The sequence below is a fragment of the Chrysoperla carnea genome, chromosome 5 (genome assembly GCF_905475395.1).
Source record: "Chrysoperla carnea chromosome 5, inChrCarn1.1, whole genome shotgun sequence".
In the NCBI taxonomy this organism is placed as follows: Eukaryota; Metazoa; Arthropoda; class Insecta; order Neuroptera; family Chrysopidae; genus Chrysoperla; species Chrysoperla carnea.
The window spans coordinates 59,301,333-59,445,511 of record NC_058341.1 but is presented as its reverse complement, the minus strand read 5'-3'; the positions used below and the strand labels follow the sequence as shown (position 1 = coordinate 59,445,511).

General features: G+C 28.4%; 7 protein-coding genes, 1 long non-coding RNA gene and 1 other non-coding gene across 16 annotated transcripts in view; 4 read left to right on the top strand and 5 right to left on the bottom strand.

Annotated features, from left to right (window-relative positions):
- The window catches only part of LOC123300190 (endoplasmic reticulum junction formation protein lunapark-B), a 5,740-nt gene extending 2,832 nt beyond the window's left edge, over window positions 1–2,908 (top strand). For 2 of the 4 annotated variants that reach the window (XM_044882712.1, XM_044882710.1), the window contains exons 4-5: window positions 355–519; window positions 2,529–2,908. In XM_044882712.1, coding sequence (XP_044738647.1) covers window positions 355–519; window positions 2,529–2,878 — 515 coding nt within the window. In that variant the 3' untranslated portion in view covers window positions 2,879–2,908. Of the gene's footprint in view, window positions 1–234; window positions 520–2,528 lie in introns of all 4 variants that reach the window. The other 2 variants (XM_044882711.1, XM_044882709.1) reach the window with 2 other exon arrangements.
- A 10,356-nt stretch (window positions 2,909–13,264) lies between these two features.
- On the top strand, window positions 13,265–20,892 carry LOC123299923 (protein prune homolog 2). The gene is made up of 5 exons (XM_044882346.1): window positions 13,265–13,321; window positions 13,388–14,025; window positions 17,275–17,873; window positions 18,739–18,957; window positions 20,762–20,892. Exons 2-5 carry the CDS (start codon window positions 13,513–13,515, stop codon window positions 20,886–20,888), a joined length of 1,458 nt encoding a protein of 485 aa, XP_044738281.1. The 5' UTR covers window positions 13,265–13,321; window positions 13,388–13,512; the 3' UTR covers window positions 20,889–20,892.
- An 11,984-nt stretch (window positions 20,893–32,876) lies between these two features.
- Window positions 32,877–87,960, top strand: LOC123299646 (LIM and SH3 domain protein Lasp). The gene is made up of 6 exons (XM_044881917.1): window positions 32,877–33,032; window positions 49,958–50,052; window positions 81,028–81,296; window positions 83,876–84,385; window positions 85,296–85,504; window positions 87,664–87,960. Exons 1-6 carry the CDS (start codon window positions 32,964–32,966, stop codon window positions 87,841–87,843), a joined length of 1,332 nt encoding a protein of 443 aa, XP_044737852.1. The 5' UTR covers window positions 32,877–32,963; the 3' UTR covers window positions 87,844–87,960.
- Window positions 82,383–82,454, bottom strand: Trnaw-cca. Its single transcript has one exon. It is a non-coding gene; the product is annotated as a tRNA-Trp (tRNA).
- Window positions 87,961–95,616: 7,656 nt separating the features above from the next.
- On the bottom strand, window positions 95,617–101,393 carry LOC123301262 (coiled-coil domain-containing protein 13). The gene is made up of 7 exons (XM_044883997.1): window positions 101,204–101,393; window positions 100,050–100,292; window positions 99,418–99,699; window positions 98,096–98,334; window positions 97,397–97,678; window positions 96,583–96,878; window positions 95,617–95,788 (listed from the first exon to the last, which is right to left on the bottom strand). Exons 1-7 carry the CDS (start codon window positions 101,391–101,393, stop codon window positions 95,617–95,619), a joined length of 1,704 nt encoding a protein of 567 aa, XP_044739932.1.
- An 11,770-nt stretch (window positions 101,394–113,163) lies between these two features.
- LOC123300120 lies at window positions 113,164–116,457 on the bottom strand. The gene is made up of 2 exons (XM_044882606.1): window positions 116,035–116,457; window positions 113,164–113,266 (listed from the first exon to the last, which is right to left on the bottom strand). The coding sequence occupies exons 1-2, from the start codon at window positions 116,357–116,359 to the stop codon at window positions 113,172–113,174; spliced, it is 420 nt and encodes a 139-aa protein (XP_044738541.1). The 5' UTR covers window positions 116,360–116,457; the 3' UTR covers window positions 113,164–113,171.
- Window positions 114,858–128,053, top strand: LOC123300121. Its single transcript, XR_006535376.1, has 3 exons — window positions 114,858–114,869; window positions 116,981–116,990; window positions 127,941–128,053. It is a non-coding gene; the product is annotated as an uncharacterized LOC123300121 (long non-coding RNA).
- On the bottom strand, window positions 120,125–122,426 carry LOC123300119 (fas apoptotic inhibitory molecule 1). Its single transcript, XM_044882605.1, has 2 exons — window positions 122,180–122,426; window positions 120,125–120,579 (listed from the first exon to the last, which is right to left on the bottom strand). Exons 1-2 carry the CDS (start codon window positions 122,408–122,410, stop codon window positions 120,142–120,144), a joined length of 669 nt encoding a protein of 222 aa, XP_044738540.1. The 5' UTR covers window positions 122,411–122,426; the 3' UTR covers window positions 120,125–120,141.
- A 10,049-nt stretch (window positions 128,054–138,102) lies between the features above and the next one.
- Window positions 138,103–141,315, bottom strand: LOC123300167 (ankyrin-3-like). Of its 5 annotated transcripts, none has more exons than XM_044882673.1 (3): window positions 141,166–141,315; window positions 139,244–141,098; window positions 138,103–139,144 (listed from the first exon to the last, which is right to left on the bottom strand). In XM_044882673.1, exons 2-3 carry the CDS (start codon window positions 141,086–141,088, stop codon window positions 138,458–138,460), a joined length of 2,532 nt encoding a protein of 843 aa, XP_044738608.1. In that variant the 5' UTR covers window positions 141,089–141,098; window positions 141,166–141,315; the 3' UTR covers window positions 138,103–138,457. The 5 variants fall into 5 exon arrangements, with proteins under 5 accessions (XP_044738608.1, XP_044738610.1, XP_044738611.1 ...); XM_044882675.1 differs by having other exon boundaries at window positions 138,103–139,165; window positions 139,265–141,098; XM_044882676.1 differs by having other exon boundaries at window positions 138,103–139,137; window positions 139,633–141,098.
- Between the last annotated feature and the right edge of the window lie 2,864 nt (window positions 141,316–144,179).

Sequence of the window (144,179 nt, the reverse complement as noted above, 5' to 3'; positions counted from 1 at the left end):
TTTATACCCTATGTGTATAAAGGTATACTAAGTGTAGCCCCAAGTATGTAACTCTTAAAAATATTGATGCTACAAACAAAAAAATCACCGAATTAGTTCATAGTTCATAGTAAATGCGACATTGGTTAAAATGCTCTTGGAATTACGAAGCCTGTTCAAGAAAGTTAAAAATGCTGGACACCTAGTTAATATATATAAGAATTAAAATTACATTTCATTTGCATTAATATTCAGGCGCACAATTAATGTCGATTAAAACACCAATGCCTTATAATATGTCTATGGCATCCAAAACACCATTAAATACTAGTGGTATAGCCTTAAATTCTCAAGGACCACCTTCTAATGCTGTAGCAACACAACAAATGAGACCAGGTGGAGCACCACCAAATTTACCAATGCCACGGACAATAATTGCGAGAGAACGTAGTGTTTTGGATAAAATGGTTGAATATTTAATTGGTGATGGACCAAACAACAGATTTGCTCTTATATGCAAAAATTGTCAAAGTCATAATGGTAATGTATACCTATATTTTTTTAACAGTTAACTTCATTTACGTTTCATACTTAAGATTTTTTACCTCCATGGGTGTAAAAATTTGGGGGGTTTAAGCTACCAATAACCTCACATTTCACGTCTATGAATTAAAATTACTTATAAGTTTGATATGAATTGTTTTGTATGAAAAAACAATGTCACCACCAAAGTTCTATTTTTTACGAAGCAACAAAAGAAATCTATATAAAATCCTGAACAAAAAAGATATACAGAGAGTCCCGTGACTCGATTTACATATCGTATTCTTTGGACAATTTTAAGTCGAAAGTGCCTTATATACTTTTGTCCAAAACTGAATAGTTAAGGAGTTATGGGCACTATTGAATTTAACCAATAAAGACATTGTTGAGTCAAGTATTTAATATTTTAGTAATTAAAAATTTTTCTTCGTAAACTACTAGAGGGGCTATTTTCGATCATGTTAAGAATAGCTTCTTCGTCTGAATTTTCTCGCTGTACAGGAGGTCTGCATTAGTTTTAGGGAAATTTCATTTTTCTGCCAAATGACGATGCCCATTTAAGAGCACTTGTTTATTATACATTTTTCGATCAGGAAACTGCCGCTGATATTCCTGCACTTAAGCTTTTGCATTTCCGCAACAATATCCGTAAATAAAGTTAATATCGGCATATTCTTGATTTGTAAATGTAACCATTAAATTAATCTTAAATTAAACTTAAAAAATAATAAATACAAATATAAACAATCAAATGTCACTATAACAGCAATATGGCAAAATAATTACATCGCCTACCATTAATTTACTATTAAGTTTACTCCTCTTAACTATTATCTTTGGGAACATAATAGTGCACATAACTTCTTATTTTTGGGTTTTAGAAAATGGTAAGTAAGGCACTTTTGACTTAAAATTATCCAAAGAATTCGCTCTTAAGAAATGTCCATCGAGTCACGGACACCCTGTATTTTACATTTTGAAGTTCGGTTACCAAATAGCAAAAACGGAATTGATGAAAAAGTTATGACAATAAATGAAACGAAATAAATAAATTATTTGACATCATATTTTTTCTAAGAAAAAAAAATACTATACATTTCCTCAGCTCAAAAGCTTTCCAAATATTTATAAATATTACCAATTTCTTCCGGAATGTTGGAATTAACTAAAAATTAGCGCCTTTTGACATGTTTTAATTGCTTATAAATAGAAATTTATTTTCATCCGTTGATATTTTATACAAGACATATTTACGTAGATGTAATGATCCTCTCATTGCTTCGATCCCACGTCTTTCGCGATCCCACGAACTATGGTTTGAATAGCATCCTGCTTGTAACAGACGGTGATGAATTTCGCAAAATACTTGCTTATAACACATTTAAACCAGGAGCAAAATTTCAACTTCCTAAAATATCAGCATGCAAGAGATACACTGTTCAGCCAGAGTCAGTCCGGTCAGTGAATGAGTTAATGAATGGATTTCGCATTTATTTTTATAAATGATATTTAAGGGTGGCCATAAATTTGGAATATAGGGAAATATCTATTAGATCAATTAGAGATTATGACTCGAGCAATTTACCATAACTTTAATAAATTATGGTTATTAGCTCGTTTAGAAGTTAACCAATCAAAAAATAACTTAAACTAAACTAGCAGAGTTTTCAGAATTCTGACATCAGATTGGACCCAGTTCTCCGGGTTGCTTTAATAGTCAATTTAAATCCAAAACGATATGAGATATAATAACATTTTAAATTAGAAAGTTTATCTTCATAAAAAAAACTAACATTTTTAATTTAAAACATTTTTTCGAAAATCGTTAGCTTTCGGAGGAAATGCGACTTAAAAATATGTCAATGACATTGAGTTGTACTGGAAAACCGAAAATAATTGTGTAATTTTGAAATAATCCAATTTTTGTGGCTGTCATGTATTTTTAATTTTCTTTGAATACAATTTTTTAAATAGAATATCAATTAGAGCTTATATTCATTTTATAGGAATGGCTCTTCGAGAAGAATTTGAATATATATCATTCCGTTGTTGTTACTGTTACACATATAATCCAGCTCGAAAATTACGTGCTGTTGCACCAAAATTAGAGCAAAATCCACATCAAAATTTTAAACAATTATCATCTGATAGCACATCCGAATCTGAACGAAATTCACCTAGTGATTCAGACAGTGACGATGGTGCAGGTGATATTAAACCACTACCTGATTCACCATCAAAAAAGAGTGTCGAATCGATGAGTGTGGATGAAGATGATAAAATTAGCGATGCTCCGGATAATAAAAGTAGCGATGATGATCCAATAAAACCGTTGGACACCAAAAAGAATGAATAAAATTAAAGTGTTTTTAAATGAAAAAAAAAAACAAAATACAAAAAAAAAATCCTGTTGTTGAATTTTATTGTTAAATTATAAATAATAAGATAATTTAAAAAAATAAATAATAAATTAATGAATAAATAATAAAAAAGGGAAGTATATTATATGCATATTTACAAAACATATTTTTAAAAAATTTACTTGCACAATTTCTCTTACTAATTATTTTTTTCGCAGAAAATTATTTATTTTTCTCTAATTTTTTTTTTGTGTATACATTTAATTATATTTTCTTATTTACTTAATTATTTTTTTAAAACAATACTTTTCATAATCATTTTAATTGTAATATTTTTAAAAATTTCATCTAAAAAAATTTATTAAAATCATTGTTTAACTTCTTTTTTTAATTAAAAAATTGACTTAACATTTTTAATTTATCATTTTCGTAATCATTAATTAATATGAGTTTTCCAAAAATTATCCGAGGACTGTTTTTAAAAAATTGAAACCAAATGTAACTAGATGTTTAATGTAGACGTATTCTTTTATTGTATTGAAAATCCTCAAGGAGTTTTTGGAAAAATCCACAATAGATAGAACAATTTAAATTTAGAATGTTTCTAAGTATAGTTGAAATATTTTAAGAACTTGTTTCAAAATTTTTCGTGTTGAAGCATGAAGAAGACGGTAATTGTTGATAATTTATATTTTTTGGAATCAATTTAAATCGTTGTAAAAGTGACGAAATTTTTTTTCGATATAAAAAAAAAAATTAAAGAAAGAGTAATTTTTCGAATATTCAAGCAGAGGAACTGGAACATATAATTTTGCTATTAATATTAATGACCCTACAATAAAATGAGATAGAGTGACCCTCAACTCAATCAACTCATTGCATTAGCTTTAAGAGTTTTGGGTCGAGTTAGTACAGATTGGGGTGATTATGACTATATTTAAATGGTTGATAAATTTACAATCTTACTAATAGGCTTTTGTCCTTATATTAAAAAAGTATTATTTAAAAAAAAACTATTTGCGTTATGTAAAAAAACTATTTCCAAAAACCAAATCAATAGTGTAGAGTGTCATGGCGTCTTGAATGACATCACGACTTAACATACAATCATTTTGTGTTTGCAAGTTTAAGCAGTTGTAATTAGAACATTCTTCATTCTATTAAAATGTAATATTGTTAACATAGCGTTTTTCATGGCGTGACGTAATACTTTCTGATTGGTATTTGCTGTCACGTGACTGAATGCCTAATTTTACTAAAATTATTTTATAAAAATAATAATAATTCGTATTTTTTATGAAAAATAATTTTGTGTTTTGTTATCTACATATCATGCTTAATCATTAGAAGAAGAAGCATTTATCCGACCGATTTATTCTTAGTGGACAGAAGCCTATTGGTTTTCAATCTGAAGGAAAATACAATCTTACGGTGACATATACAATTATCATGCTTATCGAATAATCTTCTTCCATTATTTTTTAATACTTCTTTGACCATGTGAATCCATCACTTCCTTTTTGAGTTCTGAAACAAGAAGGAAAATTTATAATTTAAAGTAAAAATCGCAAACAAAAAAAACTGGATGATCATTCAGTTCCTTTAAAATTTTTTGCGTATACTTAGAAACATTCCGAGAAAACTTATATAAAGGACAGTTATTTAGAAAAACATTCGTATGTGTAGTCAATTAATATTCGAAAATTCATAATTACCTATTTGATTCCGTTCGTAAATCCAGCGAATTAATAAAATTAAAATATTTTTGAGTAAAATAAAAAATTTGTGATATCTAGTTTGTGATATTATTACGTTTTATAATAAATAACTTTAAAAAAATATGTGACTTAAAAAATTTCGTTCAGCAATATTATTCGAAATGGGCTCGAATTTTTGGAAACAAATATGTAATTATGAATTTGTCACTTATTTATAATTGTTCATAATCATTATAAGTTATTGGCTTTCGATTTTAAAAAATAACAGTTTGATTGAAATGCATTTTTAAAAAGAAAAAGTTGCTCCAAAAAGAATCTGTTTGGAGGTCCGCATTTATTAATAATCTAAATAGATTATGATGAGATCATTATTACAAAAAAATTCGGTCTTGAGCATAAAAAAGATTTTAATAATATAACGCCGGTTTTTCACTAAATGGGCAGTTGAGTTTATATTGTTATAAAAAACTGAAACAAACGCAAAACTCTTGTTTCCATTAAGCGGATTCCAGCAAACGAAAAACAAAACTCCAACTGTTGCAAAACACGCCAGTCTTCAAAAAGTTTCAATTTTGATTTTTTTTTTTCGATACAAGTTTGGGTTTTGTTTTTATTTTTCCGCTTAATGGAAAACCGGCATTAGAGGCCAACCTAATCAAAATTATCATATTTCTAGCCAAAGAAATTGTCGTTTTTTATGTAAAAATCTATCGCAAAAGTTTGATCCTATAAAAGGAAGGAATCTGAAACCTAAAATTTAAGCCGAAAACGGCTCGTACATTATAAATGGCGACTTCTTTATTACTAAAAATATAATAGTTTTGATCCTTTCTATGTCTAAAACTTATGTTCAAATCAAGATTTTTTTGTGATATCGATTGGACTATAAATTATTCGAAAATATTAAAGCCTCCTAATGAGCTTCAAAACGCTTGTTTTTGAAATTACTTTTAATTTAAAAAGTCTGTTACCATTCCATTTATTCTCCTACTAGTCATTGAAAACCATTCCACAATAATTTAATTGGATAATGTATATAACTTTTTCTTTATTCACATGGGATGCCAATTTTTTTAGTGTATGCTTTTCCGATCAATAAATAAAATAAATTTGCATGTGAGAGGTGTATTTGTCGCTTGCGAATTGTTAAAACAGAATGAAATCGGAAATCGTAAATTATAATGATTATGAACGATATGAATTATGGTATACTTGTTTGCAGGGTTGGGAGCGTAGGTTACTAAAATGTGTTCGTACAAAATTCTTGATATTTTCCGAATTTGTTTCCGTCAAATATTTTTTATTTGATAGCACCATCTATCACATAACTAATAGATCATACAAAGATAATATTTCATTCTCTAAATTACAAGAGCTATTTTTTAATTGAGTTTATTATCACATGAGTCTGCATAAATCGCTTCGGTAACAATACAATTAAGAACAAAATCATAATTACCATTCTTACTATTTTTATTAAACTTGCGTTTAGGACTTATAGTTCATTTAATAAATTTTTGTACTATGGTTTGAGCTTTTTTCTTCATACCATCGAATACTCAAGAAACATGTAACATTAAAATAAAGTTTTTGGTGTATTACCTTCAAAGGAAAACTTCTGGAAAAAAAGGGATAGATGTAATTTTGAAATTATTTCTAATAGAAACCCTTTTTTTTACAATAAGCACGTAATACAATCATTACTGTAGATAAAAGAAAGCATGCAAAGCTAATTGAACCTTAAGTCGTAAACGCTAAGTCTTACGAAAGAAGTTGCGTAACCTAAAATATGAGAAATTTAACCGACATCTAGCTTTAAAAATTGTTAGGCCTCTGATCCTGACGCAACCCACATTAATTGTTGTGTTTCCTTTAAACGATAATTCTAGTCTACTCCGATAATTTTTATTAACTAAAAAATAACGATTTAACAGCACTTTCCTTGATTTGTTAATTCAATTTGATCACCATTTATAAAAGACTACAAATCTGAACCAAAATTGATAAGTGACATCCAGATAGATGTTTATATATCTTAAGACAAGACGGACTATTAAACAAAAGTCCCCGTAAATCAGATTCTAGTCCCTTTTAAAATTCGTTTCGAATACGAAGGTAAACTGATCAACTCATACGCCATTAATCAAGAACTTTCAAATTCTAATTGTAATATTTTGAAAATAACCTAAATCAAAGTTATTGGAGTAGATTAGTTTGTTTGAAGTTGGAATTTTGAATCAAATTTTTTTTTTTTTTTTTGAAAAAAATGGAAAGATCATATATATTTCTTATAACAAAAGTGTTTTTATTTTTTTATGATAATTTTAAAGTTACAGGAAGTTTTAAAAGAACTTTTCAAAAGAGAAACGAAAACGCCCGACAAAAAAATGTTCGTTAAATATCGTTGTGACGTAATAATGTTATTTAATAATTGTATACAGTGTATACTATTCAATTAACATTATTACATCACATCGATGTTTTATGAACATGTTTTTTGTTGGGCGTTTTCGCGTCTCTTTTGAAAAGTTCTTTTAAAACTGCCTTTAACTTTAAAATTATCATGAAAAAATAAAAACAGTTTTGTTATAAAACTTATATACGATCTTTCCGATTTGTTATTATTTGTTTCTTTTAAATTTGTTATAAAACTTATATATGATCTTTCCATTTTCGTCAAAAAAAAAAGAAGAAAAATTAAAAAAAAAATCCCAATTGCGTCATGAATAGAGTCCCGAGACAGGGCTAAATACCGATCGATCATGTCAATTTTGGGCCGACTTAACGATTATGAGTATATTTGAAGGCATATTAATCAAGTTTACTACAGTTAGATGTCTCACATAAAATATTTGTTTGGCATCGCAAACTGTTTATTTACGACCCAACCCCGCTTGTATTATTTTCAGTAGTGATTCAAATCATATATTTCCTGAATAATTTATTTCATATCATGAAATAATTTCATTCATATTTGTTTGTATGTTAGTATGAATGTAGAGATTTTTTTGTAGTATAGCAAAAAAAATTTTCTGCAATTGAAATTATTGTTAATTAAATTCCAAGCTTGAGATTAAATTGTTTATTAATATTTAATTTTGCACAACTATGGGACTGTACTAACGTTTTATGAATCTCAAGTGTTTTTTTATTGTTAAGTGTTTTTCCTACAGATTTAGTAAAATAAAGGATGGGCATTTCTTTAGATTCAACCATGAATATAATATCGAATTTATTAAATTTTATGGCTATAAAAATCATTATATTTATGATGATTTTTGTTGACAGGCATTCAAACTAATAGAAATGTAGATCTACGAATACGGATACGGATCATCAGAGTATAGATCCCCGGGGACGGATTATATTGGTTTTGTCAGAGTTTCTATAACTTAAAATAATCAAATTATTGTAAATTTACTTTTCACTTCATTTATTTGTTATAAAATTTAAAAAAAAATCATACTAGATTCAATCCAGTTAAAAAGAAACGGATACGGAACTTATTTTATGGCGGATATTCACGGGTAAATTTATTCAATTTTTTAAATGTCCCGTATTTGGGTTCAGAGTTAAAACAAGCAAAAGAGTTTAAAATTTAAAATAATTATCATATCCGATTTTTCAACATCAGGATTATATTTATGCCCTACGTCCCCTTCGGGATCATAGGACATAAATATAATATAATTAGGAAGATATAGTAGATTTTAAGAAAACATACTTTGGAAAAAATTGGAGTGTAGGAATTTGATTAATAAAATCGGAAAGATGCAAAAAACAAAACTTAAAAAACATTTTGATAAAAAAAAACAAAACAAAAACAAAAATAGAGTATTATGGAGCTAAAACTGAGACCAGTTAAAGTCAAATCCGTTCGAAACTTTACGAACTACCTCTTTTTCTACAACTCCTAATTTTTACTCTCTTTCTTTTATTTCCCGTGATCCAATCGAGCTGAAACTTTGCAGGCAGACTCTTGGCGACGATAGAAATGATCTAACAAATAACTTAATTTACAAAGAAAGAAAGTTTAATAAAAAATTGGTTTTTATGGGTTAACTTTTTTGTTTGTTATCAAAATCTTTTTTGTTTTGCAAAAAAAACTGTTTTTCGCACCTTTTCGATTTTTTTAAACATCTTCCTGCACTACGATTTTTTCCAAAGCATGTTTTCTTAATAATTATTATTTTTATCCTAATTGTCCCGTTGAAAAACTGGACGGAATAATAATCTGAGGTATTTTCTTACGTATTTACTGCACTAAGACTGGTTTATCTAAACTTAGTTTTTCGATATTTATAATGATGACCTAAAAATCCGTTAAAAGTTTAAAGTAAAATGACTAATCCATTCACTATTCATCTGCTTTGTATTATTTATCTTTTGTATACAAATTGAACAAATTTTTGACCCAAAAAAGAATATTCAAATTGTTATTTCTCGGGGTAAAAGTGAATGAAAATTGTCAGTTGATTGAAGTAATCTGTCCCTCATAAATCGTGACCACTGATAAATACATCGCGTCGTTTATTGAACCCAGATATCAGTAATTTAAGCTGCATCCTTTTATTTACTACATCCGTGATTTTTCCAAAATAAAATGAAATGTAGACAATCATTTCATTGTGAACAAATTTGTAAAAATTAATTGAAAATTTCATTATTGGGATTGGTGTACATGTTTTGTGTATGTTCTTTATTTAAAAAAAAATATTTGTTACTAACTTCAAGTCTTAATTCACTTGTTACATATTTTCTCATTAGTTTTCTTTTTTTTGAAGTAATTAACAAATATTTTATTATGTTGTATAATTTTATTGAAAGTATTTTGAGGACAGATTTGGTTTTCACAAGAGATAGGTCTGTTCATTACCAATATTAGAAAATGTTTGAAAAGGTTACCAAAATTGATGGCTAAGAAGATTTATTCCATGATTGCTTCAAATTTTTTTGAAGATTCCAATGCTGAAATCTCACTGAAAATGAAATAGAAAAAAACATTATTTTTTACAAAACTAAACAAGGTGCGCATAAGAAATATAACGGCTCATTAATTTTCCAGAAAAACACTTTTTTTTTAATGTTTCAAAGAATCCAAAAAAGTCTATTTAGAGAGGAACATTTACATGTGAAATTTAAAAAATCCTAAGACTTATTTTAAATTGAAATTATCTTGTTTTTACTGCCCTTTCATAGATAATCTATTTAAAAAAACCAAAATTTTTTCGTAAAAAGCCATTCGACTGAAATCAAAAATACCTATAAAATAATGAGGCGGCTGGAGTTTAATTTTGAAGTTGACCTTTGAGACTTTGAAAAAAAAAATTAAAATAAGAAACCCACTTTTTACGTTGCAAATCGTACTTAAATACGATTCGTACAATCAAAAGAATTGCAAATTTTACGTAGAAATATACAACAACTTCAAATAATCATCGATGCTTTATAAAAAATAATCAACAAGTGAAATTTACAAAATAAAAAATCCCCCGATATATGCGATTTTCTTTTATAGCTCTCTCCAAACTGAATCGATTATCTTGAAACATTGTTAAAAACACTCTCCATTTTTATTTTTCAATAAAAAAACAAAATCGGTTCATCCGTTTACGAGCTACGATGCCACAGACATACAGACACAAAAATTGCAAAGATTATTACAAAAATTATTCCCGATGTCTCGGGTCTTCTACAATAATTTCATTATATCGACGCTTATAACTCAAGGTTATAGGCCAAAAATTGTTTTCATTTTAATAAAAATTTTGAATGTCAAAGTCACCACACGGATTTCTCTTTAAAGAACAGTTTTTTCGAAAAACCATTTGTATAATAAAATATTAGACAGTTTCGTTACTGTGTATACGTATTTCATTTGATTTCTATCGATCCCATTTGGATTACAAAAGAAAGGTTCTATTTAAAAAATATTTTCTTCGTATTCTATTTGGAATTTGGAAGCAGATCTTCAGAGCGACCCTCCCCTCATAATAATTTTAAGGTACCACGTTTATCCACAATTGATGGACTTTTTTACCCTTAATACTTTTACTTGAAACATTTTTCATAAAAGCTTTTCTGGAAAGTCTTTGAGAAGTCCCGTTTTTTATGTGACACCTCTATATGAGCTCTCTCACTATTTTTTCTTACACACACACACATTGGTCAAGATTTTTTTTAAATTCTTGGAAATAAAAATTGTAAAAATTCATGTTTCGTTTGCAAATTTCATGTAGTAATTTATAAATTAGGAAAAATCAATTATTATTATTAATTATAAATTGTAAATTTTTTAATAACTGTACTATTTTTGCATTGCCTTTTCATACGCTTATACAATTGAATAAAAAAATTTAATAATTGAAAGTTTTCTTATTGACTTTTATTTCTAATGGGAAATAGACAAAATGTCTTGAATAAGGTTTTGTAGACGAATATTTGGTCCTAATGTTTTGCCTTCATATAAGGAGTAGTAAGAGGTAATGTTTTCCAACAAAAAATTCGATGATGAATTTCAACAAACCTACATTTTAAGTTTTTCTAATTTCAAAAATACGATTTTCAGTCTTTGATCTGTACTAGAAACTTGATGTGAATGGTACCAAATAGCTCCCTTTCTAGGTCATTTAATTTTTACACATAAGTTATTAATTAAAGGTATGTAAAAATAAATATAGTCCAATTATCACAGGCGCCATTTCTTAAAAAATCTAGTCATAGATATACAAACTAGAGAGCTGAGTAACATTTTGAGGCACCTTGAAAACTTGTCTAATACTTCTTCTACGATAGCTGATTATGAGGTGAACCCCTGACTAAAAGGATGCGGAATTTGTCCAACCCACAAATTTCTAAAATTTTTCTTTTTCGAAAAAAAAAATGTTCTTGAGTTATTTTTTATGATATATCGATTTGATATACCATCACATCGCTTCGTAGCGATCGCTATATAGCGCTGTTCACTGGCACTTATGAAGAATACTTTTACAATCATCTGGCAAGCAGAAAATCTCATCAAAATGATTTGGTTTTTTGAATATATTAATTTTTTGCAAAAGATAAATTAAAAGATTTTTTTTTTTTAATTTCAAAGTGCCTTAAATACATTTTTTGGAAATGTGGAAAAATAAATTTGTACCAAAAAATATCCTACTTATTGAGGTTTTAAAACTGCTAAAATGATCTGGCTTTTTTATTTTTCAGCTTCCCAAATGTTAAATTTGAAGATATAAAAATTTCAAAATGCCTCAAGAACATTTTCTTTCGAAAAAAATAGATATTTTAGAAATTTGTGGGTTAGACAAATTTTGCAACCTAGTTCAGTTAGAGTTTACTTCGTATAGCTAGCGTAGAAGTATTAGACAAGTCTCAAGGTACCTCAAATACTACTTCAGAATGAAAACTAAGCGATAGTCGAAAAAATCACAGTAATATGTTTAGTTTAAAAGTGGGAAAAATACAATAAAAATTTTTATTTTCCAAAGAAGGTTTCTTAAATTATTTAATTTAAAAAATCCGCTTCGTATTGTTTAAATTCATTACAGCGATGCTAACGACACCTTTTTAACATGTTTAATAAGGCATCCATACACACAAAGAATGTTTGTAAACTTTTTTTTAGATGAGAGAATTTATGATTAAATAAATCAATTATTTGTATGTAATCTTAAGAACACATCTTAAAAAAATATCTCAATATGAACATTCTTTTTTTTCCAATCCTAAAACACGGTTGATTGCCGCCCTTTGTATGGCAGCGAAAATTGATTAATCTAAAATTTTATTAAATACCTACAAATTTAAGTTACTTAAATGGACTATTCTTTATTAAGAATTAATAGATGCACTAAGATTATCTGAATAAAAAAATTCAAATAAATAAGCTATAAGAAAATTTAATAACATGTTTGCCGCCCCTATACACCATGGCGTTGTTGACGTAGGCCATAGTCAGCCTCTAACAATATCGTTGTCTTTTCAGTTTCTGACAGAATGTTAAGTCAAAGCCATAATGAGGTACTCAGCTTTCGATACTGTTGAAATAGAGAAGTCCGAAATAAAACAAATTAGATTTGAAATCTTTTTACATTGAAAGAGAGTAGTTTCGACAAGGATCACAGGGCTAGAGAACATGTTTTGGTAGTCGGTAGCGAATACAAAAGGTTGAGCAGATTGATTTCTTAGACGTAGGTAAAAGAGATTTGAAAGGCTTACTTGCCAGGATAAAACTATTAAGTGTTAATGCTGATTTAAAATTGAAATATGTTCACAATATTGTTTGCGATGAATCTAATAATTTTTACTTTTGAGATATTTGTAAATAACTGTTTTTTGCTTTTAACATCTTAAAAAAATTTAAAGAAAAATGCAACGGATCTTCTAACAATGACAATAGACCATTTCATTTTAAAACGTGATTACTTTTTGATTTGGACAGTTTGTCAGAAAACTAATGTGATAAAATGAATAACAAATGTCTTGTATATTTGTCCAACTTGTTACTGTCTGTCCGAAACATTAAAGAATGGCAAACCCACACACATTGAATGTCTATGTGTTTATGGCTACCCTTACATATTTGACAAGTGTTTTCATGAATATTTATACAAAATTAATTTTATATTTTCGTTGGGTATTAAGAAATTTTTTTGTGTCTAAATAAATTTGGTATTTTAATAAATGTCATTTTAATCAAGTAATTCACTCAATTGATTTAATGTAAGTAGAATTAAAATCGACATAAATTGAATTAATTAAAACATATTAACGAAAACATTTTTTCAGTTCTAATTATTTATTATCAGTAAAAAAATAATCAAAATAAACTCTTTCCAAAAACAACAAATGAGCTGACCATTGAAATATTTTTTTAATAAAAATTACGTCATACCATATTTATTTAAAATAAAATGGACCAGATAGAAAATGTAGGTAATACGGATTATCCAGAATATCCTGTATTACGTTTAGCAAATCCAATACCAGGTCATCAATATCCAAATAACGATAACGATAATAACATGTATTTTCAACATGATAATGATAATTTTGAAACGACCACAATTAGTAATAATAAAACGAGCAGCAATAATATGACAACAAAGAATACGACATCCAATGTTACAAATTTAACAGGTACATTAACAAATTCTCATCCGTTAATGTATTCACCGTCGTCACCAGATCAAGAGTATCCCGATTTAATACCAGAAAAGAAACCAACGAAACATTCACACAAAAATTCGTATGGTAATAAAAGTTCGAATACAAAATTTATGTTTAAACCACAAGCGCATAGTAGTGTTTTTAATTTACATATGGAAAATTCACCGAACGTGTTAAGTTATTCAACGGATACACCGAATAATAGTGTTGCAATGGAGAATGCCAGTGGTGATTTTCAACGACGCATAATTAAAAAGGTTTGTCATTATTTTAAACTAAAATTTTCACCTAACTAGTTTTTTCCACAACAGCTCCAATTTTCATTTTGCATGTTTTGAAACGAATTTATGAAAATTCATTTCAAAATATGATTCAGAATACTCGATTTTTATTTAGACAATAGTTTCAATCAAATCAATTTAGATTTTCGATCAAAAATTATATATATATATATATGTCACAGCCAACAAGCTTAATTAGACGTTAAGTTGACAACCTAGCCTTTTTACTAATACTCCAATCATCTTAGTGTTTCACCTCGAAATCTAACGGAATAAGCTAATTTTTTGTACAAACCTTTATTTTGATAGTACAAACAAATGTCGTCTTAAAAGTCACAAATGATATCGCGTTCGCGTCGTTAGATATTCAAGGTCAAAGGTTTCGAAAATCGGTTTTTTATAAATATCTCGTTTCTTTTGCGTTCAATCGTATTAGCATTTATTATAAAAATTGTAGAGGATAAAATTTTCTACAAATTTTGCCTGAAACGTTTTTTTAAATAAAGGGAGCAGAAGATGTTGCGCTCAGCTTAACGTAATTTAGTTCTGGGTCAATATTTACAAATATAAGGTATTAAATAATCATTTAAGTAATGAACAATTATGGAAAAAAACCGCATAATAGACTGGTATTTACGATTAACCTTATCTATTATACATTTTTTCCCTTAATTATCGATTAAATATTACTTAATTAATTTTTTAATACCATATATTTATAAATATTGACCCTGCAAGAAGGTATGTATTGCTCAGCGCTCCATCTTCTGCTCTCTTTATTTAAAAACGGTCCAACTTATAAAAAAAGCTCCCAGACAAACATTATCTCAGCGATACGTACCTTAATGCAGGGTCAATATTTACAAATATAACTTATTAAATAATTATTTAAATAGTATTCAATCGATAATTAAGTGAAATACCGCATAATAGACAGGGTCAATTGGGAATCCTAGTCTATTATGCGGTTTTTTTTCTTAATTATTCATTAAAAACTACTTAAATAATTATTTAATACCTTATATTTATAAATATTGACCCTGCACTAAGGTATGTATCGCTGAGATAATGTTTATCTGAATGCTTTTTTTATACGTTGGAACATTTTTGAAATAAAGAGAGCAGAAGATGGAGCGCTGAGCTATACGTACCTTTGTGCAGGGTCAATATTTATAAATATATGGTATTAAAAAATTATTTAAGTAATATTTAATCGATAATTAAGGGAAAAAATGTATAATAGATAAGGTTAATCGTAAATACCAGTCTATTATACGGTTTTTTTCCATAATTGTTCATTAAATATTACTTAAATGATTATTTAATACCTTATATTTGTAAATATTGACCCAGAACTAAAGTACGTTAAGCTGAGCGCAACATCTTCTGCTCCCTTTATTAAAAAAATGTTTCAGGCAAAATTTGTAGAAAATTTTATCCTCTACAATTTTTATAATAAATGCTAATACGATTGAACGCAAAAGAAACGAAATATTTATAAAAAACCGATTTTCTTTTGAGACGACATTTGTTTGTACTATCAAAATAAAGGTTTGTACAAAAAATTAGTTTATTCCGTTAGATTCCGAGGTTGATTACTTTTTTTGACTATGATGATCGGGTTATAATGATATGCCTGAATGATATTTAACCGTAACGCATAATACAACATTTAATGAATTGGCTAAATGATGCTTAGGCCATTCCGGCTTATGTTTTAGTCACAAATCCTATCCAAATTTTTAGAATTTCGCGCGAATTTTATACCTAAAACCGATTGATGCAAATCTTAAACTTGGGAAGCTTAGAAGATTGGTTAAATCTTTTTGATCTATGTAAGGGGTGGACCACGCGATGGACTTGTTTGAAGTTTAATGATATTTTGATATAATTTTTGTTGTGTTAATTTGTTAGTTACCAAAGATAAAAATACTAAATTAGTACTAAAAAATTTTTACATTTTACGATAGGTCCAGAAAAACAATTCCAATTTCTCCTCACGCTTTAACAAATTTAAATATTTAAGTTATAAAAATGGAAAAATATTTTTGTATTAATATTGAAATTATGAAATGTGATTATTTAAAAAAAAAAAAAAAAAAAAAAAAAAGTGTACAAAAATGACTTTGTATGGTAACTTATAAATTTTTTTATTATTTACCTTGACAAAATATAAACTCAATAAAAATTTTTGTTTAATTAAAAATCACATATTTTACCTCTATATACAGTTACAACTTAAAATACTCTATGAAATCACATACTACTATTAGATAATTATTCATAGATAGGTTGGTTTTCTGTTTCTGTAAAATAATTATTATACGAAAACAAACAATTCACTGTGTTAATTGTTTAAATACTGTATAGAAATTGTTGAATGTCAGTTTTAAAAACCAACACAATTATGGCCAAAATTTCGCCATTTGTGCCAGTTATTCGAAATAACTTTTTAGAATTTTTTTCGTTTTTCGTGAATTTTTCATAAGACCACCAGTTGAAGCTACCTAAAAATTTTCCACTCTATTTTTTATAGTTTTGGAGAAAATGGATAGCAAAGTTTTGCTCTAATTTGCGCCCTTACTAATCTTCTATCTCTAAGTGTTTACAAGATGGGTTTACGGTATCCAAGACCCAATTGACTTATGTTGCTCATTAACGAACTTAAATGTACTAATTACGTCCAGAGCACGCTGTAAAAATTTTTGCATTTATTTCTTTTCGTTTTTGAGTCATCTAGGTCGCAGACAGGTAAACAGACAGACGGACGGTCGGAAATGGGCTACTTAGGTGACCTTTTGAACATTTATACCAATGTTACTAAGCGGTACAAACTTGGAACTAAAATTAGTATACCGTCATATATAATTTTGTTAGTTTTCTCATTAAAAAAATTGAAATATAAGAAAAAATATTTCATATTTTCTGCCAAAGAAAACGAATCTATTATAAACAATATAAGTTGTCATTTAAATAAGTGAATTTGATTATTTCACTTTCAAAATTACTTTTAACATAAAATCCTAGTTCCCTATGTTATGCCTTATAATATTCACAACTTTTGGACAGATCATTTTTCATTATCTTAATATCCTGATTAGTTATTCAGTTGCACTCATACTTTTGGGACACTCTATATATAGAGGTAGTGTGAGTGAGATTTAGACCATGTTTATAGATTGATTAATAAATACACGATTTAAACAATAACACAATTTTTTACAGAGTATTTCATCATCCGATTCGTCTGATAGTGAAAACGACGTATCATCATATAAGGCAACGTTAAGTCCTAATTTACAAAATGTTAGTTTAACAATGAACGAAACACAAAAATCAAAAGAAGTTGAAGCTCCAATATACCGTAGACGACGTATAAGTCTTTTACCAAATATGACCGCTGGCGAAGACAGTGGTGATGATTCCGATGACGTATCAAGTATTGAAAGTATTGATAGTGCAAAATTAAAATCACAAGTGATACAAGATTTATTAGAAAGTTCCGAAGATATTATTGACCCAACGCAAATTGTATTTAAAGAACGGAGTGTGACAGAATGTAATGTACTACAACAGCAGGAGGAAATTCAAGAGTATTCAGCTGATGAAGAACGTAGAGATAGTCGACATTGGCAAAAGATTGTATTACCAAATGGGGAACAGCATAATATTGATATGAAAGTTATTGAACCGTACAAAAGGATTTTATCACATGGTGGTTACTTAAAGGCTGGCGGACATAATGCAATTGTTGTGTTCTCCGCTTGTTTTCTACCAGATAAATCACGCAGCGATTATGATTATGTTATGAATAATTTATTTTTGTAAGTATTCATTTTCATGCATCCTTTATAATGTTAAATTATATCAATGCATTCGCTGATTCAGATGTCTCATAATTTTTTGCAGACTTTTTGACTGTTTGTACTTTATGAAAGCGACTCTAACAGCAGCTATTCAAATTAATGATACGCATTTAGAGCAAAAAACTAATAAATTAATTTTACCCGCTCGCTCTGCTGGGAAATTTCTCCTTTAGACTATCACGTTACAGCCCTCAATTATCCACCCTTTTGTTCACAATTTTATGGATTTTAAACTTTTTTGAAAATGAAGTTTTGCCTATGATTCTCGCTGACATTGTTACTTTCTTTAGGTCAAATCTTTAAATTAACCTGATTTTTATACTTTTTGTATCAAAATTACCCCATCCACCCAGTTTCATCAAATTTCAAAACAACATTTTTTTTGCAATCTTCTCGATTTTATCAGTCGTTCCCCTTAAAAAAATTGCAAAAAATCGAGAAATTTTTTTGTATTTCCAATTTTGATAAAACTCAGTATATAAGGTAATTTTGACCCAAAAAGTACAAAAATCGGGTGCATTTGATGAATGGCCGAATAATTTTTGAGATACGGACTAAAACCGATACAAATATTGCGATATCTTTGAAACTCTGCATTCAATCATTAAATTAAACTGATTTTTATACTTTTTGGATCAAAATTACCCCATCCACCGAGTTTCATCAAATTCCAAAACAATTTTTTTTTTTTTGGCGTTTTTCTCGATTTTTTCAAATGGGTAATCGAACCTTTTCTTCTTCTTACTACGTATATACTTGGGAATTGGTAGGTCATAAAAGTACTGATATAAGTATGTTAAAATTATTTTTTATTTATTTATAGATATGTATTGGCAACGCTTGATCAACTTGTAACTGAAGATTATGTACTTGTTTATTTACATGGAGGTGCAGCAAAAAGTAGTAGGCCATCATTTACATGGATAAAGAAATGTTACCAATTGGTTGATAGGAAATTACGAAAAAATTTAAAAAGACTTTATATTGTTCATCCCACTATTTGGGTCCGAACGTTATTATTAGTTTCCAAACCATTTATAAGGTATATATATAATTATTCACTTTTTTTTACTTGAAGATTAAATATATTTAGAAAGGTTAGTAGGGGCGGCAAAAATTGAATAGCCTACTTGCGGCAAATGTGAAAATCCGACAATAACAGTAAATCTGGTTGAAATTCAACAAAAATTCGTTTTTAGTGCTATGACATAGGTGAACTGTGACAATCATAATGGTCCAAGATCCCAGGGCCGTGAAACCTTATTTATTTGCTGACAAAATATGTACGATAGAATAGTATTAGTGTGTACCGTGTATGTGTACATACCCACTAGCTATGGCCGATGGCAAATTCTCAGATCAGACTAGGACTGATTGTTACATATGTTGCAGGGGATATTGTAAACAATTTGAAATTAATACTACCAGACACCTTCTGGCGGCAGTATTTATTGCCAGACACTTGCAATAAACTGAACCTTCCTTACAGTCTGAGACTTGATATTTATCTAGGATATTTCGGGGGCGATTTTACTATATTTTGTCAGCGCACATTCAAGCGCACGTTTAAGATGGTCTTTCGTTCTTAGGGACCATTCATTAATTACGTAAGCATGATTTTAACGATTTTTGGCCCCCATGCCTCCACGTAAGCATACATAATATTCCTCGAAAACCCCCTTCCTCATCTTACGTAAGATTCAATCTCGTTTTGCCGAGTATAAAACGTTGTTAGAAAAAGGTCAGTTACAGTAAAACTCACAGTTTGACGTAAATTAAACATCTTTATGCTTTAACACAAACTTTAGTTCGCGATGTACATATATTTCTAATATTAAATTTTAACTCATAAAATCTTACGTAAGAATTTGTTTAACCCCCAGTAAAACTCACAGTTTGACGTAAATTAAACATCTTTATGCTTTAACACAAACTTTAGTTCGCGATGTACATATATTTCTAATATTAAATTTTAACTCATAAAATCTTACGTAAGAATTTGTTTAACCCCCCCCCCCTTCCCCCCACATAAATACGTAAATAAATTTTTTTTAAAACCCACACCCCTCTCTTTTTGAAATTCTTACGTAATTAATGATTCGCACCTTACTCACATTAATTATTTCAAACGGTACGGTAAAAAATATCTTAATTTTTTTCTCTTAACAAAAGGAAACATTAATAAAACGCAAATTTTAGTTAAATAGGGAATATTCATCTATTTTTTTAATTTTTTTAATTCATTGTTTGCACCGTTATAACAAAGTAAAAATTATAAATACTGTTTAAAAATGCTGTAATTAAGTGTAAAAAAATATCTAAAATACAGTATAATTTTGAGATTTTTAAACGTAGTTTTTTGGCGCTCTCTGTTGATGACGTATAAGTACGTGATCTGTCAATTGGTGACAGTTCAATGTATAATTTACATGCTAAAAAAATGAATTTAAAACACAGAATTTACACTCGTTATTATTAAGTTTTCTTTATAAAAGCCGTAAAATGATATAACTCATTGAAATACCCTATAAAATGTAAGTAATTAATACCATACAGTATGTCAACAAATTTGACAAGCGTGTACTATGATGTCACGGCCGTATACAAATTTGAATTTCGGTTTTAGAAATTTTTAAATGCCCTCACTGAATTTGCACTTTTATTAAGTTCTGTCATTGAAGTTACGGAAGAAAAATATTTGAACCAAATTTAAATTTCATGAATATTCCCTATTGTGACTCTCGATACTGCTATACTGCAAATGTACATAAAAATAGAATCTTTGATTCTAAAATTTAAAAGTTGTTCTTAGTGTTTTACTCTATAAAATTTAATTTTCTTTCCAGTTCAAAATTTTACAAGAAAATAAATTACGTAAATAGTTTAACTCAACTTGCGGAAGATTTACCAATAGAACAGGCAGCAATACCAGATAAAGTGAAAAATTATGAGAAGGCAAAATTTAGTTGTTGAAATAAAAATGATTACTTGTAACGTACAAACCTAATTTAAAATAATTTTTATGTTGGTATTGAAATAACGCTCGATAAATGGAGTAATTAATGAGTCTTGAGTTTTTGTCGCTCTTTAAAAATGACTATCATGCTCGCTAAACATTATCAAGCGTTTATTTATTATTTTTCTAAAAAGAAGAAGTATTGATTTTAAACCAAGTATTTTTTCATAATACGGGATGGCAAAAATTGAACACCATGGTGGAAATGAATAAAATCTGATAAGTTTTCTAGTCAAGGATATAAAATAGGATAATAATAAATGATCTCTCTTAAGTGATGACCATTTTCTGCTACAGGCAATCTTTCTAAAACATTCCTCATAACTTAAGATGGTTTAACGGGTATTTGGACATAATTCAACACATTAACTTATTGTAAAATCTTGTTACGTGTCGTATTATCTTTAATACATCATAGTGGATATTTTCTTATAAAATTACATAAGTTTTTCTAAGTGGGGAGTAGTTCTTGCCGTATTATAGTATTTTTTTGTAAAAATATTCCAAAATGAAACAAATCATGATCGATAAAGTTCGATTAACATTGAGACTCAACAAAATCATTGAGACCCTTGGAAGTATGAATTATTGTTTCATAAAATCTTATGCTCCCTTTGCTTTTTTTTGTTGAAAAATTTTCAATTAGGCGGTTTATTGTTCCTTCTTGAGAAGTCCCGACATTAAAATAAAAATGTTCCAATAATAGACATGTAAATTCCCCAAAAACTTTTGTAAAATAACATTAAAGAAAATGTTAAAAGAAATTTAAAACCATTATGTTCATTTTGAGCCAACTTGTACCGTAATTTATTTTAATAAAAAATACTTTTGATCTTCCAATTAACGTGTCTGAAAGCCAGGAAATCAGGTAATGGTGTAGAATCGAAATTGATTCTGTATGGTATAGCAATAAATATTAAACTAGGCCTTAATGTTATTTTTAAAAGAAAACTATCCGCCTTTAGATAAAAATTTGAAAAAAGCCTAATAATATTTAATATATTTAACAAGTTATTTTGGCATATCTTTTGAACCAAAAAATAACATGACACGTTATTTACAAATTTATTAATACTAAAAATAATTGAAAATGTCTACGTAACTGATGTCGGCAACAAATATTTTGAAGTAATATTGCCTGAGCCGGTGATGTTAATTATCAAGTATATATTTCGATATTGACCATATTATTGTTACCGGCATATTAGCATTGTAATTCCGACCAAGTATGAGCATGGGGGCGGTAAGAGAGAATTTGGTTATTGTTCTTTGGATGGGACACACTTAGACCATAGGTTCCGTTGTGATACCGAAAACGGGTTGGCCCATCCGCGGCCAACTACTCCATGAACTATTTGGAGCTATTTAAGAACAGCAGGAGTACTTTGACGTCAACGGATTTTAGGTCGGAGAGGTCGTCAAAGAGAGGTTAGCTCAAATAAGACCATCTGTTCGTGGCAAGACCTGGACAGTAACATAGAAGATGAAACACGCCTCCTTTGTGACAGCTCCAGTAATAGTCGTCTTACACTGTCAGGTCCAGGCGTTTAACATGCCTGCCGCCCATCCAGTGTCCTGTAACAGCCGCAACAACTTTGCTAATAGAGGTCCTTTCAAGCGATATAAGATCTTCAGAATGCCTACGATTATACTCAGACCATATCTGTCTTGTAGTATCACAAGTACGTTCCTCCCCTTATCTAAGATTGTAATTAGAAGTGATCTAAAAATACAGATTGCCTTTGAAGTTGACATATGCTGGGAACGCGACACATATTTTGATAAAATAAATACTAATCCCCTGTTAACGAATAAAATTACCGTCGTTGGCATTTGTACTTGAAAGTTGATTATACCGGTGCCGACAATATTATTGAAAATATTTGTTACCTATGTCGATCACGTACACATTTCCAAAATAATTCATATCTAAAAAATTTACCTAAAAAAGACGCTAATAGTCTTAATATAATCCAAGTGTCTTTAAAACTTAACCTTAAACCTACAAAAACATAAGAAAGAATTAGATGATGCGATTAATAAAATTAGTCTAAGAGCAAATGACGGCTGACTTATGGTATTTCAGCACATTTTTTTAAATGAATTATTCTTTAAGATTTACCGTAGATGAAAATTTAATTGCTGAACTTCTCGGCCATATTTTGGCATCCAAACTCGATGTATTCGTTTTAGTTTTTTTCATATTTTACAGGTAAACGTTCTCAAGATAATCACACTATTTGTGTGAATATCGAAAGTCAATTGTTGGCTCTTAGACCAAATGTTTGTTTTTTATATTATTTGTTTTTTCGCTTATAATATTGATTAGGAAAATCAAAATGGGCTCTTGCTTACTTAAAAAACTTGTATGGAAAATGAAACAAATCTAGTAAAAAAGAAAATGATAAAACAATATTAGTCGTAAAATCAGTTAGAAATATCGAAGTAGATGAAAATTTTTTTACATATTACGAAAGTAGAGAATCGCACTTCCACGATTAATAATTAATTGACAAAAAACATCGACCCGATAACTTTGTACATTTATATATTTAATAGTAAAATTTTTTAATATTTTTAAGTATTTAATTAATTTTAAGGGGGGAAATTTCGTAAGTATTCCTGTTTCGAATATGAATCTCTCAAGTTGAATATTTTTTGTAAATATCATTTCATAAATGAATTTCACGATTTCGTAAAAATAAACTTAACGAAAATTTGGTATAAATATGGAAAACAAATAATTATTTCCTCAATCAAATGCTCATTTTGGATGACGTAGATTTGTTAAAGCTAAGTGACATTTTTAAATGCCCTAATTACAGTTCAAAATATCATATCATCGTAAAATGATAATACACCGCTCCATAAAAAACTGCTCATTTAAAGGAAATTGATTTTAATGATTTTAACCTTTTATTAATACAATTATTTCAACTCCCAATTACTTGTTAAATAAATAATAAGCTTTTAGCCAAAGAGTATAAGATAGAGGAAAAGGCTTCCATTACTGGCAATGTTAAAAAGGGTATACGAGTTACAACGCCTCTAATGATTGGATTCAGTCATAAACGATCATTACCTCCATAATTTTTTTAAAAGAATTCTGTTAGCAGTGCGTAGTTTCAATCTAAGGACCTCTCTGCTGTGAGCCCAACACGCTGCCACTGCGCCACTTTGTTCTGTGTAATAATATCGTACTAACATGTACTGAAATTGTTGTAAATACAGTAGTATTTGTACGAAACAAATACCAGATGGCATTCGTGCCTGTATACGCAACCTTCTTCTCTATCTTATACTCTTTGCTTTCAGCGATATGGGCAAAAAATTTGAAGGAATTAAACTTAAAAATAAAAATATTTTTTAAGAAGGAAAAATTAAATAGAAAATAAAGACTTGGTATCTCTCAACTTGAACCAGACGCTAAAAGTTTTTGGTTTATGTAAATCCAAATGTCTCCACAAAATTACCGGAAAAATTTTTATCTCGAATAAGTTAATAGAAGAAGTTGATTTTCCGCCTATCTTGCTCATTCCAAATCTACTTAATGTGTTGGCTACAACAACCGAGAGAAATCTATTTAACTACAGGGAATACTCAACTTCTCCATATCCACCGAAGTGTTGTAAAAAGGGTAGAAACTGTGACAAAAGGGTTTGTTGAAATGAGCAAACAATGTGAATTGAAAATAAAGTAGCAAGCAGCTCTTTTATGAGTCATACTTTTCTTTTAATTCTTTCGAAAAACTGATGAAAATTTACAGAAAGTCGTTCTGTCACGTTTAGAAAGTGCTATTCAAAGTGTAATGACACTGAAAGATTTAAATTAGAATTACTCATTCTTCGGGGAGAAACAAAACTCTATGTATTCGGTTTAAAATTCCTATTTGGATGCGAGAGAAACTGTAATAAAACTTTATTGCTATCTAGAATAATGCATGAACACATATGCCCGTTATATAATGTATTAATGCAAATAATAATAAAGAAAATTGAAGACGCGAAATTGGGAAATTAGCTCCTCCTTCTTCCATTTGAGCTACAATTTATCTTTTTGATGGAAACGCGTGTTATGGTATGATTCAAGAGATTGTAGAATACTTCACAAAATTGTTTTATTGTTATTTTTTGAGATTAATTTTTTCTAATTTTCAGTTCAGTTATTTCATTAAAAAATAGTTGGAAGTTGTAATATTTTTTTAAGAAATTATAATTTAGGCTAATAAGCATAAGTTGTCATTGATAAAAATTGATAGGCGGCTTATTTTGACTTATCTTAACAAATTTTATCCGAAATTTATTGTCCGAATATCGAATATTTCTATGGGCACTATGTTTTTGGAGAATCAGGGAATTCATTACCCATGTCAATATTTATACAAATTACAGATCATTGGTGGAATTGGAAACTTTGGTAATAAATATTCAAAGCATTAAAGATAATTCAACATTTTTTAGAGAAACAGGAAAATTCAATCTCTTTTTTTTTTATAATGTTAATATTATTCGCTTTTTTAGTATGTCCAATAAAAAAACGCCTTTCACATGACAATACTTTTCGTAAAACAAATATTTCGCCCCAAAAAATTTGTCGTGTTAAAAAAGAACAAACTGATTTTTATGAGTATTAAAAATATGATGAAAATTGTTGTAACAAATTATTACTGTTCATGCAATCAAAATGTACTTAAGAATCTCAAAATTTTTTGTAAAAAAAAATTGATAGGAAATATTTTTACTGTGTGGACATTTTTTTTATGCTTATTAGAGAAATTTTCCTATTGTGATCATGCTCAAGTACACATCTGATTATTTAATTTAATGGGATATCTAACCACACGCTAGCGTGATAACAATTGTTCATGTCATTCTCACTTGCTTACATTAATATACTAAAAAAACGCATACAGTGGCGAAATTATCGATTATTGTGTGATTTTGATCAAATATTTGATTTAAAACTTATTGTATCTCATATTTTAGACCGTTTTTGAGATATAAGTGTTGTAAAAAAAATTCCACCTTTTTAAGCTAATATTTTCTTATCAACTAAATAGACGATTATCGTATGATTGTGACCAAATATTTGATTTAAAAGCGATTGAAATTTATATTTTGGACTATTCTAGGCACTGTTTGTTCCTTGTCATTTTTTTTAACGTTTATATTTCGAAAACGGTCAGGTAAGGTGAACAATTACAAGGCATAAAAAGTGCTTAGAATAGCCCAAATTTAAATCAAATATTTGATTACAATCATACAATAATAAATCGTCTATTTTGTTGATGACAACATTTTAGTTTAAAAATGCGAATTTTTTAATAACGATGGTATCTCAAAAACAGTGATGTGAGGTGAAAAAATGTCACTACTATATTCCATAAAATAGACTACTATATTCATTTTTAAAATAGAAGATACAACTTCTTTTTGGGTTTTTTCCATTAATTCCATGAAAATTCGATTTTATTTTTTTTGTTTTTACTAGGGACTAAAATAGGGAATATAAGTTTGTATGTGAATTGCCTTGCGTTTTTTTTATAGTGAATATAGCAAAAAATTGGTATTTTCACAAATGGAATTTATGAGGTAAATTTTAAGTGGTTAAATGAAAAACTCACAAATAATTTTGCATATGTATTTGACGAAAATCAGAAAATTTCAATTAATTCGGATCATGATTCTAAAAACCTTACTGTGTCGGTGAAAATCTTTGTATTGTAATACTGATTCCCGCCTTCCAAACTAATCTTATTGATAATAATAAGATAATTTCCAGTGACTAAACATAATGCTGCCGTAGAGACCCAGCCAAGTCTACGTGAGGAAAGTATTACAAAATGTTCTCATACCTAGCGTGTGTTTAGAGATACGACATTTATTTTATTACTTTAAAATAATAATTAAACTTCAAAATGTACTCGCTTTAAAAAAGACTTTAAAATAAATGTTTAAGCGCTGTGAAAAAATACTTTTTTGAGCACGATTTGCAATAAAAGCAAGCTTAACCGTTACCCGTAAGTTACCATGTTTATATAAAGATACAGGCGTGCATTTTTGTTAAATTTGCATTTTTAATGTTTTTGAAGTTGTCACACTTTTAAAAGTTAATTGCGTTTTATATTCACATTATTTTAATTTGGCAATATTAAAATAAACGCAGCTTAAGTGGAGTGCCAAAGCTGAGTTCCTTTTTTTTCGTGGGTCTCAGAAAATTTGTAACTACTCCACAATCTTAAAATTAATTAATAACCATGTTTTTAATTCAATTAAGAAGGCAGTTAAATTTTTTAAAAAGAATATTCTTACAAATCGGACTTTCATTTCCATCACCAACATATTTAAGGTCTTTCAATAAACTCGTTTAAAAAAACAAATCTCTTGTTAAAAAAATTTCAAATAAAAAAACCAACGTCCGATATTTAATTCCATATCCGTAAAAAAAGTCGATCGAATCTTTTGCTGAAAGAATTGAGCCTAAACCTTGGATTATTTAAAATTTGTATTTACCGAGGTTATATAATTTATATAACTCCGGTTATATAAATTTTAAATTGTGGTGATTTTCGACGTTTTCGATGTGTAATTAATATAAAAAAATTAAAATTTTTTTACGAAATTTCATAATTGCTACAAAATCAATTTATAGGAAGGAACAAAAATCGTATATAATTTAAAAAAAGTTAAATTCTACTAATACCAATAACTAACAAAATAAACCGAAATTGAAAAATATTAAACATTTTTGGCTTATTGTTTTTCCTATGGTTTTTTATGCACCATATATATCTCTTATTTTAAATGTCGATGGTACAATCACCTCTTTTTACGAGTATGAAATTAAATATCGTTTTGAATCATAGTATCGGCCTGTAATCGAATTATCACTGGTCAACATAAATTTTGTCACAGGAGCATGAAATTTATTTTTAGAAAGGTTTTCGAGAAATTCGCCCATTAATATGAAAAAACTTGTTTTTCTCCTAAATTCGAAGGCATGTTTCACCGGTGAATTATTTTTTCTCACAAAAAGCTACTTTGAATTTTACAAAAATCTTTTTCCAGGAAATAGAATAAATAGGTAATACAATGAGAGAAGATTTTTCCCTTTTTTAGGTAAAAATATTTCGAAAATCTTATGTATTGTTGACCAGTAGTGCAACCATAGGTTATGGAAATTATGTAACACTATAATTTTATTTCAACTTTCAAGTAACGTGTGTGACAACTAGACGAAAATTTTATTTTATTTTCCCAAATTATAGTAACATTCCGCGGGGAATATGATAAACATCGTATAATAATCAGTATTCAAATTAGTACATAATTATTTTAATTAAATTCATTCCACTGTTTAATTTTAAAAATTATTATTATTATCAGCACGGCAGCCAAAGGTGGTTCGCTTCGTATTCGGTATATCTTTTTCCGCACAAGCTTTTCTTTACTGATCTGTAGATTTTAACAGAAAAAAAGGAATGGCAGAATACAGTATGTTCTCCTTTTGAATACTGAAAGTAGAGAATGTTCTTAATGGAGAATGCTAAATTTTATGTGAAAAGGCTCATGTTCGTCACTGGTAAAAGATAGAAAAAAATGTAATTGGTATTCTTTTTAAAGTAACAAATTACTTGTGTTCAAAGAATTTTTCCGTAAACTAAATAAATATTTGCGAACTGAATGCAAAAGTCTTATTTTTCGCATTCGATTTCTATTAAATTTATTAACTTTGTGAAAAAATATTTCTAACAAAAGTTGTTTGTTTCGTTCTAATATAAATTTATCTCTATATTTTATAGGTTGTGAACATAAGGTTTTTCGAAGTCACTCCGCGTTATGTAACTATCTTCATATTCAGTATTCAAAAGCCCCGATTGCATTATATTATTTCATTTTTTCTGTTAAAATCTACTAGTCGATTAGTACATATTTTGATACGATAATTTCGAATTTTGAGAGAAAATTTCCAAATTTGGTAGTAGCATCAATTATTTATAGTAAATTTTTAAAAGCAAATGTTTTTTTCCATATTTCTGTTTTTTTACCTCTCTGAAAAAAGGAATAAATATTGGTGATTGACGTAAATCCAATATACTGGGTGTTTTTTTTAACTTGACATATGCTTGAAATTCGAAAATATGTTTTATTGGAAAAAAATGCATCACAGCAAAACAGTTGAATTCATGAGCACACATTTTTCGCAGACATATTCGACTTCGACTTTCAGGGTCAACGAAAAGTTCACTCTGCTTCATAACTGATGGGAGATAAAAGAAGAATAATATAAATTAGAGAGTTATGCTTTATTAAAAGGCCAAATTTTTTGGTTTGAACGATTTTTTGCAAATTGAATAGTTTAGATACATTCAATTTCTGTCTAAAAAATCTACGCTTTTGTAAATTTTTTTATCCAATTTTTGAAAAAAGTAAGAGATAATTTTGGGTACGACTTTGCAGTCAGTTTCTGTTTTAAAGATCCAGTTTTTAAAAATATATTTCGAATCAAAAATGTTACTTTTCAAATAAGGAATAACTTTCTAAGTTAAAGTTTTCTTCTCTCTGTTATCAGTTATGAAGCAGAGTCTACTTTTCATTGAACCTGGAAGCACAGGTCGAATATAATGATTGCTTGAAATCTCCGCATTTTTTGCTTTTTTTCTCGAAGAATTTTTCTCGACGAAACTTATTTTTAGAGTTTCAAGCACATGTCTATTAAATAAACACCCCGTATAGACTTTGTAGTAAAGAACAACATTGTTGTATAATAGTGTTTCCCTAAAAATGGCAAAAAACATGGCAAAATTTATTAGTATACAATGTTGGAAATTTTTCGTGATTTGAAGCTATAGCGGCGTAAGAGATTTTTTCGAAAGTCTCTACTTTTTGTTAATTAACTTAAGCTGTTAATCATGAAGAATCTTTAGCTCATTATGTGTGTAAAAATTTCCATGTTTGTAAGTGCTCAAGATGGTAACACTCAAAAATATAATTTTTTTCCAAAATTTCAGCATCTTGTAGCTAGACAACATTTCCTGAAATCTTTCTGTTATAACTTGGATCACCCTATATAAACCTGCCCATTATTTCTTAATAACTTTACTTAATACTTAGTCATGAGTTTTTTGGAAATTAGGCAATTATTTTGGTTCATAGTTTAATTATCTATCGATATTGTATACTGAAATAATGTTATTAGAACAGTAAATATGAAATAATCGATGCCACTTCTAGACATTTTGTCTTCGAAATTCGGAATCAGCTGGTCAAAATACTGAAGAAAAATTTGCTCGGAAAATGTGCACTAAATAAGATTAAAACAAACTGTCTTTGGTCTCCGTACTTTATTATTGATATCATATTTTTAATTAAAAAAATGTAATTTTTGTGATTTTAATTAATAGTATTTGTGATTTTATTTGTTAGGTTGGCCATATAAGATATAAACATTTAAAAAAAAAATTTTGTATTAATTATTATGATTAATTATAAACCAGTACCATATATAGATTAAAATAATAATATATTTTAGTAATCTTAATGTATTTTTGTTAAATAGCACAAAATGTAGAAATCAAAAAAATAAATAAATGTTTAATGTAAAGAAATTATTGAGAATATATTTTCTTAATGAAATTGTACCTGATTATTAAAAATATTTTCCTTAGCAGTCAGAGACAGTTTCAAAAATTAGCTCCCCCCGTAATAAAAATATATCAATAAAGATCTTTTTCTTAGTTCTAGTTCTTTATTTTTTAGAACCTGTAAAATCGCGATGGTTGTTCAGGGTAGTTCTTCAGCTCAACCTATCGTTGTTAAATAAGAACGGAGACGGATACATTAATCAAAAAATTAACCTCTGCCCTGACTTACCAATAGTATGGTCGTATTTGTTTCCAAAAATTTTTCTGGGCACTGATCCTGGCGAAAATTATATCAATTATTAAGATTTTTTCAAAACACATTTATAACAGACTCCGATAATTCTCATACATACTTTTACCTCGAAAACTAGCGTTTTTTTGTTTCGCAAATTGGATCTGATCGGCATCTATACTAACGATAAAACTATAAATCTGATAAATGGCGTCAAGATTTTCATAAATTTTAGGTAGTTTTGCTATTAAACAGGCACGACTGCGTAAAAAAAAACTAAAAAGAAATAAACAAATCCGGTAGTTTACATATCGACTTACAGTCGGAATCCAAAAAATTTCCAGTATAGGGGAAAGTAATCATTTTACTAGCCCTGTGAAAATAGCACCCCCAAATACGAATTTTCATAAACTGCTGATTGGATTCGTTTGTCCATCATTTGTCCACCCAAAATTTTCGTTTGTCCTCCCTTTAATTTAAGTTATGTCACAATTAAGAATTTTCACATCAACACCCCCAGATGCTAATTTTCATAAAATGCAGATGTCATTCGTTTGAAAATTATTTGTTCACCTTGGCCCATCCAAAATTTTTATTTGTCCACCCTTCAATTTTAAGTTATGAGGAAATTAAAATTTTCTTCAGCACCCCCAAATGCGAATTTTCACAAAGTGGGAAATGGCATTCGTTAGGCAACGGTTTGTCTACGTTTGTTCATCCAAAAATTTTTTCGCTAACCCTCCATGTTAAATTTTGAGGAAATTAAAATTTGACATCAGAAGACAGCAAAATTTAACAGCCAAAATCTATAAATTTAACACCGTAGGAATATTAAAAAATTTAACTGCTTATAAAGGACATTAATGAGAATGCATATACACATTTTAAAGAAGATTCTACGAAAATGTAATTTTGAGATCTTGAGAAGGACAAAAAATTTGGCGATTGTTGCACGGATTGATTGGAACATTTTTTTATTGGAAGTGGCAGTCAGTCATTCCTCAGAGACAACGTTATTTAACTTTTTTTAAACCAATGTTATGCCAGTTGTGTAATAAGTATTGCATAAAATATTGAGAAAATTGTATCAATAATTCCATTATTCCATTACATCAAAACATTATTATGTGCAAATTCCCCCTTTATTAAAAATTTTATTATTATTAATGATTAGATTGTAAAAAAGGCTTCGAGATACAAATTTTGAATAAGTTATAGGTCGGCACCATATTTTGGAACTCATTCAATCATCAGTAAAACAAATTAAAAACTTTTTCCGGGCTCCTGGTGAGAAAATGATTTATTTTAAATCGACAATGAATTGACCACATTCCTTGGGAACTAATCATTTTTATTAAATTGACAAATTATTTGAATCCTTTAATAAATTGATTAAATTGTCAAATTATTTGGATCCTAATAAAATTGGTGATTTTATAGAATTTTATAGTTAAAAGAAAGAACACATCACAAATAAACACATTCTAGATATCCACTGCTTCTTCTGAATATCGATTCACAGTAAAATAATTTTCCGAAAGTTAAAACTAGGTACCAAGAAACATTAGCCTTATGCATGCGGGAAAAATTTATCATACGAGATAATTTATCTATTTATTATAATTCTTGAAACTAAAAACTAATAATTACAAAAATTGATAAAATATTAAAATTATAAACTTCCTAAATTATTAATTTATGAATAAAGTGAGTCAATATTTAACTTTCGTGGAACATATCGAGAAAAAGATGTCATGCGGTTATTTAATTTCCGCAACTCGTAATAAAATTACGTAGATAAAATCAATATAGAATTTTGAAATAAATTGAAACGAATATAAAAATTATCATCATAATTTCTAAATCAGTTAATCTGAATTAATTAATATTAATTCTTAGATTGAGTTAAAATTATTTAAAAAATATTCTATCTATAAGAATAAACGCCATCTGGTATTATTGGCGCATGCGTTTTATAATTATTCCAGTCATTAAAAAGTGTTTTGGAACGATAGAGGTTGTCCGTACAATTGTGAACTCTTACGATTAAAAAATAGTTTTTTATACAATATTTTCACAAATAAAAATTAAACAAGTGCATGTGTTTGATATAAAATTTTGTATAATTCATGTTTTAAGTGATAAGTACTCAACAAAATGAGTAAATCTTGTGCGCGATGTGAAAAAACTGTGTATCCTATTGAAGAATTAAAATGTCTTGATAAAGTATGTAAAAAAAAAGCTGTTAATTATGTTTTCTTAATTTCTGGATAAATTTTTCTAGTATATAGTTTTAAAATATGTAATGAGAATTATGTTATCTACAATTATGCGGCATGTAACCTTTTTCTGGAGTGTGTTAAGAATAAATTTTATTTGGAATTTGTAGTTGTCAAAAAAGATATGACCCAACCCTTTTAAAATAGTTTTGCCACTATGATTATTACAATTGAATTAGGCTAATTGTTTCAGAACAAGGTTACTGTGCTCAATAAAACTAATTGTTTCCTTAAAACAAAAAAATAGATAGTTATTTGCGTCAGAAATGTATGCATTTTAAATCAGATTAAAAAAAAATTGTCACTTGAAATTGAGAATGATTTTAGGCAAATTTAAAATGTATTTAGTATCAAATTTTTTAAATTTGGTTTTATTTCTTTAAAACTTTTAAATAGTTTGTTTCTTTTTGTGTTTTTGTTTTAAATCGAATTCATCATACCGGATGTAAAATTGCATTTGCAGATGTTCATTATTAAACGCAATTTACTTTTAGATTATTGCAATATTTCGGTTTGCCGGCTGTAACAAACTTTCTGACATAATTCCTTTAATTCAAGATTTTCCATTTAATTTACTGACCATGAAAAAAAAAAAATTAAACATAATTATTCTTAACCGGTCAAAAATAATTGTATTTACTGTAAATTCAAACAAAAATCTTATTATTTTAGTTAATTAAGATAAAAATTATTTTTCCTTTGATATTTTCACTAAAAGTTCTTAACAAAAATAAAAAAATATAATTCAAAGTAAGTTTGCCATCTAATCATTTTTTTGGCAAGTTAAATATTTACGAGTTTAATGTTTTAATATTAATAATAAAATGTAAATATTTATTAGATTGAAGGTTTTGGGAATATACTTACTGTACGATATATTTAGTTATTTATGATTTTAATTTTCCACTTCTTCTTATGATGTTATAATTAATTATTAAAACCATAGTTTATAAAAAGTTTGACAATGGGATAATGAGTAAATCAAAGTTAAGTAAATTTTAACTCGTAGATTTAAATGTAAAAGCTGAAAATGTAACACCAGTGCAATTTACAAATTTAAAAACCCCTGGACACATGTGACTTTTTCCAATTGTAGCTCTTTTCATACTGAACCGATTTTCTTGAAACATAGCTAAGAACACTCTTGATTAAATTACCTTTCAAATAAATAAATCAAAATCGGTTCACATACACACACACATACATATAGACGGCAAAACTACAACACCCCTCTTCTTGCGCCGGGGGTTTAGAAATGATAATTGCAGTGAATTTTCTAATAGGTTTTTATAGTACGGCCGCTGACCTTAAAGTATGATGCAAAATTCACTCACCAACCTTTTGGGTGGATTGAAACTTTTACAGCGTGTTTTATACTTAAAAAAAAAACAACTAATGGGTCCTACTAAATTTACTTTAAAGTTGTAAGAGAAAGAGTTTTACTTAAAATATTTTTTCATAAACTTTGTAGATTTGCTACTATTTCAGTTAAGAGTTTAAACGAATCCCTTAATTGGACCCCCAATCTATATTTAAATAATTAATTTATGGATTAAAATTTTTATACCATGTATATATGAAATATATCAAGGTATACTAAGTTTGGTCCCAAGTTTGTAACGCTTAAAAATATTGGTATAGATGTTCATAAAATCAGTTGATTAGTCCATTTTCGGTTGTAAGCCCGCCCGCCCGGCTGTCTTACAACACGATAAAACGGAAACGAAAAAAGATATCAAATTTTTACAGCGTGGTTAAGACGTAAAAAGTGAGGCCGAGTGCGTAAATGAACAACATGGGTCAATTAGGTCTTAGATCCGTAGGACCCACCTTGTAAACCTTTAGAGATAGAACAAAAGTTTAAATGTAAAAAATATTCCTTATAAAAAAATAAACAACTTTTGTTTGAAACATTTTTTTCGTAAACATCACTGTTTACCCGTGTGGTTGGAAATTATCTGCAAATTATATAGTATTTATTATATGGGAATATCAGTTATAAGTGTATGGCATGTATGTGTGGCTATCTAAGAGTGACCATCTTTCGTTACTTACATGAAATAAAAAAACAAACGATTGTAATACATGGTATTTCAACAATTAACTCAATCAATTGTTTGTTTTCACTTGTTAATTTTTGTTTTAGAGTGTTACTTTTAACTTAGAGTATGTGCTGTAAATTTGGTGTCCGATCAACCTTAAACATACTATTGTCTGTTTTATATTGACACGTACAAAAACACAAAAAAACCGCTATTATTTTTCTGCTAAATCTTGAATAAAATTAGAATTGCCAAAAAAGTAGGTTTACATTTATAAATAGTAGGTTTTACTTTTAATGAAAACAAAATTAGCCATATGTATCATGACTTGCGTATACCGGTATTTGATCTATGAATCATCGGGAGTATGTATTTCTAAAAAGAATGTCAGATGTAGTCAAAGATACCAAAAAATGTAATTTATGGCTGGAAACCCAAATAAAATTAACTTTCGATTGACTTCAAATGTAGTTCAGTAATGCGTCGATTATCCGGATTAATCAATGCCGGGCAGAATACAAGCATTCGAATGCGAAATGTTTGGCAGCTAGCAGATTCTACCAGACAGATTTATTCTCATCTCATGTTTATACGAAACTTCCTGTACATCATTATCAATTTGAAAAACTAAAATATGTATTATTGAAAATAATAAATTTTTATGAGTTGATACTTAAAAAAATAATAAGTTTTAAAAAAGTTTGAAGCTTCTAAAGTGCTGCAAAGCCCTTTTATAGGGACTCTGTATCTGGCATACCGGAATCCGTGGAGATAGGGTTGAAAACCTTACTTAATAATTTGCCTCCCTAACGTTTTTGATTTTATTTGATATACTAAAAAAAGTTTTCTGAGCATATCAAGATTTTAATGTGTTGCAAAGTTATTTTTCAGGACTCTTAAATTGGGACTGAAGCTAGCAGACAATTAAAATTTCTTAAAAGGCATTTATAGGTTTTTCTCCCTCACAATTCCTATTTAAATTAATTAAAAATATATGCTTAAAAAGTTTTCCTGAACGTTTCAGCTTTCTAAATTGGCGCAAATTACTTTTAAAGGAACTTTCGATATGGAATATTGGGATCCTTGGAGATGGGGGTCGAAAGGCCTATTTAATGATTTACCTCCCTAACGATTTTAATTTTATTTGATAAATTATATACTAGAGAAATTTTTTTGACAAAAACAAGATTTAAAAGTGGCGCAAAGCTATATTTCGGGTCTCTTTAATTAGGGGCCAGTAAATGCCTTCTAAGAAATTTTTTAAATTGCCTGCTAGCTTCAACCCCCAAAGACTCCCAAAAAATAACTTTGCATCTGTTTAAAATTTTGATATGCTCAGAAAACTTTGTTTAGTATATAATTTAATTAATAAAATAAAATAAAAACGTTAAGGGAGAATTAAGTTTGGTTTTCGACCCCCATCTTCACAAATTCCGGCATTTCATACTTAGTTAGAGTCCCTATAAAAAGGCTTTTTTAAAATTTATTATTATTTAAGTATAAACTCTATAAATTTGTTATTTTTAATAATATTTTGGTTTTTTCAAATTGATAATGAATGTACAGGGAGTTTCATATATGCATGAGAAGAGAGTAAATTTGTCTGCTAGCTTCCATTCACTCGCAAATATTCTAATTTTTCTAAAAGGGGTAATTTTTTGGATGCTAGTATTTTTTTTTTACATTTTACCATTAATTAAAAGAGAAATTTCAAATTTTATTTGTACTCCATATAAATTCTCCTTTGTAACGCCCAATTTGGTTGGGGATACCTTCTCTAGTTTCAGGTAGTTTCATATGTACAATTGTTACCGAAAATTTTAACCAGTTATTAGAAATATACATATTATTACGTTACTAAAAGAAATATTAAGGACGTCACGTCACTGGCACCTTTTTGACACGTGAAAATGACGAGCTGTAAAAAAAGGTCGCGCTTCTAAATAACTTACAAACTATTTTAATTGTTTTTATAATCATAAAAAAAACGTTATCTAGTTTATGAAATAACATCATGGCATAGCGTACATAATATTGTACTATAAAAATGAAATGTCATTTCATTTTCAAATATATTAATTAAGAATAATTACCGCACTTGGTACATGTACAGAGTCCCCAAAAAAAAGATTCAAATATGCTTTTCTTAATCGTATTTATATGGGATAAATTACATCCCCAGCCATATGGGATAAATTACATCCTCACGGGAAATGTTCACGTTAGTTTAAAAAAAGGAAATCTTTGCGACTAGATTTTGGTGGATGGAAATAAAAATGCTCATAAAATTATCGAATTTATAATTATAGGAGAAGGTGTAGTATCTAGAATGAAAATTTATATTTATGTGATATTTTAAAGCCATTTTTTTAAATATTACAATGAAAATTGTCTCTGTTTATAGCACTGTTATTCTTCTACACTATATATTATTTTTGAGAATTTAATTATTAAACAAGTGAAAACAAACAATTGACTGAGTTAGTTGTTGAAATACCATGCATAGTCAGTGTTGATTTCTTTATCACATTACACATACAAACATGTGACACATACATAACTGTTAATCAAGTATAGTACATATTATAAAATTTCCGCCTACTTAACGCCCTCACGGGTAAACAGTGATGTTTACGAAAAAATGTTTCGAACAAAAATTGTTTATTTTTTGATAAGGAACATTTTTTACATTTAAACTTTTGTTCTATCTTTAACGGTTTACAAGATAGGTCCTACGGACCCAAGACCCAATTGACCTATGATGCTCATTTACGAACTTGACCTCACTTTTTACGTCCTGAATACGCTGTAAAAATTTCAGCTCGATATCTTTTTTCGTTTTTGAGTTATCGTGTCCACAGACGGACGGACGGACGGACAACCGGAAATGGACTAATAAGGTGATTTTATGAACAGCTATGACAAAATTTTTTTCCTAGCATCATTATTTTTAAGCGTTACAAACTTGGGACTAAACTTAATATACTATGTATATTTCATATATACATGGTATAACAACTATCGATAAAAACGTGCGAACCATGGTATAACATCATGATATACCATGGTTCACACCCGGATGTACCTAGGATCACCTTCACTGATTGTACCTGCAGACGCTCTCTTTAACATGTTATATGTACAGTTCATTCTAAGAAACAGCTTATGATTGCTTAAATCCTAATTCCTTTTGGCAAAAGGAAGATTTTTTTGAGGTCAGCGTCAGAGGCAATGCAGAGGGCTCACGTTATCTTTGGTGGAATTGCTCTCAGGATGGATTGGACCCAAATTTTGGACTAAAATATTCTATACTTTCTACCACCAAAAAGCAAAATTTTCCAGTAAATAAGAAAAAAAACTGCCGATAACTTAAAGAGCTCTATCTTTACGGTAAAAAATTAAAAGAAATTTCTTCATCTGCATGATTTTTTCTATCGCTTTTGACGTTAAAAAGTTGATTAATCAATTTTTTCTTAAATTGATTTATAACCATTTAAAAACGATATGAAACTAAATATTACAACATAACTAATCACTGTATCTGATTTTGAACTTTCTGATATTTTTCAAGGGTGTGTTTTTTACATAAATTCGGACACCCTAAAAAAAGCTTTTGAAAAATGGTTGGAGTATGATTCTCTGTAGATTTAGAGTCTTTTTTTATCTTCAAATTATGAAGAAAACAGCTCAATCAACAATGTTCTATTAGGAGTTCTTCATCAATTTCAACCGCGCACAGTCAAATAGCTATGCCTATGCACAATTTGGCTGCTAATGCTCTTCACGAGATTACAGTATTCAAGATAAGCTTGCCGCATTCAGTCTCTGATACGGTAAATTATGAAACATCATGATATATCAATCGTAGCTTTTTGTACTAGTGAGTCAATTCCTTCGTTTCTTTCCAGTATGTTGTACTAAAATCAGCCTAATTGTTTTATTATATCATGTATATATGAAATATACGTAGTATATTAAGTTTAGTCCCAAGTTTGTAACGCTTAAAAATAATGATGCTAGGAAAAAAAAATTGTCATGGGTGTTCATAAAATCACCTAATTAGTCTATTTCCGGTTGTCCGTCCGTCCGTCCGTCTGTGGACACGATAACTCAAAAACGAAAAAAGATATCGAACTGAAATTTTTACATCGTACTCAGGACGTAAAAAGTGAGGTCAAATTCGTAAATGAGCATCATAGGTCAATTGGGTCTTGGGTCCGTAGGACCCATCTTGTAAACCGTTAGAGATAGAACAAAAGTTTAAATGTAAAAAATGTTCCTTATCAAAAATTAAGCAACTTTTGTTTGAAACATTTTTTCGTAAACATCACTGTTTACCCGTGAGGGCGCCAATTAGGCGGAAATTTTATAATATGTACTATACTTGATTATCAGTTATGTATGTGTCACATGTTTGTATGTGTAATGTGATAAAGAAATCAACACTGACTATGCATGGTATTTCAACAATTAACTCAGTCAATTGTTTGTTTTCACTTGTTTAGTGCCATAAGTTTAGTTCAAGCCCTTTTAGTACTCATAGACAATTCTCGATTGGAATTTTAAAGTCTCAAGGGCTTTAAACGAGGAATGACAAAATGCTGATAGTTACTCCATTGAATACCCTTGTGTTATTTATCTGGGCATCGTTGGGTAGATATAAGTTTTAAATTTTCTCAAAAACGGTTAAGAGATTTCTAACAGCATGCAACCAAAAGTATTTTTGCACGAAAAATTTCGAAGATGTATTTGTCGATGACATAAAGCTCTAAAAATTTTTTTGGGACTATTCCTCGTCTCTGTAAGCTGCTATAAATTAACTTGCCGATATTTAACACGTAAAGGATAGCAATCCATACTATTTAGAAGATATTTTTGATTACTATTTAGAAGACAATTTTATGCATTTGTTTCACCTATTTTTTGAAGCATCTTGTACATGCATGTGTGTAATATGTATGTGGTTTTAATAAGTAAGAACACAGTACACATAAAAAATGACATCATAATTTTAAGTTACTGATTCATATATGGTAATGAGCAAGTGTTTTTTAATAAGAATTATTATTATTATTGTTATGATTATTATTATTATTAGTTGAAAGCTAAAGCTTAACTCTAAATTAAAACTAACAAACTAAAATAATATAATCATTAATAATTTTTTTGAAAATCCAATGTGTTTTGTTTAATTTCTAACTTTATATTTAAAATTTAGTAGCAGGATAGATTAGCGTTTGAAATTTTATTATATTTTCAATCTTGATTATGAATTTTGGGGGGATTTAACTTGATGAATTTAGATAACAGGTTAGGTTAGGTTATATTGGCTGTCCACGAAGGACACACTTAGGCTATAGAGCCCATTGTGATACCGTATATGTGTTTTACCACCTTTCCGCTTATAATTTTCATTTATCAGCTCCTCAATTTCAGAAGCTGAGTGCTCCTCCTTCATGCATATACCATGGACTACACCAGCCCATCATAACTATTAATTAAATTAATTTTGTTGCGACGGCGGGAATCGAACCCGCTACCTAAGTATACCGCGGATGGAATTGTTTATGCCTTAACCAACTGAGCTAATAAATTTAGACGAAAAGTAAGAATACAATTTTTCGATATCTGGCTTTTCAAAATTCCGAAGACTGAATAATTAAACCGAAATTTTCAATCGTTGCTATTTAGAAAACTAAGCCAGATATAGAAAAATTTCATTTAATATTTCGCCTAATTTCGTCAAGTAATATCATAATTCATCATTAAAACTGAAAATGTGATTAAAATAAAATTTATATCTGATCTTAGGTATAGGTACACTGGTAAAAATTAAAATGATGACAACCTTATCCCGAAATTGGCTGTTTCATATTGAAACAAAATAAAAATACTTTCAAACAATTGTCTAACGATTGGAAGTACAGCTAAATATTTGTATTTACAATAGAATGGGATTGAATTTAAAATATGAATTCATGATACAAAATCACTATAGTTAAATAAACAAAATCATTACTTCTATGAAAGACATTGATTTTAGTTTAAAGTCATGCATTTTATTGATGGAAAATAAAATTGTACTTAGTTGGAATATATAATCGTGTAAATAAAGCGAACCGATGAATTAAAAGATTTCTTTGCATTTGCTTTAAATAGAGGATTTGGCTATAATGATCACATATCTATCATGTCTAGTCCATATGTGATTGAACCAACTACATGAAGATTGTTGTTACTAACTTATAGAAAGTTTGAAATAAACTTATTGATCATTTTTATAATATATACCATTTTTTGGTATATTTGCAACAAGCATCGATAGAGACTATTTTGTTATTATATTTATAAGATTGGTAAAACCAATCAAAAAAAGATTGTTTAAAACTTTGTTGCATTTCAAAACAATAATATTTGAACCATATATTACTTTCATACAAACAACTCATGCATTTGTGTCAACTTCACCATTCAATCCCGTACGGTAGTTGTATTACATTCGTGACACCATTCGCCATATTTGATCTCGCGATGAGGTTGAGCCAACCTCATATCAGTTGAAATTAAGATGTTTTTCAGTGTATACTCACTGTCAGAAAAAATGCCTCAGTTAAAACATTCTAAGCGTACTCATCATATGTTATGTTATAATAGTAACACTTAGAATGTTTTAAAACGAGCATTTTTTCTGACATTGAGTATACATACTGCGAGTTTCAACGAGTAATTTATCTCGTTTCATTCATAATAATTTAATAAAATTACAAACATACTTACAATACAATATTTAATATATTACTATTAATATAAAACTGAACATATGGTACGGTGCATATGTTTAATGAAGAGGGCAGTTTTTATCATCAAACATATTTCACTGTCGTTATATCACTGATAAATAGGTTGTTTTACGTAATACCCCAACTGCAATTTTCATTGACTTCGCATACGGAAATTTTTGAGAATACTTTTGTTTGAAATTCCTTGTGCTATGCAGAATAAATTTAATTCCAAATGTGGCAAATTTATCAACTTTCTAGTTCCTACTATAAAAAATTTTTTATAAAAAATACTTTTTAAGGGACAAGCTTTTATTGTACTAAAAAGTAGAAAATAATTTTATCTATAAATCATTCATACCCGACTATTTGTAAAAGCTTGAGGCGCTTAATATCAATAATGAATCAAAAAGTAATTAGGCATGTGGAGTAGATGAGGCGTTCCGATTCATTTTTGATATTTTAAATTAACCGTCTCAAGCTTTTACAAATAGTCGGGTATGAGTGACTTACAGATAAAATTATTTTCTACTTTTTAGTACAATAAAACATCAAAATTATTTTAAAAAATACCCAAATTTTTGAAAAATGTTCCGAATGTTAATTCTGCAATTATTGCCATTATTAGGTAATATATATGAAGGACTCTCAGAAAAATTTTACGTCAATTATTTAAACATTTTTTTAGTTTACAACGAAAAACGAAATAATTGTTTATAACTTTTGAAATTTTTATTTGCTGAAAAACGCTTCTGGTACATTTTTCTAGACCTCAGTATTTTTATATTACGTTATTGGAACTTGTTGATTAGACTACACGACCGATATTTAAATACTAGTATAATATCGAAATTAGTGAACATTGGCAAACCAATGATGACTCTTAGAAAAGAGATGGCAAGCTAAGAGTTAATTTATTAGCCATAGCCGAAGCTAGGATAAGGGTTGGCAAACCAAGGGTCTATTTATTTGCTTTATCCAAGACTCGGGGCAACGCTGGTAAATAAAGGCTTGGTAAGCCAATTCTGATTCAGATCCAATTTCTTCGTCAGCATTGGCAGATTCTATATTAAGAATTATATTGTTGCTATATCTGACTCCAGCTCTTTGTAAATTTTTTTTTTTTTATTAATGGGTGTCAGATTACTCTTGATATTATTCCAATTCTTTTGAAATACAGAGTGCGGAAGTTACATATAACAAGTGAAACAAACAATTGATTGAGTTAATTATTGAAATATCATGTATAGACAGTGTTGCCTTGTAAGTAAAGAAAGATAGTCAAATTAGCTAGCCATACGTACTAATATTCCCATATAATACATACTTTGTAATTTTCGCCCTAACGGGTAAACAGTGCTGTTAACGAAAAAATGTTTCAAACAAAAGTTGTTTATTTTTTTATAAGGAACCTTTTTTACATTACGCTTTTGTTCTCTTTCTAATGGTTTACAAGATGGGTCGTACGGATCCGAGACTCAAATGGCCTATGATGCTCATTTACGAACTCGACCTAACTTGTTATGTTTTGAGCACGCTATACAAATTTCAGACAGACAGACGGACAGACAGCCGAAAATGGACTAATTAGATGATTTTATGAACACCTATACTAAAATTTTGTACGTTGTATCAATATTTGTATGCGTTTCAAACATGGGACTAAACTTAGTATACCTTGATATATTTCATATATACATGGTTTAATAAAATCTGTACGTTAGAAATAAAACGGTAGTGTAGAATCTAAATCTAATCCAGCAACATTGATTTAATAACTGTGTTCGATTCAAATTAATTTAAAGGTATTTTTCAATTGCGCTGCTGTTAACGTTATCATATTTTGTACGTCTATTTTAATTAGATTTAATTAGGTATAAAATTTAAAATTATCTTTATAAAATTTATATACTTGATATTAAAATACTAGATACCTATTATATATTTTATAAATCTGGTGCGTAACAAATGCTTCTACTCGGTATAAGAGTTATAAGAATTTAACTATAAGAATTTAAAGAATTTTATAATTCATTTTTTTAATTTTTTTTTGCTGTTTTTAAACAAGAAAAATACTACTTCCCAAGAATATAAAATATCAGTTTTTTTATATCATAATTGTTGGATTTAGTATGTATGCTAACATTGGACAAAATGATGGTTAAATTCGAATTCATATAACAGAATGGCGAACGACTTAATAAATCTTGAAAATTTTGAATGTCAGAATTCTGAGAGCCAGAACATAGGGTTCTCAATCAAACAGTATTATACTTTTTTTGTTGGTAAATACTTTTTACTGTTCTATAAAAAAAGTATACAAAATACTGTTTTTATAGCCGCTGGTATTCGGAGCTATACGTAAAGTCTGTATAAAATGTACAAGCTACTATTGACTACTAAAAATGATAAAGAATTTCCAGAGAAAGACTGTTGACAAGTGTTTATGTGTACTTAACGAGTAAAAACAAACAATTGACTGAGTTAATTATTCAAATACCATGTATAGACAGTGTTGATTACGCAATCGTTTGTTTATGTAAGTAAAGAGAGATAACCACACACACATAACCGATATTCCCATGTAATATATAAATATCTGGATGACCGAGCTTTGCTCGGTATTCTTAAAAAGACACAAATTTTATCACTAATAGAAGACCGTTTTAAATGTCTCCACACAAATACCAATTTGAATCATTAACTACGATATACACCAATAGATGTCAGGTAGAGTTATAATTTGCATTGTATTTCATTAACTACGATATACACCAATAGATGTCAGGAAGAGTTATAATTTGCATTGCCGGTTTCAGTTTTTCATGAAAAAACGAATAAAACGACGTTTTTTTAAAATGAAACCTTGTTAGATCGATTTATCGCCCCAAAAAACCCCTACATACTCATTTTCATGAAAATCGTTGGAGCCATTTCCAAGATCGTTGATATATATATACAAGAATTGCTCGTTTAAATATATAAGATAAGATATCATTTGCGCTCTCACGGGTAAACAGTGATGCTTACTAAAAAATGTTTTAAACGAAAGTGTTTATTTTTTTTATAAGAAACTTACAGACGGGCAGACAACCGAAAATGGACTAATTAGGTGATTTCATGAACACCTATACCAAAATTTTGTTGGTAGCGTCAATATTTTTAAGCATTACAAACTTGGGACTAAACTTCATATACCTATACAAAATGTTCGATTTACATCCAGGAATATAAATATCACGAGTATGACAGAATACATGCGTTAAGCAATGTATCTAAGTGAGAGGTATTATATTCATGTGTTGAAGCTTCGATATGCGTTGAAATAGTTGTAAGACGCTTGGAGAGTGGGAGTTTCTTAGTTGAATAGATGAATAGATGAAATTTGCAATTTCATATAACACCTATAATACCTCTTACTTAGATGTATTGCTTAACGCATGTACTCTGTCATACTCGTGATATTTATATGCCTAGATGTAAATCGAACATTCTGTATATATTTCATATATACATGGTATAAAAAGCATCTGATAGCTTACCAAATATAAAAGACAAATATTTCTTATTTATCTCTGTTCCCGCCACTTCAACAATAAAGTTTTGTTTGTAAAACTATCTTTGAAACTTTCAAAGATAATAGAAAATTGATAGCTCCAAAAGCATCCAAAAATTTTTTTCAAGGGATTAAAACATTTTGAAAAATAATTTTTTTTCTTTAAAATACTTTTTTTTTTCTTATTCAAACAATTTGATACTTTTTTTTTTTTTGTTAAAAAAAGTTGGCCTGGAGAGTGAGAAGGGAATTCTAGTTTCCTGACGCAACGTCCAATACTATCCTCAGAATTTTAGTTTCCTGGCGGATGATCGTAAAAACCATTTTTAAACCATAAATATTTTTTAAATGTAATGTAGAACAATAAAGTATATACAGGGTGTGCTATTTTAATCTATACACCTGAATATCTCACCATAGGCGCCACCTATTAAAATTGTTGAGTTTGATGGGGGGAAATCATGTTTTCGTGTTCTGGCATCAGATTGGATTTTATTTTTCGGGTCTCTTTAATAGCCAATTTAGATCCTAAATGGTAAGAGATAGAATAGCACTTGAAATTAGAAAGTTGATCCTCATAATAAAAAACTAACATTTTTCATTTAAACTATTTTTTCGAAAATTGTCAGCTTTCGGCAGAAATGCGATTTAAAAATATGTCATTATTTTTAAGCGTTGCATTTTCTCCGAACGCTAACGTTTTTCGAAAAAATGTTTTAGACAAAAATTGTTAATTCTTTTATGAGGATAAATTTTCTAATTTAAAGTGTTATTCTATCTCTTACCGTTTAGGATCTAAATTGGCAATTAAAGAAACCCGAAGAACTAGGTCTAATCTGATGTCTAAATATGATGTTTCCCATCAAACTCTACAAGTTATTTTATTGGTTTACTTCAAAACGAGCTCATAATAGATTAAAATGAATCATCCTGTATAGATTGTTACAGCAGCAAGCAAGCCAGTGTGAATGACTTCGTTTAACTAATTAACAAAATAATTGTTTACTTTTAATATTCATAAAATTATTCACAATTAACAACGTTCAAACGAAAAATATTGTTTTGTTATAAACAATTTACAAAAATTTTGTCGGTAGCTCAGCCTCACAGAGCGCTAAAAGATTTATTTTATGACAAAGATTGTTTACATTGTAATTGAAGTTTTTTGTGTGCTTGTTGTTAATTTATAATTTATAACTGTTTGCTTAGTACGAAAAAAACTTACTTCCGATATAAGCTATAAATATTTACGTAGGTATTTTTAATCATTGCGAAATTTTCAGAAAGGGTGTCCAAGTAAAAATGAAAGCTTTAACTTTGGAATTAATACCATTGTTTATTGGAAAATAATAAATAATAGGGTATTATCGTTAGTCAAAAATAAATCATGAAATTTGAAAAAAGTTAAAATTTATGTAAAAATATACTTAAATATTCTGACTTCGAGTCATAAAAGCACATTTTTCTTTTTAAAATATTAAAATTAAAAATCGTAATTTTTAAACTGTATATCACGTGACCTAAAACGTGGGTAAGTCTTGCTGTGATGTGATATCGGTATAAGTCATAGACCATCAATTAGTTCAGTGTAGACAACTGGGTATAATGTATACATAGATAATAAGTTTTTATATTTATTATAATCAGATGTCTATGCATATATCTGTCAAAATTATTTGTGTTATTTCGTATATTGATACGCATATTACGTCATCAAATTGGATGCCCGCGTTTTTGACAGTTTAAAAAAGGTTTAAAATTTAATTTAAGTTTTTGACAAGAAAGCGTGTGTAGTTTTGCGAAATAAATTTTTAGTGTCTTTTTGTTAGCAAAATTAACATTTTGAAGTACTTTTTCAAAAATAGTGGAATACCCTATGGGTATGGTTACTAACTACTCCTCTCATATAGCGGACTTTTTTTAAAGCAGACTTGTTCATTGGGTTCAGAGTACAGGTAGTGAATTAATGTTGTCTCGCTATGGCCATAGTAAGAGAAAATTCAAAATTTTTTTATACTTATTAAGAATATAATAATACAAGTACCTGGGTGACCGAGCTTTGCTCGTTATTTTTTTTGTTTTTGGTAAATCCGAGATTTAAGTTTCCGAGATAAAACGACGTTTTCTAAAAATTAAACCTAGCTAGTTCCATTTTTCGTCCCCGAAATCCTCTACATATTAAATTTAATGAAAATCGTTTGAGCCGTTTCCGAGATAAAGCATGTTTTCTAAAAATTGAACCTAGGTAGATCGATTTTTCGCCCCAAAAATCCTCTGCATACAAAATTTCATGAAAATCATTAGAGCTGTTTCCGAGATAAAACGTAGTTTTTCTAAAAATAAAACCAAGCTAGACTTTTCCCCGCCCGCATACTAAATTTCATGCAAATCATTATAGCTCTTTCCGAGATTCGATGTATATACAAAAATTGCTCGTTTAAATGTATAAGACCAGCTTGACCCCCCCCCCCCCCTTCACTGGACTAAAAATAAAAACCACCGTTTTATAGCCTCCACCTCTCTTGATCTCACCTATCTCCTTTCCATAACCCTCGAAGGGATTGTTTTTCACAGCTAAAATATATGCACAGTTTTCAATTTTTTAAAGTGTAAAATAATTAATTGGCGGCAATAATTGTGTTGGATTTTTAAACTCTTCTAATTTATAAAAAAATATTGTAGGCACTGACATGCAATACTTTCTTTACAGGATATTTCAACAATTAACTCAGTCTACTGTTCGTTTTTACTTGTTTTTATTTTGATGTGTGTTTTAATTGATATGTCGTTTAACATAGCAACGCGTTGCTGGGTACATCTAGTAATAAATGAAATTATTTCTAAATTTTGGACATGGTATCTTAAATTTTCTTGCTACATTATCATGATACACTTTGTATGCAATCAGAAACATTCGGACCAATTCGAGTGTTTATTAGTTTTGTTGGAAGTACATCATTTCGTAAACAATGCAAAATGTATTTTTAAAATACACTAATCATATAATTCTCACGATTTACGTCAATCAGCAATATACAAATGAAGTCAAAAAAAACAATATGTATACAAAAGTCAGTTAAATAAAAGTTAGCAAATGGTATGTTTTATTTGAAAATTTAAAATGAAATGTGTAAAAAAAACCATTGATTTTATCTTGCAAAAATAGTACTAATCATTTAACAAAATGATTTTTTGCGTGTCTTACAGTTTTTAAGTCTTATGTATAATTAGAATTACTACCGAAAGATTACAAAAGAATGTTTATGGTACAATAACTATTAAAATTTCAGTTCGGCTGGAGAGTAAATAGATATATTGCCTTAAATAACTTTCTGATTAAATCAATTTGTTGATAAATTACAATAAAATATATTTTTTCAATCTATACTACAACTATAGGGTGTCTCTGAAATGTCTTTACAGTGCTCTGCCACATATAGCTTAGCTCAAAATAAGTCGATTTGGCTAACCTTGCCCTAGTAAAAGTTGCTCTGCTTTGGCGCTATACGCTCTTGACATTGAAATTTTGAGATCGTTTTCCTTCCATAACATTAGAACGGATAGCGCGATTTTGATAAAATTTGGTGCGGTGACACTGTTTTTCATACAAAACAACTCATATCAACCTTATAAATAATGTCAGTTAATGGGCGTAGACTGTGGGGGTTTTTAGAAGCTAAAACCCACCTAATTTTTACGCCCATGGAGCTAAAGAATTTTAAGGATGGAATTTAAATAAAGTTAATTGTTAACTACGAAAAAGGTACTCTTCATAATATTCTCATGGCTCACTCAGAATTTGCAATTTTGAGACAAAACTTAAGTTTGGAAAAATTATTTTACATTTTATTCAGATATTTTTTAGTTAAAAACAAGTGAAAACAAACAATTGACTGAGTAAATTGTTGAAATACCATGTATAGACAGTGTTGATTACTCTGTCGCATTACACATACATACATGTCACCAATATATAACTGATATACTCATATAAAACATACTATACAAATTGTACATAATTTGCGATCACACTGGTAAACAGTGACCCAATTGACCTATGTTGCTCATTTACGAACTCGACCTCACTTTTTCATTTACGAACTCGACCTCACTTTTTATGTCCTGAATAAGCTGTAAAAATTTCAGCTTGATGTCTTTTTTTGTTTTGAGTTATTGCCTTGGCAGACAAACGGACAGACAACCTAAAATGGAGTAATTAGATGATTCTATGAACATCTATACCAAAATTTTGTTCATAGCATCAATATTTTTAGGCGTTAAAAACTTGGTACTAAACTTAGTATACCTTGTCTGAAGCAAGTCTGAATTACATTTGATCGTGTTTTTTAACACATAAAATAATTAAGTAAAAAGTTTAAATGTTTTATGACGGTCAATCATTTAAAAATCACTCGTTGCAGTCTTTATAAATACTCATATTACTTTGTAAATTTAAAGAATTAGAAAATTTAAAACCGTTTGTTTTTTGTTACAGATATGGCATAAAGGTTGTTTCAAATGTCAAGGATGTGGTATGACCTTAAATATGCGTACGTACAAAGGTTTCAACAAACAACCTTATTGCGAAGCGTAAGTATTTTTTGTTTGATTTTATACATATTAGATTATTTTACCCCGAGTGTTACAGTCTTTTCATCTTTTACTTTTAAGATGTTTGCTAGCTATCAAAAATCGTGAAGATAGAACCATGGAAAATATAAAAAATCTATGGAAATGCAAAGCAATCCTTTTTCTTGCTAGCCTGTGAGATATGATCCTAATTTGAGATTACCGCTCTCTTGAAACTTTGGAAGTGGCTTCATTACACCGACTCCAACTATTTTATCTACAAAAATGTTTATAAGTGCAGCATTCTCTTTTATATAGCTCCGAAACTTTTTGATGGCAAGCACAAGCTTAAGAGTCTTTACGCGGGATAGGGATTTCGTAGCAAGTAAAACCGGGATAAAGTGGTGTAAACAAAAACCATTAAAAATTTAATTTTTTTATCCGAAAATCGATTTCTGAAATTATTTTTTAATCACTTCCCTATTAAAATTGAAAAAAAAAAAGATGCCCGTCAAGGTAAAACTTGTGGGTACGTTCGAAAAGTTTCCATGCTATGTGAAAAAGAACTCCCCACTTTAAAGAATTTTCGAAGATAGAAAAATTGTTGGTCTCGGTGTGATGAAGCAACTATCAAAGTTTTAAGGGGATTGTTAATCTACAGTATTGTAAAAATGTTTTGGTTTATTGCACGGTACATACATATAAACCAAATACATGCTTTGTAATCAAATAATGAGTTATTTTTAGCTTTAAATACCACGCAACTACCAAAATATATAATATATTATGTACAAGTGATGCTTATAAATGTGATAATATAGATATCGCTCTTCAATCATCAATACTCTGACTATAGTCGTCTCTGTTCATCAAATGATGGATTTTCGATCGACAACCTTATATTTTTATGGTATTATTATAAACTATAAGTAAATTCCGATTTTTGTCCCAATTTCCTAGATAAGTTTTTTGTATTTTATAAATACGTATTTCAACTACCAAGTAGTCATCATCAGTAAGAATTAGCTAGTCGTGATCTAGGAAATTAGGACAAAAATCGAATTTTATTTTGAAATATCCTAGAGTTCTCATTTATTATCGTCGATAATATTTATAATAAACTATAAGATTGTTTGAATATTTTAAATCGTTTATTATCACACTCTCTAGATTTTTTGATATAAAAAAATCCAATTGAATAGGATAACCTAAATGATTCATCATTTTTTCAGCCAACTTCGAACGATAAAATATTAATAAAAAGCCCGATGACCTAGGAATTTATTGTGATTTTTGAAAACTTTGTTAATCAAAAAATGTATTTATAAAGTTTTATTGAAATCCCTAGGATTATTCAATCCTTGCATAACTCCTTAAGAGAGCGGTAATCACCGTCAAAATACATATTTAATAAATATGAAAAAATAGTAGTGTAAACATACCTTTTTCGGATAAGAGACGATTAAAAATAATTACAAAATATAAAAAATGTTTTTTTTGTATTATTTATAGCTAAACAATTGTAATAATAATTAAGAAAAAAAGTATGTCATTAATTGATTTTGCAACAATTTAATATTTAAAAAATGTTGGGTGTTCATAAAATATATGTGTGTCTATATGTTACTACACTCTTATTTAAAAATAAAATAAAAATATTTATTTGATACTGGGAGCTTCAAAATTTAGTTCATACATTTTACTTAAGGTAGGTTAATCGAACATTACAGCGACAATGTTTTGATAAAAATCTGAATGGTATTAATTGCTCACTATCGAACGGGCAGTTGAATTTATGTTGCGCTTGTGTTTTTTAGAACCTGAAAAACAAAAATAAAACTGAAGCCAACCCAAAATAATAATTTAAACAAGTGAAAACAAACAATTGACTGAGTTAATTGTGGAAATACCATATATAGACAATGTTGATTACTCTATCACATTACACATATAACTATACATGTCACACATACATAACTGATAATCCCATATTAATACATACTTATAAAATTTGCATCTAATGTGTGCCCTCGTGAGTAAACAGTGACGTTTACAAAAAAATGTTTCAAACAAAAGTTGTTTATTTTTCGATAAGGAACATTTTTTAAATTTAAACTTTTGTTCTATCTCTAACGGTTTACAAGATGGGTACTACGGACCCAAGACCCAATTGACCTATGTTTCTCATTTACGAACTCGACCTCACTATTTACGTCCTCAACACGCTATAAAATTTCAGCTTGATATCTTTTTTCGTTTTTGAGTTATCGTGTTGACAGACGGGAGACGGACGGACAACCGAAAATGGACTAATTAGATGATTCTATGAACACCTTCATTTAATATACTATATATATTTCATATATACATGGTTTAAAAACTCATATTGGATAATAATAATACCAACTGGCATGTCGCAAAACACGCCAGGGTTCAAAAAGTTTAGTTATTACCTGTTTTTGTTTGTCCGTTTAGTGAAAAACGGGAATAAAATATTAAATTGCCAGTTGGTTGGTTAGTTATAGTTACATATAATGAAATTAATAAAAACGTGTTAAAAAGCTAACAATTTTAAATTTTGAGACACTTGGTATAGTTTTAGCATTTCATAATATGGCTTCAATAAGTATTTATGTGATTATTACTGAATGATTTAATACGTGGTATACCGCAACAAAAATATTTTTACTCATTATACTCCGGCCGCTGATTAGGTTTTCTTGGCCGATTGAGGTCCACGAAAACTTTCCGTCGTATTCCTTTCTGCTGAATCCGAAAATCAATGTCGTTTTTTCGAAATATGCAGTAACTTTTTATAGGTAATTTAATCGTTTATAATGCTACCAGTCATACTAAGCAATAATTTCGTTTAAAATGTAAAAACTGATAATTTTGTTCTCTAAAATTAACCCCTTGAAAGAATTTTTCAAAAATATTTATTATAATAAAAGTTATTTAAAAATTTCGAGAGAAAACCGGAAAAATAGCACTTTTTTAGACATTTACACTTATATCTCGGGTTCTAATGAAAAGAGGAAACTCTACGACTCATTTTCAATTCAAGCTAAATGTCTAAACATTTAATTTAAGTATCATGCAATTCGCACTATGCGGTAGTTTTATTAGGCATTTCCATGGTAACAATACACTACTTTAATTATAGAATTGTATGGATGCATATATAATTGTATAGATTGCATTTATGGCTTACATTGAAAATTTAATATTATTGTCTCACATATTTAAATAAATAATTATGATAATTTATATTTAAAAAATACGATTTATTCAATTTGATTTCACAATTTTTTTTCATTTTCACAATTTTTAATGCATTAAGTTTAATTAATTAGTGTTTTTCAATAATTTTAATTAGACATTTTTTATAACATTTACATGTAAAGAATTGCAAATTAGTCATAACAGCCTCCTTTAACGCCAAAATTTTTAACTGGAAGCGCTGGCATCGATTTTATTGTCCCTACCATAACCACGCACACAACGAATACCCAAATATTATTTAAAAGGAAGTTATACAGGTTAAAAATTAATGAAGCTGAAGTTGGCCGCTAAAAAATACCCACCAAAAAAAAATAGTCGAGAAAATAAAGGATAAAAAAAAAAACATTATTTGTGACTTAGAATGGAATAATTTAGAACGCTATATTATAAGATCAACTCCCAGTATCATTAAGCTACCCATAAAAAGTGAAATTAATAAGAAAATCTTGGGAAAATCATCCTCTTTGTATTATTATGACCAACAAATTTATTTTGCTTACGCTAGTTTTAAGCAACGTTTAACAATGAGTAATAAAAATAAGATATTCAACAAAAAAAATATGGAAAATTTCGGAAAATATGTAAGAAAATTTTCTTATGAAAAAAATTTTTTTTTGGAAAATTTTCTTGAATTTTGAAAGACATGGTAATGTGCGTGAGTACAAATTTTTTGTGTTCGCGAATTTTCTGAGTGTTTTTTTTACGTTGCGGGTGTTTTTTGGAAAATTGACAATAACTTTTTTCTGCAAAATAAAATTTTTTTTTAAGGTAATTTTTTGGAATAACGAATGCATTTCGAAACTATCTATCATCATTAGGTCACTGTTTGAAAACTATATAGTGAATTTTAGTTGAATTTTAAAATGGGTATTTATCTTATAGAATAGTCATGTTTGGAAAACGTCATAATTTTCTTTAGCAAAATAACTTTTTCTTTTAAGCAAATTTTCTCGATAAATGAAAGGCTATTGAAACAATTAAGCACCATTAGATCAGTGTTTGAAAACTATATAGTGAATTTTAGTTGAATTTTAAAATGGGTATTTATCTTATAGAATAGTCATGTTTGGAAAACGTCATAATTTTCTTTAGCAAAATAACTTTTTCTTTTAAGCAAATTTTCTTGATAAATGAAAGGCTATTGAAACATTTAAGCATCATTAGATCAGTGTTTGAAAACTATATAGTGAATTTTAGTTGAATTTTAAAATGGGTATTTAACTTATAGAATAGTCATGTTTGGAAAACGTCATAATTTTCTTTAGCAAAATAACTTTTTCTTTTAAGCAAATTTTCTCGATAAATGAAAGGCTATTGAAACAATTAAGCACCATTAGATCAGTGTTTGAAAACTATATAGTGAATTTTAGTTGAATTTTAAAATGGGTATTTATCTTATAGAATAGTCATGTTTGGAAAACGTCATAATTTTCTTTAGCAAAATAACTTTTTCTTTTAAGCAAATTTTCTTGATAAATGAAAGGCTATTGAAACAATTTCGGTAGAATTGGTCACCGTTTGGCTACTATTTTCAATGATTACCCTATCTAATATAAGTACATTGTTAAAAAATTAGCGGGTGTTTTTCGAAAATTGACAATAACTTTTTTCTGCAAAATAAAATTTTTTTTTAAGGTAATTTTTTGGAATAACGAATGCATTTCGAAACTATCTATCATCATTAGGTCACTGTTTGAAAACTATATAGTGAATTTTAGTTGAATTTTAAAATGGGTATTTATCTTATAGAATAGTCATGTTTGGAAAACGTCATAATTTTCTTTAGCAAAATAACTTTTTCTTTTAAGCAAATTTTCTCGATAAATAAAAGGCTATTGAAACATTTAAGCACCATTAGATCAGTGTTTGAAAACTATATAGTGAATTTTAGTTGAATTTTAAAATGGGTATTTAACTTATAGAATAGTCATGTTTGGAAAACGTCATAATTTTCTTTAGCAAAATAACTTTTTCTTTTAAGCAAATTTTCTCGATAAATGAAAGGCTATTGAAACATTTAAGCACCATTAGATCAGTGTTTGAAAACTATATAGTGAATTTTAGTTGAATTTTAAAATGGGTATTTATCTTATAAAATAGTCATGTTTGGAAAACGTCATAATTTTCTTTAGCAAAATAACTTTTTCTTTTAAGCAAATTTTCTCGATAAATGAAAGGCTATTGAAACAATTAAGCACCATTAGATCAGTGTTTGAAAACTATATAGTGAATTTTAGTTGAATTTTAAAATGGGTATTTATCTTATAGAATAGTCATGTTTGGAAAACGTCATAATTTTCTTTAGCAAAATAACTTTTTCTTTTAAGCAAATTTTCTCGATAAATGAAAGGCTATTGAAACAATTAAGCACCATTAGATCAGTGTTTGAAAACTATATAGTGAATTTTAGTTGAATTTTAAAATGGGTATTTATCTTATAGAATAGTCATGTTTGGAAAACGTCATAATTTTCTTTAGCAAAATAACTTTTTCTTTTAAGCAAATTTTCTCGATAAATGAAAGGCTATTGAAACATTTAAGCATCATTAGATCAGTGTTTGAAAACTATATAGTGAATTTTAGTTGAATTTTAAAATGGGTATTTAACTTATAGAATAGTCATGTTTGGAAAACGTCATAATTTTCTTTAGCAAAATAACTTTTTCTTTTAAGCAAATTTTCTCGATAAATGAAAGGCTATTGAAACAATTAAGCACCATTAGATCAGTGTTTGAAAACTATATAGTGAATTTTAGTTGAATTTTAAAATGGGTATTTATCTTATAGAATAGTCATGTTTGGAAAACGTCATAATTTTCTTTAGCAAAATAACTTTTTCTTTTAAGCAAATTTTCTCGATAAATGAAAGGCTATTGAAACATTTAAGCACCATTAGATCAGTGTTTGAAAACTATATAGTGAATTTTAGTTGAATTTTAAAATGGGTATTTATCTTATAGAATAGTCATGTTTGGAAAACGTCATAATTTTCTTTAGCAAAATAACTTTTTCTTTTAAGCAAATTTTCTTGATAAATGAAAGGCTATTGAAACAATTTCGGTAGAATTGGTCACCGTTTGGCTACTATTTTCAATGATTACCCTATCTAATATAAGTACATTGTTAAAAAATTAGCGGGTGTTTTTCGAAAATTGACAATAACTTTTTTCTGCAAAATAAAATTTTTTTTTAAGGTAATTTTTTGGAATAACGAATGCATTTCGAAACTATCTATCATCATTAGGTCACTGTTTGAAAACTATATAGTGAATTTTAGTTGAATTTTAAAATGGGTATTTATCTTATAGAATAGTCATGTTTGGAAAACGTCATAATTTTCTTTAGCAAAATAACTTTTTCTTTTAAGCAAATTTTCTCGATAAATGAAAGGCTATTGAAACAATTAAGCACCATTAGATCAGTGTTTGAAAACTATATAGTGAATTTTAGTTGAATTTTAAAATGGGTATTTATCTTATAGAATAGTCATGTTTGGAAAACGTCATAATTTTCTTTAGCAAAATAACTTTTTCTTTTAAGCAAATTTTCTCGATAAATGAAAGGCTATTGAAACATTTAAGCATCATTAGATCAGTGTTTGAAAACTATATAGTGAATTTTAGTTGAATTTTAAAATGGGTATTTAACTTATAGAATAGTCATGTTTGGAAAACGTCATAATTTTCTTTAGCAAAATAACTTTTTCTTTTAAGCAAATTTTCTCGATAAATGAAAGGCTATTGAAACAATTAAGCACCATTAGATCAGTGTTTGAAAACTATATAGTGAATTTTAGTTGAATTTTAAAATGGGTATTTATCTTATAGAATAGTCATGTTTGGAAAACGTCATAATTTTGTTTAGCAAAATAACTTTTTCTTTTAAGCAAATTTTCTTGATAAATGAAAGGCTATTGAAACAATTTCGGTAGAATTGGTCACCGTTTGGCTACTATTTTCAATGATTACCCTATCTAATATAAGTACATTGTTAAAAAATTAGCGGGTGTTTTTCGAAAATTGACAATAACTTTTTTCTGCAAAATAAAATTTTTTTTTAAGGTAATTTTTTGGAATAACGAATGCATTTCGAAACTATCTATCATCATTAGGTCACTGTTTGAAAACTATATAGTGAATTTTAGTTGAATTTTAAAATGGGTATTTATCTTATAGAATAGTCATGTTTGGAAAACGTCATAATTTTCTTTAGCAAAATAACTTTTTCTTTTAAGCAAATTTTCTCGATAAATAAAAGGCTATTGAAACATTTAAGCACCATTAGATCAGTGTTTGAAAACTATATAGTGAATTTTAGTTGAATTTTAAAATGGGTATTTAACTTATAGAATAGTCATGTTTGGAAAACGTCATAATTTTCTTTAGCAAAATAACTTTTTCTTTTAAGCAAATTTTCTCGATAAATGAAAGGCTATTGAAACATTTAAGCACCATTAGATCAGTGTTTGAAAACTATATAGTGAATTTTAGTTGAATTTTAAAATGGGTATTTATCTTATAAAATAGTCATGTTTGGAAAACGTCATAATTTTCTTTAGCAAAATAACTTTTTCTTTTAAGCAAATTTTCTCGATAAATGAAAGGCTATTGAAACAATTAAGCACCATTAGATCAGTGTTTGAAAACTATATAGTGAATTTTAGTTGAATTTTAAAATGGGTATTTATCTTATAGAATAGTCATGTTTGGAAAACGTCATAATTTTCTTTAGCAAAATAACTTTTTCTTTTAAGCAAATTTTCTCGATAAATGAAAGGCTATTGAAACAATTAAGCACCATTAGATCAGTGTTTGAAAACTATATAGTGAATTTTAGTTGAATTTTAAAATGGGTATTTATCTTATAGAATAGTCATGTTTGGAAAACGTCATAATTTTCTTTAGCAAAATAACTTTTTCTTTTAAGCAAATTTTCTCGATAAATAAAAGGCTATTGAAACATTTAAGCATCATTAGATCAGTGTTTGAAAACTATATAGTGAATTTTAGTTGAATTTTAAAATGGGTATTTAACTTATAGAATAGTCATGTTTGGAAAACGTCATAATTTTCTTTAGCAAAATAACTTTTTCTTTTAAGCAAATTTTCTCGATAAATGAAAGGCTATTGAAACAATTAAGCACCATTAGATCAGTGTTTGAAAACTATATAGTGAATTTTAGTTGAATTTTAAAATGGGTATTTATCTTATAGAATAGTCATGTTTGGAAAACGTCATAATTTTCTTTAGCAAAATAACTTTTTCTTTTAAGCAAATTTTCTTGATAAATGAAAGGCTATTGAAACAATTTCGGTAGAATTGGTCACCGTTTGGCTACTATTTTCAATGATTACCCTATCTAATATAAGTACATTGTTAAAAAATTAGCGGGTGTTTTTCGAAAATTGACAATAATTTTTTTCAGCAAAATAAAATTTTTTTTTAAGGTAATTTTTTGGAATAACGAATGCATTTCGAAACTATCTATCATCATTAGGTCACTGTTTGAAAACTATATAGTGAATTTTAGTTGAATTTTAAAATGGGTATTTATCTTATAGAATAGTCATGTTTGGAAAACGTCATAATTTTCTTTAGCAAAATAACTTTTTCTTTTAAGCAAATTTTCTCGATAAATGAAAGGCTATTGAAACATTTAAGCACCATTAGATCAGTGTTTGAAAACTATATAGTGAATTTTAGTTGAATTTTAAAATGGGTATTTATCTTATAGAATAGTCATGTTTGGAAAACGTCATAATTTTCTTTAGCAAAATAACTTTTTCTTTTAAGCAAATTTTCTTGATAAATGAAAGGCTATTGAAACAATTTCGGTAGAATTGGTCACCGTTTGGCTACTATTTTCAATGATTACCCTATCTAATATAAGTACATTGTTAAAAAATTAGCGGGTGTTTTTCGAAAATTGACAATAACTTTTTTCTGCAAAATAAAATTTTTTTTTAAGGTAATTTTTTGGAATAACGAATGCATTTCGAAACTATCTATCATCATTAGGTCACTGTTTGAAAACTATATAGTGAATTTTAGTTGAATTTTAAAATGGGTATTTATCTTATAGAATAGTCATGTTTGGAAAACGTCATAATTTTCTTTAGCAAAATAACTTTTTCTTTTAAGCAAATTTTCTCGATAAATGAAAGGCTATTGAAACATTTAAGCACCATTAGATCAGTGTTTGAAAACTATATAGTGAATTTTAGTTGAATTTTAAAATGGGTATTTAACTTATAGAATAGTCATGTTTGGAAAACGTCATAATTTTCTTTAGCAAAATAACTTTTTCTTTTAAGCAAATTTTCTCGATAAATGAAAGGCTATTGAAACATTTAAGCACCATTAGATCAGTGTTTGAAAACTATATAGTGAATTTTAGTTGAATTTTAAAATGGGTATTTATCTTATAAAATAGTCATGTTTGGAAAACGTCATAATTTTCTTTAGCAAAATAACTTTTTCTTTTAAGCAAATTTTCTTGATAAATGAAAGGCTATTGAAACAATTTCGGTAGAATTGGTCACCGTTTGGCTACTATTTTCAATGATTACCCTATCTAATATAAGTACATTGTTAAAAAATTAGCGGGTGTTTTTCGAAAATTGACAATAATTTTTTTCAGCAAAATAAAATTTTTTTTAAGGTAATTTTTTGGAATAACGAATGCATTTCGAAACTATCTATCATCATTAGGTCACTGTTTGAAAACTATATAGTGAATTTTAGTTGAATTTTAAAATGGGTATTTATCTTATAGAATAGTCATGTTTGGAAAACGTCATAATTTTCTTTAGCAAAATAACTTTTTCTTTTAAGCAAATTTTCTCGATAAATGAAAGGCTATTGAAACATTTAAGCACCATTAGATCAGTGTTTGAAAACTATATAGTGAATTTTAGTTGAATTTTAAAATGGGTATTTAACTTATAGAATAGTCATGTTTGGAAAACGTCATAATTTTCTTTAGCAAAATAACTTTTTCTTTTAAGCAAATTTTCTCGATAAATGAAAGGCTATTGAAACATTTAAGCACCATTAGATCAGTGTTTGAAAACTATATAGTGAATTTTAGTTGAATTTTAAAATGGGTATTTAACTTATAGAATAGTCATGTTTGGAAAACGTCATAATTTTCTTTAGCAAAATAACTTTTTCTTTTAAGCAAATTTTCTCGATAAATGAAAGGCTATTGAAACATTTAAGCACCATTAGATCAGTGTTTGAAAACTATATAGTGAATTTTAGTTGAATTTTAAAATGGGTATTTAACTTATAGAATAGTCATGTTTGGAAAACGTCGTAATTTTCTTTAGCAAAATAACTTTTTCTTTTAAGCAAATTTTCTCGATAAATGAAAGGCTATTGAAACAATTTCGGTAGAATTGGTCACCGTTTGGCTACTATTTTCAATGATTACCCTATCTAATATAAGTACATTGTTAAAAAATTAGCGGGTGTTTTTCGAAAATTGACAATAATTTTTTTCAGCAAAATAAAATTTTTTTTTAAGGTAATTTTTTGGAATAACGAATCTATTTCGAAACTATCTATCATCATTAGAAAAGCGTTTGAAAATTATTTTGTGAATTTTAGTTGAATTTTAAAATGGATATTTTTCTTATAGAATAGTCATGTTTTTTGAAAAACGTCATAATTTTCTTTAGCAAAATAAGTTTTTCGTTTAATAAAATTTTCTCGATAAATGAAAGGCTATTGAAACATTTAAGCATTATTAGATGACTGTTTGAAAACCATACCATATCTTAAATGAAAGTATAATATGAACATTGTTAAAAAATTAGCGGGTGTTTTTTGGAAAATTGACAATAACTTTTTTCAGCAAAATAAAATTTTTTTTTAAGGTAATTTTTTGGAATAACGAATCTATTTCGAAACTATCTATCATCATTAGATAAGCGTTTGAAAATTATTTTGTGAATTTTAGTTGAATTTTAAAATGGGTATTTATCTTATAGAATAGTCATGTTTTTTGAAAAACGTCATAATTTTCTTTAGCAAAATAAGTTTTTCGTTTAATAAAATTTTCTCGATAAATGAAAGGCTATTGAAACATTTAAGCATTATTAGAATAGTGTTTGAAAATTCATTTCAATGATTCCAATATCTTAAATGAAAGTATAATATGAACATTGTTAAAAAATTAGCAGGTGTTTTTTGGAAAATTGACAATTACTTTTTTCAGCAAAATAACATTTTTTTTAAGGTAATTTTTTGGAATAACGAATCTATTTCGAAACTATCTATCATCATTAGATAACTGTTTGAAAATTATTTAGTGAATTTTAGTTGAATTTTAAAAATAAATAAAATTTTTCTTAAAGATAATTTTTTGGAGTTACGAATGCATTTCGAAACAATCTGTCTAGATATAGTCATTGTTTGCGAATTTTTGAGGGGTTTTTAGCAAAGGTACCTTTTTATTTTTTAAAATTATCAAACGGAAGACCTCCTCAAGCCACTTCGAAAAATAAATAATGTATACTTTGTATAATTAATTAAAAAATTGTCGCGCTAATTTTGCACGTTACGATAAAGAAGTTATAAAAACAAATATCTTGGAGTAATTCAATGGTCTGGTACTGTACTTGGTACCTAACATTTTTTTGTAACGTACTCCTACACACGCACTCCATATTTATTTATTATATTTTTGTTTTGTTTCAATGTTCAATAAAATGGGCCAAGAGCGTTTTCTTGGTGTGAGAACTTCGCCATAAATTAATCAATCAATAAGTTGTTCTTGAAAAAAATCTGCAGCATAGTTTTTTAAGTTATGATGTGTAACATGATAACCACATAACTGGGTCTTGTTTTTGTTAATAGAAATTGCATTTATATGTTACCTTTGATTCCATTAATCCTTAATTGCACTAAAAATATCAATTTAATCACGATTTCGAAATATTAATGCACTTTTACTTACACATCTTTCACTCTTCAATATTTTTTATCTCACATGAACTTCACAGAAATTGAAATTTCAACACTATAGATATTTAATTTCTGCACTTTTAAAACTAAGGTATACAAACACATTAGAACAATTAACAAACTAGTAAATTTAATCAACAATATAAGCAAGAGATTTAAACGATTAAATTTTATAATTGTTATTTTCAAAAACAAAACTTATGTTAACATTTTTTTACATGTATAATTCACCAACTTAAATTTAACATCATAATTCATAATTGGAAATATATTTTTTCTAATAAATACACATCAAATATAATTTTATTTATAAATAGTGTTTTTGAAACTATACCCTTCGATATTTTGTATGTGCGCATGCATATGACTTGTTTTAACAAAGTACATTTGTTTGGTGTGAAATAGTAATAAATATTTTTTTTAAAATATACAATACCATAGACATGAAAAAATAATTTTTTTTCTGGATTGGAATGGAAGAATTTTATTACAATCTTTTAATATAAAAATATAAGTCCAAGAAAATTGTCAAATGTTTGTAGTTTCTTGAAATTACAAGATCAGCCATTTATAAACGTACAGTCATGTTTTTCACGGTAAATGAAAATTTTCGGAAATTGTATTATCGACTAAAAACTTATACATATATTTTTCAATATTTATATGCAATACAATCGCACTATTAATAAAAAAATTTTAACAAAAATATGTGTCACTATTAATAAAAAAATTTTAACAAAAAAAAATCCGACATCAAAAATTTCAAAACAAATTTATATGCACTCTAGTGAAAAGTACAACAAGTGAAAACAAACAATTGACTGAGTTAATTGTTGAAATACCATGCATAGGCAGTGTTGATTTCTTTATCACATAACACATACAAACATGTGACACATACATAACTGATAATCAAGTATAGTACATATTATAAAATTTCCGCTAAATTGGCGCCTTCACGGATAAACAGTAATGTTTACGAAAAAATGTTTCAGACAAAAGTTGTTTAATTTTTGATAAGGAACATTTTTTACACTTAAACTTTTGTTCTATCTCTAACGGTTTACAAGATGGGTCCTACGGACCCAAGACCCAATTGACCGATCGTGTCCACAGACGGACGGCCGGTCGGACGGACGGGCAACCGGAAATGGACTAATTAGGTGGTTTTATAAACACATGGTATAAAAATAACGATTATGTAATATAGTTACAATTATTGTTTTTTGACAGTCGGTGCATGTCAAGGAAACAACTGTCACAGAACAACAGAATAGTTTGCTACATTAACTTGGCTGACACCGGCTCCAAAAATAATATAATTGTAACTACATTATGTTACCGTTTTCTATTTTTAGTTTTAGTGCATATTAATTTGTTTTGAAATTTTGTGAGTTTTGTTAATCTGAAGTACCACCACGAATTGATTTGTCATTTACAAAGAGTCATCGAAATCCGTTGGAGTGACATTGAGTAATTAGTGCATTGGTGTCGCACATACTTAATACAAATTTAACACTTCTATGATTTTCTCATGCATTCCATTACCAGAATTGGGCCAACTTGAAATGGGAAGAGAAGCACCAGCTTTTAAAAAGAAAAAGTTCAAAAATAAAAAAAATAATACAGTCGAATTGAGCACATCCTCCTTTTTTGTTTGACGTCGGCTAAAAATCAGGGTCTACCGGATTGTTGGAATGTTCGGAGGACAGAATTGTATAGAATTACGCATAATAGTTATCGTGAGTGAAACGAAAATAATCTTTTTGGATAAAGAAAATCATCACTGGTCGTTACTGTGATTTTTAATAATGTCAGATTAGTAATATTGTATTGTATAGGAATATTGAAAATATAAGTACCTACAAATTTTCAGGTATTGTAATAAAACAGATTCCGAAAATTTTCATTGAGAGTGAAAAACATGACTGTACGTTGAGAAATGGCCGATCTTGTAATTTCAAGAAACTACAAACATTTGAAAATTTTCCTGGACTATATTTTAAAAGATTTTAATAAAATTCTTCTATTACAATCCAGAAAAAAAAAATTATCTTTTCATGTCTATGGTATTGTATATTTTAAAAAAAATATTACTACTATACATTAACACCAAAAAAGTGTACTTTGGTTAAGAAAGTCATATACATGCGCACTTTTATCATACAAAATATCGAAGGGTATATTTTCAAAAACACTATTTATAAATAAAATTATATTTGATGTGTATTTATTAAAAAAATATATTTCCAATTATGAATTATGATGTTAAATTTAAGTTGGTGAATTATACATGTAAAAAAATGTTAACATAAGTTTTGTTTTTGAAAATAACAATTTAATAAAATTTAATCGTTTAAATCTCTTGCTTATATTGTTGATTAAATTTACCAGTTTGTTAATTGTTCTAATGTGTTTGTATACCTTAGTTTTAAAAGTGCAGAAATTAAATATCTATAGTGTTGAAATTTCAATTTCTGTGAAGTTCATGTGAGATAAAAAATATTGAAGAGTGAAAGATGTGTAAGTAAAAGTGCATTAATATTTCGAAATCGTGATTAAATTGATATTTTTAGTGCAATTAAGGATTAATGGAATCAAAGGTAACATATAAATGCAATTTCTATTAACAAAAACAAGACCCAGTTATGTGGTTATCATGTTACACATCATAACTTAAAAAACTATGCTGCAGATTTTTTTTCAAGAACAACTTATTGATAGATTAATTTATGGCGAAGTTTAATTTATACCAAGAAAAAGCTCTTGGCCCATTTTATTGAACCTAGAAACAAAACTTATAAATATGTAGTGCGTGTGTATGAGTACATTACAAAAAAATTTTTTGTACCAAGTACAGTACGAGACCATTAAATTACTCCAAGCATATTTGTTTTTATTTCTTATTTTATCGTAACGTGCAAAATTAGCGCGACAATTGAACAATTATTTTAAATTAATTATACAAAGTATACATATTTTATTTTTCGAAGTGGCTTGAGGAAGTCTCCGTTTGACAATTTTACAAAATAAAAAGATAACTTTGCTTAAAAACCCCTCAAAAGTTAGCAAACAATGACTAATTCTAGACAGAATGTTTCGAAATGCATTTGTTATTCCAAAAAATTATCTTAAAAAAAATTTTTATTTTGCAGAAAAAAATTATTGCCAATTTTCCAAAAATCACCCGCTAATTTTTTAACAATGTTCATATCATACTTTCATTTAAGATATTGGAATCATTGAAATGAATTTTCAAACACTGATCTAATAATGCTTAAATGTTTCAATAGCCTTTCATTTATCGAGAAAATTTTATTAAACGAAAAACTTATTTTGCTAAAGAAAATTATGACGTTTTTCAAAAAACATGACTATTCTATAAGAAAAATATCCATTTTAAAATTCAACTAAAATTCACAAAATAATTTTCAAACGCTTTTCTAATGATGATAGATAGTTTCGAAATAGATTCGTTATTCCAAAAAATTACCTTAAAAAAAAATTTTATTTTGCTGAAAAAAGTTTTTGTCAATTTTCCAAAAAACACCCGCTAATTTTTTAACAATGTTCATATTATACTTTCATTTAAGATATGGTATGGTTTTCAAACAGTCATCTAATAATGCTTAAATGTTTCAATAGCCTTTCATTTATCGAGAAAATTTTATTAAACGAAAAACTTATTTTGCTAAAGAAAATTATGACGTTTTTCAAAAAACATGACTATTCTATAAGAAAAATATCCATTTTAAAATTCACAAAATAATTTTCAAACGCTTTTCTAATGATGATAGATAGTTTCGAAATAGATTCGTTATTCCAAAAAATTACCTTAAAAAAAAATTTTATTTTGCTGAAAAAAATTATTGTCAATTTTCGAAAAACACCCGCTAATTTTTTAACAATGTACTTATATTAGATAGGGTAATCATTGAAAATAGTAGCCAAACGGTGACCAATTCTACCGAAATTGTTTCAATAGCCTTTCATTTATCAAGAAAATTTGCTTAAAAGAAAAAGTTATTTTGCTAAAGAAAATTATGACGTTTTCCAAACATGACTATTCTATAAGATAAATACCCATTTTAAAATTCAACTAAAATTCACTATATACTTTTCAAACACTGATCTAATGGTGCTTAATTGTTTCAATAGCCTTTCATTTATCGAGAAAATTTGCTTAAAAGAAAAAGTTATTTTGCTAAAGAAAATTATGACGTTTTCCAAACATGACTATTTTATAAGATAAATACCCATTTTAAAATTCAACTAAAATTCACTATATAGTTTTCAAACACTGATCTAATGGTGCTTAAATGTTTCAATAGCCTTTCATTTATCGAGAAAATTTGCTTAAAAGAAAAAGTTATTTTGCTAAAGAAAATTATGACGTTTTCCAAACATGACTATTCTATAAGATAAATACCCATTTTAAAGTTCAACTAAAATTCACTATATAGTTTTCAAACAGTGACCTAATGATGATAGATAGTTTCGAAATGCATTCGTTATTCCAAAAAATTACCTTAAAAAAAAATTTTATTTTGCAGAAAAAAGTTATTGTCAATTTTCGAAAAACACCCGCTAATTTTTTAACAATGTACTTATATTAGATAGGGTAATCATTGAAAATAGTAGCCAAACAGTGACCAAGTCTACCGAAATTGTTTCAATAGCCTTTCATTTATCGAGAAAATTTGCTTAAAAGAAAAAGTTATTTTGCTAAAGAAAATTATGACGTTTTCCAAACATGACTATTCTATAAGTTAAATACCCATTTTAAAATTCAACTAAAATTCACTATATAGTTTTCAAACACTGATCTAATGGTGCTTAAATGTTTCAATAGCCTTTCATTTATCGAGAAAATTTGCTTAAAAGAAAAAGTTATTTTGCTAAAGAAAATTATGACGTTTTCCAAACATGACTATTCTATAAGATAAATACCCATTTTAAAATTCAACTAAAATTCACTATATAGTTTTCAAACAGTGACCTAATGATGATAGATAGTTTCGAAATGCATTCGTTATTCCAAAAAATTACCTTAAAAAAAAATTTTATTTTGCAGAAAAAAGTTATTGTCAATTTTCGAAAAACACCCGCTAATTTTTTAACAATGTACTTATATTAGATAGGGTAATCATTGAAAATAGTAGCCAAACGGTGACCAATTCTACCGAAATTGTTTCAATAGCCTTTCATTTATCAAGAAAATTTGCTTAAAAGAAAAAGTTATTTTGCTAAAGAAAATTATGACGTTTTCCAAACATGACTATTCTATAAGATAAATACCCATTTTAAAATTCAACTAAAATTCACTATATAGTTTTCAAACACTGATCTAATGGTGCTTAAATGTTTCAATAGCCTTTCATTTATCGAGAAAATTTGCTTAAAAGAAAAAGTTATTTTGCTAAAGAAAATTATGACGTTTTCCAAACATGACTATTCTATAAGATAAATACCCATTTTAAAATTCAACTAAAATTCACTATATAGTTTTCAAACAGTGACCTAATGATGATAGATAGTTTCGAAATGCATTCGTTATTCCAAAAAATTACCTTAAAAAAAAATTTTATTTTGCTGAAAAAAATTATTGTCAATTTTCGAAAAACACCCGCTAATTTTTTAACAATGTACTTATATTAGATAGGGTAATCATTGAAAATAGTAGCCAAACGGTGACCAATTCTACCGAAATTGTTTCAATAGCCTTTCATTTATCAAGAAAATTTGCTTAAAAGAAAAAGTTATTTTGCTAAAGAAAATTATGACGTTTTCCAAACATGACTATTCTATAAGATAAATACCCATTTTAAAATTCAACTAAAATTCACTATATAGTTTTCAAACACTGATCTAATGGTGCTTAATTGTTTCAATAGCCTTTCATTTATCGAGAAAATTTGCTTAAAAGAAAAAGTTATTTTGCTAAAGAAAATTATGACGTTTTCCAAACATGACTATTCTATAAGTTAAATACCCATTTTAAAATTCAACTAAAATTCACTATATAGTTTTCAAACACTGATCTAATGATGCTTAAATGTTTCAATAGCCTTTCATTTATCGAGAAAATTTGCTTAAAAGAAAAAGTTATTTTGCTAAAGAAAATTATGACGTTTTCCAAACATGACTATTCTATAAGATAAATACCCATTTTAAAATTCAACTAAAATTCACTATATAGTTTTCAAACACTGATCTAATGGTGCTTAATTGTTTCAATAGCCTTTCATTTATCGAGAAAATTTGCTTAAAAGAAAAAGTTATTTTGCTAAAGAAAATTATGACGTTTTCCAAACATGACTATTCTATAAGATAAATACCCATTTTAAAATTCAACTAAAATTCACTATATAGTTTTCAAACACTGATCTAATGGTGCTTAATTGTTTCAATAGCCTTTCATTTATCGAGAAAATTTGCTTAAAAGAAAAAGTTATTTTGCTAAAGAAAATTATGACGTTTTCCAAACATGACTATTTTATAAGATAAATACCCATTTTAAAATTCAACTAAAATTCACTATATAGTTTTCAAACACTGATCTAATGGTGCTTAAATGTTTCAATAGCCTTTCATTTATCGAGAAAATTTGCTTAAAAGAAAAAGTTATTTTGCTAAAGAAAATTATGACGTTTTCCAAACATGACTATTCTATAAGTTAAATACCCATTTTAAAATTCAACTAAAATTCACTATATAGTTTTCAAACACTGATCTAATGGTGCTTAAATGTTTCAATAGCCTTTCATTTATCGAGAAAATTTGCTTAAAAGAAAAAGTTATTTTGCTAAAGAAAATTATGACGTTTTCCAAACATGACTATTCTATAAGATAAATACCCATTTTAAAATTCAACTAAAATTCACTATATAGTTTTCAAACAGTGACCTAATGATGATAGATAGTTTCGAAATGCATTCGTTATTCCAAAAAATTACCTTAAAAAAAAATTTTATTTTGCAGAAAAAAGTTATTGTCAATTTTCGAAAAACACCCGCTAATTTTTTAACAATGTACTTATATTAGATAGGGTAATCATTGAAAATAGTAGCCAAACGGTGACCAATTCTACCGAAATTGTTTCAATAGCCTTTCATTTATCAAGAAAATTTGCTTAAAAGAAAAAGTTATTTTGCTAAAGAAAATTATGACGTTTTCCAAACATGACTATTCTATAAGATAAATACCCATTTTAAAATTCAACTAAAATTCACTATATAGTTTTCAAACACTGATCTAATGGTGCTTAATTGTTTCAATAGCCTTTCATTTATCGAGAAAATTTGCTTAAAAGAAAAAGTTATTTTGCTAAAGAAAATTATGACGTTTTCCAAACATGACTATTCTATAAGTTAAATACCCATTTTAAAATTCAACTAAAATTCACTATATAGTTTTCAAACACTGATCTAATGATGCTTAAATGTTTCAATAGCCTTTCATTTATCGAGAAAATTTGCTTAAAAGAAAAAGTTATTTTGCTAAAGAAAATTATGACGTTTTCCAAACATGACTATTCTATAAGATAAATACCCATTTTAAAATTCAACTAAAATTCACTATATAGTTTTCAAACACTGATCTAATGGTGCTTAATTGTTTCAATAGCCTTTCATTTATCGAGAAAATTTGCTTAAAAGAAAAAGTTATTTTGCTAAAGAAAATTATGACGTTTTCCAAACATGACTATTCTATAAGATAAATACCCATTTTAAAATTCAACTAAAATTCACTATATAGTTTTCAAACACTGATCTAATGGTGCTTAATTGTTTCAATAGCCTTTCATTTATCGAGAAAATTTGCTTAAAAGAAAAAGTTATTTTGCTAAAGAAAATTATGACGTTTTCCAAACATGACTATTTTATAAGATAAATACCCATTTTAAAATTCAACTAAAATTCACTATATAGTTTTCAAACACTGATCTAATGGTGCTTAAATGTTTCAATAGCCTTTCATTTATCGAGAAAATTTGCTTAAAAGAAAAAGTTATTTTGCTAAAGAAAATTATGACGTTTTCCAAACATGACTATTCTATAAGATAAATACCCATTTTAAAATTCAACTAAAATTCACTATATAGTTTTCAAACACTGATCTAATGGTGCTTAATTGTTTCAATAGCCTTTCATTTATCGAGAAAATTTGCTTAAAAGAAAAAGTTATTTTGCTAAAGAAAATTATGACGTTTTCCAAACATGACTATTCTATAAGATAAATACCCATTTTAAAATTCAACTAAAATTCACTATATAGTTTTCAAACACTGATCTAATGGTGCTTAATTGTTTCAATAGCCTTTCATTTATCGAGAAAATTTGCTTAAAAGAAAAAGTTATTTTGCTAAAGAAAATTATGACGTTTTCCAAACATGACTATTTTATAAGATAAATACCCATTTTAAAATTCAACTAAAATTCACTATATAGTTTTCAAACACTGATCTAATGGTGCTTAAATGTTTCAATAGCCTTTCATTTATCGAGAAAATTTGCTTAAAAGAAAAAGTTATTTTGCTAAAGAAAATTATGACGTTTTCCAAACATGACTATTCTATAAGTTAAATACCCATTTTAAAATTCAACTAAAATTCACTATATAGTTTTCAAACACTGATCTAATGGTGCTTAAATGTTTCAATAGCCTTTCATTTATCGAGAAAATTTGCTTAAAAGAAAAAGTTATTTTGCTAAAGAAAATTATGACGTTTTCCAAACATGACTATTCTATAAGATAAATACCCATTTTAAAATTCAACTAAAATTCACTATATAGTTTTCAAACAGTGACCTAATGATGATAGATAGTTTCGAAATGCATTCGTTATTCCAAAAAATTACCTTAAAAAAAAATTTTATTTTGCAGAAAAAAGTTATTGTCAATTTTCGAAAAACACCCGCTAATTTTTTAACAATGTACTTATATTAGATAGGGTAATCATTGAAAATAGTAGCCAAACGGTGACCAATTCTACCGAAATTGTTTCAATAGCCTTTCATTTATCAAGAAAATTTGCTTAAAAGAAAAAGTTATTTTGCTAAAGAAAATTATGACGTTTTCCAAACATGACTATTCTATAAGATAAATACCCATTTTAAAATTCAACTAAAATTCACTATATAGTTTTCAAACACTGATCTAATGGTGCTTAATTGTTTCAATAGCCTTTCATTCATCGAGAAAATTTGCTTAAAAGAAAAAGTTATTTTGCTAAAGAAAATTATGACGTTTTCCAAACATGACTATTCTATAAGTTAAATACCCATTTTAAAATTCAACTAAAATTCACTATATAGTTTTCAAACACTGATCTAATGATGCTTAAATGTTTCAATAGCCTTTCATTTATCGAGAAAATTTGCTTAAAAGAAAAAGTTATTTTGCTAAAGAAAATTATGACGTTTTCCAAACATGACTATTCTATAAGATAAATACCCATTTTAAAATTCAACTAAAATTCACTATATAGTTTTCAAACACTGATCTAATGGTGCTTAATTGTTTCAATAGCCTTTCATTTATCGAGAAAATTTGCTTAAAAGAAAAAGTTATTTTGCTAAAGAAAATTATGACGTTTTCCAAACATGACTATTCTATAAGATAAATACCCATTTTAAAATTCAACTAAAATTCACTATATAGTTTTCAAACACTGATCTAATGGTGCTTAATTGTTTCAATAGCCTTTCATTTATCGAGAAAATTTGCTTAAAAGAAAAAGTTATTTTGCTAAAGAAAATTATGACGTTTTCCAAACATGACTATTTTATAAGATAAATACCCATTTTAAAATTCAACTAAAATTCACTATATAGTTTTCAAACACTGATCTAATGGTGCTTAAATGTTTCAATAGCCTTTCATTTATCGAGAAAATTTGCTTAAAAGAAAAAGTTATTTTGCTAAAGAAAATTATGACGTTTTCCAAACATGACTATTCTATAAGTTAAATACCCATTTTAAAATTCAACTAAAATTCACTATATAGTTTTCAAACACTGATCTAATGGTGCTTAATTGTTTCAATAGCCTTTCATTTATCGAGAAAATTTGCTTAAAAGAAAAAGTTATTTTGCTAAAGAAAATTATGACGTTTTCCAAACATGACTATTCTATAAGATAAATACCCATTTTAAAATTCAACTAAAATTCACTATATAGTTTTCAAACAGTGACCTAATGATGATAGATAGTTTCGAAATGCATTCGTTATTCCAAAAAATTACCTTAAAAAAAAATTTTATTTTGCAGAAAAAAGTTATTGTCAATTTTCGAAAAACACCCGCTAATTTTTTAACAATGTACTTATATTAGATAGGGTAATCATTGAAAATAGTAGCCAAACGGTGACCAATTCTACCGAAATTGTTTCAATAGCCTTTCATTTATCAAGAAAATTTGCTTAAAAGAAAAAGTTATTTTGCTAAAGAAAATTATGACGTTTTCCAAACATGACTATTCTATAAGATAAATACCCATTTTAAAATTCAACTAAAATTCACTATATAGTTTTCAAACACTGATCTAATGGTGCTTAAATGTTTCAATAGCCTTTCATTTATCGAGAAAATTTGCTTAAAAGAAAAAGTTATTTTGCTAAAGAAAATTATGACGTTTTCCAAACATGACTATTCTATAAGATAAATACCCATTTTAAAATTCAACTAAAATTCACTATATAGTTTTCAAACAGTGACCTAATGATGATAGATAGTTTCGAAATGCATTCGTTATTCCAAAAAATTACCTTAAAAAAAAATTTTATTTTGCTGAAAAAAATTATTGTCAATTTTCGAAAAACACCCGCTAATTTTTTAACAATGTACTTATATTAGATAGGGTAATCATTGAAAATAGTAGCCAAACGGTGACCAATTCTACCGAAATTGTTTCAATAGCCTTTCATTTATCAAGAAAATTTGCTTAAAAGAAAAAGTTATTTTGCTAAAGAAAATTATGACGTTTTCCAAACATGACTATTCTATAAGATAAATACCCATTTTAAAATTCAACTAAAATTCACTATATAGTTTTCAAACACTGATCTAATGGTGCTTAATTGTTTCAATAGCCTTTCATTTATCGAGAAAATTTGCTTAAAAGAAAAAGTTATTTTGCTAAAGAAAATTATGACGTTTTCCAAACATGACTATTCTATAAGATAAATACCCATTTTAAAATTCAACTAAAATTCACTATATAGTTTTCAAACAGTGACCTAATGATGATAGATAGTTTCGAAATGCATTCGTTATTCCAAAAAATTACCTTAAAAAAAAATTTTATTTTGCAGAAAAAAGTTATTGTCAATTTTCCAAAAAACACCCGCAACGTAAAAAAAACACTCAGAAAATTCGCGAACACAAAAAATTTGTACTCACGCACATTACCATGTCTTTCAAAATTCAAGAAAATTTTCCAAAAAAAAATTTTTTTCATAAGAAAATTTTCTTACATATTTTCCGAAATTTTCCATATTTTTTTTGTTGAATATCTTATTTTTATTACTCATTGTTAAACGTTGCTTAAAACTAGCGTAAGCAAAATAAATTTGTTGGTCATAATAATACAAAGAGGATGATTTTCCCAAGATTTTCTTATTAATTTCACTTTTTATGGGTAGCTTAATGATACTGGGAGTTGATCTTATAATATAGCGTTCTAAATTATTCCATTCTAAGTCACAAATAATGTTTTTTTTTTTATCCTTTATTTTCTCGACTATTTTTTTTTGGTGGGTATTTTTTAGCGGCCAACTTCAGCTTCATAAAATATGCAATTTTACAAAAAAAATTTCATATAATTTTTCAATATTTTACAATATTTTCCGGCTTATATACTTAAAAACTCAAGTCCAAGGGGAAACATTTCTCAAAATTTCTAATAACGTAGCTGCAGGCCTAAGTGCACGAATGACCTTGTTATAACCACACCAATAGTAAAAAAAATGTGTATTATAGTGTCACTCACTCAAATCAAATAACAATATATTTTAATAATAATATACTGATTTGAATTCTACCATTGATTGATCGATATATTATATGGTCAAGCGGTACTTTAAAGAAAAAAATGTATATTTATAAGCGCCACACGTCCTCCATATATGGATTAGAATGCACAATGCACGATTTTGAAATTTAAAAGTTTTAGAAACTTTGTCACTTATACAATGGCGTCTTGGTAGTCCGCTGGTTATAGGCTTTGTGGCATCATATTAAATTGAATATGGCTATTTCTAGAGAACAAAAAGTTATGATCGAAAAACAAATTTCCATTTAATGACCGCGTGTTTGGTATCAAATTAACGGGCGTAACTAGCACTTTTCAAAAATATACATATTGTTATATTTAATCATGAAATTACAACCGCAAAATAGTTTAAAATGTATTAATTTACGTCTGTTCCCTCCTAGCTTCTAAACTACTTACCATAATACATTTCGATGTTTGCCTCAATTTCCTAGATCAGTTTTTTTATTTTATAAATACGTATTTCGACTACCAAGTAGTCATCGTCAGTATGGCGAATTATGTATGTTACTTGTTGCTGTTTGGTGGCAGACTGCATTTCATACTGATGATGACTATACTTGGTAGTCGAAATACTTATTTATAAAATACAAAAACTAATCTAGCCAAAAATAATAAAATACAAAAACTATTTTGCCGAAATATATTTTTTGGTGGCTTTTTATTAGAAAAATCAACATTTTGAAATATTTTTTATACATAGTAGAATACTCTATTACCATTTTTGTAGAAATGCGTTGCCAGACGTCATTTTCTTTCATAGGATGCAAACAAAAGATGAATATCACAGGGTAGGGTTCCAAACAATTAAACACATTAATAAAATGATTTCATCACTGAAACTGGAATGTATATTTTTAAATAAGTTTTATATAATTTTCTTGATTCATCACATTAGAATGTTGACATCACCCATCTTTTCAGAAAATGAAATCATTTTTATTGTTTATACATTTTGAATTTTAAATTTCACAAGAAAAATTATTTTTTAAAAATTTTGGGGTTCCCACTTTAAGATATGCAGAGTTTGGAAAATAAATAAAAGGAAACTGTTTTTGTTTATGATAACATCCATCTTTTCAGAAAATGAAATAATATTTATTGCTTGTGAATTTTGAATTATAAATTTTATAAGAAAAATTATTTAAATTTAGAAAATCTAATTTTAAATACGTAAAATTCAGAAATTAAATAAGAAATTGTTTTTGTCTAAAATTATCAAACGATTTTGGATGTAAAGCAGGCAATTTAAGCATATTATAACCATTATTACAGTGAGTTCCAAAACTACCGCATTACGGCAGAGCTGAATATAAAGATACAAATATAATAAGAAAGTTGCTTTGTAATTTTAAGAATATTTCGATTGATATTAGTTAAAATTCAAATTTTTATTTTACGTAAATACATTGTGGAAAATTTTATTTTCTTCAGTTTTCCTTTTTATAATAATTTCAACTTGACAAATATTAATCGAGATATTTTCAAAATTACAAACAATAGCCAATAACGACCTTATACCTAGTATGATACATCGGTTCGAAAAACCACAAAATAACTTTCTTCATAAAATTTTTCATAACTTCCATAATTTATGTTGTTCTGCTCTTATAATGACTACTTAATTTTTAGGGTTCAACCAACCGTAAAAATTAACCGAGAACAACCAACGGGCCCTTATTACTAACACTCAGCTGTCTGTCTATCTGTTAGCGGGTTGTATTTCATAAACCGCAATTGTTAGACACCTGAAATTTCGGCATAGTGTATTACTATTGCCGCTATAACAACAAATACTAAAAAATAATTCAAAAACGCAATACATAAAATATATTTGTAGTTTTTATTAAAAATAATATATTTCTTTATAATGATAGTGTTTGTATATAATCATAGAGGGCTTTACGATAATAGTTTTTGTCTATAATCATAGATGGCTTTACAGATAGTTTTTTTTTTTTTTTTTTTTGTTGCTATACACACATTAATTTAAATAGAAGATAGTTTCATTTCTTATTCAAAGATCGTCTACAACCACTAAAAAAACCGTGCTAGTTTAGGGATACATTTTGCCGCTTATTGAACTTAAAATTAACGGATTTTGGAAAGTGAAGTCGACTATTCTTCCGTGTACATTTAGAAAAGTCTGAACATCGTCCACCAGAGAGTATTAGTGCATTTGATTCAATTACAAATCTTTTGATTCTTAATGGAAAATGGGACATAGCAAATTTCAATCGGAATGTATGGTCACGTTGTCCGTACATAGACTTGAAATCTCATTGATTGGCTGTCAATTTCTATTTACTTTGTGCGTGATTCTGTAGATAAGGAATTAAGGGTATAAAATCAACAAAATTATCTTCTATATTGCAGTTGCATAGATTGCAACAATGGCCTCTAATCATCTCATGCTTGATCAATTTTATTACAAATGAAAACTAAAAACAATACCTATACATTAAATGAACGTATCTGAATAGACCAACACCAACATCACCATGTGTTCTTGTGTTCAGTAAAATGTTTTAGAACAATATTGTATGTAAATAAATCCTAACCAGTAACCATTCACTATTAAATAACCATGGTTTTCATGGCCTAATTATTTTTAGATTAAATAATAAATGTATCAATGAGAATTCTATATCTAAATGGTACGTGAATAGCGAGTCATTTTAAATGATTGATGCTTATATAACATGATCAAATACAGTGTGGTCCAAGTTGTAACAAAAATATCCTTAACATCTACTCAAAAATTTTATTTAATTCTGTAAAAAAGTGGATTTACGGACATTCTACCTTAAAATAGAACTACGATAACAGATATAAACAGAGTTTCAGCAGGCGCTGAATAAATAGACAGATATTAAGAAATCATAGGAATTTACAACAACACAATCACAAAAATAGCCCATATTTTTAATGGTCTAGTTACTTTTGACTATCATATTTCTTGCTTAGCGTATTTAAAGATTTTCGCAATGGACAAAATTTCTTTAATATGAGGGGATTTTCCTCACAAAATAAATAGTTACTTTTCTTCGTATGTTAATTCAAGAATAATTAATATTTATACATCGGAGAAATTAACATATTATGTATTATAATATTAGGAAAATCCCTAATGACGTTAAACAGTTAATATGGTTGGCTTAAATTAAAAAAAATAATAATAATCTATGAAATAACTATTATACGATGTATATATGTACCATAAATAAAGGTATACTAAGTTAAGTCCCAAATTTGTAATGCTTACAAATATTGATTCTACATAAAAAAATAAACATTCATAAAAAAATAAACAACATTTGTTTTAAACATTTTTTCGTAAACGTCACTTTAAACACGTTTATCCGTGGGGGCGCAAATTAAGACAAAATATTAGGTTTTATTTTCTCCAAAACTATGAAAGATAGGCAGTTGGAAATTTGCTGGAACAATTTTGGATTTAAGCTCTCGGCTATCGATACTAACTGTGACATAATGAAATATAACTAGATGTAATTTTACTTTAAGTTTAATATTAAATATTTCCGTTTTCTGTAATAGTGTCCCATTTTTTGAAAAAGCTTTAGAACCCAACCAACTCTTCAATAGTCAACAAACTCAACCCAACCAACTCGTTGTTACAACAAGAGTTACATATGATAATAAATTTAAATTAAAATGTTGAAAAAAAAAGTGAGACTGCTGCTGAATTCGAACTAAGTAACCACAAAAATAACAAATTATAGAGCCACGCCTTTACCGACTAAGCTCTCCAGGCTTCATAGTAGTAACTATAATATAACATAAATACAGTAGAACTCCAATTATCACTCCGACTATCCGAATCGCCGATTATCCGAATCACTTTCAGAAAAAAATTTGTCCAAAAAAAGTCTAAAAAACCTAATAAAAATCATTGTCTTTAAAAAACAATGATTTTTATTTCTAAACTTGTACATAAGTACATTTTATTTATACAGTAGAATCTCGATAACTTAAACCTCGGTAACATAAAAACCTCTGTTACTTCAAAAAATACTATGTTCCCTTCCCATCAGAGCCCAAAACCTCTATAACTTAAAATACGCAACCTCTATAACTTAAATAAATAATCTCTGTATAGGCCCTCAGTAACTACATAGAAACATGTACATACCTCTATATTAACTAGGGTACATAGAAACATGTACATACCTCTATATTAACCTTTACCTAACATAGACACTTGATAACTTAAAACCTCTATAACTTAAAATATTTTGTGTTTCCCTTGGACTTTAACTTATCGAGATTCTACTGTATTTAAAACATGTGAAAATATCATGTTTCTTTCATTTAATTCAATAAAAAATAGTGCAATATCAAAACGTAGCTTTTTTTCTCTCCAAAGGCAATTTTTTTAAAAAAACTCCGATTATCCGAATATTTGATTATCCGAATGGGTCCCGGTCCCCATTAATTCGGATAATTGGAGTTCTACTGTAATCCTAAAATGCATGTCATGGTCGGTAGTTGACAGCCTAATTCTTCCTGCCGCGAGACGCACTATAGTCGTAACCCTTGTGCACTACGGTTCAAATAAAAGAATGAGATAGAAACATTCATTTCCTCTTTCACTTCACGGGCCATGATTCCACTTACACGCACTAGCAATATAAGAGTATTAAATATATGATTCACACATTTAAACAGTTATTTTGCAAGTTACTCTGGTTTTTGTTCAATGCCTGCCAAATTTAAGCCTTTTATCGTATCCACCCGATATTTAAAAGCAGTGAAAAGGGAGATTCAAATTATTTTTGAAGTTTTGTCTTAAATTTTTCCCTTGAAAGAGAAGGTGCAAACAAAATAGGGAATGAAATTAGTGTGTAATCATTTTGCAGTATTTTAAGTGTTCCATTGCACTCAGTCTTTAGTAGTCTCCCAATATTTATTTGATTATGAAATACAATGTAGTGTACACAGAGTATGAAGTACAGTGCAGACAGACAAATAGTCTCTGACGCTGACGGTCGATTAAATGAATGCTGACTGTACTATTTTCATAGGTAAAATAAAAACAAATTAGATTTGTATTTAATTGATTGTTTCTGTTTTTTTATTTTTATTTTGATCAATAACTGTTTTTATACTTATACCTTTATTACATCATAACCTTGGATTATATATTTTATATTCGAGTGTATCAAATACAGAATGTTTCAAAATTAATACTAACAAAACTATGTTTTATTCCTAAATATTATGTCATTATTGCAAACTATGCCTAAAAATCATATAAACGGTCCTTTTTAGCATGCTAATTAAAAGTAATTTAAGTTTGAGAGCGTTAATTTGTGGAAGAGCGTTAATAAAGTGGATTTTAAGCAAATAAAATAAAATTTTAATTAATCTAATTAAAAGTGTCAATGGGCTCAAACAGGACAAATGGGAAATTGAATTTTCATACAATGTATATATGAAATATATCAAGGTATACTAAGTTTAGTCCCAAGACGTTTATAGCGTGCCCAGGACGTAAAAAGTGTGGTTGATTTCGTAAATGAGCAACAAAGGTCAATTGAGACCGAGTTTGGGTCCTTGTAAGCCGTTAGAGAGAGAACAAAAGTTTAAATGTAAAAAATTTTCCTTATAAAAAATTAAACAACTTTTGTTTGAAACATTTTTTCTTAAGCATCACCCATGGGGGCGCAAATTTCAACAATTAACTCAGTCAATTGTTTGTTTTTACTTGTTATTTATATAAAAAAAACATAAAATTTTATGAATAAAAACTTCTAATTAAAAAATTTCTTTTATCTCTTATAAATTATGAACATTAATTAATTTTTAAACGACCTTGAAAATCGGCGAAATATATCCTTATTTAAACAGAACAACTTTTAGTCGAGTTTTTCATTTTTTTCACAAACATTTCGTTGAAAATATTTAATTACTCGAGTAATTAAAATGGGACACCTTGTATACAAAAAATTTTTAAACTTAAAATACTGCCTGATAAAATTTTATTTTGATCTAGGAAATTATGACTTCACAGCTTTATTGTTATGCGTGGTAAAGTTTTTGGAAATTTTTTTGATAGTACCCAACTTTTAACACAATTTTTGGACACCCATTTTATTTCATAGAATGACTCATTTTTTGAAAAAGAAAATTGATAGATTTTTGTCTTTAAAAGGGAAAAATAAAGAAAGTAAAATATAAAAATTTTTATGATGAAAGTCGTTAATTTATAACTTTATGAACTAGTTTGGTGTGTGTGTAAACAAGGTCAAATTGGATTACCTATTTTAGTATAAAATATTATTTATTAATTGTTATTATTTTATTTATTAACTAGCTGTTACCCGCCCGCTTTGCGTGGCGTAAAATATACCCGCTTTGCTGGGCAACATCCCCACTTGCACCCCTCCCTCCTATTCCAGGCTATATCTCTGTGTCAAATTTCATCCAGATTCGTTCAGCTGTTCTAGTAATTTTAATTAAATCCATTCAGTAATTTTCGAAACCATCCACCGAAGCATGCAGGTAAATTTCAGCTTAATATCTCTTTTCGTTTTTGAGTTATCGTGGCGAACAGACGAACAACCGGAATCTTATCACACAAACTTGGGACTAAACTTAGTATACCTTGATTTATTTCACATATACGTGGGATAATAATCATTTCATATACGATTTCTTTTTTTCTAGGCATATTCCAAAAGTAAAAGCAACGACAATGGCTGAAACACCTGAATTAAAACGAATCGCTGAAAATACAAAAATTCAATCAAACGTTAAATATCATGCAGATTTCGAAAAAAGTAAAGGCAAATTTACACAAGTAGCTGATGATCCAGAAACATTAAGAATAAAACAGAATAGTAAAATTATTAGCAATGTTGCATATCATGGTGATTTAGAAAAGAAAGCCGCTATGGAACAAAAAAGAACGCTTAATGAAAATGGTGATTATGTTGGTAAGTTAATACAATTTTTTTTTTGCTAAAATTATACTCAATTGGTTTTTGGTACCTATTAAATTTTATTATTAACATATTCATGCATAATAATATAACCATTCAGAAATAACTCTTTTTAACGATAAATGAAGCCCACAATAAAAAGTCATGAGTGCCCTGCACTTCGTTTATGGATTTTGGTTCCAAATGCATTTCTGTGAAACTTTAAGGAAACCTCTCGAACGCTACGATCAAAAATCTCAATGAGTCTTATTATGCATAAAATAAAAAATACGTATAAACAATAAAAATTTTGACTTAAATTATGTGACAATGGGCCCTCATAGGTATTTGGCTCTATTGAGATTTAATTTAACCCGATCATCTTAGTCAAAAAAGTGGCCAACCTCGGAATAAGCGGAATATTTGTAAACGTTTATTTTGATCGTCCTCCATTTCAAGAGTGGTTCGACGTAAAAAAAAAAAAAATTTAGAAAAGTTTATCTTCTACAACTTTTATTATAAATGTAAATACGATTGAACACAAAGAAAACGAGATATTCTCAAAAAACTGATTTTCGCGACCTTTGACTTTTAATATCCAAAGACGCGCACACGTGATCATATGTGGCTCTTGAGACAACATTTGTATCATCAAAATAAAGGTTGGCAAAAAAATTCAGCTTATTCCGTTAAAATCACAGGTGAAACCCTAACATGATTGGAGTAATTAGGAAACCAAAACCCATAAGCAACGTGCGAGGTACTTGGTTTTAAAAGGACAGTGCATCTATTTAAAAAAGAAAAGAATGAAGAGGCATTTCCAATTAGAGTTGCTTGTTTTAGAAAATGGACATTTTTTACTTTGAACAATCAGGCTTTTTTTTTTTGTTAATTATAGATTTTTAATTATTCAACATTTAAAACACTGATTGCGAAAATTCTGTCCTTAAAGAAGAGAATTTCTTACAAAAAATAATAAACACTTGTTCCCCAAAATATGTATAAAATTGTTTTTAATGTAAAAATACCTACGTACGACTGTACTATATAGTAACAAAATATCTATTTTTTATTGGTAATTTTCTAAAATAAAATTTCTATTGACCCCGACGTGATTTGAACACGCAACCTTCTGATCTGGAGTCAGACGCGCTACCGTTGCGCCACGGAGTCGTTGTATCTATCATGCAATATAAACATACACAACAAATTTTAATCAATATTTTAAATTATGAGGAATTTAGGATTGATTAAAAATTGTATTCATATGATCGAAGTTCAAAATTAGTATTTTTGAAACAATTTTATAATCTTTGTATTTTCAATTGATTATTTTTCGATAAAAATTCAATGATGCTGCAAGGTCGTAAATTATAATTTGTATTGTTAATCTTCTCTTGGAGATTATCACTTCTCCGTTTAATCAAAATGTCCTTTTAGAAAATATTCTATAATTTTCATGAGCACAAAATTGGTTTAAATTTTTGTTTCTTTTCGATTTTACCTCAATTTGCGATATTCGGTCTGAAAAGTCAGCCAAACTGGTCAGCAATACAGCCATTTCTGTTAGAAGTTTTTTTTGAATATTTTAGCGGATGAAATTCTTCGAACAAAATTTGTTCGAAGTGATTTCAATTGGTCAATAAATTTTAGTAACTGGTCCAAATATGACGTCTTAACAATCTGATTTTTAATAGAGTATGCTTTTGATAGAATTGGAATGACTTTTTCAGGCCTCAAATGTCGCAACTTGAGAAGCTAAAAAAATTTAGTTGACCTTGTCATTGTAAACTTCCATAGAAATGGCTGCTTTGCTGACCAATTGATCAAAGATCACTGAACAACTATGACCAATTGAGTTGATTTATTTAGCCTCCAAATATCGCAACATGGGGTGCTAAAAAAATTTAGTTGACCTTGGCATTGTAAACTGCCAATAGAATTTCACAATTTTTCTTACGAATATACAATGGATTTGACCTAAGCAATTACATCAGATGTTGGCACGCTTAAAATCGTTTGACACTCAGTCTATATTATGTCAATGTGCTATTTAAACCACATAAATAATAACTTTTTATTTTTCTATCTTTGTCAGTATTGCTGGCTATAAAAGAAGAATCAATTCAATTGGTCACGAGTAATTGGTCGTAATTACCGACCAACTATTATTTCGTGACCAATTGGGCAGATTTTTCTTCTATAGACATTATTAGGGAACGGAGTACAGCAGAAAACTGGATGCACTCTTAAATTCAAGATAGCGGCACATTTCCGTAAGAATGGCATCTCAACTTTTTGAATTGAAGCTCGCCAAAGACCTTATCTCAAATTATCTTTCGTTCTCAATTTTTTTCCCATTTATCTATAATTAGATTGGAGTAATATGTGCCATTGAAATTTAATGATATAGATTCTAAAACCCCAAGAAGTTTGTACTATAGGAAATTGTAGTTTATTGAACCAAAAGTAAAAAAATTAATCAGCTAATTTACTATTTAATGTGCTTTATTTATGTAATCGCATGCAAACGCTCCATTATTTATGTATGTGTTGTCGTTGGTTGCTAGATAGTGTTTCTTGTGTTGTTTTAGATGTACCCGAGGAAATAAATACTCATATAAACAAACCTCAACATCATCAAACCTCACATGCTCCCTCTTCATTACATCATGCTCAACCCCAATCTCAATCCCATCATCATAACTCACATGTGGCCACATCTCAAACACCCATAACAAATAATCAACATCATCAGCAACATCAGCATCAGCATCAACATCAACAAGTCAATAATCACCATCAAACAAGTCATTATCAAACACCAACCAATATGAATAATCCTTCAGCGGTCTTTGTACAACATGAACAATCAACAATTGCAAATCAACAAGGTGGTTATGCTAGCAATGTACCTACGTCTAGTTATCATCACGGTTATCCACCTGGTGCACAGACACCGACACATGGTGGCCATCATCATGCTGGTCATGGTGGTATTGGTAAGATTAGTGATTATGATCCGTTAACTGATCAGCCAAGAAATTCACCGTATTCAGCTAGACAAAGTTCAACGGTTATTTATACGTCGAATCAAGGTGCAGGTATGTGTAGTTTGTAGTCTTTATCATTCATACCTATGTGTTGTGATATTTTACAAAAATTATTCATTTTATGAAAATATATATAGTTGCTATATGCGGTAGGAGGTCCTAAAGATTAAATTTTCCAATTTTTAAGCCTAAGCAAAGACTGATTAAGAAATTTTACTCCCATAGACAGTTTAAAAAATTAGAGCCCCCCGTAATAAAAATCTATCAATAAAAAACTTTCTTAAGTTTCAAGTTATTTATTTCTTAGAACCTGTAACATCGCGTTAGTTGTTCAGGGTAATTCTCCGGCTCGTTATTGACGAAACTAAAGATTATTTTGTGGTTCCGGTAAAATATTTTTTACATCGATATTCCCTATTATGCAATTTATTCTAATCGGTTTTTGATTCACCCAATTAAATCCAGGCAGAAGACTATGGAAAATGATTATTCGATGTCGTATACCATTACAAAATTTTTACTAAACTACAAAAATCTTAGGTAGTCGAGATTTTAGCTATTGATTGGATTTTGTGAAATGAACATAAGAATTTCTTGAAGTGAATAATTTTTGTAGAAAAGCACGACTTTGTAAATAAAACTGTTGTGTCATAAATATACCATTGCTTTTTGTATCTGCGATTTTGTGTAATTTATGAGCTTTTAATTAGCTAATTTGTAATTTTTATTATATTTATAAATTTTTACTGTATTTATAATCTCACAACTTGAAAATTGATTATAAAAAAAAAACAACAATCTTCTTAAAAGGTCCACGAAGTTGTAAGTCAAATACATTTCCTCTGATAATTTATTTTTTTACAAACGAAGAATTTTCGAACAGGCACACAGATTAACCGCAGTTTTATACGTCTGATAAATCATGTCTCATAACTGATTATATAAATTATAATTTTTACAGTAACGAATCCACCACAAAGAAGAATTGGTTCTGTCTCAGATTTAGATCCTGTAAATGATGTGTACGGTTCTTTAAGCAACGATTATCGAGGTGGGAATGCGAATCATCATCAACAACAATATACAAACAATCATCATAGTAACGTGGTACAACAAAATACACAACAACCTCCGCCACCATCTACACAAAATGCAAACAATTTAACTGGGGTAAGTACCGACTTATTTATAAAAGTATTATCAGGATAATAAAGTGGGACAGAAAGGGTGTTTTGTTAAATGATTAATACATACTTTAAACTTCGTGAGTGGCTTTCTTTTGGTGAGTCTACCAAATTCCTGTCTACGACTTTTTTGAAAGTGCTGCGTTTTCAAATTAGCATGATAACGTCATATTAAAGCTATCGGTCTGAAAAAACGCGGCATGGTATTTGTCGGACATTACGAACACTAATAATTATTTAAAAATTTAGCAAAAGTGAACTTTGTATTTATTCAGAAACAAAAATACTTAAGTACAGCATGTTCGAGGTGGTAGACAAACTCATTAGTGCAGTTTTTTGCCTGACTATTTTATTGTATAGTAATTACTAATTTTATCAAGTGGTCATAGTGTCCGACATGCTCGTTTGAACACGTAACACTTTCAAAAAAGTTCGCAGAGAGAAGTTTGATAGATTCGCCAAAAGGAAGCCACTCACGAAGTTTCAAGTATGTATTTCATCATTTAACAAAGTACCCTTTCTGTCTCACGGTCTAAATAGGATATTTGCCACTAAATGCTTTTTATACCATGTATATATGAAATATACATAGTATTATAAGTTTAGTCCCAAGTTTGTAACGCCTAAAAATATTGATGCTACAAAAAAAAAATTGGTATAGGTGTTCATAAAATCACCTAATTAATCCATTTCCGGTTGTCCGTCCGTCCGTCTGTGGTCACGATTACTCAAAAACGAAAAGAGATATCAAGCTGAAATTTTTACAGCGTGCTTAGGACGTAAAAAGTGAGGTCAAGTTCGTAAATGAGCAACATGGGTCAATTGGTTCATGGGTCCGTAGTACCCATCTTGTAAACCGTTAGAAATAGAATAAAAGTTTAAATGTAAAAAATGTTCCTTATCAAAAATTAAACAACTTTAGTTTGAAACATTTTTTCGTAAACATCACTGTTTACCCGTGAGGGCGACAATTAGGGCGGAAATTTTATAATATGTACTATACTTGATTATCAGTTATGTATGTGTCACATGTTGGTATATGTAATGTGATAAAGAAATCAATACTGACTATACATGGTATTTCAACAATTAACTCAGTCAATTGTTTGTTTTCACTTGTTAATTTTAAAAGTATGTGATTGTCGTCTGAATTTTATTCACCAGTATTTCAGTTGGGGGTTTTTCTACCTTAACCTAATGTTAGTGTCAGGAACTTGGATATCAATATCGAGATAGTGAAAAAAGTGTTCCAAATGTTATAAATGAATACCGACTCTGAATGGCCAAATGGAAAAGAGAATGTGAAAAACATTCCGCCATACCAGAGAAGACATGGGAAAAAACAATTTTGGGTAAAACTTTTCAATCCGTTTTTGCCTAAACTGTACGGTTTGCGAAAAAAAGTTCCGAACAAAAAAACAAAAAGCTACCTTTTTTAATCGATAACATTTTTCTAATTTAAAATGTTCATCTATCTGTTACCAGGTATGTAATAAAGTGAGCTTTTCATTGAGCTTGAAAACCTGGATCAAGTTTAGTGTATGCGTAAGATGTGCGTCTATAATCCCAACATTTTTTGTTTGCATTTTGATCAATAAAACTTATTTTTCGAGTTTCAAGCATATGTTAACTTAAAAAAAGAGAAAGACACTCTGTATAAAACAATACATTTTATTGTTGACGGGTACCCGGGTCACGGAAATTAAAATATATCAATTTTAATCGTAATCTATAAAACTTGGAGGGTGTGTTGTTTGTATGACGCCCGATAAGCAAGGATTTCCGAAATTCTACTCCTAAGTGATTGAAAAACGTGAGCAAATTAAGAGCAAGGGAGGTGAAGACTATAACGCGGTGATCTTTGCTTTTAAGCCCAGCGAATCGGGTGAATATCAAGCTAGTTATCTCATAAACTGTGTGATCGCCTTCAAGTTTAGTGCGTATTGCATTTAATTACTTATTTTCCAACTTTTGTAAATTTCTTAATCAATCGCTGAGTTATTTCACAAAACGTAATCAAAATCAATAGACTCATTTTTATTTTATTGAAATAAACATAATTGTGAAAAATTAAAAGTGCTAAATATCCTATTAATTTTATAATTTATAAATAATACATGTTAACACTTATTTTATATTTTATAGCGTGTGTATCGAGCTTTATACGATTATGAAGCACAAGATGCTGATGAAGTGTCATTTTTAGATGGTGATTTAATTGTACAAGCAGCTAGTGTTGATGCTGGTTGGATGACTGGTACTGTACAACGTACAGGACGTACGGGAATGTTACCAGCAAATTATGTTGAACGTGTTGTTATTTAAAAAAAAAAATACATAAAAACTAACAAAAAAAAATTAATTTTTTAATCGAGATTAATCAAATGCCTTTTTCAAAGCTATTAAATATATATTAATGACACCCCCATCAATTAATCATTTTTATGCATACAATTTGATCATTTTGAAGTGATTCTCTTGTTTTTTTATTAATTGTGCAATTAGTGTTAAAACTTTTACGTGATAGTCTATTTGTAAATAGCGCTTCTATCGGATGACAATGAAATTATCATTTACAGTGAATTTATTTTGAAATAAGACACTGCTTTCATATATGTTTCTAAATACATAATACGGGAAGTAGTGATTCGAGAGAACAATTATCTGGTTATTTACCGGTTAGTTATTTTGTTAATTAACCAGTAAAATAAATTTATGAATGATAACTAACCAAACATTTTTAATAAATAACTTACAAGTGATTATTGAAAATATTTATTCAATTCACTTTTGAATAATAAAACTAGAATAAGAAATACAAAATTACATTTAATATTTATATATCCCGCGTTATGCTTAATAGCTCCGGTAATACGTTGTAGATATGCTAGATGTCATTAAAAACTTATTTGGTTAATTGTCCGGTAATTTACCAGCAGTTTATTGATAAATTAAGTAAAATATATTTCAAAATAAATTCATTATAGCATCAGCTATAAATGTATTATCATTATAGCAAGACGCAAGATGTAAAATCGAAAAAGAGAAAGTGTAGAGCTAGGAGGAGATTTAGGTTTCAATATTTAACTCGATCAAAGACGAACCTTGAATTTACAAATTTCGGCTGTAAAACTATTAGAAATATTAATTTTTATTAATGGAAAATTGTAAAAAAATTCAAACGATCAAATTAAATGAGTAAATCTTTTGTTGTTGAAACTTGCTCATTTAATGAATTTTCTTTTAATGTTTGTCAAATTTGCCATGAAAAAAAATAATTTGGGTTTCATAATATCTCTAGGAGGGGAAGAATTCTTTGGTAGCGGTACGCTGTATGGCATAGAAAGAGTTGAAATTTATTATTAGCCATTATTTGTTGCAGTAAAAGGTGTTAAACAAAATTAATGTGGGTTTGTCTGCATAGAAGTAAAAACAGTAGCATAACTGGAAATATTTATTATTTAACTATTTCTATTAATTCTACTGTTTCAATTCACCCCGTTTTAACGTAATTTAAAAAAAACTTACGCCTTAAATGATAAAATTCATGGTTTCCAATAGAGGTGTTACACTAAAGCACTGATTAACAATGGTGACAAATAATATACTTTAATGACGTACCACTTTAGTCTGAAACAAAAAAAACAAAAGAATTTACTAAAATTATAATCAAATAATGAACGAATTTTCTTAAACAGGTGTTTTTTAACGTCTTCCTAATATTTATATATCTAATTAATAGAAAATAATTAATCAGACATTCCGAATAAGCATTTAGAACCACACAACGGTCTAATTCCACACACTATACACTTGCAATTTTTGGACGAATTTTACGAATACGACGAAAAAAATAAACGGAAAGTCATTCCATATATATGTTTTTTCTGTTTTAAAACATATCCTTGATTAGTGCCTTTTTAAATAAAATATAACAACATATAGGTATTTATATGTAAATGGCCTTTGAAAAATTCTAAATTATGTAAATTAATTAAAACAATGTAATAATTAGGAATATGAATTGATAATTATGTTTTTGGCCTAGGAAGTTAATTTATTATTAATGTTTATTAAAATTATCTCTTCCTATTATGTTTTTTTATTTTTAGTTTTACAATACAGGATGTATTAAAACGTATGTAAAAAATTCCAAGGAATTATTTCACGGGTATCATGATGTTTGATTTCCTTTCATGTTTTCATGATTTGCACTTTAATTCGAAAACTACTTCGTTAATGATGTTCAAAAACTAAGATATTGTAAACCAGTAGAATATTTTTGTTATTTACGTTCATCAAATAGAAAACGGCTAAAGTTATCAAGATGGAATTTTTTTAATTTTCTTTTTAATATTTCACTAATCAACGATCCTTAATTTTATATTTAAAAGAAAAAAAAGGTATTTATGAGATGGCGCTAGCCAAGTCGCTATTTCCGATAAACAGAAGTTTTCTCCTGAATCTCCAGGTTTCAAAAATTATACTCTTTTTTCGACGAATTTGGCCGAGTTTTACACGGTTTTTCACGAACGAAGTGAGTACTTTAAACGCACGAGTGGATAATATGTTAACAAATAACTAATTATTCATTGAGTGCGCTAAATTTAATTACCGCAGTGAATTTTTCGTTTTCATGTAACCAATAAGTTTGAGACACCCAATGGGTATTTAGCTATTTATCGCACGGTAAATGGTGAAGAGAAAGGGAGTACTAAGGCAGCTATCAACAAAAGCGTCCCAATAAAAAAGCCGGATCATTAATAACTTGCATTTTTTTTATGTCAACTTATATTTTTGAACATTTTTACAATGTCAAGAAAATACTTGAGAAATCGTTCCTTAAAATTTTTCTCCTATGTTTAGAAACATTCGATATATGATCCAAACTATTATTTTTTACTCCGTAAATTTTTGTTGGAGTATAGAATTTAATATTTATTGCTTTATATATATATATATTATAAATAGTTTTTCGTTTTAAGTATTCATACCTTTTTTTATTTTTTATTCACAAAAATTTTGTTTTTAATGAAATGAAAACCTAAAAACAAAATAGTTTGTATCTTAAATGATTCATTAAATACAAAATTTTAAATTATTATGACCAAAAGACCTTCTATTTTTAGTAGTTAATCAAATGTATATTGTTTTCAAAATTTTTGTAAATGCCAATTGAGCAAATTTTACTACACTCTATGTTATATATTTGTCGCAGTCAACTAAGTTAATTAGCGTCAAATACATCATTTCATGAACTGGCTGGCTCATTGTTTATTGTTTATTAACTCAATAACCAAGTACACATGTAAACAATTAAAATATTATTTGTTAACAGTTACACTTCCATGGTATTTGAATTCGCAAAGAAATTTGGTTTTAAAACATGCGCAGATATTATTGCAACACTGATTCACAGTAGACTTACAACTACATTTTTGGAATCACTGGCCTGCAAATGATGACTGACATTCCACAGCCTTTCTCAAAGAAATTAAGACTTTCTGAAATTTCGTCGCCATAGTTTATACCTGAATACTAGAAACTCTTGTCGTGAAAACCAACTTTTTGTCACCACTTTCTTCTATAGTACTTTTTTTTTTTGCGTAAACGCAATCAAACTGTAAGAAACACCAACAATATTGATTCTTTAAATTTAAATGAGTAGACTAGGCCAGTAGTCAAACGTTATCGATTCAATTCATTTGCCTAGCTGTTTGATTGAATGACTGAATTTCTTCCAGGACACTAGTTTAACGCTGCCGTTTAGTGAAAAGCTAGGTTATTAATTGAACGGCTAATATTAAGCTAGTTGGCTGCGATATATATATAAAGCCTTCCAATTTTGGTCTTCCGTTTACCTAATAGAAAAGTGCTCAATAGATTGATTGCTCAGTTGTTTTAACTTCAAAATTATGACAGATCAATATTAAAATTAAAATTTTCCCGAGGTTGTTTCTCCCAATTGAAACTAGTTGCCTAAACACACACTGATCAAGTAAAATTTTGAATATAGACTTATCGAAAAATATTTGACGATTTTCATCAATCAGGATTGTTTCACTGTAGTCGCTTCAACCGTGTAAACAACCTCTAAGAAGTATTTATTATCTGTCAGCTCAAACAATATTTTAAAAAATGTATTTAGTATAAGTTGTATGTATATTGTTGACATTTCGATGTTCTGACGTCATCACGTAGTTCGTTCATGTTAAAATTTGAAAAATATTAAACACGACGCGAATGCCATTTTAATACGTATTTTAAGGATGTCAACGCTAAGAAAATTTAAATTCCTTTTTCACACAACCCAAGTACAAAAATTGAAATTTAAAAAAATAATAAATGCCATTTTTTAGGATCATAGAATTAATTAAAACAAGATGAAAATAATGATGTAATTAAATTTACACTTTGCACTTTTTAAAAATTTATAATGAATAATTACACGATAAATTTTTTACACCAGTTATAATAACTTACGAAAACAATTGCATAATAATTAATTTTATTCGAAAAAAAATTTTTTATTCAAATAATAAAACTTAACATATAAAAAACTGAAAGTAAAAATCGACGTCATTAGATGTAGTTGAACAAAGCAGAAGACTTTGAAAGGAGCGGTAAGAGAGGTAACAAATCGAGATTTTGTAGGAGGCGATAAATCCTTTATTTAATATTATTCAACTAGTCACTAGTCTACCAAACAGACAGTATCCAGTAGGTGAAGAAAAACGCTGCGTGAAAAAAACCAAGCGTTTTTTAGCTGCATACGAGTACCAAAATTTTAAGATAGTGACGTCATTATAAATGCTCGAACTCCGCGAAAAAAAAAAACGGCGCACTTTCCAGAGACAAGATTTATAAAACAGGTGCTTCGCACTATCTTTAGTCGCAGTTCATATTTTTTTAAGCCTACGAATTAAATTTTGTCAGAAATACGGTATTTTAAACAGAGGCGGATTAAGAAATTTTAATTCCGAATGTAGTTTTAAAAATTAGTTCTCCCCATAATAAAAATATTTATTAAAACCTGTAAAATCGCGTTGGAACCTGTAAAAATTGCTTTACAATTCTCGCCTCTTTTGAAATTCAACCACAAGTCTTTCTATAATTTCTGCATATACTGTCACTATGAATGTGTTTAATGAACTTGGAGCTTTCTCTGCTGTGCCCTCTTTGCGTCCTGTTCATATTTTTTGACAATTGAGAGTTAAAAAGCTTTCTGCAGAAATAATATGAATCAGATTGTCATACATTTGAATAACTGTACAAATGCTTATATCAACGGACTGTAATTATTTGCATACTTACACAATTAATTTTAGGGTTGTTAAAAAACTTCCACGCGCGCACCCCTTAGTAAGCTGGCGCCTGTAAGCACGTGCCTACTGTGCCTCATGAATAATTCGCCTCTGATCTTAGAATTTATTTTTTCTATTGGTCTATTTTATAATACACAAGTATTTAAAAACAATAATTTTATATTTCAATGATGTCAACACTATTCCGATTTTTCATTTTGTTTCAACTATTATATAAGTTTTATTAATTTGAATAATTAACTTGAAAAAAAAATCTACTTATTTATAAATAAGGTCACTGTTATATATATAAATATTTTTTATAATTATTTAAATAATTAATTGTGAAATTTTTCTAATGAGTTTTTTTTAGGTATTATTTTTATATAATTTTTAACAATTTAATTAAAAGTATTTTTATATGGCTGTTAAATAATGCAATTTTTTAATTTCCATAATAATATTTTTATTATTATTATTTTGATTTTTGATGAGTCTTAAAAAAATATGAAATGAGATTTTCTTTTTGAATATAAATAATATGTTAAAATGTTTTTTATTTAAGTTTATTTTAATAAATAAATAAAGCTGGATCATGTTTAGAGTTATATTTCAGATTTTTCTTATCATAATTTATATTTATCATATAGATTGGCCAGAATTTAATTTTGTTATGATTTTCGAGAGTGAATTTTAGAGCGATTGAATTTCGAGATTTTTTTTTTTTTAAATAATAAAATTAGGTAAGGATAAAGTTCGTTTTGCACCTAAGAACGGTTGCATTAACTAACGCCGAATGCGTATTAATAAAGGAACCAAATTTCTGTCTGTTAAATTAAAATTACATTCTTTATTTGTACAACTAAAGCGTATTAAAATTACAACCATACTAAAATGATTTGCTGTAGATAGGGGATACGCACTAGTAAACGTAACAGCCCTCCAGGGTTGCTAGAAAATTTTAATTTAAGTCGCCTCACATATTTAAACATAGAAGAGTCGCCCAATCATCCTCAGTTGAAAATTCGGCGAAAATCAGAAATGAAAGTCCACCTTCACTTATATGATGATAACCAGATGATTTTTTTACGAAATTTTATTGATTGATTACCAAGCCTTTGGTACCTTGTCTACCGAAGAGTGTTCATGGTTATTTTTAATTGAATTAATTTTAATCAAACCTAAACAATTATTTTTGTAATTAAATTATCTTTCTTCTGATACCAATTTCGATTGATTAACAGATTGGTTTGACTTATCTGTTCATATGATATGAACATATCTACACCGATCTGTTAACCAATCAAAATCGGTATCAAAAGAAAGATAATTAAAATGCAAAAATAATGGTATAATAAACTGGTTGTAACAAACGTCTTCGAATGGATGCCAATTAACTAATAACTGCATAGTTTTTACTATTTGAGAAAGATTCTATATTATGGAAAAACTTGAAACCAAGAATTAAAAAACTAAATGGTAAATATAAAATGTTTGTTCTGATGAATATAAAATATAATAGGAGAAATCTAATTTATAACTAATATGCTTGATAATAACTTTAATGATTGCCAATTTAATTAAAAATAAGAATAATAAAGTTTAATTAATAAAAAAAAAAAGAATTGTAATTGAAATGCTTTAATATCTATTATACATATTATATATATTATGTTTTACAATTTATTCATTTATTAATATGTTCTGCAAATATACAATATATTATTAATTGATTTTAAAAAAAATATTTAATCATTTATTCATTTTTTTCCTATTATTGGGTTACTGTGATTTTATTTGAAAACAAGTGAAAATAACTAATTAACTGAGTTAATTGTTGAAATACCATGTATATACAGTGTTGATTACGCAATCGTTCGTTTTTTACGTCATGTAAGTAAAGAAAGATAGACACTCTTAGATAACTACAGTCGTGTACATATAACACGACTGTGGCGCCACACACACATGACTGTAATTCCCATATAATACATACTATACAATTTTCTAATATATTTTGCACCCTCGAGGGTAAACAGTGATATTTACGAAAAAATGTTTCAAACAAAAGTTGTTTATTTTTTTATAAGGAGCATTTTTTACAATTAAACTTTTGTTATATCTCTAACGGTTTACAAGATGGGTCGTACGGACCCAATACCCGATTAACCTATCGTGCTCATTTATGAACTCAACTCCATTTTACATCCTGCCACGCTATAAAAAATTCAGCTATATATCTCTTTTCGTTTTTGAGTTATCGTGTCCACAGAGAGGCAGACGGACAATCGGAAATGGAATAAATAAGTGATTTTATGAACAACTATACCAAAATTTTATTCGTAGAATCAATATTTTTAAGCGTTACAAACATGAGACTAAACTTAGTATACCTTGATATAATTCATATATACATGGTACAATGAAAATATTTCATATATACATGGTATAATTGACAAAAAAGCTACAAAACGAATGAAAATTTAGTAAGGTGCTCTTATAATCAATTAGCAGTCCCATTTACAGATGTCGACGGAGTAAAAGAGGGGGAAACGATTTGAACTGTTTCTCACTTATAGAGGTTTCTCGATTTTCCAGATCTTATTCACCCAGTTATGATTGTATTGGTTAATTTGTATCGATTTATTCTTGGTTTTGAAAAGAGGAGGGGGGTTATTTGATTGGGAAAGTAAATGAGATACACCGTGATTTGGATTTAATGAAAACATATTTGACATGACTAACAATAAATATATTTCAAGGAGATTAATTATACATTTCAAAAACATAATTCTTATTCACAATCATCTTCCAATTTAACAGTCTGTTGAGTAAGCTCTTCATGGAATACATTTCGTGTATTTTCTAACATCATAGTAAAATTTTCAAAATCCAACTTTTTCTCTTCCTCTAATGTTTGTATTCGTGTTTGTAATAATAATATTTGTTCTTCACATATTTCTAATCTAAAAGTAAGGCAAATTTCCATTTACTGCTGGTTTAATAGTCATTTAGTTCTTAATTAAAAATTTTTTCTGATAGCGAAAAAATTTTACAATTTATAGCAGGATATATTTCGTAAGCATCTCCTTTGTAGGAATGCACTATATCGAACATGAGCAAGTTTATACTCCGATTCGCGCTTGGCCGATTTTCAGGTGGCTGATCACAACCTTGTTTGGGGGCTGAATCCGTTTCTGTGCTTTTCTTTATTAAGTCACCAAGTCAAGTTTTGTTCGATAGATTTCACGTCGAATTTATTAACTTTATTAGAAAAATGTTGCAAACAACAGTTGTTTGTTCTTTGGGTTCTTTTTATAAAAATTAACCTTTCTGGCAATTTTCCTCTATCTCTTACCAGAAAAAACTCAACTACGAATATTTGCTAATTTTTAAGAAAAAGTAATAATAAATTCAGCTTTCTCATTTTCTGAAATCATCGGCTAAGTTTACAAATATCTTCCTTAATGTATTCACCCCTTCCACCTTTTCTAAGTTTATACCTGAGTCGTTTCCTCTTGGCCTGTGGTTACTGTCCAGCCTATTTGTCTTTATAAGTGACTACGGAACTAGCAATTATCGGACTAGACTATTAGAAAGAGCCTCAAAAAAATAAACGAATAGTGCCCAGATTAGAATAGAATGGTATTCTCTTGGATATTGGTAATATCTTCTCCCTTATCGCTAGTGGAGCCCACGATTCATTTTGTGGGCTAGATAATAACAGTCTATATGAATAAAAACTAAAAACAATACATACTTATTTTTCAATTCTTCAGATGGTTCTTGCAGGGGAACTAAACTGGTTGTACTGTTTAATTTCATCAAACTATTACGATTTGAGTATGTTGATATTGTACGATTCATAGTTTTGTCTGATTCTAATCGATTAATTTTCATATTCAACTTATTTGATTTTTGTTTTTCACGTTTCAAATTCAGTTGCAAATCATCTAGTTTACCACGCAGATTATCAACCTGCATATTTAATGCCGATACCATTTCCAATAACCGTTTACGCTCTACTTCGGCAGCTTTAAAAACTGCTTTTTCTTCCTAATTGTTATAAAAGCATAAACATTATAAATGTCTTATACTAGACCAGGGCCAATAAGTCATGCATCCAGATAAAGTATCTGGAAGAAATTTTTTTAATGCTACCCTGTTCTAAATTTTGAATCTATTCATGTTAGGTCATAAAGTCAATAAAATAAGATGATTTTTTTCGAGCAAAGGGCATTTTATGTCAAAATGTGATATTCTGTCACTATTTTTCAATTCAAGTTAATTCTGCGAGTTAAAGTTGTTAATTTTTTTATATGAATACCTTTTACATTTAAACTTTTGTTCTATCTCGGTTTACATGATGGATCATTTTTCATTTGATTGAATGAGCAAAATAATTCTATTTTAAAATTGGCATATCTCGGTCAATTTTGAAGCTAGAAAGTCGAAAAAAAAACAAAAATGTGCACACTTAAATCAGCTTTTTTAAGAGAAACAATTTTTTTGAAGATCTATATGCCTGTGCCCACATTGACCGGCAGTTAAATTGATTTTTTATTTATACAAACCTGTGATATCATTGGCAATGTTGATTGATGTTTAACATCAGCTTCATTTGGTACTGTCATCATTGAGGAAGTTTTCTGATTCTGGTATTCACGTATTTGTGATTTTAACTCATCAATTTTCGCCTCTCTTTCAAGTAATAATTTTTGTAAATTATCTTGTCTATCGCGTTCACGTTGCATGTCTGACATTAATGTATTATGCTGTACTTGTAATTTATCATATTGCTCTTTTAGTGCTTGAGATTTATCTTTATAATTACTTTCAACAACTTTTATTTCACCCTAAAATAGATCAGTTTTTATTTAATATTAGCTCTGAAATTATTATACAGTTAATGTAACGAAGGCTAACATAATAATACAGAGCGTAATGATAATATCAGATTAGGATGCTAATTCCTAAAATAAGACCAACTCTCTATAATTTAGATCAAAATTAGTTAGCCGCATACGGATCGGTGGGCCGACTTTTGGGACTTTGTTTAGAACCACAAATAGAAGGTTCATACAATAATCTAGCTTTCTGGGAATTATTCCGAAGTTCGATTTTTAATTATTGTTTATTCCCTGGATTATTAAATCATTTGCAGTGAGTTATTTTTCAGCAGTCACGGCGTTTTTATTGAGCTAATTTTTTTAGTTTATTCGTAGTGTCTAAGTTTTTTTTTAAAATATTAAAATTTATAAATCTTCACCAACCGTTAAAACTTGAATTAGCTGATTATCATGTTCACTTTTTTCCATCAAAGTATTTAATTTTGTTTTTAACGTATTCAAATCATTCTCGAGAACTTTAGATCGTGCCCGTGAACCGTCTAACTTCTTTTTAGTTTCTTCTAATGTTGTTTTCGTCGTACTTAATTCACGTGTTAACTGTTCTTGAATCTGACGTTTATTTGATTCTATTTGTCTCAAAGCAATTGTATTTGTTGATATTTCTACGGATGAAATGAGTTTATAGCTTAAAGAAAAACATCTTAGATCTGGTTTAGTCTCATTTATTAGAAAATGAATTCAGAAACAGAAATTGTAAAGTTAAGCTCAAAATAGACCGGTTCGGCTAAACTTGGTATGTACAAATGTGGCTCCGTATAGATGAGGAGTGATAAGATTTGATTACTCGCTCTTGGTTTATTTGGGATATATATTTCAATAAAAAAAGTGGTGTATGAAAAATTATTTTCAAATATTCTTTAGACATGCAAGCATCGTTATTTGTATATTAAGCATCCCGCTCAATTTATCTTTATACTCCGATGTACTCATTGGTATATAAAGCGTAGCTAGGAAACATTTATAGAGAGGTAAACCAGCTTCTTAGGGTGGTCAGCCTACCGCCAATAAACTATTCCAAAGATTTTTGAGTTTTTATTTAATAAATATGCATTGAGCTTGAAAAATTTCTCACGACTAAGCAAACAGTACATGTGAATAAAAAAAACCGCTGCCAAGCTTAACTAATTATCTAGGCCCCAGACCATTATTACAAGCCGTGCGAGATTTAAGTCTGCACAAACATTTTTCTTAGTTATTTTTATATACTGAAGTAAGTTTTCAAAAAGGCCTAACTGTGAAATGGTGCCTACAAATAAAAAAAATTTCCTGTTTGACAAAAAAATAAAAGTCTTCTTCGAGTCTTACCGCCATTTTTTTGTTTTTTTTTTTGTAATTAACTACCTGAGAGCCTAAATGGCGTTGCGGGTTCGAATCCAGGCAGCGGCAGTGTGAACATTAAAATTAATGGGAGCGGTAGAATTGATCACATTGTCATCGTTTTGATAAGAACGAAGTAATCGAATCCAGTAGCCTAGAATCCTTAGAGTAGCCTAATAGCGTCCAATCGGATAAACTTTGTATTTTAAGGTCAGGTTCAAGAAAATTTTAAATCACATCTATAGAATTGTTAAATGAGATTTTGGAAACGTCCGCAACGGTTTCCGTGGTCATTCCTGATAAGAAGAATGTTGAATGCTGCGGAGTTCATAAATTCTTAAACTAAGATATTAGAAAGTTACTTTTACCTTTTTCAATTGGAGTTATACTTAATTTTTCTTGTAATTCACTAAGTTTTTGCTGTAAACTAATAATTTGTTGGGCCCGGCCACGCCAATTTGAATTTGTATGTGATAAATTTGTAATCGATGTAAAACTTTCACCAATCTCTTGTGATAACAATCTATTTGCCTGTTTTAATTCGTTTGTTAATTGTATATTTAAATTTTTAACTTCAAATAATTTTTTCGATGTTGCTGCCAATTTGTCTGATAATATTTTTATTTGATCGGGATTTTCTTCTTTTTTCTCTGAAAACAGTGGAACACTTCTAAGTAAAATATAGTTAAATCAAGTAGATTTAAATTACAATCAATGGAATTTTACGGAATTACGGAATTTTAAATTTTAATGATGTTGTATATACCTACATTTGAGGAAGAAAAGAATCCTTGAATTTTAAAATTTAATTCTGACATCAGTATCAATAATTTATTATTAAAAAGCTCATATGCTTTCGAGATCGCTAGTAGGGTATTACACCCATTTTTCTAAAGTGTCGTAATATATTAAGTGTTAGCGCCAAAAAATTTTTTAATCCGACACGAAATATTTGCATTGTTAAACTAATATATTATATTTGATTGTTTGGACCAGGTACCTTCGAATTCTGGTTTTTCTACTTGTGTTTGTTCAACAGTTAATTGCTTAATTTTATTTTCTAGTTGTCCACATTTTGTTCGATACGATCCTAATTCAGCGTTTAATTCACGTATCCTTTTACTCAATTCAACAATTTTAGTTGTTGCTAAATCTGTATGACTAGATTGAGTTGATGACAGACTATTAAAATGTTCATACTGCTTTAATTTCCCTTCCAAAGATTCTAATTTTGATTGTAATTCTTCAATTTCGTAATTTTTTTGTTCGTTCATTGATTTTAGAAATTCATTTTCTTTTTTTAAATCCTACAAAACAAACTTTATATAATACTTATATTTATACAGAGTATCCATACTGGTACACAGTCATACAGGGTTTCACTCTGGCATTATAGGGAACAAGGCAGCGATATCTTTAGCGCGAGAAGTGTTATCTCAAATGCTCTTTTCAACTGAGCATGTCATCCCCATAGCAAGATGCTCCGCAAATTACCGAATCAAGAAGTAGCTACGTCAAATTCATCTTGATTACTAGGATTTTGCGCTGGGCATGTGATAGGTCAAGTTGTACATAACCACATCCAGCCCATTTGACTGTGTATGTACTTTTGAAACTAACTAGAATCCAGTTGAGAACACTCGAAATTTTATTAAGAACACTCGAAAGCTTGTTTATTTAGCTTGAAAATGAGCAAAATTGAAACTTCTGGATTAAAAATCCTATATCTTCTGAAATAATAATTGCACTGCGATTTTTCTTCTATCGTACGAAAACTTAAACTGCCTTCTTTTAAGCCCCGGAATATTGTTTTGTAAAACTATTCCCTGTTATCACTCTCCCACTTTTCGTTTTTAAAACATGCCAAAAAAAAAATTTTCATATTTTTTGTTTTTTTACTTGATTGCCATTTAAAAAAAAAGGCATTATCTACAATCTTATCATGCTCATTAGAAAATTTTTACTTTCGTGTTTTGGAATCTATTGCTCAAAAATATTTATCACTCCCTGATGCCGCTTTGTACTGAGGGTTGATATCGGTGAATACTAGTATTACTAGTACCTTGATGTAAACGAAGGTAAGATCAGATTCGATTTGTGGAGTAAATCTGAATCAACAGTACGAAATAAATCTGAAAAAAGCCTCGCCCCAACTTTCGGGTTTCATCGTTTGATAACTATAGCTTGAATGTAAAGATAAAGCCATACATCCCACCTGAACATTTTCACGAAGTTGTTTATTTAATTCACTAGGAAATAATATGTCATTTGGCATCCTAGGTACTTTTATTGCGTCCAATGATAAATTTACATCAATTGGTAATTTGTCTTCGGTTTCATTCATTTTGTATTTGGTAAATTTCTTGCCAATCACTATAAATCTTTTTTCGCATGAATAAATTAACAGGGGAGCCAATTAACAGAATGGCAAATAAAAATAAAAAAATGTAGGTTTTGTAGAAAAAATTATTTGACGTTTACTTTTTTTGTTTTTTTTTTTCTTGAAAAAAATAATTTTAAAAAACCCGACTTTGGTATTCAATAATCTTCAGTGTAGGTGGAGGCCAACTTGAGTCGCTCAAGTGCAGAAAGACACTCACCGGAATCGTTATTTGTTTCATCTATTAGGATCTATAGACATTTGAAGTTATTTTTTCGAAAAATGATCATTGAAGGGAAATTTGCTAAAGATACAAAGTGTTTCAAAAGTATAATGCATAGATACAGTAAAAAAAAATCGTAAGAATTATAAAAAAACAAAAAAATGGAAATCTGTATAAGAATTTTTGAGGGTTGATATTAAAACAAAGCTATCAAATATTCCTAATTAAGTTTTATCCCCATTTTTTGAAAAATGATAAATAAAAGTTCTTGTAATCGAGTCAGGAACAAATTGGTAACCCATCGTACTTAACTGAGCGATCAACTTTCTCGTAAACTATAAGAGATAGAAAATTAGCATGTAGCTTGTTCCCACTTGATTTTAAGAGCGTAAAAGGGAGAGCTTTTCCCAAGTTTAGTTTTCAGACGTATTTACGAAACTATAAAAGATAAAAGATTGCAAATTCAATGGGAGTGTTGAAAGTTTGAATAATAGGAATAAAACCAACTCCATTTTAAGGGAGTGGAAGAAGAGGGGTTAATATTTTTCATAAGTTTTGAAATCGTCAAAATATTTTTTTACAAAGCGTAAAAAAAATTTTTTTTTTTTTTTAAATTGGAGCAAATATTTTTTAGCTCCAAAATTTTACCGTGAAAAATTTTTTTGTATTAAATTTTGCGTTTATAAATTTTTTTACTTTACTATGTTTAAAGATCACAATTCTGAATCTGTTATCTACCTTTTCATTTACAAAAATGATTCTTTTTTGTTTCGGACATATGTCAAAAAACTGTTCAGGTAAAGACGTTTCTTTTATCTTTGTCAAAAGGCGCTGTTTGATAAAGAAAAAAGATATTTCTTTTCTTCACTTGAATAGGTTTTTTGACAACCGTACGAAACAATAGGAAATCGATGAAAAGGCCTATTGCATTGTTGCACATCTAGGGAGCAAAAGTAAAGAATGTCTCAGAAGCCGAGGGAATAAACATTAAATTTTAGACATTCTTTACTTGCTCCCGTGGTGTGTATACTGTTTTTCTTCCCGATAGAGGCAGAAAGCGGCAACTTCGTTTTGCACAGCGGCTATGTTTTGATAACTGGAAAAAAATAGGGTGGCACTTTAATGGCGGTTGAAGAGGAGGTAAACACATCTATCTCCATGGCATAAACAATCATAAAACAATAGAACATATTTTCTATTTTATAATATTCACAACTTTAGTTCGTAAGTTAATTAGCAGATATTACCTTTTTATATCATTTAATCATACGTTCTGAGGTAATGTTTACACCCTCCTCCTCATTTCATATTTAAATCAGTAGAGGTCAGTTCAGTATTTTGGAGTCGCAAATTGTGTAACTATTTTAAGGATATTTTAGGAATCGAAATTAAAATGTTTGTTATAAAATTAATATATTTTTCTTAATATTCTCCAATTTTACATAAATTGATTATAATTATATGTATCAAATAAAAAAAACAATAGAATTTTTAGAAAATTAATCAAGAAAATAAACACACTAAAAAAATTAGAGTAAAACAAGAGTAACTTTAGAAAATTCGCTATTTGGTTCGTTATGATGTCGGTATCATAAAAAAACCGCACAATTGTGATATTTTATAATTGTTAGATCGGCGATTACGGTTACGTTATAATGTCGAATATTAATTCGACACTATTGGCTAGTTAATACCAGCCAATATTTGAACAAATCAATAGAAAAATTTAAATGATTTTTTGTTGAAAATAGCATTTGTAAGGTTTTTAAGATATCTGTTTATGACTTAAAATTTTTGTTGACATCATTAATTTCAAAACATAATAGATGTCATAAATAGCAATAAATATCAAGAATTTAATATTTTATCATTTTGTTTAAATTAGCAACAGCTGAAATGTTTACGACAAATTAAAAATTTTACCGCTGTAAAACTAGTTTCAACCAAGGCATATAAAAAAGTTGAGCTCATTCCAAATTAAAACAAAATTAGATTATATTTTTTTTACAAATAAAAATAATTTGTTGTAAAAGTATAATCCAGATTGCAGCAATAATTTTTTTTAAATTGTTAAAATTAATTTAAAAATTATTTGAATTAAACGTTAGTGCTCGTTGGTTAAAACTAAGAAATGCTAAGATTGATAGCTCCGCAATGTGATTGGTGGATTTTTATAATATCGAAGAGCATACCTGTTTTTTTTACTTTGTTCTAGACATCATAACGAACAAAACCCCAGTTGCGTAAATTAATCCGTGAATAAAGCAATTTAATTTCTGTTTGGCAAATTAAAATTACATTCTATAATTATAAAACTAAATTATATTAAAAATTATTAGAAATCATATCTGGTACGGTGTTGGCAACGGAAAAACTGGGAATTATAATTTACATTGCTACGAAAACATGAAAAATTATCTTAAAATGATCTTAAAATCAAAAATTTTTACTGCTTTTTTCGGGAATGCACACTAGTTAAAAAGGTAAAAGACTGGTCTCAGATGCCAAACATACTTTTTCCCTATATAATTTCAATAAAAAAAAGAAACAAAAATCCAGTTGTCTTAAAATCAAGTTTTTCATGACGTTGCCAACTCCTATACCATGAGCAAATTAACAAATCGGAATAAAGTGTTTTTCAATACCTTTTATCAATGGCCAAAACGTAAGAAGTGAGAATGTTGATTTTGCTTATTTTTTACGTTTTTTGTGTATATGTGATGGCCATTTTGTGTGTCTCATTCTCAACGAATCTATTATCAAACTTTTTTTCATAACAATATTACTCTCTACGCATCCTCAGTATTGCACATAATTATTAAATAATTTGAAAATTTCTTAACTAATAAGCAGAGTCATTATTACATTAAATGATGCCAAAAAATTCTAAGAAATAAATTTGAAATTATTAAAAAAAAAAAAAATGAAATTATTCATAATTATTAAAATTAAGCATTAGGTATTTAAAGTATTTCTATCGGAGTAAGAGAAGACGCGACATTTTTTTAAACAAAAATTTTGAAGATAAAACATTTTTCTCTCGTTTTACTCAAGACATAACATTTAAATTTGATAAAACAAACTAATACATATTTAAATAAAGTATTTCCAGCAAAACTACTCTTTAAAGATACGAAATTAAAGAAGGGATAATACAGTGCAACCTCGATATAAAAAATTGGTAGGGAACAAGAAATTATTCGTTATATCAAGTAATTCGTTAAACTGAGGCTTGTTATATTGAGGTTAGGTTGGTCTAAAATTTGTTATAAAGAGGTAATTAATTAAGTTTCGTGTTATATAAAGGTTTTGGGTTGACAAAATTCGTTAATTAGAGATATTTTTGCACATTTTTGATAGTTTAAAATTATTGCACTTTTTTTGGATAGTTGAAAATTCGTTATAAAGAGATTGTTCTCAAAAAATGTTCGTAATGTAAAGGTTTATTTTACATTGACTCTTATGGGCAATTCAAAGGGATTACGAAAAATTTGATAAAAAGTGGAATTCGTAATATTGAGGTACGTTATATATTAAGGTTGCACTGTATTTTGAATTTCCTAAAAACCTGGAACTCCATTTGGCCAAAATCTTCATGAAGCATTATGTACTATTTGCTCAAAGTATAAAAATAAGTAAATATTTACTTGGTTATCTTTCCAATAGCTTCCGCCATATTAATAACATTAAAATTTTTCTACAGGCATTCTAGAAGTAAATGTGTGATAACCTGGTAAATTCCAATTGTGATCAGCCCGCTTCTATTTTAAAATAAAATCATAGTTTCTAAATTTAATTGTTTGTTTTGTAAACATTCGATCGTTAATTTAAACCAAACGGATTTTTCAATACTACGTTTAACTTGTGTTCCAAGTTGAATTTCAATTTCTAACGGTAAATTCGACATTTTCGTTTCAATTTGATATTCCGCTTTTCGTATATCAAATGTTAATTGGAAAAGCTCTTCATTTTTTATAATATTTTCTGATTCTTTAAATTTTTCACAATTCCATCGTTTAAGTACTTCTTTCCATGGTTGCCAATCTAATAATAAATAATCGATAAATTCAGTTGATTCCTTATATCTAATTTTGTTAATAACTTTATAAATATGGCTATCTGATAACTTAAAATTTCTATCAATTTGCCACTGTTTAATTGGCAATCTTAATATCTCTGATAAACGAATTTGATATTCTAAGTATATATCCACTTCATCACGATCCATATTGCCATATTTTTCTAAATCTCGCACCGTATCCCTTGCAATTTTATTCAGTAGGTTTAATCGATACATTCTTCGAGCTACTTGTATTAATGCCGGAATTTTGTTATCATATATACCAGATTCCACATATGAAACAGTACAAAAAATCATTATTTGATGTAATGTCCATTCGATACGAGAGCTGCAATGTCCGGTATCCGCTTCCTCTGCCCACAAAAATACCATTTCACGTATCTTTCTTTTAGAATCACTTTCTCCTACTAAGGAGCATAACCACTGTGTCATATCTTCTTTAAATTGTGGAATTTCAAAAAAATTATTCTCTCGCATTTTATACAAAAAAAACGAAAATGATCGAGCCCTTACTTCTTCTGAAATACCATTCCAATATGGATGAATTTGGATGTTTAACCAATTTGATAACTCTTCTATTAATGGTTTTGTTTTGACATACTCTTCATACATCTCTCTCTCATCAAACAAAACTAAAGGGCGGTTTGTATTGCGCATTAATTGTTGCAAATATTCAAGACTTGTCTTAGATATCTGATTACCTCTCAGATTAATTTCAACATCGGGAGTATTTTCTATACTTGATGGTACATCAGTTATCAGGTTATTTGTTAACCGTAATTCACTTAATAATGCTGGTATTTCTAAAGGAATCTCTCTGAGTTTATTATGCATTAAATATATTTCTTTCAATAGAGGTGGTAAACTTTTAGGTAAAGTAGTAATTTTGTTTCCCATCAAATCTAAATATTGTAATGATTGTGGTAACTTTAATATTATGGATAAATTATTATAAGACGCATCTAAATATTCTATAGTTTCGGGTAAATTTTTTGGTAGATGTGTTAATTCATTACTCGAAATTTTTAAGATTTGTAACTTAGTCAAATTAAAATACTCTATTATTTCAATTTCATTACATTCAAGATTAAGTTCAATTATCGAGTCAGAATCAATTTTTACTTTGGTTAAATTGTTATTGGCCATAAATAATTTTTTCAACGATTTTGGTAATCTTTTTGGTAATCTGACCAAATTGTTATAGCAAATTTTGATCTCTTCTAACATTTCGGGTAATGTCGCAGGCAGAACTTTTATTATATTATTGTCTACGTCCAGTTTACGCAATGATTTCGGTAAATTACTTGGTAAGTTTATAATTCTATTTGATGATGCCCATAATGTTTCTAGTGATTCGGGTAAATTATTAGGTAAGTTTGTAAGTCTATTTGACGATATCCGTAATGTTTCTAGTGAATCAGGTAAGTTTTGTGGCAAGCATGATAATTGATTATGGCACATATCTAATGATCTTAGTCTTTTTGGTATATTATTTGGCAATGTGGTAATCAAATTCCGGGATAAATCTAAGATTTTTATCGAATCGGGCAGTGTCTCTGGGATAATAGTAATTTTATTCAAATGCACGTATAATTCCTTTAAATTTGATGACAACTTCTTTGGAATAACACTCAGTTCATTAGCTACCACATTTAAAATTTCAAGTGTGTCAGGTAAGTTTTCAGGCAAACGTGTCAGCTTGTTAAATGACACATTCAATTCTTTTAATCCATTAGGGAAAATGTTTGAAACAATTTTTTTTATTTTGTTTTGAGACAAATTTAAGACTGTTAGCGAATAAGGCAACGTTTCTGGGCCATTAGTAATATTATTTGAAGATAAATGTAGTTCCCTTAAATATGATGCTAATTTCTTCGGAACGCTACACCCTTGATTACCACACAACTTTAAAATTTCAAGTGTATTAGGTAAGTTTTCTGGTATTTCAGTTAGTTCATTATGTGATAAATCCAATTCCTTTAATCCACATGGAAAAATGTTTGGAACAATTGATGAACGCATTCCCCGCTTGGATAATTTGTTTGACAGAGTGCTAAATTTATTGCTGGATAAATTTAAAATTGTTATCGAGTCAGGCCACGTTTTTGGGACATTAGTAATTTTATTGTAAGACGCATCTAATTCCCTTAAACTTGATGGTAATTTCTCCGGTATAATAGGCACTTCATTGCCACTCACATTTAAAATTTGAAGCGTTTCAGGTAAGTTTTCTGGTATTATTGTGATTTCATTAAATGACAAATTCAATTCTTTTAATCCATTTGGAAAATTAGTGCTTGAAACAATTGATAATCTCATTTTAGGTAATTTTTTGGAGAGTGTGGTAATTTTGTTATGAGACAAATTTAAAACTGTTAGTGAATCAGGCAACGTTTCTGGAACAATAGTAATGTTATTTGAAGACAAATGTAATTCCCTTAAATTTGACGGTAATTTCTCCGGAATGATACACACATAATTAAATTCCACATTTAAAATTTCAAGTGTTTCAGGTAAGTTACCTGGTATTCGTGTCAATTTATTATATGATACATTTAATTCCTTTAATCCGTACGGAAAAATGCTTGGAACATTTGATAAACGCATTTTCTGTAGAGTTAAACTTTGCTGACTATTTATAAATTCTTCGAATGCTTCAGATCGCAATTCATCATGATTTTGATTTTTTTCCGATTTCCAATGTTCCCATATGTTTACTGAATCATCCATCTTGAATTTCTTGTTGGATCTAGTTTTCGTTCTCGTTTCCATTTTTGATCAAACAATAATTCTGATATACTTTTCACTCAGAACCTGGTATCAAAAAATAAAAAAAATTAGGTGATTTAGCTTTGATTTGTCTTAGGAATCCGTAATTCAGGGATCTTTATTGAATCTTATAGGTTTATTACTTAAAATTTTTCTAAAGCTAGCGTTTTTTTTTTTCGATTAAATACAATTATGGCATAAATTTAAGGTAATTGATTCAGTGGTCGTGCGATTTAAATCGTCTTTAAAACGTTCGGCTCTTGACTAAGAGGTTGCGGGTTCGAACCCAGGCAGCGACATTGAGCACACTGTCGTCGCTTGGATAAGAACGAAGTAATCGACTCCACCCACATCATAAAAATTTAATTGTATATTGGATGTAGTTTAAAATAAGATTTAAAAAAATTAAAATAATAATGATGTGGGAGGCCTTAGATAGATATCTGAAATACGGAAGTTACCCCATTATTATATATTTTTTAGTTGCAAGCATTCCCTCCGAAAGATAACAATTTTCTAAAAAATGTTTTAAAATGGTCCACCCTGTAGTGTAAACACACAACTTTAGCAGAGTTTTTCATTATCAAGAAATGTAAACCCTAGCCATACCTATACAGAAACTTTCTTCAATGAAAATTAGTAGATGGTACTTTACACAATATGTGTAAAGAAGATTTTAGAATTACAGAGTTCTAATTGTTAGTAAGCTAAGTTTTATTCGAAATTCCCTAACTTTTCCACAATTGTGGCAAACTTCATTGGCCATTTTTGATGTACGATAATTTTAAATTTTCTTATTCGAAAAACAAAATATTTTCGCGTTGCCTCGTATTTTGATACAAAACATTCACCATAATAAATTAAATTCAAAACAGGGCTTTCTACCTCTATGTTTTTGACTCTTTCTATCGCTCTACCTTCTTTTTCTTTAATCTACTGCTTAAGAGGGTGTTTTTAGAAAAATTTTACAAGAATTAAGTTTTTTTAATTAAAGTAAATTGAAAAACTACCCATACGCTAGGATTCGAGCCCGAACCTCTTGAATTCATGCAAAGCGCCGTAAACAATTGAGCTCTAGTCATAATGTGCACTTTTTTCAATTCAACGAATTTTTATTTATAATTGTTTTATCAACATCAACTTATTTGTTTATTATTTTTGTTTGTTTTTGTTACAAGTGAGTAAACTATAAAAACAAATAACTTGTCGACTAAATCTTAATTAGAGAGAATTGAAAAAAATACACATATACCAAAATTCAATCCTGGATCTCTTCGATTCATGCCAAGGATTGTTTTAATTGTCCTTCATCCTAATGGCGAGGGGGCTAAAATTAAAAAGTTCCGCTTTACACCATATAGACATTTGTTAGGATAATTTTATGAAGCCAATGCGAAATGAAAAAACTGCAAGTCAATACATTCAGCAAACAATTTTTTCTTAAGAATCAATAAACTCTAGATTCATTTATCGTACTATTAATAATAATCTAAAATCAATTTTGATATTTAAATTTGTATACATAAAGAGGCTTAGAATATTCTAATATATTCTATCGTTGTATCTAAGCATATGCTTAGATACAACCCATTATTTTTTGTTTTTTTATCAGACTTTTCATTCGACTGTATTTTTTTATACGCTTATACATATCGAAAACATCACCGTTTTCGATGAAAATTGTCAAAAGTAATGCTGTAAATGTAACGAGAAATTGAGTACCCGTATGTATTAGTTACTAAAATAATCAGGACCCGTTACAATCGTATTGTTACGTTACTCGTTACTTTTGATACATATTACCTAATAAAATTTCAATTGGTAAGATTTTATGTCAGTTATAGTTCAACTGTAAAGTCAGAGTGTAAAAAATTTGAGTAACGAAAAATGCGAGTAACGAGATAAATTCGTGAGTAACGTTTCAGTACTCGATACAAGATGGTGTATCTGTTACTCACTATTCGGTATATACGATTTATTACAGCTCTAGTCAAGTCAAAAAATACTTATATACTATATACCACTAGTTCGATTTACATCTAGACATATAAATATCACGAGTATGACAGAATACATGCGTTAAGAAATGCATCTAAGTGAGAGGTGTTATATACATGTGTTGATCCCCACTCTCTGCAGGCACACAACAGAAGAACTGTCGTAGAGCTTAAAAGACATCAAAGCCACGATACAAGTCACTTTTGCAATTTCATAAAACATCTATAATACCTCTTACTTAGATGCATTGCTTAACGCATGTACTCTGTCATACTCGTATATGCTATACTAGGTAAAAATACTTGTATAGAATTGTCCAAAATATAATATATAATGGCTTTCAAATTAAATTTTTGACCGAAACCACAAAATAATTTTTATTTTCGTCAATAACGAATTTTAGGCGAAATTTCCGCATTTCTTGCAAAAAGTATACATTCGTTCTTGCTAAAATTGTGTGTGGTACTTCCTGGTCACAAAAGCTACAATCTATTTAAATCTCAACTTTTAATCTTTAAAATAACAAGGGTTATGAATTTTTGAAATTTCGAGCAAAATCGATTGTTTTTTGCAATTTGTGGGGACATCGATGAACCAATCGGGTTCATTCGCAGCTCATTTTTTTCGTGTTTTTACGGCGTCTAAGTTTATTAAAAGCTTTTTTATTTTTAACTCAATCCGACGATGTCTGACGCGAAAGACCGGATTTGGCCACTTTACCATTTTTTTGGACCCTTTCCGACCATCAAAAAATGTTCGATTTTAGTTTGGAATTTTTTTGGAATCTAAATTGAAATCACGGATGCCCTTCAAGCAATTCAGTAATTTTTTATGTCTACCGCATATGTTAATAGAAATTCGTTAACAACGCAATACGTAGAAAACTTAAAAAAAAGCAGAAAATTTACAATTGTCGTAAATGGAGTCCAATTTTATGAAAAAACAAAACATTATACGTAAAAATGCAGGAATTTTTTTTTATTTTCAGGTTTGAAAAATGGTGTGCTTTTATAGACAAAAAAATGATTAAGAATTGCAAACTTCTTGCAATTTTTTTGTAGGTATATATTGTGGTTGTTACAAACTGTCAGGCAAAAGACAATCATTGGAACGTAAAGATTGAATTAAACCTTTTCTGTTCCAAAGTTACAATAGCTCGATTACTAATCAAGAATTTCTAAATAATAAAAAATGGTCACCCCAAAGTTTCTGTTAGTAGCTACCGATCTACAACAATATTAAAATATTTTAAATGATTACCTTTTGTTAGAATTGATATACAAATTCACCAAACAAAAAATTATTGAAAATTACGCATACAGCTTCTTCAAAATTAGTAATTATCGGAAAGTAGAATAATTTCTATTACGATTTACGACGATAATTGATGCGCAATTCTCGTTACTTAAGTCAATGGTCACATGTGTACAAATCATAGACTTCGTTAAATCAAAAATACAACTTTTAAGTGTTAAATCAATATAATAATAAATCAATATTATTTTTTTCTTAAAAAGCTACTTTATAACTGGCCGCCGATAGTTTTATCTATTCCTTTTTTATTATAAATTAATTAATAAAAGTCTAGAAATTTAACTTGAATTTGAAACAAAGTTTTATTGGCCATTAACTTCGTGATGTCAATCGATTTTCGAATTTGCCTAAGTATGATTATTTACAATGTCATTATTAGATGTGTGATTGGAAAATATCTCAGTATTGTTTTGTAGTTGTTGCTCTAACTTATTTGATGCATTATAAATTATATTAAATGAGCTTAAAGTGGAATGTGTATCTTTGAATTTTGTTCAAGATTTAGCAGACTAGACTCATCACTTCATCAGCTTGTTTATTCACTTTATTATTCACTGATGTTGATCGATTCCAATCCAAGAAATTCTTTTACACAAAAATAGTGACTGACTAACTGGTTAACTGGTGGCGTAACACACGAAGTCGTTATTTCTAATGAAGAAGTTGAAAAAGTACTTTGTTCAACACAAGGCTCGATTCCGTTTCCTATGCTTTCAAGCCTCTATGTTCTATCACCTCTTTGAAAATTTTTAAATCACAAAATATTTTAACTTCTTACTTATTTGAAAACCCAAAATATAAGGCACAAATCCGAAATTATGTGCAAAATTTTCGACAGGTGTATAAACTAATGTGCGGAATCACGCCAGCTACAACTTTTATATCCATTTCTTAAATTTATTTAACGCATAATTTTCGAGTTAAAGCTGCTTGGCTCAAAGTAACCCCGTTTAGGCAGGGGGTGAAGAGAGATAAATACACCAAACAACACATTCCATCAGGTTTAAAACATCTTTTAATAAAGCTCTGATGTGTAATAAATAATAGAGTACCAAAATATTTTAATTTTAAAGTTTTTATTAAAAAATATAAATAAGTAACTACTTAATGAATTATCTAGATTCTAGAATAATCTTTTTTAAATTGGCATTTTAACAAAATAAAAAGTAAAACATTATCTATAAATATAATAATTTATTTTTTTAAATATTTATTAATAATAATAACAGATAAATGGAATAATTAATTATATAAAATTAATACGTGCCATAACTTTTTTTTTCAGAATAAAAAAATGGAATGTAAAATTATTTTTCTTAACATAATAATTATTTAGTATCTAATAAGTTTGCAATTTTTATTTTTTCTTTTTCATTTGTTTCTGTTTTCTTTTCTCTTCTCGTTTCCGTTCTTTTTCAATGATGGATTTGTATAACTTGTAACCAAATAAAACTGCAACAAAAAAAAACAAAATGTTAGTCAAATATGTAAATTTCATCGATTTTTCTTTATTCTTTTCAATGAAATTGTTTTGTAAATTTTTTATAAGAATTGGACATAAATAAATAGAAGATAAGAACATAATTTTTACTTTTATCGATCGGTAGGTGAGGTTATTTATTAGGCGGATTATCGATTTTATAAATAAAAGAGGGGCTGTTTTGTAAATTTTGGGGGAAGCTGATGGAGAAAATCAGCTTTTCTCTGACTCTCATCCTCAGTACAGCCACCCCAAAATTAAGCAACTAGTTGTTTTTTGGAAGTGTTAACTTTTCGGGTCCCTCTTCCATTACATAATGTAGCGGAATATAATAGATATAGCGGATAATAGATATAGCATGTTTTTAAAACCTTGAAAAGACATAATCTCATTACAATAAAAAAACATCTTTTAATAAGAAATAATAAGACAAAAATATTATTTTAGTGATGGAGCTCTGATGCTCACAATTTTTTATACCAAATATATATGAAATATATCAAGGTATAATAAGTTTAGGACTAAACTTATTATACTTATAGCTTGTTATCGCTTAAAAATTACATAAATTAAAAATTGCTTAAATATGTTCATAAAATTCATTTTCGGTTGTCCGTTTGATTGCACGTGTGTCCGCTGTCTACACGATGACTCAGAAACGATAAAAATTATCAGGCTGAAATTTTTATAGTATGCTTAGTAAAAAGTGAGATCGAGTTCGTAAATGAGCAACATTGGTCATTGGGTCTTGTCAACCGTCAGAGATAGAATAAAATTTTTAATGTAAAAAGCGTTCCTTATATAAAAAAAAATATACAACTTTTGTTCGTAACATGTTCTCGTAAACATCACTGTTTACCCGTGAGGGCACAAGTTATATAGTACTAGCGTGATACCCGCCCGCTTCAATGAGGTTAAAAGTAAAAATCACCGCTTAATAGCCTCCACCTCTCTTGATCTCACTCATCCTCGTTCCATAACAATCGCAGATATTGTTTTACACAGCTAAAATATATGCACAGTCAGAAAGATGGTCATGGATTGTTTGACATTTACCATTTTAAATATTAATAGAAATCTTTAATTTACGGTTCAAAGTGATGATCATAGACGGAGGAATAAAATGTCAGATTAAATTTAATTTCTTTAGCATATCTTTATAAATTATATCTCATGAATTATTCTGATGTATGAGCTATATTGTTGTACAGTTTCATTCAAATCCGTTCGGTAGTTTTGCGAGACAAACAAACAAACAAACATCCTTACTTTCACATTTATAATATATAGTGATGTGTGTATTAATAAGGAATATCAACTATGTGTGTGTGCCATATATGAATATGTGGCTCTCTAAGAATGGCTATCTTTTTTTACTTACATGACACCCTGTATAATAATATAATGATAATTTATTTCTCAATAAAAATGTACCTATATATGCTTTGAAACGAATATCGGCATATATTTTACCTTCTTTGATCGAAAAAAAGTTTTAAATAAATTTTTTTGGAGTTTTTAAATTCAAATATCTTTAATACTAAGCGTTTTCACAAGCAATTTAATCATTTATTAGTACAGGTAACGAAGACTAAATATGACAGTTTGGTGACAAAATATGTACAACAATGAAACTTTGGAACTTCCCCCTGGGAGGGGATAGGTCGCCTAAATTTTGATAGGACTCGTCAGATCTTCGTTTTTAGTGTCAAGATAAAGTTAATTAACAAAGAGTTTCATTGTGGTACATATTTTGCCGCCAAAATATGCTATTTTTCCTGTACTATATATTATGATATTGCTTGTATTTGTTCATAAATAATTATATTTTAATGTACAAAAATACTTTTTTGATTGTTTTCACGTGTAATGACAATTCTTATCAATCTTATTAAAACAATAAACTAATAATTAAGAATGTATGAGAACGGTAGTGGAGGCACAAACTTAAAAAATTTATATTTTCAATTTTGATTGTGAATTATGTTATAACTTGACGATATAAGACGAAGAGTGAGAATACCTGGCCTATTTTTCGATATCTGGCGTATTTTTCAAAATATCGAAAATTGAAAATTTTGTTTAATTATTCAGTTTTCGATATTTGGTAAACCAAGGCAGGAATCGAAAAATTTTGTTCTTATTTTTCGTCTACATCCATAAAGATATACTAAAATTCATCATCAAAGTTGAAAATAAGATAAAAATAATTTCAACCTTAAATCTACCCTGCTTGTACATTCCTTATATGGATGGAGACACTTGGTTTTTTTCTTTTCTATGTCATTGCTTATATGTTTACTTTCTATTAAAATTTTTTTTAAATTTGTTTTCATTCATTCCAAGTGAAAATTATCAAAAACTTTCAAAATATATCGTTTTTTCAGATTTCTCTATAAGAACAATGTATTTTATATCGGTTTTCAATGATATTTTTCTTAAAAATTTGCATGGATACCTAAGCTGAAATATTAACCACATATTCTTTGAGTAAAAGTTTACCTATAAAAAAATTTTGAGCCTTTAAATCAATTATTGTTGCCATGCTCATGCAACCTTAAATTAAAAATTTGCGCATCTTTATCATATAATGAAAATATACTGTGGACTTTTGATAGCTTCATAGAATTTATTGCACAATTTTAAACCATAATAATTAAAATATTCGCGAAAATGAATTTAGTTTGTGTCTCCAATAAATCTTTTAAAAATATTTTCGTAAAATTCATAACTCCCTTACCAAATATACAAGCGACAACAAATAACAGTATAAATAACAAAATAAATTGATATCCAATCGATTGCGGTACAGGAATAGGTCCAGCAGGAGCCGGGATACCCCCGATTCCAGCTCCACCAGATTGTGAAAGCATTTCATTAATCAAAGAACTCTTTTCCTCATCAGATATACCATCCATGCCTTGTACCATTTCTAATATTTTATCCAAACTTGGTATTTTAATGTTATCGTAATTAACATCTTCGATGGCATCTTCAACACCACCAGAAGCAACATTATTTAATGCTTCATCGTTTACAACAAAATTGTCCTTCACTGTTTCCATATTGTTTCAGATATAAAAAAACAACACCCAAACACTTCAAGTAATCGGATTCAACTAAACTCATTTATAATCGTATTTTGCTGACTATTACATATTGAATTCGACAACGTGGAGTCCACGTTGAGTTTATGTTTATATGTTTTAATTTTTTTATTCAAAATAATCTATTTTTTTTACGTTTGCACTTTTAAACTTTTGTTGATGATAAGCGAGCCAAACAATCTATCGATAATTTTCAAAAAATAAAATTTTCTATCAGTTTAAAATTAAAAGTAAGTATAAAATTTGAGATAACATATTTAAAAGATATTAATTGTTGAAATCGTTATTTATTATCAGTCGATTTAGTTAATTAATTTTATATTTCGAAAAATTATAATAGTAAGGCAGGTAATCGTGAAAATTGAATTGTCTTGCCTTATTGTAAAAGTCTTGTAAAATGCATTTACCAACCTTTCCCACCAACTATAGACGGTGGGACAGAAAGCGTGCTTTGTTAAATGATTAATACATATTTGAAACTTCATTAGTGGATTCCTTTTGGCGAATCTACCAAACTTCTTTCTACGACAAATGAGCATGATAACGTCATATTTAAGCTATCGGTCTGAAAAAACGAAGCAGGAAATTTGTCGGACACTATGACCACTTGATAACATTAATAATTATTAAGCAATAAATTAATTTGTCTGACAAAAATACAGCGCCGATGAGCTTGGCTACCAACTCGTGCTTAAGTATTTTTGTTTTTGAATACATGCATGGTTCACTTTTGCTGAATTGTTTAATAATTTCCGACAAATTACATGCCAAATCCAACAAATCCAGTAGTTTACTTAGCCACTTAAACAGTGGGGACCCATTATTGGGAAGATTTAAGCTAATAGATTTTAATAGGTTCTGACGATTAAAGCCTCTATACAGGGTGTCTTTTTTAAGTTGACATATGCTTGAAACTCGAAAAATAAGTTTGGGTCTATAAGCGCACATCTTACGCAGGCATTAAACTAGATTTAGATTTTCAGGTTCAATGAAAAGCTCACTCTTTTCCATAACTGGTAATAGATAAATAAAACAGTTTAAATTAGAAAGTTGTTATTGATTTAAAAGATAACATTTTTTGTTCGAAACATTTTTCCGTAAACGTAAGCATAGTTGACAAATACAATTTTACAAAACTTTTCAATTGTGGCTAACATAATTTTCGCGGTCAGCTGCCGTCCTATAATATTAATATGGTTGCATAAATATTTGTAGTGATTTCGACACAATATTGGTAATTGTGCAGAATCATGTTTTCAATTTTTTTTTTGGGTGTTCACATTAAAAAAATTACCGTTTTTAATGTAATGTCATTAACAATGTCCGTATAAAATAAACCGTAATGGAATCATACATTTAATACTTCTCTATTGCTAGTGTCCGTAAGTGGAGATATCATATCGTAAGTGAGATAGAAAATGACTATCTCTGTCGCAAAAATCGACACGTTGGGCGCATGTGCCACACTTATAGACTATGTATAATAGTCTATATGCATAGAATATTATACATAAATAACGCGTGGGATATGCTAGCCTGTAAGTGGATGCGATATGATGAATGAGAGAAAACTGCCACTTTGTTCTTATGTGTCCTTGTCATAGTCATCATATGATGCATAGAGATTTTGTGTCTGATTCTGTGTAATGTAAACAATGTTTAGACAATGACATATAGATTAGACAAGGATACATAGCCTCACATAGGAACTATCTGGCAGTTTTCTCTCTCATTCATCAAATCGCAAATTTTGGGACATGGCGTTCTCTATGTATAATATTCTATGCATGTATAAGCTGCCATATACAAACTGACATTCTCGGGCATGCGTATAAGAATCGCCGTTTCGCGAGAAGAATAAATGGATATATGTCTGCATCGTAGGGGCTTCGCATGGCTTCAGACCTCTACTAGCAATATAAGAGTATTAAATATATGGCTGGAATTGAATCAATAGCTTCTTTTTTTATGATTTTATTAATTATTGGAAAAAATGTTTAAAAGGTGTAAAAATGTTTTTTGTTTAAAGGGCGTTCCAAAGTTCCAAGGACGTTTTTTTTCTATTTTCATAACTTTTCAGCACGATTTATAATAACTTTTAAACGCACTCACGCATTGAGATCAAATGTTAAATGCGCCATTTTTTTAAATAATTCGAATAGAAAAATAAAATTATAAAAATACTATTAGAAATATGTTACGAAAATATTACAATTCCCTGACTTTTCTCACAGAATTCTCTGAAATTTCTAGTAGTAGCCACCATACTTATTATGTACCTAACATCCTCTTTGAGAGAATACTGAAACTTGCTTTAATTCACGGTTTCAATGATTTTCGAGCACATACCCACATTTGATTATACGAGCGAAAAGGATCATCTTTTTTTAGTGCTTTAAGTATTTGTTCGTTTGAATAAATAAGAATATTTAGTTTTGTTGGCAAGTGGTACCATTTTATTTAATTATCTCTAATAATTTTTGAAAATTATATGTTTCATTAGAGTTTATTTATTTATTTTTTGGCCAGAAATTTTTTTCTGAAACAGACACGCCAAGTGTACTAATAATACTTTATTGAAAAATCTACTCAAAGAAAAAAAATATGTTAAACTTTTTTTACTCGTGCGGGATAAGTATTCTCTCTACCGGGTCACAAATAGATTATTGCCCATAACTTGCGCTTAATTTACTTGGTACATGAAAATCGTAATTTTGACAAATTTTTGCGCACGCAACTAACATTTAGCGATTTGTCTCGCCACACGGAAAATAGTGAAAGAGCGAACTAATATTGATAAAAAAAATAATGTGCAACTCAAGCGGATTATGTATTAAGCTACAGCTTCACAAAAATTACCTCAAATTATGCCTGAAATAAAAATTTGGGCCCCAAAATTTGAATCTAAATTAATTGTTAATACAAAGATATTTACAGTTACAAGTTTATTCAACTTATACCACAAATGCTCATTATTAAAGTAATAATAATTTAAAATCATATAAATAATAATAATTCTGGTATTGAATTTCATTAATACATCCTCTTGAATTCCAAGAAACACAATTTTGCTAACTACATAAAAAAAATAACAACAAGTGCATATGAACCGGATTCATAACAGATGTTTCTGTTTCTAACTAAATAATATTTGAAATAAATATAATATGAAAATATTTACCATAACAAATATTATTAATAATGAATAAAATTATGAATTTACCTGCTAATCCTGTAATAATTATTCCAGGTATAATAAATACAGAATTTGAAAAACCATGTTCAATGGGTCCATCTTGCCCTCCGCTTAGATCTACCATTTTTATAAAATTTACAATAAAAATAGGATGCTTATACTGGCCGTTTAACGAGATTGATAAGAAATTTTAGTGATATTTTTAAGTACAATTAATAAATTTGTACACATCAACAATACAACTAATAAACTCAAGTAGGTGACGCGCTATGACGCGTAACTTTTCTTATCAACATACAATTTTTGACAGCTACTGTCAATAGTGTCAATTGTTTATATAAAATGAATAAAAACAAATATAATCGATATATTAAGTTTCATTTTTTAATTATTTTTAAATCAAATTACAATAATAATAACATTTTATATTCATTTATCACATTTATTAATTAAAAATTGTCAAAATATACAAACAAATAATTTTTTTAACCAACTTCACACTTTAAAAAAAATTTAAATTTGTGCGCCAATAATATAATTATTCTTACAATAATTTTACTTTATCAATTTTCACTCCATTGTAATATAATTCATAGTTAATATGTTCTTTTTTATTGCCACTAGGTAAACCTAAAATAAATGCGTCGGTATTATTAATTTGAAAATTTGTTTTTGTCCCTTCATCAATAAATTCTCCTTCTGTTTCAATTTTATCACCGTTCACCCAAACATCTAATGATGGTTTATCTAAACTTATACGAAAATTGTCTTCACTCTCCTCATACGGTTTAAGATTCCAAACAATAATGATATTATCTTGTTTTTTTAAAAATTCTTCAATTTCTAAACCATCGATGTACAGTAGATAACTGTAATTAAATGCTGGTTTTGGATTTATCCGAATTGTGCATGTGTGCTTAGAGTTTAATGGAAATACTTCATCGCCAACTAATCGAAACATCCATTCACGGCGCATAAACTCCTGCAAGAACAACAAATTTATAATTTTATAGGAGATTAATACTGCAAATAAAATCAACAAAAATATTTTTTAATACGTTCAAGTAACTAAATGATTATAAACGAGAAAAACTATTAAAACTTTAATTTTGTAGAAAAATTAATACAAGTTAAATTAATATATTAACTTTATGTCTATACAAGATTTAAACAAAATTAATTAATTAACATTTAAGACGAGCAGACGCAAATTTGTTGGCATCTCCGGTTCTGCTGGTAGGATTGAGGTCAACTTATGCTTAAAATTTTCCTTATTTTTTTATCTTCCATTTTATCAAAAATGGGCAAGATCTTATGCAGTTGCAATATTTTATTAATATTTATTCGAACTTTCGAGGTGGAAAGTTCAATAAATGTTACAGAAAGTCCCAAATCCTTTATAAAAAAAATTAGTTAATTTGTTTAAAATTTATTTGTTTAAATTGATTTGTTTTGCGTATAACAATCGAACGGTCAACGATAAACGCTTATATATTGAAAACGATGAGATAAAAAATGCCAAGAGTCAAAAATTCTTTATAACTGTCCAAAAATAATGCCATATGGTTTTCAAACCAAATTTTTGGCCAGTATCACAAAACAATCTTTATTTTACGTCAATAACGAATTTTCGACACAAATTTGTAGGTAGTTTATTTTTTTAAATGCTTATATTTCGAAAATAGTGAGGTTTCGTGAAAATTGCCACGAGTCAAAAAATATTTAAAGTCGTTCAAAATATAATATCTAATTGCTTTCAAATTAAACTTTTGACCGGAACCACAAAATAATCTTTATTTTCCTCAATAACGCGTTTTCGGCGAAAATTCGATTTTATTTTTTCAAATGCTTATATCTCGGTGAGGCTAGATAAAAAATGCCAAGAATACAAAAATGGCGAGAATTGTTCAAAATATAAAATACAATAGTTTTTTCAAATGTAAAGTAAAGAGAATTAATGTGGTATCCGGAAGTAGGATATTTCTGTCCCACCCTATGGGGGGGTGAAATCTTCTGACGAGGAGTCTATTCCATGGTCAAATTTAGTGAATATAATTTGAGAAGACGTAATTCCCAATGACATCATTAGACTTAGTTTTTTGTTTTATAATACAGGTAATAGAGAAGCTAGTTGCGAACGCGTATAATAAACTACAAAAATATTAATTTTAGAAAAAAAAGTTTATAGTAAAAGTTGTTGGAAATTTGTAGAATAAAAAGTTAAAATATTCAATTATTAAAAGAGATATCGGCCAAAAAGTCAATAATTAAATCATAATAGTCGTATATTCGGCACAAAATGGTGCGACACTTCTACCCTTCAAATTTGTAAGGATTTTGTCCACTTACGTTCAGTACGTGATACTAAACCTATTTAAATAGCACCTGTAATTTAGTGCATTATGGATAAAAGTACCGAGCTTCTCTATTTCCTGTATTAAAAAAGCTTTTGGCTTAAAAAAAATTTATGTAGATGCGGCAATGGAAATATTCCTGAAATCACCCGACCTATAAATAACTTAAGTTAATTAGATGGCGTTAGAACCAGTAAAATAAGTTTGCACTAAGTTAATAAAACTTACAATTCCATTAATTGTGATTACACGTTTACCAGATGTAGTCCCATGCTCAAATTCAATGATGTAATCTTGATCGCATAATCGTACTGTCCATTTTGCAACTAAATCATCTTTTTCAGATGCCGCTGATTTTTTTAAATCAACATATTGTATTGAATTATTGTTATTGTTATTTGTTTTGGATGCAGCTACACTTGTATTATTAATATTTGCCATTACTATCATTTGAAACATTTCAATTTCTTTTGTAGAAAACATTCAACAAATTGTTGTTTAATAATACAAAACTTTATTTAATTATTAATCGCATATAATTGTTTTTTAATTAATTATTAATAATAATACAATAAAGTGGTTTGTTTTTAATTTTGCTGCTTAGTAACCATTTACGAATAAAATCAATATTCTCGTAAATTTTATGCATCACTAGCAAATACTCGCCCGCTTTGCTGGGCAATTTCAACATTAAGTTATAGCCCTCACTTTTCTTGACCTTACTTATACTTCCTTTTGTCCACAATTTTATGGATTTTAATTTTTTTGTGAGGAACTACTAATCGATTGAGTTTTTTGTTATAACTGCGAAAAATTGAATTACGTAAACAGGTTGCTCAAAATTATGCCTAAAGAATTATAAGTTTTAAATGATAGTAACTTAAATACAACACAGGGTCTATGCCAACAGCAAATGTAAATTGAACTGATTACTATCAAATACCGTCAACTTTTTTATAGCTAACTGTGTACGTTTTCATGGAAAACACATATTTTCAGAAACGAACTGATTTTAACAAATTTTATTTATTATTCTATGGTTTAGCCCTAAGTATATAACGCTTAAAAATATTGGTGCCACGAACAAAAGTTTGATATAGGTGTTCATAAAATCACCTAGAGTCCCTTTCAGGTTGTCTGTCTGTCCTCCTGTCAACACAATAACTCAAAAACAAAAAGAGATATCAAGCTGAAATTTTTATAGCGTATCCAGGACGTAAGAAGTGACATTGAGTTTGTAAATGAGCAACGTAGATTGAGCAATTGAGCCTTGTAAAAGGTGTAAAAAAATGTTTCTTATACAAAAATTAATAACTTTTGCTTCAAACATTTTTTCCTAAATGCCACTGTTTTTCCGCGATGGCGCAAATTAGGACAAAACTTTGGTGTCCACTTTCTCCAAAACTATAAAATACAAGCAGTTAGCAAAGAAAAATTAGCATGTAGTTTCAACTAGTAGTCTTGTGAATTATTCTCGGAAAACGAAACAAAACTTCGAAAATCGAAAGGCCGCCATAATTGTGTTTGTAGTAAAAATAAATTTATAAAAAAATAATGCAAGCACAGTATTCAATACATTCTATACAGGGTATTTCAACAATTAACTCAGTCAATTGTTTGTTTTTATTTGTTTTTCTCTAGCATTAAAAATTAAAGAGATTTTCATGATCCCACTCCCAAGTTGTAAGAAATCAAATTTAAAATTTTTCCATGATTAAAACAGCAGTTTTTATTTGTTAATTCAAATAACAACATTTTGATGTTCATGATCATACAATTGATTTTTATTTGTAAATATTCTGTCGCAATCTTCACGTTCACACGCATTTGTGTTTGTTTGGTATGAAGTCGTTTATGTTTCATTAAATAGATTTTTTACTCAATTTTTTATTACCAACATCACAAAAATATGTTCTTTGTCCTGAATGATTTTTTTCATGTTTAACTAAAAGGTCCTTATGGTTGAATTTTTTATTACAAATATTACACGAATAGATCTTTTTCACATTTTTTCTTTCTTTCTTTTAAATGAAAGAAAATGTCTTCATAAATGGGCTAATTTATTTCCCCGATTTTTGGAAGCCATATGACCGAGAAAACAGACAATGAAAATCATTAAAATTCAAATTGGCGAAAACGATCCGGAAACACACGATGTTACATGAAGGTTGGTTTGACGTCATTTAAAGTTGACGTCATAATAATGATATATTAATACAACTGTTGACACTGTTTTATAGGGCTTTTCATTTTAAAATCACGATTCACATTTGTTTCGTACTAAATGATTTACAACCAATGTGATAAAATGCATAACAAATATCTTCTATCTTAGTCCTACTTATTGCTGTCAGTACGAAAAAATAAACTCTGCACTTGCGCATATGACATGATGAAAAGGTCTATTGTCATTGTTGTCGGATTGACATCACAGATCACGTGTGCGGTGGAGCCAAAAAAAAATCGTTTTAAATTATTTCAAATATTGTGACTTTTAATAATTTTTTTCATAGTGTTTTTATTGTTAAAAATACGTAATTTTTGAGTTATAGGCTCTACTCGACCTATATTTTCATAAAAAATTATCAAAAAGCATTTCTTTTTTTCATGAAAAATGTCTATACAATTTTTCATCCGTATGAATACGTTTATTATACACAAATATTACAAGAATAAGATCTTTTTCCTGTACGAGTTCGTCGTTTATGTCTAACGAAATTGCCGTTACTGCAGAACGCTTTATCGCATACATCAAATTAATAAGATTTTTCTCCACTATGTGTTCGTTTATGTTCAATCTACTTCTAGTTCCTAATTTTTTATCACATACATCACATGCATGTGGTTTTTCTCCTGTGTGAATAGACCTTTTTCATGAAAAACAGAAATGCTTTTTGATAATTTTTTATGAAAATATAGGTCGAGTAGAGCCTGTAACTCAAAAATTACGCATTTTTAACAATAAAAACACTATCAAAAAAATTGTTAAAAAGTAACAATATTTGAAATATTTTAAAACGATTTATTTTTGCTCCACCGCACACGTAATCTGTGATCACTATGATCAACTTTTAATGACGTCAAACCAACCTTCGTGTAACATCGTGTGTTTCCGTATCGTTTTCGGCGGGAAAAATTAGCTCATTTATCAAGACATTTACTTTCATTAAAAAAAAAAAAAAAATCTGAAAAAGGTCTATTCGTTTATGTACATTTAAACTACTCATACTGCCGAATTTTTTATCACAGATTTCACATGAATAAGTTTTTCGCAAGCATGTCTTCGTTTATGTGCAACAAGATTATCTTTTTCTGTGAACTTTCTTCTACAAATATTACAAGAATAAGGTTTTTCATGAAAACATTTATGAACAACCAAATAGTGATATAGGGTGAATGTCTTGGTAGTCTTGGTACAAATTTTACAAGAAAAAGGTCTTTCTCCTGTATGAATTTGTATATGTCGAAATAAATTGCCTGGATTGTGGAACGCTTTATCGCACAGATCGCATGAGTAAGGTTTTTTTCCAGTGTAAATACGTTTATGGCCAATTAATAAATCATTAGTTGTAAATTCTTTATTACAAACATCAAACGAGTAAAGTTTTTTTTGTGTATTCGTAGTATGAGAAATTTTTTCCAGAATTTCATTATTCTCTGAGTCACTTTTTTCAGAAATTTCATCATAAGCTTCATCTTTTATAATCGATTTTAATTTTTTCCAATATTTCTTTATCATCTATATTCTCATCGTTATTTGAATGCAATTTTTCATCGTTCAAAATTAATTCTGAATGTAACTTTTGTTCAATTTTTGTTCTTACTCAATACTCATCTTTTTCATCAATATCTTCATCCATTTTCATCATTATTTGAATAAAATTCTTTGCGCATTTCATCATAATCTTCTTTTTTAATTAACAATATTTTCATCATAAAAATAAAATATCTGGATGACCGAGCTTCGCTCGGTTATTCGCCAATAGATGTCAGCAAGAGTCATATTTTTCACTTTAGACTACTCAAACGCCTCTTTTTTGTTATGTTATAATTTGCATTGTATTTCATTAACTACGTTATACACCAATAGATGTCTGATGAATTTTTCATGAAAAGACGGATAAAACGACATTTCTGATAAATGAAACCTAGCTAGATCGACTTATCGCCCCCAAAAAACCCCTACATACTCATTTTCATGAAAATCGTTGGAGCCATTTCCAAGATCGTTGATATATATATATATATATATATATATATATATATATATATATATATATATATATATATATATATATATTTATATATATACAAGAATTGCTCGTTTAAATATATAAGATAAGATATTGTAAATGAAATACGTGAGAAAATTTTAATTATAATGCCGGTTTTCCACTCAACGGACAGTTGAGTTTATGTTTTCTAAAACCTGTAAACAAAAACAAAACTGAAACTGTAATATAGCCATTTTACATTGCTAGTCTTCAAAAAGTTTGTAAAAAGTTGCAATTCTGTTTTATTTTTTATTCGACAGGAGTTTGTTTTGCTTTTGTTTGCCCGTTTAATGGAAAACCAGTATTATATGAAAAATTATAAAATTTTCTTACCATCGATATCCATGATTGAACAGAGAAAGTTGTAATAATTCTTGGCTAAAATCTCTGTCTGTCAAAATGGCAATTGCAAAAAGGATCCAGTAGCTAATACAAAGTGGTAGAAGCTGGTTTATAGTATATCAAATACACTACAGAATACCGTATTCCAAGGAAATATAAAAATCATAAAAACCTTCTAAATATGGGTAATCTATCTTTAAACAAGTGAAAACAAACAATTGACTGAGTTAATTGTTGAAATACCATGTATAGGCAGTGTTGATAACTCTGTCACATTTCACATACATACATATCTGACATATTTAACTGATATTCTCATATAATGCGCAAGTGTTCATGCGCAATCGTTTGTTTTTTGACGTCACGTAAATAACAAAAGATATTCACTTTGATATTCCTTTATTAATACATACTATAAAATTTGTACATTATTCTATGAACACCTATACCAAAATTTTTTTCGTAGTATCAATATTTTTAAGCGTTACAAACTTGGGACGAAACTTAATATACTATGTATATTTCATATATACATGGTATAAAAACTTATAAACAAATAGAGAATATAAGTCTGTGTAGACAAATGTTTTAACTATGGTGTTAACCATAGAGGTAATATAAGATAGAAGCGTAATAGCATAGGAAATGAGAGCTCCGTATATAGATAACAGACAAAATTGTTATTTTTCATTCAAACTATTTCCATTCATTTGGGAATCGTTTGGGAGGATTTGGGAATATAATTTTAGAATTTGGGAATTATTAGTTTTCCTGTAATTAATGATTCTTTTTTCAGCGTTAGCAGGTAGGAAATTAAATCCACTTAATTTTTATGTTATTCGAAAGGAAATCATTAGGGAATTACGATAAACACGGTTTCAGAGTTTGGGAATGTATAATTAATTAATTACACCTATTTTTTAAGTTGATTGATAGGTTATGTTAATTAACCGCACACCTGAACCATTAATTGTTATATAGCAGTATGGCGCCAATATTCAAATATTATTGAATAATTTTGTTTTTTTAATTTATTTAAATGTTTGGTTTTATTTTGCATTAAAACCATTCTTATTCAATTGGGAATCGTTTGGGAAGATTTAGTAATATAATTTTATTATTTAGGACTGATTATTTTTCATGTAATTAATTAGTTTTTCAAAGCGTATACTTAGCAGGTCCAAAATTAAATTATCACCTTTTTTACGTTATTTGATAATAATTTACATGGAGACTAATCTAATTTATTTGGGAATTACATTAAACACGGTTTCATCATTTGGGACAGTATAATTAATTAATTACATTTATTTTTTACTTGATTTTTTATGGTTATATGAATGGCGGCAATATTCAAATGTTACATCATTTAGAATAATTCCCAAATTCCTAAATTATATTCACAAATCCTCCCAAACGATTCCCAAATGAATGGAAATAGTTTGAGTGAAAAGTAACAATTTTATCTGCTAACTATACGGAGCTCTTTAGTACATAGCGATCTTTCTCCTTCTTTATAGCCTTCATGGAAATGTCAATCAGTCGGTTTATACTTTATAGTCTATTCAGCTGTCATTATAATTTATCATAAATAAATTTTCGTGATAATAATATTAAATATTAAACAAAATGGCAAATAATTCATTTGTTGATACAAATAATTATTTGTTTATTAATAAAGATAATATTAAAGTTGAAAAAGAATTACATACAGAACTAATTATTAAAAATGAAATATTAGATGAAACTATTTTAATGGAAGGTGGACACATTAAAATAAAAGAAGAAGGCAGCAATGATAGTGATAGTGTTGTGAGTGTAAAACATAAACCTGTTAGTGATGAAAATAATAAACAATTGTACACAATTAATTATGAAAATATTAAACTTGAAAAAGAATTACATACAGAACTAATTATTAAAGATGAAATATTAGATGAAACTGATTTAGAAGAAAAACCATTTGTATGTAATATTTGTAATAAAACATTTAATGAGAAAAGTAATTTAGTTAAACATAAACGCATTCATGGTGGAAAAAAGCCATTTTCATGCGATGTTTGTAATCAAAGATGTACTTCATCATCGAATTTAGTTAAACATAAACGTATTCACACCGGAGAGAAACCATTTTCATGTGATATTTGTAATAAAACATTTACTCAGAAAGGTGATTTAGTTAGACATAAACGTATTCACACCGGAGAGAAACCATTTTCATGTGATATTTGTAATAAAACATTTACTCAACAACATCATTTAGTTTTACATAAAAAGTTTCATAGTGGAGAGAAACCATTTTCATGTGATGTTTGTAATAAAAGATTTACTCAGAAAAGTGATTTAGTTAAACATAAACATATTCATAGTGAAGAAAAACCATTTGCATGTGATATTTGTAATAAAACATTTACTCACCAATATTGTTTAGTTAGACATGAACGTATTCACACCGGAGAGAAACCATTTTCATGTGATGTTTGTAATAAAACATTTACTTGGCAAAGTGATTTAGTTGTACATAAACGGTTTCATAGTGGAGCAAAACGATTTTCATGTGATATTTGTGATAAAAGATTTACTCAGAAAAGTGATTTAGTTAAACATAAACGTATTCACAGCGGAGAAAAACCATTTTCATGTGATATTTGTAATAAAACATTTAATGAGAAAAGTAATTTAGTTAAACATAAACGTATTCACAATCGATAAAAAGTAGAAACAAATTTGTAAAAAAATAACATCGCCGTTATTTAATTAATGCTCTTATTGCAAAATGTTATAAAATTATTCATGAATTTTTTTTTAAATATTTATATTAGGAGAACATGTTCAACAAACCCTGGTGGAAAAAATATTTGACGAAAGAATAAGAAATTATGAAAAAGTCTTAGGAACTTTGAATTTCTCAACGTTTTCGTACTAGTCTAATTCAGAGTTCTTAATATTTTTTTGAAGTTTCTGAGACTTTTTCAGAGTTTCCTAAGACTTATCTTTTTTTCAAATATTTTTTCCACCAAGGAAATTCAAAATAAAATTTAACAAAGAACTGTTAAAAAAAATTCAGGATAAAATTATTGAAAATTTAGAAAAAATGAAAACGTTATCCCGAAAAATAATTTTATACTGTTTAAAATAACCATTATTATTCATTCATATTTATTTTGGGTGAAATATCCCTTGTGCAATATAAATCTGTTCTGGAAGTCAGAATATTTCTTCCGAAAGAGTCTCAATCAATTACCATTTACTGTCATTAAATGATTGATTAATAATTTATTTGATATTTTCAGAGATAGTTTTACTTTAAATATTCTTTTTCTGAATTTCAAATTAAATATTCTGACTTCCAGAACAGATTTATTTCTACAAGGAATGTACAAATGAATATATATAATCAATTATTGTTTTTATCAATTTTTCTGGTTTAATTATTATTATTCAATATTATACCTACCTTTATCTTTCATCCTTTACATTGATTTCAGGAATATCAAACAGAACCTACATTTTTAACAAAATATTACTACAATTATTCATGTATAGGTAAGTTTATTGAAAAAAAGGTAAGTAAAAAGAAATTCATAATGGGTAAGTTTAATATGAGTTAAATGAAAAAAGGTCAGTAAAAGGAAATAAATACTAAGTTTAAGAAAATAAGTTTATCGTAAAAAGTTGAGTAAAAGTTATATATAGTACATTATTGATCAACATAATATGTCCAAAGTGGAGTAGTGGCTAGCTCAGTCGTCTCCGGTTACAAAGCACGTCTATTCGTATCTAGCTTGGCCCCGAAATTTTTTTTATTAATTAAGTAAGAGAGTATATTTTATGTTATTTTAATTCACACCCCTTGACATAAGATTGATTTATGACATAAGTAGGAAGGTGGGACTAATATAATTACTTTTTTTTTTATTTTATGAAATAACAATTAATTATTCATAGGTAAGTAAGTTTAAGAAAATAAGTTAATTAGAACAAGTGAAAACAAACAATTGACTGAGTTAATTGTTGAAATACCATGTAAAGGCAGTGTTGATAACTCTGTCACATTTCACATACATACATATCTGACATATTTAACTGATATTCTCATATAATGCGCAAGTGTTGATGCGCACTCGTTTGTTTTTTTTGACGTCACGTAAATAACAAAAGATGCTCACTTTGATATTAATACATACTATAAAATTTGTACCTAATTAACGCCCTCGTGGGTAAACAGTGATGTTTACAAAAAAATGTTTCAAACAAAAGTTGTTTATTTTTTTGTAAGAAACATTTTTTACATTTAAACTTTTATTCTATCTCTAACGGTTTACAAGATGGGTACTACGGACCCATGACCCAATTGACCCATGTTGCTCATTTACGAACTTGACCTCACTTTTTACGTCCTAAACACGCTGTAAAAATTTCAGCTTGATATCTCTTTTCGTTTTTGAGTAATCGTGACCCCGGACGGACGGACAACCGGAAATGGATTAATTAGGTGATTTTATGAACACCTATACCAATTTTTTTTTTGTAGCATCAATATTTTTAGGCGTTACAAACTTGGGACTAAACTTATAATACTATGTATATTTCATATATACATGGTATAAAAAGGTGAGTAAAAGCTTTATATATAACATTATTGATACGATAATATGTCAAAGATGGGGTAGTGGTAAGCATAGTCGGCTTTGGTTATAGAAAACCTCGGTTCGTATTTAGTATTGTTTCGAATAAATTTTTAATTAAATAAGTTATTATCCCGAGAAATTGACACTTTTTTAGATAATTGTTATGGAGAACCATAAGCGATAAATAAGTAAGATTTATATTATTTTAATTCCCACCCCTGACAGAAGAGTGATTTATGATATAATTAAGAAAGTGGGACTAAAATAATTCCTTTTTTTTTGTGAAATATCATGTTCTCCTATTACAAAATCTTCTAAAATTTCATTTAACAAGAATAAATTTTAATAACAAACAACAAAAAGCAAGCAAAATAAGTATTTTTTTAATATTTTGTAATTGGAGAGAGAATGTGATGGAGGTAAGCTATATGACATGTTCTCCTATTAAAAATTTTCAAATTTTAGCGTAACCAAGCTATTTTTTAATTTTAGTACTACAATTTTATTAATATATTGTAATAGGAGAATATGAGTGAGATAAACCTTATTACATGTTTTCCTATTCAAAAATGATTTAGGTTACTCTGGCTTCATAGGCAAGTGCTATATCCACACAGCTAACTGGATTATGTATAATCATATAATTATCTATACTTACCTTTACTAAATTATTTATAAATTGATAATTTTTTTCTGAAATAAAAAATAGGATAGAAAATTTAAAAAATAAAAACAAAATTTAAAATTTATAACGATTTTTATTTATTTATATTAATTTAGAAAAAATGAAAACGTAATCCAGAAAATTGATTTTATACTGTATAAAAATGCCATTTTGATTCATTCATATTTATTTTTGATGAAATATATACAAATATATATAATAATAAAATAACGTTTTTATCAATATTTCTGATTTAATTATTAATATGCAATATTATACCTACCTTTATCTTTTATCCTTTACATCGATTTCAGGAATATCAAACAGAACCTACATTTTTAACATAATATTACTACAATTATTCATTTATAGGTAAGTTTATTGGAAAAAGATAAGTAAAAAGAAATACGGAATGGATAAGTTTAATAAAAAAGGTTAGTAAAAGAAAATAAAAACTAAGTTTAAGAAAACAAGTTTACTCAAAATAGGTGAGAAAAAGGTATGTTTATTACATTGTTGATTATTAAGACATGTCAAAGTTGGAATAGTGGGTAGAACACTCGCCTTGGGTTATATGGGTATCCGGCATTGTCCCGATTAATTTTTAATTAATTAAGCAATTATTATGCCGGAGAAATCAATTTTACTAACATAATTAATTTTTTTGTTTTTATGAAATAACATGTTCTCCTATTACAAAATCTTATGAAATTTCATTTAACAAGAATAAATTTACGCATGCACAACAAAAAAGCAAGCAAAATACGTATTTTTTTAAAATTTTGTAATAGGAGAATATGAGTGAGATAAACTATAGGACATGTTCTCCTATTAAAAAGCTTCAAATTTTAACGTAACTAAGCATTTTTTTTTATTTTAGAACTACAAAATTTAATATTTTGTAATAGGAGAATATGAGTGAGATAAACTATAGGACATGTTCTCCTATTAAAAAGTTTTCAAATTTTAACGCAACTAAGCATTTTTTTTTATTTTAGAGCTCCGCGATCTTAGCACCTCATGTGCGGAATTTCGATTGACCAATTATACCATCTGAAAGGTCAGAAGTTGGTCATAAAAGGTCAGTTGGTCTCATTAATTGGTCAGAATCAGAAAATTTTTTATTAAAGATTAAAGTTTTTCAAGGTCAATTAATAAGTTTAGCACCTCATTCGCAGAAAAAATAAAAAACTCCACCTATGCGCGATCGGGAAGCATTCGCTGATAATTGGTCAGCTAATATAAATAATTGGTCAGTTTAATTTAATATTAAAAAAAATTAAAAAAGTTGTCTCTGTCGTAACGCGCATGCTTTGAGCCGGAAGGTTTTATCAGAGCCGGAGGGCAGTGAGTACTTACGCACAGCTCTTCACTATAAACCAGACAGAGTAGGGGATACAAGGGATAGTAGTACATATAAAAAAAAAAAATTATAAAAAAAATATTTCCCCTACTCTTATAGTGAAGAGCTGTGTGTAAGTACTCACTGCCCTCCGGCTCAAAGCATGCGCGTTACGACAGAGACAACTTTTTTAATTTTTTTTAATCTTATATATTTAAACGAGCAATTCTTGTATATATATATATATATATATATATATATATATATCAACGATCTTGGAAATGGCTCCAACGATTTTCATGAAAATGAGTATGTAGGGGTTTTTTGGGGCGATAAGTCGATCTAGCTAGGTTTCATTTATCAGAAATGTCGTTTAATCCGTCTTTTCATGAAAAATTCATCAGACATCTATTGGTGTATAACGTAGTTAATGATATACAATGCAAATTATAACATAACAAAAAGGAGGCGTTTGAGTAGTCTAAAGTGAAAAATATGACTCTTGCTGACATCTATTGGCGAATAACCGAGCGAAGCTCGGTGATCCAGATATTATTAAATTAAACTGACCAATTATTTATATTAGCCGACCAATTATCAGCGAATGCTTCCCGATCGCGCATAGGTGAAGTTTTTTATTTTTTCTGCGAATGAGGTGCTAAACTTATTAATTGACCTTGAAAAACTTTAATCTTTAATAAAAAATTTTCTGATGCTGACCAATTAATGAGACCAACTGACCTTTAATGACCAATTTCTGACCTTTCAGATGGTATAATTGGTCAATCGAAATTCCGCACATGAGGTGCTAAGATCGCGGAGCTTTATTTTAGAACTTCAAAATTTAATATTTTGTAATAGGAGAATATGAGTGAGATCAACTATAGGTATTGAGATGACAACCTTAAATTGGTCACTGGCTCTCCGTATACATGCAAACGAATTTTGAAAGACGTATTGTTTCTTTATTTAAAATAATATATAAAATATATTGTTTCCCCAACAACCATTGAAATGGATAAATTATTATCAAAACTAATAGATGGCCCTACACGAATATAACGTGTAGAGCCACCTGGAGAAAGGCACCTTCAGAGAACGAAAATAGTAAAAATTTTACAGGGAGTTGCAGATCTGTTTTAAATTAAAAACTATAATCTGTGACATTTATGGTTTTTTTTACATTATGAATCCTTTTATGTCTAACTAAATGACTTTGCTGATTAAATGTTTTATTACAAACATCACATGAAAATGGTTTCTCTCCGGTGTGAATACGTTTATGTCTAACTAAACAATATTGGTGAGTAAATGTTTTATTACAAATATCACATGAAAATGGTTTTTCTTCACTATGAATATGTTTATGTTTAACTAAATCACTTTTCTGAGTAAATCTTTTATTACAAACATCACATGAAAATGGTTTCTCTCCACTATGAAACTTTTTATGTAAAACTAAATGATGTTGTTGAGTAAATGTTTTATTACAAATATCACATGAAAATGGTTTTTCTCCACTATGTATGCGTTTATGCGAAACTAAATGATGTTGACGAGTAAATCGTTTATTACAAATATCACATGGAAATGGTTTTTCTCCATTATGGATCCTTTTATGTCCAACTAAATTACTTTGCTGATTAAATGTTTTATTACAAATATCACACGCAAATGGTTTTTCTTTACTATGAATAAGTTTATGTCCAACTAAATTACTTTGCTGAGTAAATGTTTTATTACAAATATCACATGAAAATGGTTTTTCTCCGCTATGAATCCGTTTATGTCTAACTAGGGAAATTCGCTGAGTAAATCGTTTATTACAAATATCACATGGAAATGGTTTTTCTTCACTATGAATAAACTTATGCCTAACTAAATAACTTTGCATAGTAAATGTTTTATTACAAATGTCACATGAAAATGATTTTTCTACTAAAACAGTTTCATCTAATATTTCACTTTTAATAATCACTTCTGTATGTAATTCTTTTTCAACTTTAATATTTTCGTAATTAACTGTGCACAATTGTTTATCATTTTCATTAGGTTCATATTTTAAACTTATAACACTATCATTGCAGCATTCTTCCGGGTTTTCATTTTTAATTCGTCCAACTTCTATTACAATATTGTCATCTAACGTTTCATCTTTAATAATTAATTCTGTGTGTAACTCTTCTTCAAGTTTAATGTGTTCTTTACTGATTAATAAAGAATTCTTTATATTATCAAATGAATTATTTGCCATTTTGTTAACCTTTCTGTTTCACAAACACTAACTATAGCTCCGTATAGATAACAGACAAAATTGTTATTTTTCACTCAAACTATTTCCATTCATTTGGGAATCGTTTGGGAGGATTTGGGAATATAATTTTAGAATTTGGGAATTATTAGTTTTCCTGTAATTAATGATTCTTTTTTCAGCGTATAGTTAGCAGGTAGGAAATTAAATCCACTTAATTTTTATGTTATTCGAAAGAAAATCATTTGGGAATTACGATAAACACGGTTTCAGAGTTTGAGAATGTATAATTAATTAATTACACCTATTTTTTAGTTGATTGATAGGTTATGTTAATTAACCGTACACCTGAACCATTAATTGTTATATAGCAGTATGGCGCCAATATTCAAATATTACTAAAAAATTTATTTTATAATTTATATAAATGTTAAGTTTAATTTTTCATTAAAACTTTTCTTATTCAATTGGGAATCGTTTGGGAAGATTTAGGAATATAATTTTATTATTTAGAACTGATTAGTTTTCATTTAATTAATTAGTCCTTCAAAGCGTATACTTAGAAGGTAAAAAATTAAATTTTCACCATTTTTACGTTATTTGATAATAATTTACATGGAGACTAATCTAATTAATTTGGGAATCACGTTAAACACGGTTTCATCATTTGGGAAAGTATAATTAATTTATTAATTACATTTATTTTTTAGTTGATTTTTTGTGGTTATATTAATGGCGGCAATATTCAAATGTTACTTCATTGACAATAATTTTGTTTTTTTTAATTTGTGTAAATGTTAAGTTTTATTTTTCATTAAAACTATTCTTATTCAATTGGGAATCGTTTGGGAAGATTTTATAATAATGAAGGTCATGTTCACAATACAGTGCAATACAACCAACTCAGTAATAATGAATTAAATCTATTTGTATAAAGCCTATACAATATGACCATGGACCAATCATGTACAACTCTCAACCATGGACATATAGTATCTCAATTATCCAAACAAGGTGGCAACAAAACTTTTTCTGGCGCGGCGGCACCAAAGTAGTATTGATAACATTTTTCTCCCCAGGTTTTAAAGTTTCTCGGGGTGGCCAATCACTTTTAATCCAGTGCTATTTTCTGGCTCTACTATCCCATAAGCACAAGAAGCTTGCGTATTTATTATAGCCTGCCTGCTGACCCAAAAGCATCGTGAGTATTTTGAAGTCCCCACAAACCATCCCTTGATGGTCCAGATATTTGATTCTTTCCAAGGTAATGGCCAAATGGTTATAGTTAGTTTTCTTCCATATGCACAGAATAACCGCATTGGAGGCGAAGCTAATTTAATTTGTATTGTGCAATAATAATACTTTAAGACTAGTTTATGCTGTTACTAATATCTATGAAAACCTATGTGATAGAATGTTTTGAATAATTTTCCTGTTTTTGGGAGGTCAAAATCTATAAAAAAAATGTAAAAAAATCCTGTGCAGTTTTTTGGTCGCAGATCTGTGTTATCTATCGACAACGAATAGACACGCAATAATTTTGCAAAGAATTTTCGAATGCGTTATTTATGCGCAATTATTTTAATTATGAAACAATAAATTTTACGGTTTACGGGTGTCCGGGTCACGGAGAAATAAACTGTATGTGACTAACTCATAGAGATAATAACATGGCCGTAAACGGTTGATCGCTTTAGAGAGATCAGATTTTAGACGGGTGTAAAGCGATCTTTGATATCCCGGCTTATGAATAAAATATGGCATAATTATTCTTTCTTAAACTTTAATTATCCTGTTTTGTGGCTGCGCAAATTTTAAATATTGTTGATACTTGGTGTTTTTCTATAAATAAAAAATTTTTAATTAAGCAATTGTATTATTTTTTTTTTGTATGTTCCAGTCTTTCCATTTTAAATTTCAAGTTATTCATTTGTTGGAGAAAAAATGATAAATAGGGTATTATCGTTAGTCAAAAATAAATCATGAAATTTGAAAAATTAAAATTTATGTAAAAATATACTTAAATATTCTGATTTCGAGTCATAAAAGCACATTTTTATGATTCGATTTTAAAATATTAAAAATCGTAATTTTTAAACTGTATATCACGTGACCTAAAATGCAGGTAAGCCCTGCTGTGATGTCATAGTGGTATGAGTTAATTCGGTGTAGACAGCTGGGTATAATATATCCATAGATAATAAGTATTTATATTTATATAATCAGATGTCTATGAATATATCTGTCAAACTTATTTGTGTTATTTCGTATAATGATACCCATATTACGTCATCAAATTGAATGCCCGCGTTTTTGACAGGTTTAAAATTTAATTTAAGTATTTGGCAAGAAAGCGTGTGTATTTTTCCGAAATAAATTTTTGGTGGTATCAACATTTTGAAGTACTTTTTCAAAAATAGTGGAATACCCTATTGTATTTGCGAGCAAATTTTTAGTTTTTCCTTGTACGGAACCCTGAACTCGCACTTGAAACATATTTAAAAACACTGTCCATTAAATTACCTTAACGAAACAAAACACAAATTAAAATCGGTTTACCCGTTTAGGATTTCTTAATAGGAAAGTTCTATTGCTTTATATCTGCTTCGAAAAATAAAAAAATAATTGTACAATTAAAAAAATTGAATATGTTGTAAAAATTTATTTTAAATTAAAATACAAATTTGGTATTAGTGGATTTTACATCTGTAATTTTAGGCCATCAAGGTTTGCGTTAATCGAAGTACATTGTAATGTAAATACTAAGTAGCGACTGTATGTCCCCGTAAAACTTTAATTTTCACTCCTAGCAATACTTTCGCAAAGGTTACCCTCTAGAATTTTATGAAAGAGGTTAATTAACTCGATAAATGTTAATTTACATGAAAAAAGATTACCATAAATAAAATAATTTTTCGTGTAAAATCGTTATTTATCGAGAAAATTGGCTTCACTCGTAAAATTCAAACGTAAGAAACTCAAATGAAATTTTCCAGGAGCGTCTACTTATCTTTAATTTTTTCGATGATTATCTTTAAATCTTCGTCACTCAAATAACTAAATATTTTTTCAGTACATTCTTGTGGTAATTGAAGATAGTAGGCAAAAAGAAAATGTAAAATTTTATTCCCTTGATCAAGTAACTCTTTTCTTTTCATACCATTTCTGAAACGGCTTTTTATCATGCTTCCATATATTGGAAATTTTGTTTTATAGTCGTCTAATTTTAGAATCTGCACTATATTTTCATTCCTCAAACATATTGCTAATGAATCAGTGTTCTTTGTCAAGATATCATAAAATGAAATATTATAATTATTCATCTTCTCGCTCTTCATGCTTGTTATTTCATTCTCACATTTTTCCTGAAAATCAGGAAAGGAAATTCCATCAACTGAAAGCAAATTTCGTTGACTAACATATAAATTTGCGGTTTTCATTTGAACTATGTGGCGTTTAAGAATTTCAATAGTTTCAGCAGTTTTAGCATATTCAAGAGGTGTAAGATATCTTCTTGTCATAATATTGATATCAGAACCATACTCCAGTAGAGTTGTAACAGTTTTAACGTGCCCCAAGTGAGATGCAATGTGGAGTGCTGTATTGAAAACCTGGTCTCTAGAATTAATATCACAGCCATACTCCAGGAGAGTTGTAACAGTTTTAACGTGCCCCAAGTGAGATGCAATGTGGAGTGCTGTATTGCCAACCTGGTCTCTAGAATAAATATCACAGCCATACTCCAGGAGAATTGTAACAACTATAACACGCCCTTCGTGAGATGCAATGTGGAGTGCTGTTTTGCCAACCTTGTCTCTAGAATTAATATCACAGCCATACTCCAGGAGAGTTGTAACAACTGTAACACGCCCTTCGTGAGATGCAATGTGGAGTGCTGTTTTGCCAACCTTGTCTCTAGAATTAATATCACAGCCATACTCCAAGAGAGTTGTAACAACTTTAACATGCCCTTCGAAAGAAGCAGTATGGAGTGCTGTATCGCCATCGATTCTTCTAAAATTAATTTCAGCACCGGATTTCAAGAGAGTTTCCATGATTTCCTGATGTCCTTTTTGAGCACTGATATACAGGGGTGTAGAATTACATTTATTTTTAGAATCAACTTTAGCACCACGTTCAAGCAATAGTTTTACAATCTCGTTGGAACCTTCTAGTGTTGCAATGTGCAACGCTGTGAATCCATTCCGTTCCCCAGCATCTACGTCAACTCCTTTATTCAAAAGAATTTTACAAATTTCTACATTTTTTCTTCGTGCAGACATATGGAGTGGTGTCTCGAGATTTTTTTTTTCTCTAACATTGACATTTGCATTATATTCTAAAAGAACTTCAACAACTTGTGAATATCCATTGTAGACAGCAAAATGAAGTGGCGTCTTACCACCTCGAGTTTGAGCGTCTACATTAGCACCATGATTAAGAAGCAGTTTAGTAATTTTCCTCTTTATATTAACATAAGAATCTCTATCAAGAGATTTATAAGAATCTTCATAACAATCACTTACAGTTAAAAGCAATGCTGTGTTACCGTTTATATCGGTAGCGTTAACATCAGCATTATGTTGCAAAAGAAGTTCAACGATTTCCGGGCATTCCCTCTTAACAGCAATATTCAATAGCTCGGGATAATCTTTAACATTTGCTCCATTATCTAAAAGTAGCTTGGTAATTTTTAAGTTTTGATTTTCAATAGCATAAAATAGTGGGGTTTTTCTGTTTTTGCCTTCAGCATTTATATCAGATTTATGTTTTAAAAGTAATTCAGTAATTTCTAATCGATTATTTTGGATCGCATCATAAAGTGGAGTTTGACCATAACGATTTTTAACATTAACATTAGCATTATGTTGCAAAAGAAGTTCAACGATTTCCGTGCATCCCCTATTAACAGCAATATTCAATAGCTTGGGAAAATCTTTAACATTTGCTCCATTATCTAAAAGTAGCTTGGTAATTTTTAAATTTTCCTTTTCAATAGCATTAAATAGTGGGGTTTTTCTGTCTATGCCTATAGCATTTATATCAGATTTATGTTTTAAAAGTAATTCAGTAATTTCTAATCGATTATTTTGAATCGCATTATAAAGTGGAGTTTGGCCAAACCAATTTTTAACATTAACATCAGCTTCATGTTTTAAAAGCAATTCAGTAATTCCTAACCGATTATTTTTAATCGCATCATAAAGTGGAGTACGACCATAACGATTTTTAACATTAACATCAGCTTCATGTTTTAACAGTAATTCGATAATTTCTTGATCATTATTTTCAATCGCTTCATGGAGTGGAGTTACGCCAAAGATATTTTGAGCATTAATATTAGCACCTCTGACTAGAAGCATCTTTATAATTTCTATGTCACCATTTTTAACAGCAAAATGAAGGGGAGTATTAGAAGAGTTTTGATAACTGTTGACTTCAGAGCCGCTTGTTAAAAGTAATTTAGCAATCTCCGAATGTTTATCAACAAGAGCATCACAAAGTAAATCATATCCTTTTGACAATGATTCTAAATATGGCAGCCCGTAAGAATTTATTAACTCCCTTGCTGTTTCCAGTTCTCCATTACGAATCGCATTAATTAAACGGCACCTTATATCCCGATTATCCATAATTAAAGCACTAAAAATTATAACATTATTAAATTAATAACATTTCAACATATTATAATTTATATTTCCCATTTTACCACAAGATTTTAATCAGATTTTAAAATACACATATTTGCACATACTTCCTTTTAATTAATTGCTCTGACGTGGCGAAAAATATATCAAATAAGTATTTTTTTCCATATTATCTATTTTCTCTCAAAATGAATCTGTAGATTGTTGAAATGTATAAAGGCCATCACACATAAGACATAGTATGACGGAAGACGTACGCACGTTAGTGCTCTATATATACAAGTAAGAATGTTCGCCATTTTTATGCTAATGTGAAATAGACAAAATGTTCGTGGATAGTACTTTTAAGAATAGGTAAGTTTCTTAATTAATATTTTATTTAGAACATTAACGCTACACAAAAATTGACAGTTTTTTTTATGGAATATATTTGAAGAAGAGAGTGCGTTAGATATTTTTTCAAATATCAATTACTCAATACATATAAGTATTATAAACAGAAAAAATAAGTTCAGTAGTTTATACCGCAATTTTAACAGTCAAAGCCCATTATTGGGAGAAGATTTGAGCCAGTGTAATTTTTAGTTTTGATTTAACGCAGTCGAGATTTTTTGATTTTTTGGTATGTTTGTTTTAAATTTATATTGAATAAACTTTTATGTTAGCCATAAAATTGATAAAAATTATGTTTTAATGTATTTTATTTAAGTTTTTAAATGACTTAATTATGTCAAGTGTAACGAAGCTCAAAAGCCAGCGTCAAGCGTCATCATGAAATTACATCCTTAGACCACCAGACTCCAGTGCAGGATGGACGATTTACTGTGTTTGAGTATATTTTTTTTATTTTTTCTTGGTCAAGACTTTTTTGACTATTTTTTGACATTTTATAGAACCTCAAAATTAATTGCCTTTAGTAAAATCATAGAATATTATACATAGATAACGGGAGGGATATGCTAGTCTGTAAGTGGATGCAATATGATGAATGAGAGAGAACACTGCCAGTTAGTTTCTATGTGTCCTTGTCATAGTCATATGTTATAATCATATGATGCATAGAGATTTTATGTAATGTAAACAATATCTAGCCAATGACAATAGATTAGACAAGGACACATAGGAAATAACTGGCAGTCTTCTCTGTCATTCATCACATCGTAAATTTTGGACCAAGGCGTATTTTATTAAAATTTTTATACTGAATCCTAAACGTAAAATCGTGATATTAGAAAAACGGAAATATCTACTTATTTTATATAAAGCACGACAAATTTCATACATAATATATAACAATCAATTTAAGTATATTAACATTTAATAATATTCCGTAAAACATTTTCTTTTTTTTTAAATTCTAATTAAATAATAATTTAAACATTGAATTATAATCAATAACAATTTTATCTGCTAAGTATACGGAGCTATTGCGTTTCCTATGCTATTACGCCTCTATCTTATATTACCTCTATGGTTAACACCAAAGTTAAAACATTTGTCTACACAGACTTATATTCTCTGTTAGTTTATAAGTTTTTAAAGATAGTGGAGTCAATGAATACATAAAACAGGCTTTCTTAGGAAGTCCTCAGGAACAGCTCCGATTTAGATGATTTTTTTTTCAGAACGATTCTTTTTGTATATTATTTAAAATCAGAAACATTTCAGATGGGGGAAATAATCTGGAGGGGGAATAGCCAATGTCGTGACTGATATATCGACTCCCAGCCTAAATCGCTAATGATAGAAGTTTCAAATTTCGAGAAATTATTGATTTTATACTGTAAATGTCACATAAAAAAGGATTTTTCGAAATTCATCCCCTAAAAGGGTGAAATAGGGGATGAAAGTTTGTATGAAAATATATAAAAACCGTCATTTTTGAGTTCATTTCTTAACCGATTTTAAAAATTCTTTCACCTATATAATGCTACATTATCAGCAAGTAAATGGGCTATATTTTATTTTCAAAAAAATTAAGGTTCCATAGCAAAAGTTAAAATCAATTAAATACTGAAACCGACATTTTTGAGTTCACTACGTTACCGATTTTAAAAATTATTTCACCTATAGAATGCTACATTATCAGCAAGTAACATATGTTGTATTTTATTTTCAAAAAAGTTAGGGTTCCGCACTAAAAGTTAAAATCAATTTTTGGTGTGCGTGGAAAAAAATCACGCAAGAATGAATTTTTTTACATAAGTTGCAAAAATATTGTTTAAACAATATAAATAACTAATAGTTATCCACGTTATAGTCTTCAATTCTCTTAAGTTCCCTTATGTTCACTATTTAATGGATTGTCCTGACCATGACTTTTAGTGCGAATCCCGAATAATTTGGAAAAGAACATTCGGCCATGTCACTTGTTGATAATATAGCATTCTATAGGTGAAAAAATTTTTAAAATCGGTGACGTAGTGAACTCAAAAATGTCGGTTTCAGTATTTAATTGATTTTAACTTTTGCTACGGAACCTTAATTTTTTTGGAAATAAAATATAGCCCATTTTACTTGCTGATAATGTAGCATTATATAGGTGAAAGAATTTTTAAAATCGGTTAAGAAATGAACTCAAAAATGACGGTTTTTATATATTTTCATACAAACTTTCATCCCCTATTTCACCCTTTTAGGGGATGAATTTCGAAAAATCCTTTTTTATGTGACATTTACAGTATAAAATCAATAATTTCTCAAAATTTGAAACTTCTATCATTAGCGATTTAGGCTGGGAGTCGATATATCAGTCACGACATTGGCTATTCCCCCTCCAGATTATTTCCCCCATCTGAAATGTTTCTGATTTTAAATAATATACAAAAAGAATCGTTCTGAAAAAAAAATCATCAAAATCGGAGCTGTTCCTGAGGACTTCCAAGTAAAAACACTCATTGACTCCACTAAGAGAGACATATAAGAGAGAATCGTTTGGACTTTGTAGAACTCTTAACATTGTGGTTACAATATAGATGAGGAGAGACAGATAAAGTAGGCACTACTATTATTTTATCTATGGTAGGCACGTATATAGCTGTAGAAAGACATATAAAGTAAGCGTGTATAGCTATCT

What these genes read in the sequence shown, in the direction of transcription:
- LOC123300167 (XM_044882671.1), bottom strand. Translation starts at nt 141,088, where the DNA reads ATGGATAATCGGGATATAAGGTGCCGTTTAATTAATGCGATTCGTAAT.
- LOC123301262 (XM_044883997.1), bottom strand. Translation starts at nt 101,393, where the DNA reads ATGAATGAAACCGAAGACAAATTACCAATTGATGTAAATTTATCATTG. An exon ending in TCAAACGATGAAACCCGAAA is followed by an intron (nt 100,293 to 101,203) that starts GTTGGGGCGAGG and finishes ACGAAATTGAAG; the next exon opens with AATTACAATCAAAATTAGAA. An exon ending in AGAAAAACCAGAATTCGAAG is followed by an intron (nt 99,700 to 100,049) that starts GTACCTGGTCCA and finishes CACTGTTTTCAG; the next exon opens with AGAAAAAAGAAGAAAATCCC.
- LOC123299923 (XM_044882346.1), top strand. Translation starts at nt 13,513, where the DNA reads ATGGACCAGATAGAAAATGTAGGTAATACGGATTATCCAGAATATCCT. An exon ending in AACGACGCATAATTAAAAAG is followed by an intron (nt 14,026 to 17,274) that starts GTTTGTCATTAT and finishes AATTTTTTACAG; the next exon opens with AGTATTTCATCATCCGATTC. An exon ending in GTTATGAATAATTTATTTTT is followed by an intron (nt 17,874 to 18,738) that starts GTAAGTATTCAT and finishes ATTTATTTATAG; the next exon opens with ATATGTATTGGCAACGCTTG.
- LOC123300120 (XM_044882606.1), bottom strand. Translation starts at nt 116,359, where the DNA reads ATGGAAACAGTGAAGGACAATTTTGTTGTAAACGATGAAGCATTAAAT. An exon ending in TGTTGTCGCTTGTATATTTG is followed by an intron (nt 113,267 to 116,034) that starts GTAAGGGAGTTA and finishes TTTTTGTTGCAG; the next exon opens with TTTTATTTGGTTACAAGTTA.
- LOC123300119 (XM_044882605.1), bottom strand. Translation starts at nt 122,410, where the DNA reads ATGTTTCAAATGATAGTAATGGCAAATATTAATAATACAAGTGTAGCT. An exon ending in TAATCACAATTAATGGAATT is followed by an intron (nt 120,580 to 122,179) that starts GTAAGTTTTATT and finishes TTGTTCTTGCAG; the next exon opens with GAGTTTATGCGCCGTGAATG.
- LOC123299646 (XM_044881917.1), top strand. Translation starts at nt 32,964, where the DNA reads ATGAGTAAATCTTGTGCGCGATGTGAAAAAACTGTGTATCCTATTGAA. An exon ending in TGAAAATGGTGATTATGTTG is followed by an intron (nt 81,297 to 83,875) that starts GTAAGTTAATAC and finishes GTGTTGTTTTAG; the next exon opens with ATGTACCCGAGGAAATAAAT. An exon ending in TACGTCGAATCAAGGTGCAG is followed by an intron (nt 84,386 to 85,295) that starts GTATGTGTAGTT and finishes TAATTTTTACAG; the next exon opens with TAACGAATCCACCACAAAGA.